Source organism: Xenopus laevis, chromosome 2S (assembly GCF_017654675.1).
Source record: "Xenopus laevis strain J_2021 chromosome 2S, Xenopus_laevis_v10.1, whole genome shotgun sequence".
NCBI lineage: Eukaryota > Metazoa > Chordata > Amphibia > Anura > Pipidae > Xenopus > Xenopus laevis.
The window spans coordinates 63,157,229-63,301,407 of record NC_054374.1 but is presented as its reverse complement, the minus strand read 5'-3'; the positions used below and the strand labels follow the sequence as shown (position 1 = coordinate 63,301,407).

Sequence of the window (144,179 nt, the reverse complement as noted above, 5' to 3'; positions counted from 1 at the left end):
TTTTATGAATACACATTTGCTATTACACTGTTATATTAAGTACTGTCAATAAAAAACAAAAAGAGACCGCTCCAGTTCTCTGCTGCTCCCCCAGCCAGGTACCCAGTCCCCATTGTCCCTTACTGTAGCATATGACAAAACAAACAATGGACCGCACTTCTGGGCAGGCTTTATTGGCAGGTGGTTGTGAATCACCTAACGCATTTCGGCAGTGTATCCCTTAATCATAGGGATACACTCCCGAAACACGTTAGGCGATTCACAGCCACCTGCCAATAAAGCTTGCCCAGAAGTGCCGTCCATTCGTTTTTTTTTGTTATATTAAGTAATTTCAGAGGTCCTGTCTTCAATAAAATGGGAATTCTGCTGTTTTTGTGTGGGAGACATTAACTGCACTCACTGCACAAGCTATTATGGCATCTTTCACTTGTCAAAGCAGATGTGATTTAGGCAATAAGAAAGGCAAAATGGATAGAAGCACCCTTGACCATGGGTGGGAGCCACACTTCATTGAGGTTATGAATTATATTCTGTCCTGCATTAAAACAGACAAGCAATAGCTAACTTTCTCAATATCAGAATTTGAGTAATTGGAATGCTGACAAATTTATATGTAAAAAAAACCAGACAGAAACATAGTATGTAAAACATCTCATACATTTTGGTTGTCTACAAAATAGATAAAGCTCATAGTCATTTAGCGCAAACGGGACATGGGATTAATTAATTAAAAAAGGTGCTTGATTTAATAGAGCAATAAAGATGAGGTACAAACACAGCAAATAAATTATTTAAGAATGTTTTATGGATAAGACAACTGGAAGCTTCGATGCCCCAAGGTCTAAACAGAAAATATAACTTGCATCCAATTTTTTGCTAGAGAGACACACACATTTAATTTTCTTGTTTTTTTATGTGTTTTTGATTAACTTATTCTTCTGTTTTGTGTGGATACATTATAATAATATATTGATAAAATGTTAACATTTGACCACAAGATGGCATAGTGCGATGGTTATAAAAGCAAGGGAAACGTTAATTTTTATTTGCTACTTTATTCTGTACCTGTTATTGCGTAGAGAATTTTTAGACATGTTGTTTGTTTCTTACGAGCCATGTAACTTGTGTTCTGATAAACTTCAATTGCTCTTTACTGCTGCACTGCAAGTTGGAGTGATATCACACTCAATGGGAAGGTAACAATATAACAGCTCCATGACACCTGTATTGCAAAACGTGCCCCACATAGTGGTAGTTTATGAATAGTACTTACTAGTAAAACACCCAAGTCTGACTCCTTCAGTTACACTGAGTAAGAGAAACAATGGCTTATCTAAAAGCAGTTGCACTGTAAAGTGCTGGCTCTTTCTTTGAATTTTCTTTTTTGAAATGCATAAAAATTGAGCATGCTGCACTTGAAAGTGGGAAATTAAATGCATCTGTACTAAACCACATATATGAGTTCTTACAAGGGTACATGGAAGGCCAAAAATGATGCTGCTGTATATGAAGGCAAACATGAGTGATTTAAATAAATGGACTGTAAACCCAAAAGCTAAATTTTACATCACAATGGACTTTGCAATATTAACAGATTAACGGCCACAGACAAAAGTGTTTAGAAACTGGCATAGTCAGTAAAATTGCATAAGAAACGTTTGTATGTCACACAGTTTTACAAACTACCCTGGTTTCTTATGCAGATTTTTTCGTGTTGTTTTATTCACAGATTGACAGCCACTACACTACTTTATAGATATGTTGCTTTATGGGAATGACAGTGTTTTAAAAAAGGGCCATATTAATAATTTGCTGGACCTTAATATCCTTAAGTATAATTTTTAGTCTTAGAATAAGCTCAGCTGCTGCTCAGTCTGTTACAAAAAGCAGAAGTTGGGGTGTAGGTGATGACTCACATACCATGCTTAAACCTTATACACAAAAACAATTTCACATGTTTTCACTCCTCTGGATGTTGGCATGAATCACGAGACTGTCCTAGCTTTCATAATAGGGGCAGAGAAAATATGCACTGATGTCACAGTGTACAACATAAATTGTTACATATCTGATTAGATTTATGGTCAGGAACATAGTTGATTTACAAGATTCACATCTTTAGTGAGTGATGCTAAGGGAATATCAATCAGATAATACAGGGACATATTCTGTTACATGAACCCTCATTTTGAATCACATTTATAGTAAGTTTGGGTGCAACGTTTTTTCCTCGTTAGTAAACTGGACACAAAAAGAGTCAGTACACTGCACACAAAACAGCTACAATGTAGGCATGCACTTACATCGGGGAGATGCAAAAGTTTTGAATCACATACTGTAACTTTTATATTGTAATAGTGGAGCATCAGAGAGGGTTAGAGAACACGAGAGAAGAAGAAAAAAGGGTAAACAAAAGAAGGTAGAGAAGGAATTGATAGCAGACTGAGGAATTGGTGAGAGAATATTATATGTATGGAATAATATGGGGTAATAAAGAATATTCTGGGGTTGTGCTGTGTTATGACACACAATACACAGGCAGGGTGCTGTGTTTGCAAAAGCTAAATTGACAGTTAAGAAAAGTCATCTGGGCAATTTTAATTTTGGGGTCCCTACAGACCCTACTGGGTATCAATATGTTCGTTAGGAGGAAATAACAAAATGGAAATAACAAAATGGCTTTGCTTTGAAGTGGGTGAAACCAGAAAGTTTTGATGTGTGAGGTTTATCACAACAGTGGGTGTGGCTATAATTGCTGCACTACACACAGGACTACACACAGCACACATAACATCTCTCCACTTTTTTTCACTCCAATTCAAGCACTGACTGACATGCACTTTAATTGTGTACAATTGGATTAACTAGTGATGGGCAAATTTGTCCCGTTTTGTTTCGCAGAAAAATACACAAATTTCCTGCGAAATTCTCGAAACTGCGAAAAATTTGTGAAACACATTGAAGTCAACGGACGTCAATTTTCCCGCGACAATTGTTATACGTGCGCCTATTTTGGCCAAATGCATTAAAGTTAAAGTGGGTGTCTGAATCATTTTGATGTTTGCCAATGTTTATGCGCACAGAACATTTTTTATGATGAGGTAGATTTATCGCCGCAGTTTCACAAATTTACTTGGCGGCAGTGAAATGCAGATATTCACTATGAATTTGCGCCTGCCAAATCTATTTGCCCATCACTAAGATTAACACAAAAATGCATGTGTAAAGCAGCATTCAGACTAGGCAAGGTCACCAAACGAGAGGACCTTTCCCTGATATGCCCACCAACAGCAGGGCGGTTAATCCGATCGTTCGGCCCTAGGGGCACCGACAGGATGAGGACCACATCAACTAGCCGATGCGATCCTTGAGCATATAGTATTTCAGCTTAATATGTAAAGGTGTCTTTTTTTGTAAGGTGAATTCACGGAAAGCTGAATGTCCTGATAACATAACTGGGCTGGTGCTCCAAGGATGAGAGATGTTTTTACAGATATTTTTAAATTTTCTTTACGTTTAACTTTGGTACCAACATGTTTTAAAATAACAAAAATGATTCTTATGTATCTTGTTTAAATGACTATAGACCTGTCATACTCACACCAATTAAGTGTTTTGAGAGGTTGGTAATGAAGCATATGAAAAGTCAACTTCCACAGATTCTAGAACCATTACAATTTGCCTACCATCCTAATCATATTACAGATGATGTGATTTTAACCACATTGCATTTGTCCCTCTCTCATCTGGAAAAAAGGGATAGTTGTGTAAGAAAGCTGTTTATTTTGCTTTCAACACAATTATCCCTAAACAGTTGAGTTGAGAAGTTAGCACAATTCTGAAATCCTTAGTCTGAGCATGTGCTCTCCTCAGGGCTGTGTGCTCAGTCCTTTGCTGTTCACTTTGTTAACTCATTATTATGTGGCTCAGTATGGGTCAAATCATTATAAAATTTGCAGATGATACTACAATAGTGGACCTTATTAATAACAACAATGATTCAAGACAATCTTATGTGGAATTTAAATACTGCTTCTGTTACTAGGAAAGCGAATCAATGGCTATATTTCCTACTTAAATTGAAGAAAGCCAGCTTTCCTCCTCAACTTTTAATATTTTTTTTTATCAGAGTAAAGTTGAGAGCGTTCTATGTATTAACATTGCAGTTTGGGTTAGAAATAGTTCGAAAATTGAGCAAAATCCCTGCAGAGAATAATTAGGACAGTTTTGCCTATTTTTCAAATCTATAAGAAGCAGGTCATATGACGAGTAAATAGCATAGTGGGAGACATCTTACACTCATCTCATATATTGTTTTCCCTATTACCATTGGGCAGAAGGTTTCATAGTATTCGAAGGGCCGGAGCTAGGGTAGGCAGAGTAGGCATGTGAGGGGGGGGGGTGTGCCAGGCACGTACCTTACCTGCCTTTTACCCCTAGTCTGGTCCCCTCTCTCCTAGCTGATTTGCGGTTCCGTGCACGTGGGCATCAATTTGCGAATGTGGGCGGGTGGATGCGCGTCAGCGGCAATTTGTGCATGCACACTCCCAGTTGGTGCATCAACTGGCCAGATTGCCTAGGGTGCCTAGGTCTGGCCCGGCTCTGAGTATTCAGTGTGTAACGCCCAAATATTGCAAAAGGTTTTTTCTGCAAGCAATTAGGATTTTGAACTCATTATTGTGAGTAGAATTTTTTTTTGTGATGAAGAGGGGATTAGTTGTAAATAAACAAGTAAATGTTTTAAAGTAAATGCAATTGGCACGGGAAAGGGTGTCTAATAAACAGGATAGCATCCATTCAAAAAATGTGGCATGGTATTAAGAAGCCATCCAGGTTTATAAAATTAGCTTGAAGGGCCATACGAATTGTGGTGTAGCAATGTAGTGTAGTAATTGGCCTGTCTGAGAAGCTATGAAATATTCCTGGAGGTCTGCAACACTCAATCCACCTATCATTCTGTGTTTGGCTACTACAGTTTGTGCCAAATTTAGAGCCCCACACAAGCTGATGACAAGTTCTTTGCAACTCTTTTACATTTATTTTTCGGATTGTTGCTTTTGCACATTCAGAGAACACACACACATTGATATAAGTAAACACACATATAGAACCTGGAAAAGGTAAAAAAGAGTCTACTGGGCTTAGTGGGCTAAGGGTGCACTAAACTCAGTGCGCACCTGGAAAAATCCCAGTACTCCAGTAGGCCAGTCTGACACTGTATGGGCTGGGCATATGGCAACCATAGCTGTACTACAATCTCTAATTTTCTGTTGTCGCTCAGTACTACCTACGGTAACTCACTGTCATATGAAAGAACATGTTATTCCTATATAAAACTGACAGTCTACTCTGGGCTCTATGGCCCTGTGACTCATATTTTGTTTCCATGGGCAACACAAACAAAGCAACACAGACATTGTCACAGTCATTTCAAATGCCGCAGTGTAATGTGACAGTAAAACTACATAATTATATATACAGATAACAATATATACAATGCAGATGACAATATCTTTCCACTCTATTTTCATTATACCCTGTATGTTGCTAGAGACTATTCACCCTACCAGCTTAAGTGGGGTTTAACATACTGCAGTCAGTTCCTAAAGTATAGAATGACTAATGCCTATGCACCACTGCAGTTATCTTTTATATATATATTGTGGGAGAAGGTGACGGGGACTGCCAATGCTGTGTATGTGCTGTGCAAGTGTATGTCTGTGGTTCTTGTTCTTTACAGGTGGTGAAAAACTTCTGGAAATCTGAGATTTAGCTGACAGGAGCTGACTGATGCTGCATTTTTTCACTGCTACGTGACAAAGTGACGGACTGATATAAATATACAAATAATTTTAAAAGGAAAGAAAATGTGTATTCAATGTTCAGTATACTGGGAAGTTGCTTAGGAGTACATTTTCTTGTATTTTGGCTGTAACATAAAGTAAAAATTTTTTTTTATGTATGTTTGTCAACTGCCTGCAAATATAATACTTCATATTAGCAACAGTCCTTGGTTCATAAGAGAGGTTTTTCATCTCATAGTCGTTTAGAGAGACATACAGTGAAACCTCAATTTTTCATCCTCCTGATTTTAAGTTTCCCCTCATTTTACATTGTTGTTTTGTGGTCCCACCTATATATTATACATAATACATTTCCCTGATTTTACATTTTCCTGGATTTTACACCATTTTTTTTCTGGTCCCCTGAAAAACATAAAATGTGGGTTCTACTGTAAATTATTTTTTGGCAAATGTTTATCAGTTATACAACTATGAACCTTATATTATTGATGAAACTGAGGACACTTCTTTAAACTTCAGCAAGGGTGCTCTACCTGCCCCTTCCTTGGGGCAAATTCATGATGACTGTGCTTTGACATTTGTACTGCACACTGATGGGGCAGATTAATGCAAAATAAAGTCATACAATATGTTGTCAGAAGAAAGATGCTGTAAGCACTTGCAAATTCTCACAGCCTTGCTTCTGGACCGGTGGGACTGGGCAGATATTGGGGTATGTTTCCTCTATAGTTTTTAGAGATCCCCATTCCCATTTACTCTCTTGTTTACTCTCGCACAAGCAGTCGATAAACAGGGAATGCATGATAGAGGAAAGATGGTGCTGCAGTGTGTGCCACAAAGATTTTTTGCCAGGGGGTCCGGAACACTGTTACATCACTGCACCCAGCATGGATAGAGATAAAGAGAAATTAAAATGGCAGTGGGGCAGTAAATTAAACCATAGCAGCTTATGGTTTGTAGCCACATTTATAGCCTTCAGTGCAATTCTGTGGTATTTTGATGTGTTTAGCGCAAAGCTACAAAACATATGACCAGCCTTATTATTAGGGATGCACCGAATCCAGGATTCGGTTCGGTATTTAACCAGGATTCAGCCATTTTCAGCAAGATTCGGCCAAATCTCTGTGCCTGGCCAAACTGAATCTGAATACTTAAAATCATGTGACTTTTCGTCACAAAAAAAGGAAGTAAAACATTTTTTAGCCACGTGCTCTATTTCCCCCCCCCTCAAAGATTTGCACATGCAAATTAGGGTTCAGAATCTTTCACAAAGGATTTGGGGGTTCGGCCGAATCCAAAAAAGTGGATTCGGTGCATCCCTACTTATTATACAATAGCAACTGTGTAAAAAATAGAACATACAGTAGATGTCCATTACCTAGGCTTAAATTGCTGTAGGCTTTTCTCTGAAAAAATTTTAAAAATCTATTTAGCCGACAAATAACAAGGTGGGGCCCCCCTCAGGCAGGACTAGCTGTGTCACATTTTCTAGTATGCAGGACAACACTGAATGCTTTCTGAGGTTGAGAATGCAGTGTGGGAAATACAGACATATTATAATAAGTTGGAACTGAATGGCCCACTCTGAATTCAGAGATCCCTGCATATGGTCGGGCTGCATCCAAAGGTAACAGTAGGTGGGTGACAAATTGGTGATACCTGGAACTCCCTGCACCTTGAACATCATTTAGATGAGCATACTAGGGAATGCCAGGGGTTGCTAACATTTTTAATTACACCTTGCACCTCATATAACATGTATATCTTTAGGATTAGTAAACGAGCCATTTAAAGTGCTGTTTAAATAGAACCAGTGCAAATTCTGAATAATTTTTAAAAATACAAGCAGTTAACTTATAACACCTCCTCCAGCATCTGCTCTCCTTTTACACACTGCTGCTGCTGAGGCTGTGTCAAATTTCTTACAAAGCAGGTTGCGCGGCTTCATGTGCAGCAGTTTTTGAAAAGAAAAGTGGGGGTGATTACTTAGGCCTCCCTAGTTTGGCCCAGGTGTAGTGATCTAAATCAATTAATAATGTGTTTGATTTCAAACACATATCTCCCAACATTTGAAAAAATTACAGAGGGACAAAAATATCTGCCCCGTGGCCATACCCCCTCATTATTATGCCATTTTACAAAATTTCTGGCAGTTTCAGGACAATGTTTTATGTGTTATAACAGTTGTGCTAATGAAGGTGAAAGAAGTCCCAGTTCTCCCAAGAGACTTGTTTATCTTATTAGTTACAATTCCAATTTTGCTTATCTTAAATTGAAATGCAGGTGCTGAGTGTTCCCGGGCTCTCTGCCAAAAAGGCTCTTACTTTTCAGAAACTTCTAGCATCAGCACAGGAGTGACTGGACTTTTTATTAAATATCTGGGACTGTGGGCTGAGCTGTCAAAAGCATGACTGTACTAAAGAAAACGAGACAATTGAGAGGTTTACAAACATGTGATCAATGCAATTTGCTGATTGGTTGCTAAGGGTTATTGCACTTGGCCAAACTTAGTGCCTTTTATTACAGAACCGGATAATTAATTTAGCATTGATGATATTTGCTTTCACTAAAGATTAAATATATCTTAGTGTGGATCAACTACGAGGTACTGAGGTACAGAGAAATAGGGAATCGTTTTTAAAGTTTAGATTATTTGATAAAATGAAATCTATGGGAGATAGCCTTCCTGTAATTTGGAGCTTTTTGGATGACAGGTTTCCAGATAATTAATTGTCTTCCATTGTGATACCAAGCCCATGCTCTACAACCAAAATATATACATCTGCTTCCTGGTGGCATTGTGCTTATATGTGCATCACATATTGACATATGGTGGACCCCCGGCTCTTGTTGTCCCCTGCCGGCCCAGATCCACACCCTGCGCTGGTTCTCTTATTCCTGCCACGACCTCCCTTATTTGGGACGGTCGAGGCAAAACCACAGAAGTGCGTCACAGCATGAGTGGGGAGCTACAGGGGCTCTGAAACTTTAGGCCCAAGCCCTCCAGTCCGACCCTGCATGCAGTAACGTAACTTGGTGGGGGCGGGCCCTGGTGCGAGCCGTGCAGACGGGCCCGCCCCCACCCTCGTGTGTGCTATTTTTCTGTGCCGCTGCAGCCTACTCCAGCCGGCTGCAGCGCGCACGATCTTCCGGGGGGCCCTGCAGGGGTGCGGGCTCTGGCCCATTTGCACCCCCTGCTCCCCCGGTAGTTACGCCCCTGCCTGCATGAGCAAATAAACCCTTGCACTCCTACACTGGTGCACAATAGTGATTGTTCCTTTTTCTCCATTAAGTACAGAGCATTTACAACAATCTTAGATACAAGACATTTAGCCTATTATTGCCTTTTCCTGACAAGAAGATTAACAAGAATCTACCCACACTCTGAGGATATCATAAAATAGGGGAAGTTTCTCATTTGCTTATTCCTGTGCTGACACACAGAACTCCTAGATAACTTCTGTATCCTTATTGATTTATATAAGGGGATAGTGGCATCTCTTGAGGTTCATGAGTTGACTTACTAAATGTAATTTATCACTAGTTAAGCTGGATCTATAGAGGGGTGTCAATAAGCAGATAGCCTCCCTATTAAAAACTGGAGGGGTTGCTAGCTATTGGGCTAGTGCTTTATATGAAATTTAAAGGAAACGTAAAACCAAAAAATGAAAGTGTTTTAATAGAATGAAAATATAATGTATTGTTGCCCTGATCATGTACAGCTGGTGTGTTTGCTTTATAATCTCTACTATAGTTTATATAAAAAAGCTGGTGTGAAGCCATTGTGGGCAGACATTCACAGATGAATAGGATAAAAGGCACAGGATACAGAGCAAATAACAGATAAGCTCAGTAGTATAAAATGGGAGTCTACAGTGCTTATCGGGTATATATACTGTGTATCCTGTGTTTGAATGGCTGCCCCCATGGTTACACAGCAGCTTGTTAATATAAACTATAGTTGTATTTCTGCAGCAAATACACCAGTTTTACCAGTGAAGGGCAACAGTACATTATATTGTCATTCCTTTAAAACACTTATTTTTAAATGTTACTGTTTCTTTAATTAACGATACTGAACTACTCTCACATAGGACACAAGCCAAACAGACTAGAACATTTGTTACCAATTAAGTACAATCTTTTCAGTAAATAAAGGGGAATAAGTTGACTCGTGACTAAGGTGTAAGTGCCATTAGAGGGCAGCCACTGGATACAGCTCAGGAGTCGCAACTCACATGATTTAGTGAGGGCTGCAAGCCAAGCAACAGTGTCACAGCTTTCTCATTTTTCCTTTTCAGTGGGATAAAAGAAGACACAAGAGAACAATGTCAGCAGAGAACATCCTCCAAGGGGGGGGGAGCCTGACGAGCAAAAGAGGAGAGAGGGAAACTGAATATACAGAGAGACAGTATTAGGGTGAGGCAGGGAGGGGTTGCAAGCAAAAGTACAGACAGATAGGAACACGAACAAAGACGGACAAAACCCAGTGAAGGCGGAGAGTGAGTACTTGAGAGAAGGAATGCTATAGGCCGACTGTAAATAAGGAGCTTTCAAGAGAGACAGATGGGTGGGATGTAAGTGAGTGCCCTGTAGCAGGAGAGACCACGGAACTGGCAGATACCAGGAGTGCAGTGAGTACATTGTATGCGGATGTACCGCCTACTAATCCAAATATGCCATGAATGCATAGTGACGCTCTCAGTTGCTGCTTGCAGTGTATGCAGTGAGGACATATCCTTTGCACTTTGATTGGTCATTTTCATTCATTGTGCCTGAATCGCTTTGAGATGTAATTTTTGTGCTGTAGTCAGTGTCGGACTGGTCCACTGGGATACCAGGAAAACTCCCGGTGGGCCCAGGCATCAGTGGGCCTCTTGCTTCTAACCATTTGGCCTATTTCATGGTCGTTACCTATTTCTTTATGAGAAAAAGGGGCTTAATAATGGAAGAACAGAGTATAGTAAGTAGATATAAGAGACTAGGAGAATAAAGAGGTTGAGTGAGGAGAGGAGGAATAAAAGTTTGGAAAGTGGGCCCACGGTCTTAGCTTTTCTGGTGGGCCCCTGACATCCCAGGTCGACACTAGCTGTAGTTCTGCGGCTGAGGTACAACATGCCACTGACATTATGGAAATGGGAACTACTGTATTTAGGTGAAACAAAGCTGACAGCTACAGCTAGAGCAGCAGGGAGGCTTTTGTGATTGGCAATGCTGACAAGCAATGGCCTCTTGTGTTAGATGCAGTCTGTTTGTCTGAGGCAGTTCTGCAGCTGGAGTTTGTGCCCGAAGCTCTATTCACACCAGCAACTTATTGTATTCTCACTGATGAATCACATGTTTCTTGTGCATCAGATCTTCCTTCCACAAATTGAGTCTGACAGCAACAAGTAACAACATAGCTACAACTTCTTTCCCATAATGATTCCCTCTATTTTATATTGGCATCAGCAATTCCTAGTTTTGTCATTTGTGCACACATGATTTATCTGTTGTACCAATGAGTGGCTCAATAGCCATTAGAATTAATTTACTCCAAATTATATTCTCTTATATTTTCAACAGATTATTGGAGCACTTTGTCATTGTGGAAAGAGTTGCCTGTATAAATGTGCCCATCCCAAACATGAAAACATAAAAATAAATATTTTCTCAGACTTACTTTTGACTGGTACTGGTATAGTACCTATGGACTGTAGGAAATTCCAATATTTAAAAAGGGTTTTCTATGTCAGGCTGGCAGTTATAAGTCTGAAAGTTTGACATCTGTGGTGGGCAAGTTATTTAAAGGTTGTGAAGGGATCACATTCAAGGGCAGTGGTTGGATGTTTTTTCTAGCAAGTGAAAAAATACAAAGTAACTGAATGTTTTTATTTTAAGTAGCTCAAAGTTGACCAGAGACTGGTCTGGTTGCCCTTTTGCGCTCAGGAAATACTTTTCTCCCCTCTGAGGCAAATTGGAAAGGCTTCAGATGGTTTTTTGTGCCGTTCTCTGTATCTTCTAATCCCCAGAATTAAGAGGCACATATCATTTACACCAAAAGGCAGATCTTGATGTGTCTGTTTTAAATATACATTTTCATGTTAATATATTTATACTTTTCAGTTTTCCCTATTTAGGTGGGAGGTTATGAATAGTAACAGGGGATCCATATGCAGTTTAGAGCATGAATGTGGCTTAATACATCCAGTATTGTCACCACTATGAACCATTCAGGGAGAACAGCAGCTGTCAAATTCCTCTTGACTGCCTGTAAACTGTGCTTACTACCCTTAGTGCTCTGTATTATGGTATTGCAGTCTGACCACTAGGGATCATTATATCGGTGGATTATCGTAAGGGTTGTCCAGGGCCTATTATTTCCAGGGGAACATGCGTCAGCAGGGTGGAGGTGGATCAGAGGAGGAGCTGGGGTGGGTCCTGGAAGGAATAGATGAGAAGCCCCTGCATGGTTTAATAAGCTGCATTAGAAGAAATTGGCATTTGTATGGTTAGCTATAATGTTTTGTGATCAAATGAAGGTCTGAGAGTTATGCCTTCTGTTCATCTGTGTTATATTGTGTTATATTAGAGTGCATACTGGGACACTCACCTACTTGGGCCAGTCTGTGTTGCATATACCTAAATGACTTAAAAATAACATTATTAGACCTCCATCAATTGTTTCACTCTTTTTTTTCTTAAAGTTCTTCATGAATTCTGGAAATAAAGTGGATCTTAAAATTAATATTATTGGCCCAATGGGGTAAGTAGTTTCATGTTACACTTGGTTTCTTCTCTGTGTCGTTAATAACCTGTACCTCCTCATATAGTATCTGTGCCTGATTTTGAGATGAAATCCTTTTCATTTATCATAAAGCTGTATTTTACCTTTACAGTCTATACAACTGAATAAGAGTTCCTAAAATCTAACTTTAGATGTGCAAATTAGGGTTGATATTTGGCTGAGTTACATGAGTTGTGTTGGAAATGGTATAGAATAGGTCCACCAAAATGTGGGCCAGAATCATATTCGGTCATCCAGACTTTTATTATATAACCCAGGGGTTTCAAACCTTTTTTACCCGTGAGCCACGTTCAAATGTAAAAAGAGTTGGGAAGCAACACAAATATGAAAAAAGTCCCTGGGGGTGCCAAATAAATGCTATGATTGGCTATTTGATAACCACTTTGAGGACTAGCAGTTACAGGAGGCTCTATTTGGCAGTGCACCTAATTTGTATGCAACTAAAACTTGCCTCCAAGCCAGGAATTAAAAAAAAAGAACCTGCATTGAGGCCACTGGGAGAAACATGTAAGGGGTTGGTGAGCAACCATGTTGCCCATGAGCCACTAGTTGGAGATCACCGATATTACCCTTTATAGTGCAAAACTCATTGGAAAGAATTTTCTTTTTTATTTTAGCATCTAATTAGCAGGACCCTCTGTGTCTCCTACCTGCCAGAATTTGTATGTCTGTTTGTTTATAGCCCTCCATGGTGCAGTGAGTATCATATATTTGTCCTGTATAAATGCATGGAAATAATAATACAATAATAATAGGGAGGTTAAATGTTTTTCTTTATTGTTAGACCCTTACCAAATATACTCTGGTTATATTGATGCACACATAATCCATGGGAGTTTGTGGAGTTATTAGGGATTGGCAGACATTAATATATATCAATATATATTTTCCCCATGTATTAACACTTTTTGACTTTCAGGAAATTTTGTATTTTACTGGAAATTTTTTTTAATGAATAACAAATCAGACCCCAAGATTTTATTTGGGCTCAGGGATGGTATTTGAGCCTTCCCGCATCCCTGCCCACTGTATGGAGACAATTGTACTGTGCCTTCCCTGGGGTAATTGCTAGAATTTTAGTTTTTCCCAGAATTTAATGAAATTAAATTGATCCTATTATTTGGGAACTTGCAAATCTGCAAGTTCCCAAATACCTTTACCAACAGTGGTGTTTTATTTAGCGTATTTGTCTTGTGCTAAATTCCAGGTCTGCTGAGTAACTAGAAGTGGGCTTCCCTATGCGGTTTTTAGGTATGGTAGAGATTATAAAGGGCTATGTTTTATTGGCAGAACTGGAAAAACTTCTCTTCTAAATCAGTATGTGCATAAGTGGTTCTTGAATGATTACCAGAACACATTGGGTGCCCATCTTCTGTCTAAAACCATCCAGTTGGACAACACAAACTTGAACTTGCAGGTGAGAACTGATAACCATAATAACATTATAGTACTTAATGTATTCGCGCACGGGGGGGGGAGGGTTGGTCTCTTCCTTTTCCTTATTTTCTTATTATTTCTGCTGATCAGATAAGCAAGAGCTGCCCCAAAATGTTACTGCTCCAGTATGTCATAATAAAATTCATGAGCTTAAAATAAGGGTAACATGGATTGCTTCCATGTATACTTAGTAAGAAGCAGCTTGACTACTTAATGGGCATGATTATAACTCAGAAATGAGAGATGTCAAAAGACTACGCTGGGGTCTATGTGGTAGTTGTTACGAACTTTTGGCCCTACCTACAGTATGTTCATCTGACACATTTTGCAACTGTGCAGAAGCATGGTTACAATGTAGTGTCTTGCCATACATCTACTACATGCTAAGTGCCAGGTCAAACATATTCCACACCAGCTAGATCCTGGATTTGTTAACTGTTCAGTCCCGCTATCTAAATAAACTTTAACCAAATCTTCCTTTTTAACATTGTAATTTGTAATTGCAAAGCTGCCTTTCCAAACACACTTTAAATAAAAATGTTTTCAAAAATTATGTTCTGGGCATGGCTTGTTATCCATGATGAAGCTTATTTACATGTGCACATCAATGTGTTTGTGACATGCAGATCTGGGATACAGGTGGACAGGAACGATTTCGGACTTTGGTTTCCACTTTTTACAAAGGCTCTGATGGTTGTCTGCTAGTATTTGATGTCACTGACGAAGAGAGTTTTGCTTGTCTTGAATTCTGGAGAAAGGACTTTTTGGACAAAATACCTCCTCCTGCAGCTGATTTTCCTTTGATTGTTCTTGGAAATAAGATTGACCTCAATGACAGACAGGTAGAGAATGCAAAAATCAACTTACAAATTTTCTGCAGTGGCAGACAACAACGGTACCGGAACAGATCATATATATATATATATATATATATATATATATATATATATATATATATATATATATATATATATATATATATATATATATATATAAGGCCACCTCCCATAGACTCCATCTTAATCAAATAATTCAAATTTTTAAAAAACGATTTACTTTTTTCTATGTAACAAGAAAGCAGTACCTTGTACTTGATCCCAACTAAGCTAAAATGAATCCTTATTGTGGGAAAAACAATCCTATTTGCTTTATTTAATGTTTAAATTATTTCTGAAAGACTTATGGTGTGGTGATCCAAATGATAGAAAGATCCCCTAATCCAGAAAACCCAGTCCCAAGTCTTCTCGATAACAGGCCCCTTACCTGTACAATATGAAATATTTTAATACTGTTTGTAAAGTATACTGACTTGTTCACTAACAGGTCTCCAAGGAATCGGCAATGACCTGGTGCAAAGGAAAAAAGGTTTCGTATTTAGAAGTCAGTGCCAAAAACAATGTCAACGTGGAACTTGCATTCGAAATACTTGCCAAAAAAGCCTTAATACACGTGAGTATTTCCTGGTCTTTCTACTTTTTAACCCCTCAGAAGGTACAATAGGTGTGAAAGGTGAAAGGACACCCCTATCATAATGGGTTTTGGTTAAAAACCATGTTTTAGAGCTAAAGCAGCCACCAAAGTGGTGATCATGGACCTTTCAATTACCTTTTATTTTTTTTTGTGGTTTTTGAATAATTTAACTATTTGTTTAGCAGGTCTCCAGTGTGGAATTCCAGCAGTTCTCTGGTTTCTAGGGCCCAGTATATCCTAGCAATAAGAGCAGTTTAAATGAGAGACTGAATGATTAATAGGATAAATAGAATAAATTAAAGGTGAAAACCCCATTTACCACAGCCATTACAGTTGTTTTATATCTATATGTTGTCTATTTGCCATTTAAAGTGGACCTGTCACCATAAGGAATAATTCCACATTATTGTTCTATTGTGTTTGTCAAACAAAATAAACTATACTTAAATTATATATATTACTTAAATGTTGCCCCTTCAATCTTGGAATTCACAATCACAACAAGTAGGCAGGTGCCATTTTGTGTTTACTGTTATTAAGATGAGCATCATCCCAAAATTTGTTTTATGTTCTAGAATTGGGGACCTAATGCTCATGCACTGGCTACACAATTATGAGAGAGGAATGTGAGGAGTGTAGTGACTTCTAGGAAGTGCAAAATGGAAAGTAAAAATAATTACCTGCCTGTTACTAAATGGCAATGTTTTTTTTAAACAAAATATCTAATTCTTCTTGAACAAAAATATGTTAGTCTCTAATTCCAGGTAAGACAGAGGTTCAGAAAAGGGTGGACCAGTCAGTGCTGGCAAAATATAGGTGGAATATTGCACATGACCATCCTGTGGGATATGAGTGCAATTTGGCTACTTTCTCGAATGGCAGGATTGCACATCTTTGATTAATAATAATAATAATAGGGACCATTAACTTAACTTTCTGGCATTTCAGGAGGACAATGACATTTGATATTTATTCCCAAGACCGCTCCTGCCATGAGGCAGGGCGAGAACCTTGTTTTAGGCGGCAGTGAGCAGTCAGTTACCAGGAGCAGCAAAAAAAAAAAAACATTTCCTGTAACTTAAAGATCTGAACTTCAGGTTTCTAAACTGAGTGGGAGAGGGTGGAGGCAGCATTGAGCAGTAGCAGCCCCAGGATCAGCCCTGTTTCTCCCTCAAGAACATGTGCTTTACATCTGGTATGACAGTCAAAAGAGTATCTCTACTGACACCATTTATCTGTGAATTAGATAATGTGATCAGTACTGCATTTTTTAGTTTGCTATAATTGTCTACTGCAACTGCAATTATTATTAGTGATTAAAAATAATGTTCTAGGACGGTACAACTTTTATTGTACAGGTATGGGACCTGTTATCCAAAATGCTTAGGATCAGGGGCTTTCTGGATTATGGATCTTTCCATAATTTGGATCTTCATACTTTAAGACTACTAGAAAATCATGTAAACATTAAATGACCCCAACAGGCTGGTCCCTGCTTCCAGTAAGGATTAATTATATCTTGGTTTGGAGGTGCGGTTAGGTTATAACAGAGAAAAAAGAAATCATTTTTTTAAATGTGGATTATTTGGATAAAATTGAGTCTATGGGAGGTGGCCTTTCCTTAATTCAGAGCTTTCTGGATAATGGGTTTCTGGATAACTGATCCCATACCTGTATTCTGAAATATCATAAGATTACCAGGGCAGAATCCATCAGGAATAACCCTTTTTACATTTTCAAACAAGTGCGTTGGGAAATAAAAGATCAAAAAAAAACTGTGATAAATGGACACTGTATTTTCCCATAGCAGGTATGCTGCTGCTAAAAATCAATACACAGCTTGATAAGTACACATTTATACACAGCAATGCCTGGTGTATTTTGTTGCTGTATTTTTATACAGTATGATACATAGGCTTAAAGGTATAAATTGTAACACTCAATAATATATTGTGTGGTAGCCTGAGTAGTGGGTGGACGTTTACTTTTTTTTACTCAAAGAGTAAAACTGCCATCTAGTGGAACTTAAAGATACCTTCATTTTTATAACAGTGGGAAAATGCTTTTGCGAAAATAAGAAAATATACAAATGCACCAAAAACGAAACAAGGGGCCTCTGATAGACCATCTAAGTCACCTTTCAAGTCCTATAAAAATTCAGTTGTCAACCACACATAAGCAATTTAGTAAATTGTGAATCGCAAAATATGTCTTTTATGCTGCAATTAAGTGTCCTTAAACTGCATTTTCATTCCTTAAACTTACACAGAATTAGTTACACAGAATTTAGTGGGGTCAAGAGCTGCTTGGCTTAGCGCTAAGATTAGTAAAACTAAAACTACCTGGGAGCAAAGAACCACTTTTTCACAAAAAATATTAAGGAAAAATTTCACATATAGGTTGGGGATTGGAGTGGCCTTGTGCACACAGGTGTGCAAACAGCATTAACAGAGGTGCAGAATTGTGCAAGACCTCCTCTTGTGATAGTTTTGGGCTTGGTTTGTGTAGAGGAATTTCATGGCTAGTGACTGCAATCCTTTATAAAACCAACTGGATTTAAAATTCTGGGATGATTATGCCAATGCTTGACTGCGATTCTAGTTTATTATGTTCGTGGTGTTTAACCTACTGCTTACTCAGCCTACCAAATTTGGTGACCCCCAAGCCCCAACTTTAGTTTAGATGCTGTTAGTGCTCCATCAGTCCTTTTGCTATCATTTCGCATGGGGGGGGGAGATTACTATGCAAATGCAGATTTTATTAATTTATATTGTTTGGTATTCTGTAAGGGCATGCTGAGAGTTGTAGTAAAGCCACTACTGTACACACTCATTTTTTCCTATCTAAGAAAAGCTTACTGAGATTGCTGGGGTTAATTGCCAACATTGCAATGACCCATAGCAATCATCATTGAATTTTGACCAGACTACTGTATGTTAGAAAGTGAAAGCAAATACTAATGTCTGTTATGGATAATTGCACATGATCAGATTAACATCTACAGTATATTAGTAAATCAGCTTGTGATTTTGGCCTGGATATATTGAAAATCACAAACCTTTTATTAACCTATGCAACTAAGTATGCAGTACTAGCAAACCAGAAACCAATGAAGCCTTGGCTTATTTTTGCACAAAAAAATATGCTTTATAATTTTTTTAGTAATTTTAGCCATTCCAAGCCAATTGGCTATTTAGACTTCAACAATGAATTTCAAGATTGATATGGTATGGGGGTTATGTCAAAACAGGAAACGTAATTTGCGATTTTCTGCTTTGCCGAAAAATCCGCGAATGGCGAAAAGTTTGCGAAACACAGTTTTTTTGACGAGCACACAATTTTTTTTTCTTATTTTTTTTGCCATGTAAAACTAAACGGATACCAATTTCTGCCACAGTTTCACTAAACCTGCAGCGAAACACGGAAATTTGATATGAAACTTACCATGGCGAAAAATTTTCGCTCATCACTATCAATGCAATGTCTCCAACTAACTGCACTTAGACAAGCTTAAACACTCAATGTATGTGTAGTTTCAGGAGTAGCACATTTTGCCACAGATAATGCCACTGTCAAAATATACAGCACTTATACTGTATTCAACACTAACTAAAAGCCTATTTTGTACTTCTCTTTTATGCTTTTTGCCAATGCTAAAGTTACATCTCATTTTTTTCCAGTACCAAGAGAATAAAGAAAGCTGCCTAGGAGAGTCCATAAAGCTGTATGCCACAGAGGATTCTCACAGTAACACATGCTGCTAATATTAGTTTCCGTCGTTTGCACTATATGTCTCAGAAAGTGGAAAATGTATAGAGTGAATAGTGGCCCCACATAGTTTTAAGCAAGTTGTGAATTGGACATTTCACAGTGAGGACCAGTCATTGTATTTGCCAATGATTATAATCCACAACCTTCAGAGACCATTATAACACTGGGTAGACTATGAGCTGTGTGTGCTCTCTAAAATCCTACATAAAGCAACTGACAAGAACTTGTTTTCCCAGAGGAAACACAATCCAGGATCATGTGGAACTGAATACAAATCTGAATATGCTCTAGCCTTTTTTTTATTTTCTTTGCCTTTTTAGTGGTACTCAGCGATGTTAATTTCTGCTTTAATTTGCACAACTCCTTTGATGTACGAAAAGTACTGCATATTCAAAACAAAATTTCAATAAATACAGAATATTTTTACACATATTTGGTAAATGTTTTTTTATTGCTTAATTGTTATCTGATCTGGTGTTTCTCTGTAAACCTTTATATGACCATGTTCTGTAAAGGTTGCATACGATTTGCATGAAGTCAAGCTAATCAGAATCCTTTCATGTATGATTTGTAGGTTCACAAATGCAACAGGAAACAGAAAGTACAGTGTGTATAAGTGAGGTCTCTTATTTATAGGGCCTCAAAGCAGGAACATATGACTCCTTGGGTGCCCACAGCAAATATTTCTCGAAGCCTGACATGGATCCTTACCATTCCCTCCTATTCCCCCAGACACCCTCTACAGCTGCAGGGTCTGCTCTTCAGTTACAACACCACTTCAAAGTGTTTAATGGGGCTAAGGGGAAAATTATTTCATGGGTTGCATATTTGAATTGCTACCACTATGAGCAAGTCAGAAGAGTGCCACAAACAAGCAATCCCTTGGGTAGATTGGGGTTAAACAAACAACCCCTTGGGTTAAAAGGTGGCATAATAAATTCCATCCTTTGGATTGTAGCTTTTGGAGACAAAAACCCCTACTATTTACCCTACCCTACTTCAGGAAATGTTGATAAGAAAAATTTAACCAGGTTATAGATTCCCATCATTCAATGCTGGTGGTAATGGGGATTGAGCTGCCATACCAATGATATACTTATGTATATGGTTCTATATGGAAGCACAAGACAATAGAGATGGATACATGTTACTTGATGTTATACACACATGCCTTTACACATTGTCATCCTGCTGTTTCCCAGTATGTCCTGTTCATTGAGTAGATAATAATAATACAGGTGAAAATAAACATACAATTCTCATTTTGCTTACTGAAAGTGAGTGATAACAAGTACTGTATAGTTATGAGCATTTCAGTTGCACATGTACCCTTTCATGCATGCATCTAAAACTTATAAATTTATAAAAAAACATTTTCCTCTATACTCACACTGTTTCTAACAAAGAAATTATTAGTACAATGTTAAATATCAGTTGAAACGTAAGTTGTCTAAGGTTAAGTGCTTCATCCAGTTAGTTAAAAAAACAGCCGACAAAAGCAGGCTACACAAGCCTGTTGACTCCCCTTTCCCTGGGCCCCTATGAGGTCTACAGTATAGTAGTTACGCCATTGTTTTAGCACTTTGTGGCCAATTTAAAATTTTTTAACTATTCAAACTCAATGGGGGTCATTTATAAAGTTCACGCAGCGCATTTTTTTCGCAAATGGTTGTATTGCGCATGTTTTTTGCTGAGCGCTAATATATTGCACTGCTCTGCCCGTCTTTCCGGTTTTTGCGAATTCGCAGTGTGAATAAATTTTCGCAAATGGCGCGCAAATGAGACAGGAATTTGCGCAAGCGCACCCAATGTGCGAGGTTGTTGTGCGCGAAAATAGCGTTAAATTCGCAGTTTGCAAAACTGTTTTGCGAATATTTTATCCGCCACCAAAGTTGTGGCGTAATTGAGTCGCAGAGTGTGCGCATAAAGTTTTGCAATTTGCGAATTGTGACATATTTATAAAGCCCCTTTAGAAATTCGCATTGTGAATAAAAAATTCGCAATTCTGTATGCACCCTCTTATTCAGCTTTATAAATATAACCATGCGCAGGGCAAATATATTCACTTTGCGAACCAATCTGCCCTGCGCGAAGTTTATAAATGACCCCCAATGATTTTAAAATTCATTTTTGCTATTACATATTTTGTTAATAAGCATATAAATTACAAAAAGGTAAAATTATGCCATCAAAAAGCTGCTGAGGTCATGTAGAAGTCAATAGGAGCTGTCCTTAACAAATTTTAAAATATTTAGTTACTTTGAGGTTTTAGAACCCTAAAATACATATAATTAAAAATCACAAGCATAAGGTGGATCAGAGGAGGTGAGCACTTAATGCTGGATATTTAAATCTAGTATGCAACTACTCATCCCTTCCAATCAAATTCCACACCTTCCACCAATGCCGACGGCCCTACGCGTTTTACCGAATACTCCGTTTCGTCAGGGGCATAAGTGCCGGGTGCGTGTATTATCCATCTTTAAATAATCATACAGTGACATCCCTCTGTTCATTCTTAAGGAATTCAATTTGTGTATTCTGTTAATTTATTCTTATATTTATTGAATTGTATTTTAATTACAGGAAGGGAGTAAATGTGAACTTCAGTTGTGGTGCAAATAGTTTGAATAATAGTTTGAGTAATACTAACCTGTAGTTCCATGTTATACACATAACATAACTTTAGGGCAGGGGTCCCCAACTGCTGGTCCGTCCGCTCCCGCACTGGGCCGCCGAGCCCAGTGAGCAAAAAGGAGGTGCCAACCCCAGCCCCCGCCAACCCCAGTGGATTCGAATTTTTTTCATTCGAATCCTTCACTTGAAATTAGTGAATCTGCCCCTAAGTATTACAAGATCTATGCTATTTATTAGAAGACAATGACAACTAACATAAATGGCACTTTTACTGCATTAAGACCCAAAAGTACTTTTACACCACCTAATTCCACTTGTACAAAGGTTAAGACATTCATTGAAGGCTGCATACAGGACCTTAAAATACGATATCAAAGCAAGCAAAACAGACAGCATCAGTCTAATAATGTCAGGCAAAGAAAGGTCTAAAACTTTTAGAAACAAACAGTGAAATAATAAAGCAAACCGAGTGATATGGGTGTAAATATAGTGATACAGGATAGAACATCGTACGTACAGGAATGTATGGGTCAGTTAAATGACAAGAACTGCTACATACAGTTAAAAAATGATCCTACTAAAGTACTTCAATCAGAATTGTTATCAATACTAAATAAAGGGAAAGACATTAATTTAATCAGTAAAGATGAATTAGCCTATTTGGTAGTAAAATCTCTCATCATACACTTTCTACACAATCCCTAAAGTACATAAGAACTCCACTTACCCCCCTGGTCGCCCGATAGAATTGGGAGTCTAACAGAACCATCAAGTGTATACATTGATACAATTTTAAAACCATTTGTCTGCAGTCTTCCATCATACGTACAGGACACAATGGATGCACTGAGACAACTAGAAGGAATAACATTAAGGGGCAAATTCACTAACCTCCGAAAATTCGCCAGCGATGGCTTTGCTCACATCGCAACACTTTGCCAGGCGTAGATTCGCCAGGACAACGCTAATTGTCCTAAAGTTTACACATGCTAAACAGACACAGAAGCAGACTTTTATGTGGGGGCCACGCAAGGGAGGGTCTCCAGTTGAACAGCCCTGGTTTAAGTAATGGTTAATACATATGTTTAGGTACCCCACTAGGAGGGAGCTAGAGGTTACCAGTTGTAAGGGAAATGCCCTAGTGGGTAGAGAATAGTAGGTTATATAAGGGAAGGTTTCAGGAAGTGACTTTTAGAGATGCAGCATGGGAAGAATGCTGAGCAGTGGGCTCTGTAGCAGTAGAGTCATCTCCTGGAAGAGGTACTAAGCCTATGTAGTGTGAGGACTAGTAGTGTAATAGTACGCTCTAGGAAGTGTAAATTAGAGAGGTAGCTATCATGGGCAGATATGGCCCCAACTAGGAGTTAGTGGGCTTTGTGTTTCCAGTGGGAATCCCGCCAGCCAGGGCATAAGAGGAAGGGCTAAGTCCGAAAAGTAATCCGGCCAGGACCCTAGAGGGGTGCCTGCGAGTGTGTGTTTTCCCCCCTGGCAGTATGCTGTTATGGGAAGTGTCATATGTGGAAAGCTGGGAGATTGAGCCCCGTGACTGTGCTACTGCTTAACTGAAGGTTGTGACAATAAAGAGAACAGATTTGAACTACAACTCTCTGCCTGCTGTATTTCACTCAAGAGTTCCCCCACACAAAAGGTCTGTGGTACTGACTTTTTTTTTGTGGTACTGAAAAAAGTCGTTATGTTTGCTCCAAAAGATTACGAAACCTTCAAGCACGTCTCATTGCGCAATTAAAATTCACAATGAGAAATTAAAATTCTCAATGTAATAACAGTTCAAGGAACAATATTACATTGCGAGATGTAGAATTTTATTCTGATTGTTGCAATTTGTTTTGCTCTTTGCAACTTTTATTACATTCCCCCAATAGTGTTCTCCATGTGTAGCAATTTCATTGCTGTTGTTATTTAGATCAATGGTCAAACCATGAAATGTTGGTAAGACATTACATTTTTTATTTGAGGGTGTTGTTGCCATTATTATCTTTTAGAGGGCTAATATTTTCAATGAAAAAAGGCATTTATAATATGGAATTTACAAGCAAAATATACAAAAAATATATATATTTGTTAAATTGCCAGATGTGACGAACTTTTGGCTAAATCTAAATTTTGCTACAACATTGGAAACATACCAAGGAAGATTTTAGCAGATTACTTTTGCCATGACAAACATACATGTCTTTTCACCATGTGTAATTATAACACTGTAAAACATGACATCAATTTTGTGTGCAGCAGTAAAGAGTAACTGAATTTAACAGAGCACAAGTCACATGACTGAGAGAACCTGGGAAACTGACATGTCTAGCCCCATATCAGATTTCAAAATGAAAAATGTAAAAAAATCAATTTACTCTTTTGAAATTAAGAGTAATTAATTTAATATAATATAAACCAATGCGGTTTGAGAAAACGTGATTTCCCGCTGCTGAATTAGTTTAAGTTTATCTGCCATTCTCTGGACTTGTCCTGGCTCTGTCTCCCCATTTTTGCTTGAATACTTCTTTTTTTTTCATGCACCCCTTCTGTGTCTGGAAGAGGATTTCAAACCCTTCCGTTAGCATGTACATTGTATTTTATAATGTCCCTGGCCTGCTCTTCAGAAAGTGCATATAAGACCAATCCAGTCATCTCTGTCATATTAGAGAAATTATTTGTAAAAAAAGTGACATAATTGCATCAGGATATTATTTGTTGCCCTTTAAATATTTGCAGTTTCTTGCTGGAAGATTAGTCATGGTCATCATTAATATATTTTTGTATCAATCATGGACGCTCACAAATAGAGACAAGGAGGGCACATGCTCCCAGTGGAATCTTAAATAACTCCCAAATGTCCCGCTCCCAAATGTCCCGCTCTTTCACAACCCTCTGTTTTGGGTTGATGTTTAAATATCCCGTTTATTTTCTGTTCTTCTCAGCTCCTTCGCTGCTCCATGAGAAAAATCCAAGATGGGTGTGCTTTTCCTTGTGGAATGCACATCCATATTGGATATTTCACAAGAGCCAGGCTAAGGGAGGCAAAAAGATATAGAGACAAGCAGTGTGGGGCAGCAGGAAAAAACGTTGTTGTTGGTATTCTACCTGTGCAAGTATAAATGAAGTAATGGTTTCAATCTAACCCTTCTGCATTGATGTAAAACTGGTGTGTCTGGAGTTAATGAAGTAATTACTGGCTATTTCTACAGTGATTATACTGACTTGTCTGGAGTAAATGTAGTGCTTATTGGCCATTTGCAGTGATCTTACAGGCTTAATGGGTTAATGTAGTGCTCATTGGCCATTTTTACAGTGTTTTCCATTTTCTGTAGCAATCATTCTGGCACATTTGGGGTTAATATGTATGTTGAACGCAACTTTATGGTCACTAAACTGATTTCATACAAACTTGCCACCTAATTATTGTATACAGGTTTAGTCTCTAGAACAATACGATTGATGGATGCCCATGGTATCGAATGCTGTTGCAACATATTTCTATGCCAAAATATAAAATGACTGTGTTTGTCTAAGTTGGGAAACTGGGCAGCAAACTGGAAAATGAGGTTTAATGTTGATAAATGCAAGGTTATGCACTTTGGCAAACATAATATAAATGTAAGTTATACACCAAATGGCAGTGTGTTGGGAGTTTCCTTAAATGAGAAGGATCTTGGGGTTTTTGTAGATAACAAGTTGTCGTATTCTGGGCAGTGTCATTCTGTGGCTACTAAAGCAAATAAAGTTCTGTCTTGCATAAAAAAGGGCATTAACTCAATGGATGAAAACATAATTATGCCTCTTTATAGGTCCCTGGTGAGGCCTCATCTGGAGTATGCAGTGTAGTTTTGGACTCCAGTCCATAAGAGGGATATAAATGATCTGGAAAGAATTCAGAGACGTGCAACTAAATTGGTTAGAGGGATGGAAGACTTAAATCAGGCATGTCCAAAGTCAGGTCCGAGGGCCAATTGCGGCCCGTTTTCAAATATACACCGGCCCTCAGCCTCCATCATGAAATTAATAATAATGTGGCCACCCAGCACAGTGCAATCAGGAATCGCATAGTCATAATATTTGGGCACATTAGTGAAATGATCTGCCACTTGGTCTATACTGCTGCCTGTGTGCTGAATTAGTTAGCAATAGACACGTTCTGGCACATAGTGACGCACTGCTCTCGCATACTTCTTATAGACAATCGTTTCACTAATCATGTGCCCAAATATTACTGCTACGGCTACGCGATGAGGCGCAGAGAATAAGTCCTAACAGACTCCACTTCCTAAATGCTGTGTACGTGTCCATCTCCAGGAGTGAATGATCCTGATCACATGCTAGCTACCTCGTAATGGAGGTGAGGCTGAATGGTCGGCCCTCATACATTTTCACCTCACCAAATCTGGCCCTCGTTGCATAAAGTTTGGACACCCCTGACTTAAATTATGAGGGTAGACTGTCAAGGTTGGGGTTGTTTTCTCTGGAAAGAAGGCACTTGCGAGGGGACATGATTACACTTTACAAGTACATTAGAGGACATTATAGACAAATAGCAGGGGACCTTTTTACCCATAAAGAGGATCACCGTATCAGAGGCCACCACTTTAGACTAGAAGAAAAGAACTTTCATTTGAAGCAGTGTAGGTGGTTCTTCACAGTCAGGACAGTGAGGTTGTGGAATGCACTGCTGGGTGATGTTGTGATGGCTGATTCAGTTAATGCCTTTAAGAATGGCTTGGATGATTTCTTGGACAGACATAATATCAAAGACTATTGTGATACTAAATTCTATAGTTAGTTTAGATATGGGTATTTATAATTTATGTGAAAGTAGGGAGGGGTGTGTGTATGGATTCTGGGTTTTCATTTGGAGGGGTTGAACTTGATGGACTTTGTCTTTTTTCAACCAGATTTAACTATGTAACTATGCTGTTGCTCCAGGGAAGGGTAATTGTAAGGGTAATTGCAGTTGGACAATTTTCATTCTTCTTCTTCTATGAAGAACATATAGCATAGTGATAAGAAGTGCAGAGCTAAAAATGCTTCAACTACAATGTAATTTTGCTTTCCTATTGACTCCAATGAATTTCAACAAAATGTTAGTCTTGTTCTCAGTGCCATGAATGGCAATAGCACAGGGTATATGCAGTTCAGGGCAGGTGTAGGTGCAGAATGTAAAGAGTAGGGATTAATTTCAAGCCTCCCTTTACTCCTTATACCCTATTCAACAAAGCAGAAGTAACCGGAGCAATTTGGAACAGGTTAGGAGCAAGTATAAATGTAAAAATGTACAAATAGGACTATACGTATTTACAAAGGTATGGTTATGATGGGGGAGTCCTCTGGGAGTAGCTTCATTTTGAAATCTCTAAGACTTTACTTGAATTTTTGATAAAATATGGACTATATCCAAAAGCTGTCACTAGTTAGAAACTTTCGTTTGTACAGGAAAAGTTTTTACATTGGATTGAATTTCTCTTCCTAGTTGGAATTCAGTTAAATTTTCTTTTCTTCAGAAAGGCGTTTCACTGGGCTAAAATCCAGATTGCAGCTTTTCCTGCTCTAAATAGAATCTATTTAGGCAATGATATATTTTTAAGCCTATTTTCTTTTTTTGATCATTCTCTAGTTTCGAGGTGTCACAGAGGTGTTTGTAGACTGGTTGGATTGTCAGGAAAGAAGAAGGCAAGAATATATCAGCCATCAGTAACAGCATGTCCAGGGGGACCTTAAAAATGGGCTCCTCTTTGTTGTCAGCTCAAAAGAGTCACTAACATCCCAGGAACATTGCTTTCTTTCCTTAAACATCCAGGAAAATTATGTCAGGTACTTTTCAAATGTCTTTTTCTTTTACTTAACAGCAGTATCAAAAACACGTGGCTACTACTAACCCTAAGTGAAAGGCCAATAATGTTAATGAATTTTATCAAAAAGCTGATAACATTTCACACGTAGGGAGGATTGTGTTGTGAGGCTTTTTATCGCTTTAGATAATTTTCTAGACATTCCTGAACTGATTACAGGGTCAGTAGATCTCACCGGTTTGTAATTTGCTGCTCTGGTATATGTAACCCTTTCACTGCTACTGCCTGAAAAATGGGAGGGGTTAAAAAATCTGTATTCTGCCTGCACGCCAATTCTTTTTTCTTAATGTATGTAAACCAGTCATAACAAGATTTTTCAAAGCTAAGTAATAGGAATGATTTTATAAAAACACCCCCTACTGTTCTAATTAGATTAGATCTTTTTAAGTAAATCTTTATTTGATTAAATAGACCCCAGGGGTTGAGGAATGAAAATGGCGAGAAAGAAACTTTCTTCTTCTAGTTGATTCTTAGTTTGAGTGTTTTTGTCTTTGTCAGGTTCAGTAATATTTACCCTGATTAAGAATTAGAAAACACAAATGTGATAAGTGTTAAAGGGCAACTAAAGCATATGAAAGGTAAACTTTTCATTACATTTTCTAATTGCACAGTGAAAAGAACTGTGACATATGATAAGAAAGAACAACAATTCATTCATAATAAAGGTAAGTTTAAGGGTGAAGACCTACAGAGCTACTAGTAGCAGCTACTTGTCATGGCTACAAAATAGACAATAGTGATTACTGGCTTAGTTAAAATACTACATGTGTGTTAGCAGAGGCAGTTATTAGTATTGCCTATGGCAGGGTATTTTTTGGCATTTTGTAGCCACATTTGGTATTTTCTAGTTGCTACTAGTAGCTCTGTGTGTCTTTACCCTAACGGCAAGGGCACACGCGGCGATTCGGGGAGATTTAGTCGCCTGGCGACTAATCACCTCTTCTTTGGGGCGACTAATCTCCCTGAACAACTTCCCCCTGTCTTCCAACGGGTATAATGAAAAAACGCCTGCGGCATGGCACACATGGCACTTCATTTTCCGAAGTCGCCCCGAAGTTGCCTCATGAGGAAACTTTGGGTGATTTTGGAAAACTAAGCGCCGCATGTTTTTCATTTTAGCTGGCGGAGGGCAGGGGGAAGGCAGTTCGAGGAGATTGTTGCCCTGAAGAAGAGGGGTGACTAATCTCCCCGAATCTGCTCGTGTGGCCAGACCCTAAAGGGGAACTCCACCCCTTTGCATAACTGTTAGACAATACTGCATAGGTATATTACAGGGTTGATTTACTTACCTCAGGGGCACATGTACATGATCTTTTTGACTCTACCTGCCCCTCACCAACACAGTACACACTAATTAGTGAGGGTGAGCATTAAGCTGGCCATAGATGCAAAGATCCGATCGTACGAATCATGGTACGATTGGACTTTCCCATCTCCAGACCCGCCACTAACCATTCAGATCAAAGTCTTACCAGTCAGATTAGTAAAAGAACAGATCAGCAATGTTCTGCCCCTGACAGCAATCGTACGATATCTATGTCCAACCAAAGCTAGTGACAGTCTCCCACTGAAAATCGTACGATCGGCAATACACACAGAGATATTATCGGCATTATTATCGGATATTTTCTAACCTGTCCGATCGACCGATCTCCGCCGGACGAAAAATGTCGGGACTCTCCACACGCGTTACGAAAATCGTACGAATCCTCAATTCGTACGATCAGATCTTTGCGTCTATGGCCAGCTTTAGGTCTGTGGCTTTTGTACACAGCTAAACACAGTGTGTAAAGTGCACAAAATTGCCATTTGCAGCCTTTTTCTGCACTTTGCATGTTGTATTTGGCTTAGTAAATGATCACTTTAGAGTACCTGCTATAAACAATTACTTTTTTTGGAGGAGGTCATAAAGCAAGTAGAGAGAATTACCAGGAAATGTCATAAAAGTGGAATTATACCACCTTGTTTAAACATATGATTTGGATTTTTCACAATTTTATTGAGTCTTTCCCTGTACCAGATTTTTTCGAGTTAATTTATTGATAAATAAGGTAAAAATGTGGATGAGAGTTTGGTCAAAGTGGTTTTAATAAAATAATAAGACATTTTTGGATTTTAGTAAATAACCCCGTAGTATCTTAGTAAAGCCAATTATCACTATTGTCAGTTTTGTAGCCATGACAAGTAGCTGCTACTAGTAGCTCTGTGTGTCTACACCCTTATAGTGATTAAATAGAAAATGATACTTACCTGAAATGCATGCTCAAAGACAACCAAGCTTTACCAGATGTCTAGCATCAACTGTAAAGTTCTACGGTACTCCTGTAACATGCTATGACCCCATTTTGTGGCATTATTACTGCTGAAAAAATGTCTCAGCGTAGTTTTTAGGGCTACTCAGCCTCATCTATCTACGCATTAAACATCTAAGAATTGGATTTACAGATTTTAATGTAGTGCTCCCAAGTGTCCCGTTTTTAGAGTCCCTCTTTTGACAGCTCAACCCACAGCCCCTCGTTCGTTTGTACTGGAAAGTCCCGTTTTTCTCTGCACTGAACAGCCAGAAAAAGAAACAAAGTTTCTAATTTAATTGACTTTTGGCAGAGAGCCCAGAACTGCCAGAGCTGCATATAAGATACTTTTGTAACAATTATGAGATGCAAATAAGTAACAATAAAAGATAACAGGTGCCTTAGGAAAAGTTAGACTTACAGCTTAAATGCAATTCACCTTCATTAGCAAAACTGTAATAACTGGAAAAAAAACACAGAAATATGTTCAAACTTTTCATAACCTGCCAAATTTTGTAAAATGAACACGGTAATTAGGGGGTGTGGGCACAAAAAATGGGTGTGGTCAAAAAAATTCAGCAACGATACGCGCGCCAACTTTTTTGGCCCTCTTTTTATTTCCAAAATGTTGGGAGGTATTCCAGTGCTTTCCTGTAAGCAGGAAATTGTCAAGATTTAGTCGACCAGTGACAAATCACCTCTTCTTCAGGCGACTAATCTTCCCGAACTGCCTTCCCGCCAGCTAAAATCTTTTGACATGCACCACCCCCTGCGTGAGCAAGCATGCTTGCGCAGGCACACATTCGCCGGATTGCTGTGGAGCTGTGGCTCCCTGGTGCTAGTTATGATGCGGCTGGAAGGCATGCTGCCCCTGAAATTTTGCCGCCCTAGGACCGGGCCTTTGTGGCCTTGCCACAAATCCAGGCCTGATTGTTCACCTGTTCACCTCTCATACAAACTGCTGGAGGGGCACCAGCATTGTGCCACTGTTTTAGCACAGTATAAACTGTTCATCTTAGAGTCCTGATAGATTTCCCCAGAAAAATTCCAGCCCTCTGTACCACAGAAGTTGGACCGCACTGGGTTAATGCAAACCTGATAAAGGTAGAAAACAAATACGAGCAGATTGAAGGTGAGTACAGGGTTGGCAGTGCAGGAAAAAAGTGAAGCAGAGACATGGTAACAAGGGGGACAAGTTGAAGGAGAAGGAAAGGTCAAATCCCTTATCTTATACCCTCTGTTAGCAGAAAACTGCACCAGCCCATGATACTTCTGAGTAAGCACCATGGTGCAATCTTCTCCCTGCTTCTTTCTTCTTCATGCAAGTGTGCATGGGCAGTAAGACAAACTTTAAACAAAGATCACTCCATGGTACTGAAATTACCTTTACCTGGTGCAGTTTTCTGCTAACAAGAGCAACAGCCCATGGTATCACGTAAGTTATTTTAATCACTAATATGGCACCCCTCCCTAGTAATTTAACATTTTCTTCTCTTTTAAGGGGATGTAGAACACATGGAAAAAGGAAACAGCTATCAGGGGTTTAGTCATATTAGTCATATATAGGGCCGCCTTCAGGGGGGCACAGGGGGTACTGCTGTACCAGGCCCAGGCCTGAAGGGGGGCCCGGACTGTGCTGCACTTTTCGAAATAGCCGGGCCCCCCTTGACAGCACCAAAGCTGTGCCACATCGCCTCTCCTGATGTCTCGAACAGCCAAACAGCCGAACAGGCAAAATCCCGAAGTGGCAAAAAGACCAGAAGTCACGCAAACAGCCGAAATTGAAGTCCTGAAATGGTGAAAAGACCCGAAGTCATGAAAACAGCCGAAATTAAAGTCCTGAAGCGACGAAAAGACCCGAAATCACAAAAGGAGGCAAAGTTGAAATCCTGAAGCCCCGAGTTCAATTCTACTGAACATCATTGTGTCTTTTTTTATTTTTTTAATACCCTGGCCACCCATGTATTGTTATTTTTTTTTTAAATCTCTTTTATTTATACATTTCAATAAAACAGATACAGTCATCATCTGCATACTCGTAGGGGCACATTTACTTAGCTCGGGTGAAGGATAAGAATGAAAAATACTTCAAATTTCGAAGTACTTTTTTGGCTACTTTGACCATTGAATTCGATACTTCGACCTTCGACTACGACTTCGAATCGAACGATTCAAACTAAAAATCGTTCGACTATTCGACCATTCGATATTCGAAGTACTGTCTCTTTAAAAAAAACTTTGACCACCTACTTCGCCACCTAAAACCTACCGAGCAACAATGTTAGCCTATGGGGAAGGTCCCCATAGGCTTTCCTAGCAATTTCTGATCGAAGGAAAATCATTCGATCGATTGCAGTAAATCCTTCGACTTCGATATTCAAAGTCGAAGGATTTAACTACGATGGTTGAATATCGAGGGTTAATTAACCCTCGATATTCGACCCATAGTAAATGTGCCCCTTAATGTAGTAGTACAAAAGTGTAAGATGACTATTTAAGTTACAACTTTAATATTGCAATGTAGAGGGGAGGGGGAACCTTAATACAGAGGAACAAGATGAAGAAGGAAAGAAAACTAAAATAAAACTAAGGAGGAGAAAAAAAAAAAAAGAAAAGAGCCGGTACATATCTTTGATACTGATGCTTACATCTATTACAGTTTGGATTTGGAATAAGTCAACCATGGGGACAGTAGCGATCCTAGAAGGGGGCGGGCCCTGGTGCGTGACGCGCAGCCGGGCCCCGCCTCCTCCGTACGGCCGCATTTGGCCACATTTCTCAGTGGCGCACGGACTGCCGGGGGGCCCTGAGGGGGTGCGGGCCGTGGCCCGCTCGCACCCCCGCACCCCCAGTAGTTCCGCCACTGCATAGGGACCATATTTCTTCTGTATGCTTATCCATTTGGTCTGTTAATAAAGCATATAAGTACAATAGATTTTGTGTAGTGTTTATTCTTACTTCTAATTATTGAGTCATGAGTTTTGCAACCATTGTTTTGCTAGATTGATCCTGGCAGCTTCTAGAATCTGAGATAAGAGTTTATTTTGGCATTTATTTAACTCCTTGGTAGGGACTGTTAGAAGGGCTAAACAAGTATCTTTCTGTAATGGCTTCTGAAATACTGAGTGATGTACCATTGTGTCAGTACTTTATAGGCTGATTCTTTTATAGCAGTATTGGGGGCACCAATGTATTATTTTAATACTCTATAGGCCACTGGCGCCATTGTTTTTTTAAAAAACAATTTTTTTAACTTGTAAGAGTGCCCTGGCGCAATGTTTTTTTAAAAAAATACTCTCTGGAGCCCCATTTTTTTTTTAACTTGTAAGGGGGGCGCTGGCACCAATGTTTTTTTAAAAAAAACTTTTATCAGGGGGCCCTGGCGCCAATGTTTTTGAGCATCAATAGCTTTTTAGAACTTGTGTGTGGGGGTTTACCTTTTTTAGCGCTGATGTCTATGTGGTCTTTTAACTGTGGTTTGGAGTGGCCGGGATCTGAGGTGCAGCTTGTGGGCTGGGGTGGGCAGGGCCGAGGGGGCCCTGAAAATATTGCTGCACGGGGGCCCATGATTTCTAATTAGATCATTACCATCAGTTAACACTAGTGTCATTCCCTTCTATATGTGCAGCTTAATAAGTGTTACATGGGTTATCCCAAATCCCAAGGTCCTGGCCTCAGCTTCTGCTTCCGCCTATAACAACCGCCTTTCGTTTTGGGAGGAACCCTCTGCTATTCAGATGTCTCCAGGTCTTATAGTGAGAGGACCAAGGAGAGAGTTCTGGGCAGGCAAGTGAACCAAACGTGAACTAGGGGAACGGGGAACAAGGAGTGTGGTCGAGGGACAGGCTGATTCAATACCAATCAGACAAAACAGTAAAAAATCAGGAATCAAGAACGTAGTCGAGGTCACAGGCCAGGTCAAAACCAACAGTATTGCAGTACAGAAACAGGATCAGAGAGAATGGTCAATAAACGGGCAGAGGTCAGGACAGGCAGCAAACTAGGATTGGTCAAGGACAGGCTAGGTCAGGAACAAGACAAGACAGATTATAAATTGTACCGAGGTACTATTGAAAATAGACCTACATCGCAAGGAACAATTGCCCGAGACCCCTTTAAATATCTGATTCTGCTCCAAGCGCATCATATGAAGTGCCTTGTCAAACCTGGAGGCCAGTGAGCGCAATTACAGATCAGTGTGTAAGGGGAGAGGACGCGAGGGCGTCCCAGCCGCACCACCACTGGACCACCAGTTATTCTCACAATAAGGTAATTAAAGGAGATGTATTGTTTAAAATCAAGAATCTGCCAGATCATTATAATCTTTTAAATATAGATGGGGATGCTCATCTTTTCCACTTCCTGCCCCTTTTCAGGGGGCCCATAGCACACTAACGGGCATATTTATCAATGGTCAAATTTCGAGTTTATGGGAGTTTCTAAAAACTCCCATCAACTCCCATCAACTCGAAATCAAATGACAAATCAAAATTTATAAAAAAAAAAAAAAAATTTTTAAAAATGGGTGAATAGGATCGAGCTGCAAATTCGAATCAAATTCAAATTGAATTCGATTAAACATTTTTCACCAAAAGAAATTAAAAAAATCCACCAAACGACTCCAAATTGATTGTAGGAGTTCCGCTGTAGTCTAAAACACAAATTTGGCAGGTTTTAGATGGATGAATAGTTGAATTTGAATTCTTAAAGGGACAGTACATGATAAATTTCAAAATTCAAATTTCACATTTTTTTTTAAATTCAAATCGAATTTGGACTATTCCCTAGTCAAATTACACTAAAATAAACTCAAAATTCTAATTTAAAAATTTGAATTTTCAATTCAAACCCTGGATAAATCTGCCCCTAACTGTAGGATGGAACATACAGCTAGGCTGACCTGTTATGGAACTGAGGTCTGCCTGTGCTTCCGTGACTGCAGGGCTGTCTGATCATCCTCCTACTGTTCTTTTGTCACCGACTGTTAGAACTTGCCTACCCTCATTTAAAAAACAGTGACTGTGGCAGATCTCGTATATATATGAGAGTAGCGCGCTCAGAACCCCAAGCAGTATCACACACTGATGTCAGTGTCAGGTTCTGATCCAGAGGACCACTCTCCTACAAAGTGGTCAACTAGTAAATTCCAAAAAATCCAAAAGCACGTCGATTTAGAGTTGCAAAGGTGCAGAATGTGTTTATTCAGCCCATAGACACAGGTACAGAAGCAACTCTAATCTGATATTTTGCCCAGAGTAAAACCTATACCATGTGTTATTAATTATTACCTACAATATTTGGTGGGTTTTAACCAGTCCCATATTTATACTTTATTTTTTCTCTATTATGATACACCAGCAGGGGTGTTTCTGTCAGAGAAGCTGAAAACCTTGAAACAGGCAGCATTTAACCACGGGAAGCAAAGAAGCCATCTCTGATAACTTTATAGATTAAATTTCCAGTTTTTTTCAAAGGGAAATTTATCTCTTCTAGTGCAGAAATTATTACAGTCTACATTAGATGTCTCCTCCACCTTGACCCTTCCAGGGTGCAAATGATGTACAGTGATTTTAACCGATTCTAATATATAACTCAACATCTACTGCTTTTTGTATAGTTATTTCATTGACAATGAACTCTGCAGATATGGTTAGAATAAGTAGAATAGCATGATTTATTCTGCTGCAAGCTTTATACTACCTGTAAGCTATTTATTATTACGTGCTTACACTGTATTTCATGTGTGGTGGATCAATGCATCAAGTGTGTCATGTAATATTTTTGATAATTAAAACCTATCAATGATTAGCTAGACATTCTCTATATATTTCCTCTGAATCACCCAGGTGTTTGAAAGTTTAAGAATAATCTTTTCCTGTTTGACTATGATTCTTTTTTTTACTGCCATCAGTGTACATGAAACTGAAATATATTCCTGCATAAATAATATTATCTCTGGCCATATTGAAGTCCCCCAGGAAAAGTGTACGTTGGTGTGTGTGATTGTGGTATGAAGTGGTAGAAACCACTCCATATGCTATTTACCTGATATTTGTCCATGACAGCTAACTAAATATCATCTACGTTTTGAGGCAACCATTTTGAAAAAGCTGAAAACCATTAATGGAGACCTGTCACCCAAAGAAACAATTCCAAATTCTTTTCTATTGTGTTTGTTATGCAAAATAAACTTTACTTACACTATATAAATGATTTAAATCTTGTTTACTTCAGTGTTGGAATAGCAAACAGTCAGCCGCCATTTTGTGAACTCTATTATTAAAACAAGCTTTGCATGATCCACAATCTTGTTTATGTGCCAGAATAGGGGATCTAATGCCTGACTGTTGAATACATTTGTAACAGGTATGGATGAAAGACAGATGAAAGACAGATCAGACCCCTCAGCTGTGGGAGGACCTGGAAAGGACTTTGCAGAAAGTTTACATCCAGCTGGAGGAAAGGAGCAGTCTCTCAGGTCCCACCAGGACAGGGGACACATCTCCTGAGCGCTAAAGCAGATGAGGAGATGGGAGATCAAGGCGCCAGAAATCCCTTCTTTGTCCAGGAAGCAGTTATAAAAGAAAATCTTGGAGACATTTTTTGTTGTCCGGTTGGCACTGAGGGACTGTACCAGCAGCCTAATGGAGGAGTGCGTCAAGTACTTAAACTGCCATAGACTGTCCTGCAAATTATTTGATAATGGCTCTCTTTGCTGGGCAAATTCTTTGTTAGGGGTAACATGAATCACCTGAATATTGGCAGCAGGGAGTGCCCCTGGGGGTGTGCAGTTGAGGAAACCTCAGAGCACTTTTTGGTTGATTGGCCAATTTCAGGAGAACTATATAGGCAGGTGCTGGGAGTTCTGGGAATCTATAGGAGATGTGCCAATAATTATAGTGAAAGAGCCTATGGGATTGTGAGTAAGAGACACTTGTACAATAGTGAGACCCTGTTTATTGTGTTTTCTGCTGTGCGATATCATGTATGGCTGATGTGCTGTAAGAAGTCTCTGGGGAATGAGAGTGGCACCATTGATACAACTTTCAGGAAAATTCTCAGTGAAATTTTGTTTATTAAACTGAAAGAGCTCAACCGCAAGAAAGAGAATGTGAATCTATGGGTTAATTTCGATTTTTCTTGGTCCAATTCATTTTCTTATGATGTTTCTGAAAGTTTGTTATCACTGTAATGAATGCAATATTCTTGTGACAGTTGTACTGTGTAGAGTCTGAACTTAATTTTAGGGGCAGATTTATCAAGGGTCGAAGTGAATTTGTGGGAAATTTCAAAGTAAAAAAATTTGAAATTCGAAGTAATTTTTTTGGATACTTCGACCATCGAATAGGATACTACGACTTCGACTTCGAATTTGATTAGAAGTAAAATAGTTCGAATATTCGATAATCTAAGTATTGTCTCTTTAAAAAAACTTCGATTTCAATACTTTGCTAAATTAAACCTGCCGAAGTACTATGTTAGCCTATGGGGACCTTCTAGAGCGTTTTTCTAAGTTTTTGTAAGTCGAAGTAAAACCGTTCGATCGATCGCTAAAATCCTTCGATCGATCGAACGATTTTACTTCAACCGCAGGATAGCCAAATTAGATGGAAAAAACTTCGACTTCGATATTCGAAGTCGAAGTAAGTATTTTTAACTTCAAAATTCGACCCTTGATAAATCTGCCCCTTAATATGTACATTTTCTTAATAAACAAATTCCCACCAGGACAGGGGGGACCATCAGACCTCATATCTGCTATAGCTTTTGCATGAAGCATTCCCTAACATGGCATACAATTTTATTTATTACTTTAACTTTATTGGTAAACATCTTACAAAGATACCTTTCATATAAAAATGTGACATGTAGACTTTTTTGTGGTGTTCCATGTAGAGGCGAGGTGTGATTTTCTGCTTCTTTGTTTTCCAGAAAACCATCTTTATTAGAAGAGAGTGAGACGCTCTATAAATAGACTGGAATGAAATAGACACACATTTTTCATCTTTTCTTTTTTTCTTGTTTGCTGTCAATACAATTACAGTACTTGCTTCTACAATGTATGCTATTAATGGTCATTTAAAACATTTTTAAATTCAAATTTAACAATTTAAAATTTATTCTGGCTCAAAATTACTATTACCGTTTACCCATGTAGCAAAATAGACAAGTGTGAAGTTTGTTTGTTTTGTAGACAAAAGTATTGTGGGAGGACAAAAACAATGACATTTGCATACTGTGTCTGGGGAGAAAGTAAAAGTTCACATTTTGTACTTCCTTGTTAATTATTTAGCAATGTAAATATTCTCTAAAGGTATCATCAGGGGAATTCATGTTTATATGTGGCTGTTCCTTGCCTGCCCATCACCATCATGGCTGAAACTGGCTACTTGGCTTTGGAGAGTTATCTGTGCAATCTATGCATATTTGAAGGCAGTGAAAATGTTACTTTTAGAGGCACATTTATCAAGGTCAAATTTTGAATTCATGTGAGTTTTTAAAAACTCCCCTAAAATCCCATAAATTTGAAATTTGACCAAACGAAATTTATTTAAAAAATCTATTTTTTTTCAAACTCAGATGAATCCACCTGAAAACTCAAATCGAATTCGATTCAAATCTAAAAACTCAATTGTCAGGAAGGCTACAAACAACTCCAAATTGATCCCTGGACGTTTCCCACTGACTTTAACAGCAATTCGGCAGGTTTTAGGTGGTGAATAGTCAAATTTGAGTTCTTAAAGGGCTAGGCTATGATACCATAGTTTTGACCATAAAAAAATTGAAAATTCAAATTTTCAATTCGACCCTTGATAAATCTGCCCCTTAATGTGTATATATATATATATATATATATATATAATAGTCTGGAAGCCGGCACTGCACGTTAAAAGGGTCAAAGTTGCCTGGGTGCAAAAAAGCCCAAGAATAAAATAGAAAAATAGAGAAGCTCGCACTCACAGGACTTAAAAGGTCAAAAAGGTGTTTATTTAGATCAAAAATCGACTAACGTTTCGGCTTGCACTCAAGCCTTTCTCAAAGTGAATATACAAACACTCACCAAACATTTAAACCCAAAAATGGCGGGGGAAACAGTGTGGTGTGACGTCACAGTGACGTTATTTGGGGATTTTCCATTAGGGAATGGGTAGGTACAAGTGCAAAACAAAGGAGGGGTATACAAAATAAAAATATAAAGCAATATAAGCAAAAGAAAACAGTTGCAGAACAGCGTATCATAAATGACAAATGTGCAACAATGTATGGCGATATACACAGATCAAACATTAAACAGGGTACGTGAATAGTACAGCTCCGGATATGCGTCCCATCAGTATAGTCATATCACAAAAGTTCAAAGAATAGGGTAAAATCAATAAAGCAGCGGTTACCGGTCTGCTGGAGTAACATCCCATTAGCGGCTCACTGTACCTTGCAGCGTGCAGCCGCAGTAGTATATATAGTAGTATAGTATACCACAGTGTATATATATATATATATATATATATATATATATATATATATATATATATATATATATATATATATATATATATATATATATATATATATATATATATAGTCAAATACAAGAGTCCTCAGCACTCAACCCATTATCAATATATTTAAGACAGACACATTTTGTGCATACTGCTACTGAAAAATGCCTTACCCTTTAAACAAAACAGGGATTGTTTTTCCATATATTGCAATATATTTAAGCTGGCCAACTACGTCAAAGTCATCCCATATCTGGCCAGTCCTATGCTCAATTTTCATCTGATTCATTAAGAATTCTATGGTTTAATTATACATTTTATAAAAGAGACGAATACGTTTTACCTGCAACTTACTAGCTGCTTTCAAAGTAAAACTCCCAAACTTGGCTGCCCTTTTATTAGACACCAGTGGGATCACCTGACTATAGCTGGAAGGGTGGGAAGCTGGGAAGCTGGGAAGCTGGGAAGGGTGGGAGCTACAATATGGAGCTGGTCACTATATATATATATCTAGGGCAGACTGTAATTTAGGGTATCCTAAACCCAGGATTAGGATTCAGGAGGAGCCCTCAGGTGCTCAGCTGCCGACAGGTCTCAATATGACAGGACCAATGAGAGAGTTCCGGGCAGGCTAGGGAACCGAACATATAGTAGAAAAATGGGGAACCAGAAGCGTAGTTGATGTTCAGGCTTGGTCGGAACCAATTGGGCTTTGGGCACCCATGAACTATGAAAATAGGGATATAGAGCATGCACCTATAAATATTTATAAAAATCGGGCAATGATGCAATGATGTCAGACGAGCATCAAAAACCAGGAAGCGTCAAGCAAGGCGTCAAAGAATAATCTGCAAGCGACGAAGGAAGAAGCGTCAGGCATCCTAGCCCCCTAGACTGCCAGGTGTCCTCACACAGACATTCCGTCATTCTCACATAGATAGAGTCTCACAATTGTTCCTGATATCCTCTGCCACACTAAGTAAAATAGTTAGGTGCCAGTAAAGCAGTTAAGAAAACATGGAGCCTACGATTCTCTAAAAACGAGATTTTAGATTCAACTTCCAATAGCAGCAAAATCGCTAATCCCACTCGATTGGAGAAATCCACTACCACCCACTACAGCAGATTGGTATAAAATAGTGAATGAGATATTCAGGATGGCAGAGCAGACATCCTTTGTAAATAGTACACATGGAAAATTTGCAGCTATATGGTTTTTCTGGTTGCAATATATAGAAAATAAATGAGGTGCAACTGTTCTTTGTAATATGGCCATATGTGAGTACAAGGGAATATATCAGACAACTGCGTAATCCTACAAAAACCTTGCCGAAATTTAAATTTAATTTTACTTTAATTGTTCTTTTCTTTCCCGCCTCTCTCCCCCCCCCTGTTTCCCCCCTCCCCCCTTTTTTTTTTCTCGCCCCCAACATAACCTTCCCTATCCTACTCTTTTCTTAATAACAACAGACATGGGCATTGTTTAAAAAATGTTTATTTGAGAGATATTAAATACTGTGTCAAATACAGAAATGTAAAGCATTTTGTTTCAATAAAAGTTGAATATGAAAAAAGAAAACATGGAGAACACGGAGAATGAATGAGAAACCAACGAGGCAGATGTGGCCTTCAGATAGATTTCCGTGGCCCTGTTTTAAAGTGACTTTTGAATATTTGGTAAACTTAGGGGCTGATTCACTAACTTTGAGTGAAGGATTCGAAGTTAAAAAACTTTGAATTTCAAAGTTTTTTTTGGGCTACTTCTACCTTCGACTACGACTACGACTTTGAATCGAAGGATTCGAAGTAAAAATCGTTCGACTATTCGACCATTCGATAGTCGAAGTACTGTCTCTTTAAAAAATACTTCGACCCCCTAGTTCGCATCTAAAAGCTACCGAAGTCAATGTTAGCCTATGGGGAAGGTCCCCATAGGCTTGGCTAACTTTTTTTGATCGAAGGATATTCCTTCGATCGTTGGATTAAAATCCTTCGAAATCGTTCGTTTCGAAGGATTTTATCGTTCGATCGAAGGAATTATCGTTCGATCGTTCGATCGAACTATCTGCGCTAAATCCTACGCGTTGATATTTGAAGTCGAAGGATTTCAATTTAATTAGCCCTCGATATTCGACCCTTAGTGAATCGGCCCCTTAATGTTCTACCTTCTATAGAATAAAAATTCAATTTTTTTTTTAAATTTTGCATTCAGGCCCCTCTGCCGCCCTGAGGCTGCTTGCTGTTGTCACCCAGCGCTACTTATGCACGCAGCAATGTACAGCAGAAAATAAATAAATAGAACAAACAATAATCAATACAAAGAAATAGAAAGTCTATTTACGAATGGTAACATTTATTATTAATTTGCTCTTGACTTTTTCTAAAACATAACTGTAAAGGGATTCTGTCACAGGAAAACTTGTTTTTTTTTCAAACTGCATCAGTTAATAGTGCCGCTCTAGCAGAATTCTGCACTGAAATCCATTTTTCAAAAGAGCAAACAGATTTTCTTATATTTAATTTTGAAATCTGAAATGGGGCTAGACATATTGTCAATTTTCCCAGGTGCCCCCTGCCATATTGACTTGTGCTCTGTGATATTTACTGCTGCACTGCAGGTTGGAGTAATAGCATCCCCCTCCCCCCAGCAACCCTTCAGCAGAACAGTGGGAAGGTGACAAGATAACAGCTACTTGGTACATATGAGAATAGCACTCAATAGTAAAATTCCAAGTCCCACTGCGACTCCTTCAGTTACATTGAGTTGGAGAAACAATAGCCTGCCTAAAAGCAGTTCCACCCTGAAGTGCTGGCTCTTTCTGAAAGCACAGGATCAGGTAAAATGACCTAATATGGCTGCCTACTCACCAATAATACAATTACAAAAAATATACTTATTGTTTCAGGAATAACATTTTATATGGTAGAATGAATTATGTGCAGTGCAGTATGGCTGCCCCCCTTAAAGCTTGAAAAATAAAGATCTTGACAATATCTCTTTAATTAATTACAGGTATTAAGCAGCACATCATATTACACCTATGATGATGATGTCAGACAGGCAAATGCCTTCTTAAAACAAGAGTGTGTCCCTTAGTGAGCATTTGCAAAACACTTGCATCCCCCTGCCTGCTGCACTCTGTGCTGAATGCCGATTGAAAAATCCAGTACTCAGTGAAGAGAGCAGTGTCAGGAGGTGCAACTAGCCCTGTCCTTACTGACTACCTGAATGACTTGCAGGGCCACCATCATAAATCACACTGCCCCTGGTCCCCACCTTCCCAGCCCAAGCCCCCACACCACAGTAAAAAGGCCGCACAGATATCAGTGCTAAAACAGTAACAACATTCCCCCACAAGTTATAAAAAGCCATTGTTGCATTTGACAAGGTCAAGACCTGCTGGCCAGGCCCCCCCCACTAGTTAAAAAAAATACATTGGGGACAGTGGCTAATTACTGGGGACCAGAGGGTGCAATCGAACCAGGGCCCGCTCCCCCTTTCAGCTCCTTTCAACTCCATTTGGTTCCTTTCTGTGGTTTCAGCTCCTTTGAGGGTTTCGGAGCTGCTTCAGTGCTTTAAGGGGGGCCCGGATAATCCAGGAATTGCAGTATGGCTGCCCCCCTTAAAGCTTGAAAAACCACTGGCCTAGTAAGGCTCTCCTCCCTGTGCCCCTCTGATGGCGACTCTGATTACATTTAAGGTAGGTGGTGGGAGACAGGATACCTATGTGCCTCCCCTTGCTTGCATCTCCTGAATCGAGAGCGCCTATCTTAAAAGTGCTCAATTCAATGTTCATTTGAACACTGCCCCATACAGTGGGCAAAGTGAAAAAAAATCCAATTGTTTTTCTTTGTGCATTCTAAGGTGCATTGTAAATTTAAGGATTGTCTTAAATAACATATATCTATAAATATACCTAATTGTTTTTTGTTAACTACAAGATTCTCCATAGTAATAAAGCATGGTCAAACACTGATAATGCTGGTGATTGCCACTGAGGAGGTAAGAGGTCTGGCTGTTCCTACTGTATAAATGTATAAATGCAAAAAAAGATATGCTAACACATTTTATATTAAATACATTATATTTACACTGTAAACTACAATCTTTTAGCGTAGCTTCTAGGCATGTAAATTGGGTTTATATGCCCAAAGTCTGATGCTGTTGAATCACCAATTGCACTATGCTGACAAGGGTATGATACACTGGCACATCTGCAAATGAATAGGGACACAGCTCCGGGCTACATCCATGTGGTTGCAATGTGGGACAATTAGATACTGTAGTAGAATATAGTCCATTGTATGGTCACCTTTACAGTAGGATCAAAGGAGATAATATAATCATGCTGAATCATAGATACAATACTAACACTTGAAAATGGACAGCAGAATTTAGCAGAGATGCAGGAAAGTAATTTGATCATTGTTTGTCCGCCTAGAACTTATGTAAGTTGTGTAACCTTATCCTTTCCTGGCAAAGAGCACAATCATCACATAAAATAGCAAGAATTCAAAACAGTATAAAGAAACAATAAAAACGAATATTAAATAAATTAGTCCTCCTCTATTATGAAGTGTAAGGGTTACATGGGTTACCTAAAAATATGTTTGGCTTGTAAGTTAAAAAATACTATGGGTTTCCTCTCCTGTTTATGATAATTGAGGGCATCTTTGGGTCCCTAAAGTTGTGAACTTGGGGTTCTGTTGAGCACCCAGTCAAAAACATTGTTTAGGCTTCCAAAGACCTTTAAAAAAGAATGGCTATAGTGAAATTTCAAATATGTTTCTTGTGGTCAGATGGAAATATTTGCCTCTTTGTTCTCTGGATCTTAGCTGCCTTCTTGACAGTGAATGACAATTAATCTGCCTCATCCTTTTCTTTACCATGTTTACGCTGGTCTAAAGGTGACCATCCACGCTACAATTACAATCTTTCCCACAACCATTGGTCGTACAAAAGATTTTTTGTCCACTCTAACGTTAAGAATTGAATTGAATTGTCAGTTATGCAGGTAAAACAAAAATAATTCTTTAGCTTTCTCTGATGATTCGGCATTAACAATATGATTTTGGGGCACCTTCGACGAGACGACCGATATCCAAGGCTTTTTACAGATATTGGTTGCCTTGTCTCCCACCACACATGCACTGATTATCGCATGAAAGATCTTTCATACGATAATATCGGTGTATATATGGTTGTAGCATGCAAATTCCCACCACAGAAAGTTCTGGTGTCCCAAAAGGCCATTGTTGAAGACCAGTGTTGGCAGGGGCTCCCCTATCTCTCAGGGTTCCTAGTTGACAGACTGTTACATGGGTCAGGATATTATTGCTCAGAATGATTACTGCTGAATTTTCAATCAAATGTAATTAAAGTGCAGCAGTGTCCCTCCAGTTTTAATGCTAGGCTGTGCAGGGGGTTCTGAATTGGTTACTACTAATAACTGCCATAGTGAACATTTGCTCCAATGTAAGTGCTGTTTGGAATTTAAATGATCATATTGTTAGGGTTATACAAAAATTGGCCTGAAGACAGACTGGAAGATGATTAAGAGACAGATAATTAAGTGGTAAAAATAATAACAACAAATATGTAGATTTAGTATATATTCTGGTAGAGGGGTGCAGTCACCATAACAATCACACTTTTTAAATAAATAGCAAAACAATCTTAATCTATTATTAAATATCACTGACTACATGATACTAAAAGTTACTTTGAAGGTAAGCTGTCTCTTTAAGCAAAAAAGGGGGCTACTCAAATGTATCTACACCATTCATCAAACTGTGGTTGCAAAATCCTTTTTTTAGGGTTGTTCACATTCTGACATCAACATTTAATTGAGGGTTGCACAATATTCCACTTAATATTATGCACTTGGCTGTTGCCATTATTGACAGAAGTTTTTTTTAGAACTGTATTTATACTGTCTATAGAGCATGGGAAAGGGGGTGTTGCAGGCCAGTGAAGATCATGCACTTTGTGCCACAGTTCTTGAGATCTTGTCACAAGTCCCAGATATGATGTAACCAAGAAAGGCTTATTGGCACACCACATAAAAGCACTTTCTTTTTTCTTCTAGAACTCTACAGTAAGCACATTTACTAACTACTGAAACAATTTAGCAAAAGCTGGCTAATAAAAAGGCATGAGGCAAATGCAATCTGTTAAGTGCAATTTTGAGCACATTTGCCAAAACTGACAATCCATTTTGAAATGAATTAATTGAAATTATTCCAGCCTTATTGTGCTGTCTGGTTGGTGTTATTTCTGGAAAAAAGGACCTGTGGTGTTGTTTCTGTTTGAAGCCAGTGGCGGAACTACCGGGGGAGCAGGGGGTGCGAGCATTGATATGCGGCCCGTACGGAGGGGGCGGGGGCTCGGCTGCGCGTCATGAACCAGGGCCCGCCCCCCTCTAGTTACGGTAATGTTTGAAGCGCTGGATTTTCTGCCAGTTTCAGGGGTGGGAGTAGCTCCATGGTTCCCCTGGGTCAATAGGTGTAACTGTGCGAAATTCAGGAGGCAGGCAGCTGCAAAAACAACTATACAGAAGTGCAAGGAGTGCATGTTGATGATTGTTATCCAGAATACTCTGAATCTTTTCTTTTCCACAATTTGGGTCTCCATACGTTACGTCTACTAAAAATTCATCATTAATAAAAAAGATGCTCTGGTTATTGATGCAGGCCACTGTTAAGCAGTTGCTACTGATAACTGCCATTAATTGTCAGAAACGCTTTTACTCCAGCTTTTTGACATTTTAACATCAGGCTTTCTGTGAGTTCCACACACTGTACAAAAACATTAGCAACCATGAAAAGCACTATAGCCTGAAATTGCTTGTAAAAATGGCAGGAATACACTTCTTGACAAAGAAAAGCACCCATGAGCAAATAGCCTTAGGTTAAGCTGGCCATAGATGTAAAGATTTTTAAAAGATCCGATTGTCATCGTGAGACCACGATTATCTCGAAACGATCTTACGAATTGTCCATCAACTAAAAAGACCATTTGCCAGGAAATCAAAGGGGAGCTGCCTGCTTGGCCCTGCAAACATAGATAGATTGCACTGGGGCCGATAAAGATTTTTTAACCTGGCCGATCAATTTTCTGACAGATGTCGGCCGAAAAATCGTAAGGTGTACAATCGCTCGAATCCCACTAACTTCACGATAATTTCGAAGGATTCGCTAAAATCGGTTGTTCGGCAAGAAAAATCTTTGCGTCTATGGGGATCTTAGGCAGATTGGTGTAAGATGATTGAACCACATATTACCTAATTTGTACTCAATTAGAGATATTTTTATCCTGTCTTTCCAACTTTAGACATCAAGATCTAGAGTAGGACAACCTCTAACTACACAGTTGAATTGCAATTCATGAGTTAATAATTAGACACTAACTGGTGTGGGTTTATTGGAACGGTTTACACCGGTGTGATCATTTCCCTGAAAAAATAGGTGAAATAATGCCATGGTCTCTCATGGCAACAGCGAACACATTCAGTGTTTTGGGAAACACTGATATCCCAGTAAAAAATTCCCTGAAATGTTCTTTCAAATGAATGCTAATATGGCACATTGCCTTAGAAACTGTGTTGCAATCTCATATCATATGTTCTGAAGGAGTAAAAGAACTGGCAGTCAATCTGTTGCTGTAGGTCAGTATCATATAAATTACATACAGGTATGAGATATGGTATCTGTGATGACCTGGATAATTCAAATAATTTTCATCCCCACTAAAAACATGAAATAAACCCAATAGGATTGTTTTGTCACTGATATGCATTCATGCAGCTTATTTTGGATCAAGTACAAGGTACTGTTTTATCATTATTGTAAAAAAAGGAAATCATTTTTAAAAATTATAATTATTTGCTTAATGTGGACTCTATGGGAAATCCAATGTCCAATTTCTGTGGTACTGAGGGACGGAAATGTTCGGGCCTATGTGGTGGAGGGCTGATAATGGAAGCTATTGTTTATCATTCCCCCTTTTAAACCATACCCATTTAAACCACACCCATTTTATCGCAAGCACTTTTAAGACCATGTCCACATTAATGATGGTAACACACCAAAAAAAAACAAATGGTTGGTGTTCATTGCAGGGATATCACTCATATGTGAAAAATGTAAGTCATACCCTTAAATATACCATAAACATACCCTTAAATCCATATGCCCCCTCCTCCCCTATGGATAACACAGCACCCCTCCCCCCCAGCACATGATTAAACACCCTAGGAGCCCATAACAACAATTTCCAAATCCTAACAAATCCCCAGAACAACCCCTACCAGGCTCACGTCCCACAGGGCACAGAGTAGGGCAAGCAGAGTATGGCACACCCAGGGAGCATAGGGCAAGCAGAGTATGGCACACATAGGGAGCATAGAGCAGGCAGATTATGGCACACATAGGGAGCATAGGGCAGGCAGAGTATAGCACACACAGGGAGCATAGGGCAGGCACAGTATAGCACACACAAGGAGCATAGGGCAGGCAGCGTTTGACACACACAAGGAGCATAGGGCAGGCAGAGTATGGCACACACAAAGAGCATAGAGCATAGGGCAGGCAGAGTTTGGAAAAAACACAGAACATAGGGCAGGCGGAGTGTGACACACACAGGGAGCATAGGGCAGGCAGTGCCCCCTCCTCCCCTGTGGACAACACAGCACGCCTCCCCCTAGCACATAATTAAACACCTTAGGAGCCCAACAATTTCCAAATCCTAACAAACCCCCAGAACAACCCCTACCAGGCTCAAGTCCCATAGGGTACAGAGTAGGGCAAGCAGAGTATGGTACACCCTGGGAGCATAGGACAGGCAGAGTATGGTACACACAGGGAGCATAGAGCAGGCAGAGTATGGCACACATAGGGAGCATAGGGTAGGCAGAGTATAGCACACACAGGGAGCATAGGGCAGGCAGAGTTTGACACACACAGGGAGCATAGGGCAGGCAGAGTATGGCACACACAAGGAGCATAGGGCAGGCAGAGTATGGCACACATATGGAGCATAGGCCAGGCAGAGTATAGCACACACACAGGGAGCATAGGGCAGGCAGCGTTTGACACACACAGGGAGTATAGGGCAGGCAGAGTATGGCACACACAATGAGCATAGGGCAGACAGAGTATGGCACACACAGAGAGCATAGAGCATAGGGCAGGCAGAGTTTGGAACACACACAGAACATAGGGCAGGCAGAGTATGGCAAACACAGGGAGCATATGGCAGGCAGAGCTTGGAACACACAGGGAGCATAGGGAGCATGTTTAATCACCACTATAAAATAAAGAAAAGTAAAAGAGTAAAACACCATATAATTTAAATCAACAGCTAATTTGTCTTGTTAAATCAATATGGTGCAAGGTGGTGATACCCTACAGCAAGTTATATAGCACCTGTACTTGCAGTAGTCCTTAGGGTTAAAGTGGATCTTGTGCAGGATTTAATCCACTGCTAACTAATCAATAGCATTCTACAAGTCAAACAAACATATTTATTGATTGCATAAGAAATAATGACATTGGGTTATGCATCATATAGTTTGTACAGTATATCTGAGGGCTTTTCTGTAAAACATAACTGAGATTTCAGTAGGTACTGTTGTACTGTTGTACCCAGAATATACTGCCATATAAGCATACTCTAACACCATGGTTATAAATCATTCTTACTGCATAGAATGCTAATGTTAAAATTTATATTCCATTTATCACTTTGTGGATAAATTTGGCCATAAATTAGTTAAATGTGGCTTAGATTGTGTAGGAATAATACATGCGTGAGAATTGCAAGCCATGATAATTATGTGTGTGTATTAAACATTCATGTAATCAATATGTAATGCCATATTTAATGATAATATGGTGAAAACTTGGTTGGTTATCCAGTGGGACTGGTTTCTATATGGCATTCCTCTGTCATACAGTATATCCCACATATGCCCTATATATTTGATGATATAATCGATTTGACCATAAAACTGGATTATTTAAACAATACACAATAGGCATATGGTATTGCTGGTTTACAGAAAATCCTAAATTAGGATATTTTTGGATAATAAATTCAAAATTTCAAAAACATTTTGAAACTACAGATCTTTGTTAGTCTTTGCCTAACTATCTCTTGAGGGGCCATTTGAGGCCTATACAGTAGTCCTCCATTTTCCTAGAGTTCTGGTTCAAGGAAGAGCATGTCTGTGCAATGGCCCATGAAACAGGCACATAAGAAGGAAAAGGTGCAGGCATTATCAAATGTGCTCCAAATTTTGTTTTGAAAATGCGGCAGTAGCTTATTTATGAATTTGGGGATCCATTTCCAGAGATAATGAAATGTTTACGGCAGGAGACAGCAGTAGATGTGGGTTGGTGAAAGGAACAACAACAAATTAAAGTGTTTTAAAGGAATGACAATATAATGTACTGTTGCCCTGCTCTGGCACATCGGGTGTATTTGCTTCAGAAACTCTACAATACTTTATATAAACAAGCTGCTGTGTAGCCATGTGGGCAGCCATTCAAGTATAGGATACACAGTAGATAACACATAAGTTCTGTAGACTCCCGTTGTATATTACAGGGCTTATCTGTTATCTGCTGTGTATCCTGTGCCATTTCTCCTTTTTTCCAGCTTGAATGACTGCCCCTATGGCTACAGCACAGCTTGTTAATATAAACTATAGTAGAGTTTCTGAAGCAAACACACTAGTTTTACCAGTGCAGCACAATCTGTACATTATATATAAATTACTTTAATACTCTTTTATTTTTGGTGTTACTGTTCCTTTAAAGGTAGTGGCTTTGAGAGTAACTGAGAAGATATGGAAGAACATGGGGAGACACAACTGAAGAAGGAGCAAAGGCGTTTGAACAGAGGAATTTAATAAACCGTAACCTTGCTCAATGGGCAGTCATGGTAAACATTTCAACAGCAGGGAAATAGGTTCAAGGAGGAGCTGAACAATTTTACCAGTGGAGTTCAGGATAGCCTTAAGGTGAGAAATGGGACTGGGAGACCAGTTAAAAATAGGTTAAAGTAGTCTGAACAAGATAGGATGAGGGTGTGGATGTTTTTGAAGTTCAAAGATATGCACATATTTTATATGAGAAACTGCCAGATGTTATCTGTGGTGTTGATGGGACTAGAGAAGGTAATGGCAGTGTCAACCACAACCCCTAAGTACAGTTAATAAGCATGCCATCATTAGGAACGTTAAAGGGAAATAAGAGAAAATCATTTTTTGGCTGCAAAACGTTTAGGAAAACGGTGCAGAGTGTTCTCATGGTAAGAACTGTTTGCATTTGTTTCTTCTGAATATATTGAATCAACCATTTATTATTTTATTATTGTGCAATGATCAAAGCAATGTAAACAAATTCATATGCATGAGACCATAAAAATATAATGCTGTTTTGGACAAACTTTCAGTCACGCTAAAAATATTTCTTAATACAAAAAATTTGTTTGGCCATTGCTGAAATATGGGCACAGGTAAATAGTAAGGATAATTAGTAGTTTGTGCTTGAACCAGGATCATCTGCCAAGGATCCTGTATTAGTGATGGATTAAGCTAAACAGAGCAATTCATCTTTCAGCAAATGTCTACCATCGGAGTCATGGGGCATTCCAAAAATGTCATGTCTTCCTGTACCCTGGCACACTCCTAACTGGCAGATATAGGAGATAGAAATGTTTTGCAAATACTGCCTAACATTGATCTCTGTGACAACTTAAGAACCCAAAAAAAGATATATGTTAGATGTTGGGAAAACACAGCATTACTACCCTCAAACCCAGTAATATACAGACTAAGCAAACACAAATACACACTGTGCAATATGCTGTTTCCAGCATTAGATCAGATGTTAGGTGATCATTGCAGTATTGGAACTACTGGGGGTGTGGGGGATCGCAAAAGACGCTCCAGACAGGAATACAGCATGAAAATTGCATCTGGCCGGACCCGCTTCCCGGCCTAGGCGGGGTGGGGGACCCAGCTGCCCAGCCTTGTTAGATTGCTGGATCATTGCTAGGAGATATCTACATAAAAACTGTTATGCATATGTTATGCATGTTTAAATACTATACTTTGCATGTCGCACTGGGACACCAGGGGCCCACCTAAAAACCTTTGACCAGGGGCCCATCAATTAATCTTAGACCAGGGGCCCACTCTTAGTACTATTATTCTTCCTCTCCTATTCTCCTAGTCTCTTTTCTTTAAATACTTTAATCTGTTATTCCATCTATTTAGCCACTTTGTACTCATAGACATAGGGAATGGCAAAGAAAAAGGCCAAATGTCTAGCAGCATGAAGGCCCACTGACACTTGGGCCCACTGGGACTTTTCTTGGTTTCCCTGTGGGCCAGTCGGACACTGATACTTTGTAACAAAGGCTGATATGGAATAATCCAAGCAATAATCCATTATACCTCAAGTATTGACACAGGGCTGCTGGTTATTGGATCGCGGCAGTACTATGCCACAAGATAAATAAAGGTTGACTATGGCCTCAATTGCCCTCCACGGTTACCCCTAGTTCCAGGAGCACATGGCAAAGGGGTTTATTGTGTGTTTCTAGCTCCACCGGTCTGTGACCCATGCCACTCACCACTGACTGCCGAAGCTGGTTGCTGTCACCGATTAATGGTGCTCACCACCAGTGCACTACCGCAATTAGTGCATAAGTTGAGGGAGTTTTGGAAAACATTTCAGTATTGGGACCCAGCTCCAAATTGTTACACCACTGCATATCCACCAAGTTCAACCTTTTTGTCTTTATGCAATGTTAGTCAAATCAGATGATGGTCAGTGATAAAAATAAATGTTAATTAAACTGAAATTAAGCTTTAATTGATGGCCAGTTAGAGATGATTTGACTCACAGATTGGTCTATAAGGAAATGATCTTAAATGAATAGTATTCATTTGGGGGTATACTGTTACGATTGGTATCCCAAAACCAGAACAAACCCAAAGGTACCAGTCAGGGCCCAGTCTTCTGCCTTTAACAGCCACCTTTGGCTTTGGGGAAGATCCCTCGCTACTCGTGTGCTTCCAGGTTTTAGTGTGAGAGGACCAGGGGAGAGCAAGGGAACCGCACGTGGTAGAGGAGCGAAGGACAGGAATCGTAGTCAAGGGATGGGCCGGGTGAATAACAAGGAACAGACAATACGGTACCAAATCAGGAACAGAAAAGAAGTCGAGGTCACAGGCCAGGGCCAGGACAGGCAGAGAAATATCAGAGTTGATTAGGCACAGGTTAAACACCGATATCATTATAATAATCACACCCAGGAACTAGTGAACAGAACCTATATTGGGCAATGATTCAATGCAGAGCAGGGGTCTCTATAGGCAGCCTAATGGCTTACACTGATCACATGGGACCTAATAGGCCCAATAGATAACAGCTGAACAAAGCCAGACCACCAGGAAGATTGTGCGGATTTGCTAGATTTCAATTTGTAAAAGTACCCCCATTCTCACCTGGAGGTAAGAGTCCTCTCTCGGGGCATGACCTTTGTTGTTACTAGAATGCAGCATGAGATCAATACTGTGGTGGAGAATTATACGTTTACACGCTCCCTACTGTTAAATAAGTATTTTCATGGGCAGGACCCCAGTAATTATGGACATAAAAGAGGGGCATTTAAGGTAAAAAGCAACATTTTCACATATGTTGAACACAATGGTTAAGGTACCAGACACCAACTAAAAGTGGTAGGGGCAACATGAGCAGAGAAGACAATGATGCACTGTAATAACAGCGACATTATTATAAAGACCGTGGATAAGAGCGGGGCAATTGTTGTCTTGGATTATGAGTATTATTGCGCTGATGCAGTTGGCCAATGTAGAGTGTTATCAATAACTGATCTTTGATCCAACACCTAAATCTCAGATGCAGTTAAAGTGCTTCAGCAGTGGATTACACCAGAATTTATGGAATATTTTTGGTAAAATCTAGTAAGACCTGCTTTGTATATACTTCCCAAGGTACATTAACATGTAATACATCCACCAGGGAGACTGATTATATCAGCTAAAGGGGACCTGGGTGAGTTTATCTACAGGTATGTGGACATGTTATTACAACCCTTAGTTAAAGTGATACTGACACAAAAAAAATACTTTTTAAAATATGAATGTACATTTAAAGTTACCTTTAGGTCATACTATCCTAAATGGATTTTATTCTGCACCGGAATTATTTTAAATTTAAAAATCAATATGATTATCAGTAGCTTGGAAAATGGGGTTCAATGCCAATGCTTATATGTTTTGGTCCAATAATGTGCTATGTCATTCCTTGTTTTGCAAACATGGTGCATATGATAGGCAATTCATCGATGACATTCATCGATTTCTGTTCAATGACATTCACATTTACTGTGGTAAGGACATTAAAATGTCCAAGTGGACTAATATACTGTGGAAAGTCCAATAGACAATTAAGAGAAAGGATCAGCATGTAAAGGGCAACAATTAGAGCAGCACTGGATCCTAACCCAAGGGAGAAGGTGAAACAGGACATTTCTAAACAACCTATTGCACAACATTGGTTACAGGCTAAATATCCTGCTTCAACATTCAAATGTATCCCGATTGGCCACATCCCCACGCCAAAGGTGGTGATATTGATCAGATGTTGCTAAGGAGAGAAGACTTTTGGGTATATGAACTGGACAGTATCAATCCAAGAAGTTTGAACAACTCCCTGCAACTGAACTCCTTTTTAACTAAGAGATAGACTCTGGTAGTTTGTATGATTATTCTTTAGGTTTATGCCATTACCCATTGTTTTAATTAGTAGATGGAGATGCATATTTAATATTATTGACTTTATATTGAAATTTTCTGCATTTGTGAGATGGGGCCCCTCTCTAAGGACTTGTGGTGAAAGATGAATCAAGGCACCATGCATATTGAACCTAAAGCTGGCCATAGACGCAAAGATCCGATTGTACAAATCATTGTACGATTGGACTTTCCCATCTCCCGACCTGCCACTAACCATTCTGATCAAATAAAGCACAAAAGAACAGATCAGCCGATGTTTTGCCCCTGACAGCAATCGTACGAAAGTTATGTCCGACCAAAGCTGGTGACAGTCTCCCTCGGCAATACATGCAGAGATATTACCCACAGCCGACAGAAATCTTTTAACCTGTCCGATCGACCAAACGACGATCTCCGCCGGACTAAAAATGTCGGGACTCTCCACACACGTTCCGAAAATTCGTACGATCAGATCTTTGCGTCTTTTACTGATGCAATATGTCTCGGTGGTCATGCACCTGGACATACGGTCTGTATACATTTTTACTTTGGGTTCGAGCAGGATATTGCTAATATTTGGAATCCTTGTGATATAACGTCCACACTACCGACTCAAAGTTTCGAACTGATGCTCGGAATGCTGCAATTGCTAAATCGCTAATTATGTCGCTGAACTGAACATCTTGTTACGGATTTCCAATCCAATCGAGAGCTAATTACTATACACAGACCTTATTGACTAAGCATTCACTTAATCACCACACCGGGTCTTTCATTACAGCACTGCAGCACTGCTTGTTTTTAATTTGGTTTTAATAGTATTTTATGGCATGGTTGTGAATAAATATCGCCTTATTAGTAATCTTGTCTGGACTATTTATAATACTGCAGCTTTAGCAGTATGCTTCGGTGAACCTCCATCCCATTATCAAATCACAGGCAGACTGACACAGGTTTTGCTCAAGAATATCCCTGTATTTAGCACCATCCATATTTCCCTCGACTCGGACCAGTTTCCCAGTCCCTGCTGCTGAAAAACATCCCCACAGCATGATGCTGCCACCACTATGTTTCACTGTGGCCATGGTGTCCTTGGGGTGATGGAATGTGTTGGGTTTGTGCCAGACATAGCATTTCCTTGGTGGCAAAAAAGTTCAATTCTAGTCTCATCTGACCAGAAAACCTTCATCCATACATTTGGGGATTCACCCACGTGCCTTTTGGCAAACTGAAAACGTACCTTGTTATTTTTAACTTTAAGTAATGGCTTTTTTTCTGGCCACTCTTCTATAAAGCCTAGCTCTATGGAGTGTACGGCTTATTGTGGTCCTATGGACAGATACTCCAGTCTCTTCTGTGGAACGCTGCAACTCCTTCAGGGTTACCTTTGGTCTCTGTGCTGCCTCTCTGATGCCCTCCTTGCCTGGTCTGTGAGTTTTGGTGGACGGCCCTCTCTTGGCAGGTTTGTTGAGGTACCATTGTTGTGGTACCATGTAAGAAAAGGTGTGTTTATACTGACAGATCATGTGACACTTAGATTGCACACAGGTGGACTTCATTTCACTAATTATGTGACTTTTGAAGGTAATTGGATGCACCAGGAGTTTTTAGGGGCTTCATGGCAAAGGGGGTGAATACATATGCACATAAAATAAGATTAAAAGACATTTAAATAATAGGTCGGAATGTAGCAAAATAGGTAAAAATTGGGGGTGCATACTTTTGCAAGGTAGTGTGTATATATATATATATATATATATATATATATATATATATATATATATATATATATATATATATATATATATATATATATATATACAGTATATACAGGGATAGATAGATAGATAGAGTATATTCATGGCCTCTCTCGATATTGTTTCTGTATGTGTTGAGACTATGCAATAAGTGATAATAATAATAAGGTAACTGAACAGTACTGAGAATTGTGTGTGTGTTTGCTTGTGGTAGGCAAATTAAACTATAAGCCACACTGGGTCAGATGTGAAGCAATGACTGAACATGCTCTGTAAAACACTAATATATTGTCTATATAAAGAGGCAGAAAAAGATGAACATGGGGTGGAGGGGGGTCTACAGTCAATGGAGTTTTTTTGGTGGTGGTGGGGTATCCACCACTTGCATCTCCATCACCATTTTACCTCCCACAGTGGTTGATTTGTGCTTTACAGTGGTACAGGGCAGAATGCCTGGTTGAACATTTGTAATCCTGTTACATGGTATCTACTGTATATGTGTTCTCTTCTTCATGTTTACATGTATAGGACCTAATATCCAGAATGATCAGGACGTGGGGTTTTTCAGATAAGGAATCTTCCCATAATTTGACACACATTAAGTCTGCGTAACATTAATTTAAACATTAAATAAACTCAATAGGATTGCTTTGCCTCTTATAAGGATAAATCATATATTAGGTTGGATCAAGTACAAGGTACTGTTTTTTATTACAGAGAAAAAGGAAATTAAATTTAAAAAAGTGAGTTATATAATTAAAATGGAGTCTATGGGAGATGGGCTTCCTGTAATTCTGAGCTATCTTGATAACAGGTGCCATACCTGTATTCAGTGCCGGCCCACGCTGGGCAGGCCCCTAGGCAGGCCCAGCAGTCGTGGCGCCTGTGCGCATGCGCGAATATGCGCTCGAGTGCGCAAATTCATGCTCGCACGCATGCGCAAATTCCTGCCCGCACGCATGCGCAGAAGTGCTGAAAAGGCGAAGAGAAAAGAAGGGAACCGGGATTGGGGTACGAGACAGGTACGTGCCTAGCGCCCTCCTAGCTTTGCGCCCTAGGCACGTGCCTACTCTGCCTACCCCTAGTTCTGGCCCTGCCTTTATTTACTAATTCTGAGCTGCTCACATGTGAAGCCAGCAGGCATATTTCATATTAGCTGCAGTTTATTATGGGCCCTTGACATTTGAAATTGTTTAAATCACATCTCTTAAAACGTATTATTTCTTTCATAGCAAGCCAGAGTGTATTGTAACACATGATCAAGTTAGTGTACTGTATGATACTACATTTGTCTATTTTCATGACCAGGATACAGTATACAGTATACATAATGTTAATAGAAATAGGTCAAGGTTTATTGAATGGCATAATGCTGTGGTGTGTCACCAGTCTGGGAAATGAGAGCTTTTTATCGCCGTCTGCCTACAGATGTATTTTCTCATACCTGTACTACTAAATCCCATTCTGAGGATTAGCGAGACATTGGCACATTCCAAGTCTATGAGTAAGGGATATATCTCTTTCCTTAATGGGACAAAACTACAGGTGTCTGCTGGCAGGGTAGCAACAAACAAAGACAAATACCATTTTATGTAAACCCTATATTCTCCTACCATGCATATACAGAAACTTGGGCACACCTCCCCCCACCCAAACTGTATAATTTGTATTGCATACACAGTATCCTCTCTGTTCTCCAGTGCCATCACATTTTTTTTTTTTTTAAACAAACAGCAGTTTTCACCTGGCAGCCATTTTCCCTCTGACACATCGTTAGTGACATTTACATCTGCAAACAGCACATGCCTGCTGTAGAGTTCACTCAATCAAGAATGCAGGTTTATTCAGGCAGAACTTACTTTCATAAAAAAAGTTCTGCTTGTATTGAGCACTGTCCGCGCAGAGACAGACAAGAAGATTTGGCGATTTAGATTCTAGCTGGCGGGGAGGAAGTTCTGTCTCTACGCTAATGGTTAAGTTGAGTTTAGGAGAGGAGGTTTGGAGATAAAATAGTAGCAGACAGCAAGAACAGAGATTTTATAGGAACCAGAATGCCATCTCTTCATTAGCTGCTAGACTGGAGGGCATGAGCTGAGAAGAACTGAGCATGCTCAGTAGCCAACAGCCAAATTCACTTCTTAATGGGAGAGTGTTTAAGAGGAGAAGGAAGCCTTCTGTGTGTGTGTGAGTGTGTGTGGGGCGGTGGTATACATGTCCTTTAAAATGAAGAAAGTGTCTGTTGTGGTCCTGCAAGCTTACACCCCAAAAAAAAAAAGGTTTTCTATGGTTACATCATGTAAAAATTACTTTACATTTTATTAACATCACATAATTTCTCGCACACATTGCTAACAAACACCAAGGGGCACATTTACTAAGCGTCAAAGTGAATTCGAAGTGAATTTTCAAATTCAAAAACTTCGAATTTTCTAAGTAATTTTTGGCTACTTCGACCATCGAATAGGCCAAATTCGACTTCAACTTCGATTCGAATTGAAAATACTTCGAATATTCGACCATTCGGAAATCGAAGTACTGTCTCTTTAAAAAACTTTGACTTCGACACTTCGCCACCTTAAACCTGCCGAATTGCTATGTTAGCCTATGGGGACTATTGGTAGTAAAAAAAACAATTGTACTTTGAGTCCCATTGTGTCCACATGCATCCAGTATCAAACAAGTAAACCTCACTTTTTGTTTCTGGTCTCCTCCTCAACCCATCTCTAACTGCTGGCATCCATTTATCCACCCTCTCTAGCCTCTGCTGCCTGAACTGATGGAGTAGCTCCTACCAAAGGCTTTCAGTACATTGTTCCACCAGAGCTGAGTAGACTGTTCAACCAGCACCAGAGCTGCCTAATTCTTCTTCCTGACTAATATTATTTGTCACTTGAGGGTTACCTGATCTTGTTTATTAGTGTGACTCACTAATCACCACAGACCTCTTTTTTAACCAATACTACTTTCAGAAAGCACTTTAGGGGTCATTTTCTGCACTGGGCAGAGGGGAAAGAGCTTTAAAGGGGATGTAAAGGCAAAAAAAAAATAAAATCCCATTTTTACTTTCTTTAATGAAAAATAAATATATCTCCAATATACTTTAAAGGACATGTCAACCCCTCTAACATAAATTTTACCAGCGAAAAGCCTTTTAAAATGGTGTACATACCGACCACTGAAGTCCTTGACAATGAATCCGTGAAGCAGCAATGTTGTTCTACTCTTCCGTCTGGTTTCCGGCACTCGCAGCCTCTCTCCCCCCTCCCTTAGGAATGCACGCTGAAATTTGGCGATGCGCACATGCGCAGTTCAGCAAAAAAATCTAGCGCATGCGCACATTCTTCTGTTAAGCGTCGGTGAAACCTCAGTGTAGAAACCTCAGTGTAGAGGTCAGGAGGATGGGGCAATTGGCGCATGCGCATTGGAACAAGGAAGCCGCATATAGGAAAAGATGGCTGCCGGGTTAATCAGAGCGCAATGGTGAATACAATGCGACGGTGCAGGGAAACTGGAGCGCTTTTCAAAGCGCAACTACTGCGTTTCACATTGGGCTAAGGTAGGCTACACAGTAATACTCAAATGACAAAGTGACTTGACTTTTCCTTTAATTAAAAAATGTGTACCATTTTTATAAGAAACCTGTCTGTATGCAGTGAAATTCCCCCCCTGTTTGACTTGCTCTGAGAGCTGCAATTAGGAAACTTCAGACAGTCCCTAACTGTTCTGCAGGGAAACGATCATACTTTCAAACGACCCCCACCTTACTTCCCAGAACTCAAGCATCTTTGTTTGTTTCCCTGTAACAACTGTGTAGATTTGTATCCACAGACCCAGTGCAGTCTGTATATTCTGATTATTAATCAGTCTTGCTGACTGTATCAGCTTCTGCGGCAGATATTATTTGACCTGTGCTGTTTTGATAATTTATGATGATCCTAAACTTAACCTGCCAACTGAAGCCCAGACCACACTGAGCATGTGCGTAGTCTTGGTACTGCATTTGTTTAATTAGGCTTCTGGTGCAATAAGTTCATGTTTATATTTAGTATACAAAATACAGCATTCACATTATTCTATTTTAGACTTTATTTGCCCTTTAAGGGAAGCAAGAGCAAGCCACTTTGTGCATGGGGACTGTCTGCGCTACACTTTGCACTGGATAAGACAGGTGCAGGCTAACACTGTCCTTACTACCTGCCATAGGGCAAGCAATTAATACAAGGCCCCACTGCAACCTATATCTGTCGGCACCATAACGTAAATCTGAATAATATGGGTAGGAGACAGGAGTGGAGATGCCTGCACACTTTTCTACTGGCCCTCATGAATACATATTGATGAGGGCAGCCATATTTCTCTGCGCTCTGAAACAGAGTGAAGAGACGCATGGCAATTCATTTATACTAAAAGGCAGGGTGCAAAGGGAAAAAATGCATTTTTTCACTTTTCACCCTGTCTTCCAGTTTGTAAATGACACACTATACCTTCACTTTCCATATTTAAGACATTTTTTGGGCCTAAACACATTGGGAAAACAATTAAATATAGGTTAGATTTCACATATATCTACTCATATTTGTATTATTCACTTGTATATAGATGTGTGTTTGTGAAATTTTAGGCTAAACAAGTCAAGAATCCAGAATGCTCGGGACTTGGGGTTTTCTGTAATTTGGATACTTCATACTTTTCCTCTACTAGAAAATCATGTAAGCATTAAATCAGGAGTGGCCACACTTTACTAATGCGAGGTCTACTTTTAGGACAGGACTCCACAGTCGATTCCGGCGCGATCTGACCCGATGCGCAAAAACGCAGGCGTCAAGTCGGATGCAATGGAAATAAGGTAAGTAATTCTATTGTCGGATCGTGTCGCAGCATTGATGCGACGCAACACGACTGTTGGATGCAGACGCTGCACGCTGCGTCTGCATCCGACAGTCGTGTCGCATCGCATCTACAGTGCGACACGTCGGATCGCGATGGAATCGTCTGTGGAGTCCTGCCCTTAGTGATATTATGATCTACACCCATAAAAGAATTGTTAGAGTCTTTTCCATGTAAATATTACTTAAATGCTGAAAATGTATATTGCTATATTTAAAATCAAAAATTTCTTATGTAACCTTAACATAAATATCTGAAAGAAAAGCATGAAACGGGAGGATTAAATAGGCAAGCTGTTTGTTGACAATGTATTGAGATCTACTGATCACCAGCTAAAGGTCTACTGGTAGATCCCGATCTACCTTTTGGGCACCCCTGCATTAATCTGGTTTTGCTTCCAATAAGTATTCATTATATCTTAGTTTGGATCAAGTATCAGGTACTGTTTTATTATTACAAAGAAAAATGAAATCATTTTTAAAAATGTGGAATATTTGGATAAAATAGAGTTTATGGGAGACGGCTTCTCTGTAATTCAGAATATCTGGAAACTGTGTTTCCGTATAATGGATCCCATACCTCTACAACAAAGAATGCTGTCCAAGCAGCTGATAATGGGTACCACAAGTGTGTAAAAAAGATCCATCCCTAAACAATGCCCATTTACTATATTTACTATATATGGACTATCTACAATACCCTGATCCTTGAATTCATTCAGTTTACTGATTTACCAGAGGCTTCAAAACATTTGCCAGGGTCAGAAACAAAATATTCTGTTCTGTATGAAGCTAATATAGAAATTTAGCTGTTTTGCCCTCATATTCAGAAAGCTTTGAATTATGGTAAGGCCATCCCCTATGGAGTCTATTTTAAACAAATAATTATATTGTATTAAAAACAATTAGTTTTTTCTCTGTACAAGCTACTGTATATATACGGTGGATACACTGGTTTATGCTTAGCATTGCAGGTCAGTTGCTAAAGGAGTACAGGTGGGACATCCCTGATTTACAATAGTTTTCCTGTAGTTTATTGTAATATATATATATATAGATATATATATATATATATATAGATATATATAGATATATATATAGATATATATATAGATATATATATATTCTAATATGCATAAAAGTATTTTTATTCTATACAGGAAGAAGTCTAAACTAGGATGTCAGCTACAGACCCACCTCATTGCACCAACAAAAGCAAATCCCTTACATATATGCATGTCCTTACAGCTTAATTTATATAATCATAATTGTATAAGCAACACTATACATTTTATGATAAAGTCCAAATGTGCTAAGAGACACAGGAGTGAGGAGGTTCCTGTCCTATAGAGTTTACAGTTTTTTAATCTCAATATAAGACAGAAGCAGCAGGAGGTGGTCCCAGGTCTCACCCTGACAACTACCTATCATTCTCCCCTCTGTGGAAGAGCACCACGCCTGTTTGTCTCACGGGACTGGGGGTGGTCTGATCACAATGCTTCCTTTTGGAAGTTGCAGAGAGAAAAAGAGAAAAAGATAATTTCAAAGTGTATTCACAGCCAGGGGGTGGGGTGGGGGCTAGTCAGCAGCGCCCCTCTAAGCCTTTTGCCTTTTCCTCTCTCCTTACCTAGAGTTCAGTTCTTGGGAAACCTTTGGAGTTCTCAATGTGCTCTATTGTCCTTGGGTGTATTTAGGAAATTTCAGAAACAGATCAAGGTAGTAAAGGAAGCAAAGGGGTGGGAGAGTGGAAGCAGGAACAAAAAGAGGGCTGTTCTGTTCTCCCCACTACCCCCTCCACTTTCTATCCCACCCCCCCCTCTCTTCTTATCAGTTTCTCCTATCTCTTGGATTGAGTCCTGCTGTACCATTCATAATCACTTCTCATTGGCAGCCAATCCAGAGACTCTTTCTGCTTCCCCCCTCCCTATTTGCCACTGTTTATAAATGAGTCAGTTTGAGATCAGAAAGGAGAGCGTTTGCAGTTACTTTTTTCCTCTCTGTTTCAAGTACCTCCACTTCAATTACCTCTAGCACACCTAGAGCCCTGCTGGTGAGATCATATCTTGGATACCAGACACTTAGGTAAGGACTAGTCAAATACCTTATTACACTGCGATAAACTTGTCGCTGCTTTATTTCTGGTCTGTTATAGTTTACAGAGCTTTTGCATTCTCAGATTACTCAGGAATAATATTAACTAATGAGGCTGTGCATTGTGTATTCAAACAATATTATATATGTTATCCAAATGCTTCTGAGCGGTATCTGTTTATAGTGGGAGAGATATGAGTTGTTATACGAAGGCATAGTGCACTGAAGGTGCATGTCAGTGTACAGAGATATATTCATTGTATTGGATGTTATTTAGGATGTAGATTTGCCCAGAAATTGGGGAATCAACTGGGGTGAATATTAGGTGTGTAATATGTCTGTTTACAGGTGGCACTTTTATGAAAAGGTCTATTGTAGACTTACATGACATCTAGGTAATCTGGCACTGAAATGTATTGGGTTTTGTTGCCATTAGTAAGATTAGTATTTAACTGCTCATCGTAAGAATTAATATACCATTCGAAAATGTTTAGAAGGCATGGATTTTTTTTGTTTAACTAAATGGACCAAATTAATTTGCCTGTCAACATGTTTCGTACAGAGCACGTCCTTCACATATTTTATTTTCAGTTATAAGAACATTTTTCCCTTATCTTCCCCCCCCCGCAAACACACACACAGGCATGAAAGACAAACCTTTCAACTGCAAGTCAATCTAAAGCCTAGACAATAGGATACATATCCCTACTGCATAAGAGATTTTAATTCATGGCTGAAGTATAAACAAAACTTACCTATTATACTACTATACTTACTGTACTGTCTAATCCACATTCACATCTTCATTATTCTAACTGATTAAATCTTATTTCTGATTGGTTGCTCTAGGTTACTCCACTGTAGCACATTTGCACCATACTATCAGATGTTCCCCATGGTTAGTCACTGAGTTATCAGGGCATGCACCTTTCACAGATACCGAATACAACTTCTACTTTTAATATTCAGATCAATTCATCTGTTTGTAATGGACTGAGATAAAGAAATATTTTCTGGAATTTCTGAAAAGCAGACACACACATACTGTGTATATATATATATATATATATATATATATATATATATATATATATATATATATATATATATATATACACATATATATATATATATATATATATATGTGTATAGAAATAAATATATGTATTGAAATAAATATAGATATATTCATACATGGAGCATCTTTCTGTAGGTATATTGTCTCTGATTTTTATACACAGCTATTAAATGTAACATGATTTTCCTCTGTGTAGGATTCAATGCATCTCCCCCTCTTATAGTATCTGGCAGTTAGTGGGTTACTTTGCGTCTTTCCCAGTAAGGACTCTCTCAAAGTGACTTCTTACTGAATCTTATCAAAGAACAAAACACTCACATTGCTGTGGAGAAACTGATAGGAAAAATATGATATGGAGTGGAGGAAGCATTAACTCTTTCTAGTTCTTATGAAGACTTTTCCATATTACCGCTAGGGGTAAAACACAAAGGGGGAAATATTTTGTGAGGGGCATGTGGCCATAAGACCTTGATTAGATAGGAAATACTGTTGGCTTTAGTATTGGAAATTATGTTATTTACTATGAACAGGATTAGTTTTAAAAGCATTTGTGAGGCAAATGTGTACAATGTAAGACTGCATTCAACTACAAAGGAGTTCATTCTATGGTGTCAAAGGAAAGCATATTACTGCACTGGTTTACCTGTTTGGTCATATGCTACAGATCTGGTACAGAAAATATAACACAGGCAGACTCAGATAAAAAATCACTTCCTAAACTGCCGGACTGTCCTATAGGGAGCCAAAGCAGTTGTTGGAGGGCAGCCTAGGTTGTAAATGAATATAAGAGTTACTTTTGAAGCAAATACTTTTTTGCTGTCTTATTCATGTCTTGGATGTTTCCACACATCATAATCTTTTATATTTGCCTTTTATATAGCAAGTTAAGAGCTACTAAGGGTCCTGAACTACTCTTGGACTGTAATAGGGGAATACTGCAAGACTACTGCAAGAAGAGTGAATGAACTTAAATTGTATGCAGTATTTAATAGGTTAACTGATACTATTAAAGGAAGCTGGAACACATATATTACTTAAGAGATTAACCCCCTCCCCCGAACATCAAGGTATTATTAAATGAAACTTGCTATAACCTGCCTATGTTTTGTGAACATAGCACATTGAAACTACACAGAAGCTGGATACTACTGTAACTTTAATGTAGCTATGATATGCAATTTATATGCCTGTCACCAAGTTGAGCATCATTACTAACAGGAGGACAATAATATGCAGTCAGCAGCAAGGGGTTCACACCTGTCCATGCATTCAGGGAAATTTGCTCCCTAATATATCAGTGCAATAAAGACTGGAAATTGGAACCTGCATATAAATATAAATGAAGCTATAATAAATACAGTTCTGAAGTGCTTAAGTCTATGCCCTGGGTCTGTCAAAATGGAGTTCCTATAAAGAGATGTGACTATTGTAGTCAAACAATTTGAGGGCTTCAGATTGGTCACCCATGCCATGAATCAAGTGCTAAAATAATGAACGCATTCAGCTTCAGGGTTGCAACACTGCATCTGTATAACTATTGAATGTAGGGAACTGGCAAAATCATTGGGTCGTTGCTTTTCCTATAAACTAATCCATAGGTATCTTGCATAACTATCAACCCAGTTCCTGACAGACTGATGATGTTGGGAAATGAAGTTCACAGGAGCAAAAAGTTATTAATTTCCAGAGCTAAATAATTGGTTTATTTTTCAGGATTTACTCACAGTTCTGCAACTGATCGTCCTATAATTTGAGCTTTCTGGATAATATATTTTCAGATAAGCGATCCCACACCTGTACATGATTGTCCAATTCCCCCCCCCCATTGCATAGCAGTGCTGACTGTGTTTTTCAGTGTCAGACTGGGATGCAAGAAAACTTTAGACCATGCTCCAAGCTAATTTTCTTCCACTTCTCACTCAACCTTTTTCTAATCTTAGTACTTTTTCTATCTATTTGGCCCCAATGTTTCCTTACAGAATTAAGAAATGAACATGAAATTGTTACAATTTTGTTTACAAGCAGGAGGGCCCACTGGCACCTGGCCCACCGGGAGTTTTCCTGGTATCCTGGTGGGCCAGTCCGACAGTGGTGTTGGTGTTTTATGAATACTTAATACTAATATTCATTTACTGCTCAAAGGTCCAACAGACCAATGAGCTGATGCTGTAGCCGTCTGCAGGCAATACAAATTCCAATAAGAGCTGCTGACTTAGCCCTCCGTAAATAAAAAAAAATCTGTTTGACGGATTCAGAGATATTTCCTTCTGTTTGATTTGTCATGGCAGACTAGAAAAATACAGGTGGCATCTGTCTTTCAGTCATGGATATTGTTTCCTTCAGCTGAGATTGTTCTGTTCCTCTTAAGTGTTCAAAAATTCACATTACATTGCGAATGGTTTAATGCTTTCAATAACTATAATAACTGATAAAATGTGCGATGGCCCTGCCTATGACTGAATATTATACATAAATGAAATGAAATAAAATATGTAATCCGCTGCCAGATGTTTGGAGTGGTGGCGGGCCTCTAAAGTTAGACTGCAGCTGGTTTCACCATCTGATTCTGATTCCTGTGTGAGTGTTTGTCATCTCTCATAGCTGTTTTATAAAAAATATTTCATATCCAACATGTGTCAGTGCAAACACTGCTCTTTACTGCTTTTCACTCCTTACACAACAATTCATTACGTTATGCTCTGAAAGTTTCCTCATAGCATTAAAATTGTTGGCAGGTGTAAAGGTTCTTCATACTGAAGTTCAATTTATTGTTTGCTCACTTCTGATATGACTTTACCCATTTTTTCTTCTCTGCTCTTTTTTTCTCCAATTGGTCTCTTTGTGTTACTTTAGGAGAAGTAGCTTTAGACTACTTCAAGTAATCCTACAGTAAGGGGCGAGGTATTCAACTGTAATGTAAAAATGCTAGGAATAATACAGTCCACAAAATGAAGCTCAGTCTGATTTTATTTGTTATGTACCCTGGTGTTTCAGTACCCTGAGTATCTGTCTGTTCACAGAGTGCCTGTGGCATTATGAAGATTTAAAGCTCATCCCTACATGGTTTTTATAAAAAGTATCCATCTTTGCCAATTTTGTCATGTATCACCATTGTGAGAAAAAATGCTAGGGGCAGTTTCAGACAGAATGGTTCTCTTGGCAGAAATCAAGGAGACTCCTTCCTTGTGAAGCAACTTCGGGCAACTTCGGAAAACTGAGTGCCACCCCGCTGGCAATTTACATTTAAGCCTGCGGGAAGGCAGCGGATGCAGTTTGGGGAGATTAGTCGCCCTGATAAATAGGAGATTTGTCACCAGGCGACTAATCTCCCCGAATCTGCCTGTGTGCCCTGAACCTTATGCAGATGCTCCAGTAATCATTTCAGCATAATTGTATTCTTTCATGTAACAGTGAAATGGGGGGTCCAAAGTGCATCAATTTCCTTCCCTAAAAGCAAATATTCCCATGTAAACATGTACTGTAATTTTGTATGTGGACACTTTATAGATATTGCAAACATGTAAACATAAAAATGTGCAATTAGTTGGAAAATAAAATGTTTAATTCAAATTATAACATATATGCATCATGCTTATTACAAGCTTGTTTTTGCAGAGTTTTGCTTAATTTTTTAACAGAAGTTTTGCCAGTTGAATCTCACTAAAAGATGTCTCTAACATTCTGAATGGGCAGGGCACTCACCATTCAAATGTAATATAAATCACTGCTAGATAATGTCAGTGAATGAGGTTCTCTGAGAATTGTCTGCCATTCTGATAAAGTAGTACGTAAGCCTCCTGGTTTGTGATACATATAGTAGTGGGTACATTTTTTGCTAAGGTGATAGAATACAACATTCCATAGTGATCCAAGAATCCTGTGTTGCACCTTATTTGAGGACTCTCTGCTAATTATTATACAAATTAAAAGGTGGAACTTATCTGATGGGGGTAATCATGTATTTATCAAAGCCAGTCAGTGAATTACATAGGTGGGTGCAGGCCAACAGTTATATAAAGAAACACTGGGTATTTTTTGCTTTCAGTTCCTATAAATGTATATTCTTAAGATTAATATCCTTACTGGACCACGGACGGTATTTTACATAGATTAATAGTTGCTTGAAAGAATTTTAACTATAATTTAGTACAGAAATGGAGTGAAAAAATGCAGGGCCTGATTTACATAATGGGCACCCCTAGGCCCACTACCGTTCGTCGCCCCTGTCCCCTTCCCTTTATTCCTGCATATTTTCATCATCATCAATGGGGATTGGCGCATGATAAATTTTAAAAATTATTGTATCTCCAGCGCATCACCTTTGTTTTTGAACCAATGTGGGTGTGGTTGAGCAGCATGCCGCCCCCTAAAATCCTGCCGCCATAGGCCCGGGCCTAGGTGGCCTTTCCACAAATGGATGGATGCTGTGTGCGCTGCGCTATGTGTGGTGCTCCCACAATTGTACACCAATAAGCCTCACCCACCAACACTTTCTGGTTTCACCCACTTTAATACTAAGTTGCAGGATTCTAAACTCTTGCATCCCCCTGAATAAAAAAGTACAGGGATCCCATCCCAGGGCATCCCTCCCCAATTCCTGCACTGGGTATAGGATCCATTATCCAGAAAGCTCTGAATTGAAAGATTTTAATCAAGTAATTCAAAATTGTACATGATCTCAGCCAGGGGCATTTCTGCCATGAGGCAAGATGAGTACCTTGCCTCAGGCGGCCGCTTCCCAGAAGTTACAAGGGGCGGCAAAAAGCCGCTCCTGGTAACTTTAAGAGACGAATTTATGGTTGTTAAACCGGAGCGATATTTCGCACTCTGCGCTAGCAATGTGCCCCTCACCGGACCTCCCGATATTTCGCACTCTGCGCTAGCAATGCACCCCTCACTGGTCGGGAGCCTGCGGGCGGCATTGCGAATGCCGCCTCAGGCTGCGTTGATGCCTGAAACGCGCCTGATCTTAGCTAAGATATAATTAATACTTATTGGTGTAGAAACAATCACATTGGGTTTATTCAATGTTTAAATGATTTTCGCAGACTTATGGTATGGAGATCCAAATTACAGAAAGATCCCTTATCCAGAAACCCCAGATCCTGAACAGTCTAGATAATAGGTCCCATATCTGTACCATATTTGATCAAGCATTGTTTCCTTCCACATTCAGGCCAAATGAGGTGCTAGTGAACCATACTGTAAAGGCTTCTATGTAACCCAACCCCTCCCCTCCTGCCGCTGTATAAGCTACTGATGTAAGGGCAGGAATGTTTGACCTTTTTTTCCTTTCTTCTGCACCTTCCAATCTTTATTTGCTCATGTCCACTGGTGATAAATTTTGTGTACTATGAAATCACAAGACTACAATTTTTGCACTTGACAGCAAAATAAACAAGGAATAAAGAGAGCACAATGCATATGTAATTACTCCCCTTCTCTCTTTGTTAATTAAAAAACAGAATACATCTAAAAAGTAGAACTGTATAAAATTAAAAAGCAATGCGCAATGGCCATGCCTGTGACTGAATTAAATGCTAAGTTAATTTTTTGGTGTTTCCTCTACATACTGCAATAAAACAGCAGCCCAATAAATCGTAAAGATTGCACAGGGAGGCCATACACACGGGTTATCTAGGAATGGATTGATGAAAAGACTACCCTAGGCTATAACCTAGGGGCTCATATATTTTTTCAGTTATTTTTATTTGTATATATTTAAAATGTATTTGTATCTGCACTGCTAGGCTTGGGTCTGGTCAGGACAAGTGCACAGTACCTGCTGGGATAAGATTAGACATACAAAGCAAGGCGCATGCATCTGACGTCTCTTAGACATGTCAGGTTCAGAGCGCAAAGCACATATAAAAATAAATATTAAAAAAAGTAAATACAAATAATTATTATAAAAAGCTAGATAATAGACCCATTTTTTCCAGGTTCACCCATTACCCTGGCCCAACACAAATAAAAATAAATGTGGCATTCATTGACGGTGCATTAATCTACCACTGCTTTGGAGGCTGTAAGGGTCAACTTCATATTTAATTGTACTTCCAGACAGACCAGGATAGCTAATAGTTGATAATTAAAAGTTAATTTTGTATAGTAGTCTAGAAAGGGTTCCCATGGGGCCTCACATCTCATTAATCCGCCACTGGGGTTATCTGACAAAACCTTGATACAAATGGTTTGATATGAGATTTAGCCATCTACATATTGTACAGTTTGTCTTGTTGGACAACTGCCTTAATGGGCAGATCTTAGAAATCAAGAGGTGATGCTGCTGTGAACGCACAATTTATTATTTTATAATTTATTATTATTTAGAGTTATTAGCAGTGGGGATTTCAGCTGTCTACTAAAATTACAGATTTATAAAACATCCCCTAAAAGGTGCAGTAAGGGGTCCGTTTACTAAAGCATGGTAAAAATATGCACACAAAATATAGACAAATTTATTGCCGAATACCAGTTTGTCTTGCCAGTTTACTAACTTGCAGTAAATATAAATTTGCAAATTTTCTTGCGCAAGAATATGTGTTTGCCAGTTATCGCATTCACTGAAAATAACGCTAAGTAAACATTAATGCCCGGTTTACTAAACAGTGAAATGTGCGAAAGACAAAATTAACGCCAGAATATTCACAAAATTTTACCGCCATCTATATAGTGGCAGTAAATTATTTTTCCAGTCAGAAAATTTGCAAGGGAACAGGAAATATCCCATAATACTTTTTTTTACCCATCATTCTTTGCTGTAGCCATTTCTGACAAAAGAGAGATCTGTAGCTATTGCTGACAGGATGTTTTGGCTTCTGCTTCTATTTGCTTCAACAGCAGCAGTTTCAGCTCAGAGGCGTATTTTTGGCTGCGGGCATCACAGTCCAAGAATTCGTCAGCCTCAACGCTTTCGATGGCACTTGATACTTGAAGACATGACTGACAGTGATGTCAGAGAGCTATTCAGACTGAACAGGCAGGCCATACTTGCCTTGTACAGTTATATTTCCCAGGATCTGGACCCACTCACAGCAAGTTCACAGGCCATTCCAGGCATATTGAAACTGCTGGCAGTGTTACATTTTTTATATGATGCATGCATGTTTGATTGGTGTTACTCTGGCAGTGTTGTTGGATGGTATAATCATCAGTCAATAAAGTTTATGAGTTTTGAAGATGCATTTCTAGCCATAAATGTCACAATAAAAATTGGCATAATAACCGCCATAAAACAAGACTATTTTATAGCATAAACATTTGCAAACTTAATTTGACGCCAGAAAATTCGCAACTCGCTAAAATTACGGCAATTGCAAGCTGGTTCTTTAACGTGGTTACCGCAAGTGATCGCACTGACTTCTGAGCGCATCGCTATTTAAGTAAACTTAGTCGCTGCAAGTATTTTGGAGGAAAAATGTTCGCAGTGATAACATGTGGAAACATATAGTCAGATTTATCAAGTTTTAGTAAATGGACCCCTAATATTCTATGCTGTCATTTTTATAAGGCTCTCATAGTATTGAAAATGAGAGCTAGTAAAAAAAAGAGACACTCAATATGAGGTGTGGTTAATGCAGAGTGAGAGAATGCAGTGTTACCAAGACTAATCTGTGATATAATGCATCTGTGTCTGCCCCAACAAGGAGCATATATGCTAGGATTCCTCAAAATGACCCTTTCAGAGCCACTAATTGATATTATGATTTTTTTTGTCAATAATCTAATCTGGTTATTAATATCTTGTTAAACTGGTATAACCAACAGCTGTTTGCACAAGTTAAGGAAAACATAACGAATATATATACATCTATCAAATCTATCTATCTATCTATCTATCTATCTATCTATCTATCTACCTATCTATATCAGTTGATCAATCAATCTATCTACCTATATAGCTAAGCAGCTACTGTCCTGCATGTGAATATGCTTTGTGTCTTTGGGCCTTTGGACTGCTGTATACAACTAATGAATGAGTTAAAAATGTACTCTTGTCTAGAGGTGAAGGGGGATTAGAGATTCTACGTCAGATTACTGGACATGTGGAGTTGTGACGTACGCTGGGGAGATAATCCCCACCGGTACTAGATTCGTACAACTTGTCAGAACAAGAGTTAAGCTGACTAGAACTGGACACAGCAAATAATTTGACAATAAACATCTGAGTGTGCCAAATGACATCATATTTAATATTTAAATACTGGTATATTTTGTGTTCATATCTTCATCCCAACATACTGTGTACATTATAACATTACAGAAATCTAGAGTATTATGTATAAAGAAGACCCTGTAGACCCTGTAGACATTCGAAAACGTATGCCTTTGTGTGAACAAATTTTTCTTTGCGTGAATTTAAATAGCTTTTAGAACACGGAAACTGTTTAGTAACCACTTCCGACAGTGGAAGACCATTTGCGAATTTTATAGTTTGTGCCAGTGCGCAGTAAATGTAATAAAACTTCTTACTGAAAAAGTCGTGATGTTTGCTCCAAAAGATTACGACACCTTCAAGCACTTCTTAAGAGTGTGCAATTGACATTCGCAATGTGCAATTAAAATTCGCAATGTAATAACAGTTTAAGGAACAATATTACATTGCGAGATGTGGATTTTTATTCTTATTGGTGCGAATTGTTTTGCTCTATTAATCAAACTCTAACTTTCACATATTGATAAATATGCTTCTACTAGACACTGGATTGTGAGTGAATATTTTTGTGGTAAGCTCTAATTTAACATATAGGGTCAGATTTTTCAAGGGTCGAATTTCAAAGTAAAAAATACTTCGAAATTCGACCATCGAATTAAAATACTTCGAATTCGAAAATCGAATTCAAACTTTTTTCATTGAATTTGGGTATTCTGTGGTCGAAGTAAAATCGTTCGATTGAATGATTAAATCCTTCGAATCGAACGATTCGAACGATTTTAATGTACGATCGAACGATTTTACTTTGACTTCAAAAAACTTAGAAAAATGCTGTAGAAGGTCCCGATAGGCTAACATAGCACTTCGGCAGGTTTAATTTGGCGTTTGGAGTATTGAAGTCAAAGTTTTTTTAAAGAGACAGTACTTCGACTATCGAATGGTCGAATATTCGAACTATTTTACTTCGTAGTAAGTCGTAGTATCCTATTAGATGGTCAAAGTATCCAAAAAATTACTTCGAATTTCTTTACTTCGAAAATTCCCTCAAATTCACTTCGACCCTTGATAAATCTGCCCCATAGTGTAGTATGTGAAGAATATTATATCTTTGCTTTACTAAATTCAGGTTGTGAAACAGGGAGTTGCTAATTCCTACACCATCAGTCATAATGATAAATGACATCATACTGGCACATAATGCTTGAGATATTGGTAAGACACACCTACTAATCATGCTATAAACAAATAGCACAATGTCTGACACTACACAGTGATAATGCTACACTACACAAAGGATAACAGCAAAACGGCTATAGTTGGCTCATTTATTAGGCCTGGTCAGTAGGAGAAAAACATCTCAACGGATCGGTACCAAAATAAGGTGCTACGGTTTAGAAAGACTTTTTTGTATGAATTATTGGTAACTTCATAGAGGTGATTAGAAAAGGCATATTTCATTTTTAATCACATACTAGCACCTGTAAGCATCTTTTGGGTAACCACACACAGATGGTTTTCTTGTTGCTGTGATTATAGTTCTACTACACCCTCAATGTGTACTAAATTCTTGTTTTTTTTACAAGATAGTTTACATTCTTTCTTCCTTATCCCTAATTTACAAACATTCTAAAATATTTTTTCAAAATATGAAATTGGCAGCACTCCCAGTTGTAGTATAAAACCGCCTTTATTCTTTTACATATATCATGGCAACAGCAGCAACGTTTCGGACCTACAATGGTCCTTTTTCAAGCTGACAAAGTATTTTAAAATATTTTTTCACCAAAACACTTTAGGGTTCCAGATTCACTATCTTTTGATATACATTAGCAAATCCAAACAAAAATGCATTTTCATGTTGAATATTCCACTATTTTTGCCATAGTGGTAACCCCTACATATAAAGACACTCACAAACAATACACAGTTCTCTGATTAGTGCCTGTTCTTAGATGCCACGCCACCCATAGCCTTACTTTTTCTTTTACTTATAATCTTTTATCACTTTTCTTTGTTTATTAAAAGCAGATTAAAAGTCATTTTTGACAGTTTGCATTGGAAATGTCACTTGTTTTGAGAAACCGGGGGAAACTAAGGGAATAAACTTCATCACCAGATTCATACCTTTGTACATGGGTGCAAATAGGGCCCCATCAGATGACAGCAGATCACGTGGGAGCAATGTGAGAGGGACACAAGCATGTTGCTCTCCATGGTGCTGAATAAAATTAAACAGATGCATTTATAGTCTCGTCTTGTTCTAGTGGCACTGGAGTCTGGAGAGGGTGGCGTCATGTCACATACAAACACTATCCCATTGTTATTCCACACACCAAAGACAATTCCTCTTACAGTATATTTTCAATAATATGGAATTAATTAGTCTGTTAGAAAAGCAAGCAATGAAACAATTGAATAAAGCCTTGCTGCAAAGTAAGGCTAGAAGGGGCCAATGAAATTGAGCAAGGTCTCCAAGCCTGAGGATGGATATTATTCTTAAGTAAGATTTTTTTCAAAGGCCTTAAACATTTTCAAGTAACAGACCTTTTTATTTGAAGAAATACTGACTTTATCTACTTCTTACCTTTATTTAGTCAGTTTGCATTACACATCAACAATCTGTTTGGTCTTTTGAAAAATAGGTCTCAATGCAGAATTCTGCTGGAGGAGCACAATTAACTGATGAGTCTAACTTTTGGAGCACTAGAACATTAGCCTAGTCCTGTGCCTACTGACTATGCCTTACCTTGTGCACTTTTTAATCTCCAATTTGTTCCTATATGTTAGACTCCCATCCACTTAGACTGTAAGCTCTACAAGGCAGGGACCTCCTTTCCACTATGTCTCTTACCACATAGCACTTAAACTCTTTGTCCTAATATGAATATGAATTCTGTGTATATTTATTATGTGATTTGTTTCCCCGTGTATACTTTTATATATATATTGTACTTTTATGCATTGTACAGCACTGCGGCTGCTTAACAGCGCTTTATAAATAAATGTATATATACTGTGGCATGCCACTGGCCTGCACATGCACTTTTATGGGGGAATTAGCATTTGGTAGGCAGGTAGCATAGAATTTGGAGCTTAGAGATAGGGACACCAAGGCTTTGAACAATACACAGTTTTTTTAAGCACTGGGCATTCCCAATAAAAGGCAACAAAACACCAGTTCAGCAACTTTAATGTAGAACATGCATTCTCACTCAGCCCTGCTGGCTTCCCCTCCTGGGAATCAGGCTCACTAGCCACCTTTTTTCCAGGCACTGTCTCTCTCCCAGTAGCACCACTCTAGGAGGTATCAGGAGAGCCCTCAGGTGTGATAACACAGGCCTTTTACCTTTCCTACAGTAGGTAGCTCCTCTCACAGCTGCCACTTAATTACATTGCCAAGAGGGAATATTAACCCTACCTGAGCTGAGTATTCCTTTGCCACACATATAAGAGAAAATTAATACATACTTACCGAAATTTTCTTTTGCTGGTTAATGGATGGCTTCATTTACAAGAGGGTAATCTCCAACCCCTATACCCGACTGGACAGAGCACCTTCCAAGATTCCACAGGGCAAAGAAAGAAGAGATATATTGTTCAACTATGTGAAAAAGTTACAGATACAAGGAGCAATCACGGTAGTGCCAACAGCACAAGAGAGAACAGGATTTTACTCTCAAATCTTCATGTTAAGGAAGAAAACAGGAGATTTCAGATCAGTGGTAGATCTTAGAAGACTAAACAAATATCTTGTGGTAAAACCATTCAAGATGGAGTCTTTATTCAGGAGTATTCCGGAAATCAGACCAAAGGATTGGATGCTTTCCATAGATCTAAAGGATGCATACTTACTACCGTTCGGCCTAGCTACATCGCCAAGAATGTTTTCAAAGATACTTATAGCGCTAATAGAAGAATTAAGGAAACAGGGGATTGCTATTTATCATTAGACGACATACTGTTGTTGGCAAAAGATCCAAGAACACTTACACAACACAAAGATGAGGTGATTTGGTACCTGCAGCAACAAGGTTGGGTGATAAACTGGGAGAAGAGTCATTTGTCCCCTTCCCAAGATTTGGTGTATTTGGGAGCCATATTTTGCACAGAATTGGCCATTGTAACAATTCTGGAAGAGAAGAAACATAAGATAAGAAAAAGGTTTCTTGGATGATAAGCAGGACAACATGTACAGCAAGGCAGTATATGAGTGTCATGGGTCTCCTAACCTCCATAAAACCGATGTTGCAATGGGTGAGATGGAACATCCAGATACTTCAGAGAGGTTTTCTCAATCAATGGTATATAGAAGACCAAGATTGGAATCAGGAACTATGTGTTCCTCAAGAAGTGAAGAATTCATTAAGATGGTGGTTGAAGACCGAACACCTGTCAAGAAGAAGGAGATTAGGAGACATTTCCTGGGAAGTGATTACAACCGACGCCAGCTCAACAGGTTGGGGCACATACTGGAAAATGGAGGCAATACAGGGAAGATGGTCACAAGAAGAGATTTTGCTGCCAGAGAGTTAAGGGCAGTGAGATTAGCACTAGAAGAATTTGGACACTACTTAAGAGACAGATCTCTGCTAGTCAGAGTGGACAACACAACAGCAATGTCCTTCCTAAAGAAACAGGGTTGGACAAGAAGTATACAGTTGATGGAGGAAGTAACACCAATAATGTTGTGGGCACAGGACAATCTAAAAGATTTGTCAGCATTGTACATGCCAGGAAAAAACAATAAGATAGAAGATTTCTTAAGTCGAACTTAATTAGACTGACATGAGTGGGAGCTGAATCACAAAGTGTTCAAGACAATTGTCAGCAGATGGGGCCAGTCAATCTTAGATCTTATGGCAATGAGCGACGGATGCATTGGCACAAGATTGGAGTGTGGGTCTTCTATATGTATTTCTGCCAATTCCACTGATTGCAGCAGTACTAAGGAAGGTCAGGCAGGATCAGGCGAAAGTGATTGTGATTGTGCCAGAATGGCCGAGGAGACCTTGGTATCCGCTGCTCAGAAGGATGGCAGTGGACAAGTCAATGAGGTTGCCAGTAATTCCACGGCTGCTAATACAGGGGCCAGTAGAACACCCACAAAGAAGTGCACTAGCCCTCGGGGTGGCTTTTGAGAGGAGCAGATTAACAAAATCTGGATTACCAACAGAAGTGGTAGAGACCATGATGAGTTCCAGAAGGAACTCTACGAATAATCAGAGAGCCTGGAGAGTATTCATGGAGTATCTCAGAGAAAAGAGTATAGAGACGGAGAAGATGTCAGTAGGAAATATATTGGAATTTCTACAGAGTGGTTTGGAGAAGGGTATCAGCGTGAGGACCTTAAAATCTCAAGTATCGGCAACCTCAGCCTTTACAGATAGAACATGGGCTCATGAACCAGCAATGAGACAGTTCATGGCAGCCATTTTCAGATTACGACCTCCTAGAAAGAACGTGGCTCCTTCGTGGGATCTGCCATTAGTCTAAGATGCCTTGATGGAAAAACCTTTTGAAACCCTGCAGGACCTATCAGAAACAATGCTCACTTATAAGACAGTTCTTATTGCAGTAACGTCAGCAAGAAGAGTGAGTGAATTAAGGGCCTTATCAGCACAAGAACCATTTGCAGTCATTCATTCAGACAAGGTAATTTTAATAATGAATCCGACTTTCCTACCAAAGGTATTGACATCTTTTCATTTAGACACAGAAATAGTACTTCCTTCATTTTTTCCGGAGCCAAGCTCTAGTCAGGAGGAAAGATGGAATACTTTGGATCTAGTCAGATGTCTATTCATCTATTTACAGAGAACAAAGAAGTTGTTTGGGATTCCTGCAGGAATAAAGAAGGGCCAAGCAGCAGCTACTTCAACTATAAGCAGATGGGTAGTAGCTAGTGATGGGTTTGCCATGAATTTCGTGAATTTCCCGCAAAATTTGCAAAACGGATGAAAAATTCACGAAACACAGATTTTGACGCTGGGGACAATTCGCCGGTGTCAGAAATGGGCGCTGGTGTACAAGTTGAAGTTGGGGCGTCAATGGGCGTCCTTTAATCATAGATTCTGTCGCTGGCATCAAAAAACTTTGACTTCGCCGGCGAATTTTAGAGGCGAAACTCAGAAATTTGCAGCAAATTCGCGCCTGCCGAATAAATTCACCCATCACTAGTAATAGCAGCTATACAAAAAGCTTATCAAGCAAAAGGAAAGCAGATACCAGAGGGGATTAAGGCACACTCCACCAGAGCAGTTAGTGCTTCATGGGCTGTTGATGCATACATATCTCCAGAAGATATGTAAAGCAGCAACATGGAGTTCCTTCTCAACATTTCTAAGACATTATCACTTGGACATGAGGTCAACGGCAGAGTCAAGCTTTGGACAAGGTGTCCTAAAGGCAGTTCAGACTGTTGGAAATAAAATATACATTTTCTTTTTTGACATACACAGTAGAATTTTGTTTGTCTTTTTCAAAACCCTCCCTATAAATATTGCTTATCAGATCCCTCTTGTTAAAGATGCCATATGAACCAGGGAAAAGAGAAAATGAATACATACTTACCAAAATTTTCCTGGTTAATGGATGGCATTATTTACAAGATCCTCCCTATGAAGCTTAATTATAAGACAAGAGACAAGGGGGAGGGGTGAGACTATATAGGCAGTGACTAAGAGTCTTAATTGCTTGGAAGGTGCTCTGTCCAGTTGGGTATAGGGGGTAAAGATTACCCTCTTGTTAATGATGCCATATTAACCTGGGCAAATGCAGTTTAAATGCACTCTTATCAAACACCCATGAGAGAAAAGCAATTAATACATGAAAATGTACTTTGTTTTTTACATTGAATCAGCCGAACCTCAACTACGACTAGTGATGGGCGAATTTATTCGGCAGGTGCAAATTCACGGCGAATTTGCGCGTTTCACAGCCAGCGAATAAATTCGGAAAATTCGTGGCAAAAATTCGCCGGCGTCAAAAAAAAAATTTCGCCGGAAAAAACTGAGGCCGGCGTCAAAAAAACGGGCGCCGGTGTCAAAAACGGGCGCCGGCGTCAAAAATGAGACCCCGGTGCCGTTTGGCGAATTTTTAGCCGTTTTGCGAATTAGACGCGAAATGCGCAAATTTTTTGGCGAAGCGAAACGGCGCAAAATCGCCCATCACTAACTACGACATCTTTTTCTGATCCACCTAGATTTACATAGCCCCATTACTTATGTTAGAGCAGAGTCTGAACATTTTCTCTCAGGATAAAGTGCATTGAGATTAGGCTGTGATGGAAGACTGACAAGTTATAGGGCTTTAGCCTCTGTTGTTAGTGTTTTATATGATTACTTCATCTGTTTGCATAACTTGGAGTTTAATTTGCTACCTTTTCTTCAGTGTTTGCTCACAGTGTTTATTTATATTTTTCCTTTCTGTCCATTCTTTCAAGAGAGAATTACCCATGGATCATATGAGTTGTTGATTCACCTGATTTGGAAAGAAGCATGCAGCTGATTTTGTGATATTAAGAAATAGGCAGGTCTCTATAAGTTGTGTGAGCCTTTAACCACCTTAGGAAAACGTTTCAGTTGAGTGGAAATAGACATAGTAGAAAATACACAGCTTCAGCACCTTTCTCAAGGTTTTTAGCTCACTAAGCATGTTTAAAGGCCAGTACATAACAACATTCAATTCTAGGACATTAAAAAAAGGTGGATGCTGTGTTCTATGTATTCTATAAATTTGTGCCAAAACTTGTACTCTGTGAATAACATTGTAAATGAACCACCACATGACAACATATCCATTAGGGATGCACGAAATCCAAACTTTTGGGAATCGGCTAAACTCCCAAAACCTTCATGAAAGATTCAGCTGAATACAAAATAAATACCAAATTAAATCCAAATCGCAACCCAAATTAGGTTGGGGATGGAGAAAGAAAAACATGCGCAATGCACAGTTAAAGTATCTTTAATTCCTTGTTTTATGATGATAAGTCACGTGATTTATGGATTCATATTCAGTTCAGCTAGGCACAAGGATTCAGCCAAATCCTGCTGAAAAAGGGCAAATCCTGCTGAAAAGGGCCAAATCCTGCTGAAAAGGGCCAAATCCTGGACTCGGTGCATCTCATGTGTACAGATTTTATAACAAACAAAAGAACAGACTGACTCCTTTTCTGAGGATTTCGTTCATTTCAGTTCCAACATGAAACCTTGTGGTGCTTACCATGCAGCAACGTAAATAAATGTGGAGTGGCGGCCCGGGTGCAGACTGTGCAGTCGGCTTCTGGTCATTGGGTTTCTAGGGGAGACTGTCCTCCAGAAATGGATAGATATTAAATCTTGTACAGACAATGATTCTCTTCACCTGTCAGCTGTTTAAGACTCAGGCATGATAAGGGGTAAACATTATATATGGGTGAATTGAGAGGGAAAGTATGAGTAAATAATTCTCTCTTTTCCAACTATGACATGAAAGAATCATTTGTTGTATTTTATTGTGAAAAAAGGTTTGCAGAACTTTCACAAAGAAATAATATATTTGCATTGAACATTGGTGGCATGCTATGTAGGCTGCAGAAGAGGTGTGAAAATATGGCCTGAATTGTTAATAAATGTATCCATAATTGCAAGGGAATCAAAGATGAATAGGGAAAATTATTTCCAGAGAGATTCATAAATTCATAGTCTGGGAGAGATAAAATAGCAGAATAAGAATATTAATTGTAGAGACATAAACACTTAAAAAGTGAAATGGCAATCTTATACCTAATATTAAAGGGGCCATCCACCCAAATTTTTTTTTTGCATAATAAAAGTGTAGATTTTAGTAACATTCCAACCAATATATATAGAATAAAACATTCCAATGATATTTGTAAATGAAGTAGCAATTGGAAGCAATTTCTTGTTATTGCCTTTTCAGTTTGCCAAACTTCATAAAACAGTTCCCAAAATGCCTCAAAAGCTTCTGTTATTCACAGAACATCCAAGGCATTTTGGGAATTGGAGACTTGGCTGACTACATATACAATGTTGCAACAGTTTGAGTAGTCAGGAAAATATATATATATATCTATTGATACTACTCTTGTATATTATCTGTACATTTGTTTTCTGATTGATGCAACTGTTTTACTTTTGCTTCAAAAGGCAGATCAGAAAATCATTTGGGTCCTTGTTTAAGATACCAACAGGCTCAATTATTTCTTTTGTTTTGCTGTTTTGCAACAGAACTGATCATTTTGTCATAATATGTCCCCCTCATTCACACCTGTCATTCCCATTTGCCTTTTCTATTCCAATTGCAGTCTGTGTGAGATATTTCTGGCACTCTCCTCTGGCAGTGAATACAACAGTGCCGAAAGCTTGGGAGACATGGTGCTGTCTGAAACCAATGTGATAAAAGATAAGCAAAGTAGCACAGGATGACAATCTAAATAGAAGCAAGCTATATTTTACATTAAATCAGAAAATATTTTTTTCTTGTAATCACAAAGGTCTTGGCAGTCTTGTATTAAAAACTGGGGGGGGGGTTATGTAATAAAAGGTGCAAATCTCCTTTAGCAATCAATCAGCAGGCAGCATGTACTAGTCTAACAAATGTGCTATTGGTTCTATGGGTTACTGCACCTGGGCAAACGTTGTACCTTTTATTACATCTGTAATCAGTCCAGTTTGAGCCACTATATTCCAGTACAAACCAAAACATTGTCAGATCTATGAACTGTATGCCAATTTATATTAATAGGGCACGGAAGTTATAACATATAAGGACATCCATATGCCTGTGTTTAAACACTGCAGCAAACTGTGTAACACCTTCTTTGAAAAAAAAATCAAATACTGCTACTTTTTCCATTCATATCCGTACAGGATATGGTGAAATCTGAGAGAAAACAAGAAACAGAAGTCTCTATGCTTTCTCAAGTCTGTTTGCATAGGCCGTGCACAAAGACACCCTGTGATCTTTCAGAGAACAGCGGCTGAGATTCCCAGCATAATCCATGTCACTCTGAAGCACTCTGCGCACTGCAGTCCTATTGTTACATATGCTTGCTTTAAGCCCTATGGTGCTAGTACTCAAGCTGAAGACGTTTTTGTTCTCATTTCTATTCTAAATATCTACACACATATAAGTGTTTTCCCTAATAAATTAAATACAAATACATTATGCATGCTGGTATATATACACTGCAAATTGAGCCTGGCTTCATAAAGCTCTATTGCTACCTTCAGACCTGGAAACCAACCACCAAAAAGGAAAGCAGGTACAATCTGTGTATAGCCAGCATACCTGAAGGGATACCAATCAGCACTGGCTCTAAAGGTTACTCATACTAGTCAAAGCTTGGTTAACTTCCTTGTTTTTAATTGATTTTTTGTACAAATGAGAGGGTCAAAGAAAAACAGAGTAATTGTAGACCCATGGTTACTGTAAGGCATCATATAATCATACTGCAATTTACCAGTGTTATTGAACAGTACTAAAGTTAGTATTTCTAATTATACATGTTTAAAGTTAATGCTTTTCCATTTATATGTTGTGGACAAGAATTTAAAGTTCTTTCTCTCTCTCTCTCTCTCTCTCTCTCTCTCTCTCTCTCTCTCTCTGCATTTGTAGATTATTTTAATAAAGTCCTTATTGTAGTTACAGGGTCGGACTGGCGCAGTCGGGGCCCACCGGGTTGTGAACCTCGGGGGCCCCGTGCGCATGCGCAAAAACTAGTGCGCATGCGCGAACGTCAGCCCCAATGCGCATGCGCGAACGTCAGCCCCAACGCGTGCATGCGCAACAGCGCCGAAAAACTTTTACTGCCGTTCGGGGGCCAATCTAGGACCGGGACTGGGCCGGCGGGGGCCCAAGTGGGCCGGGGCCCACCGGGTTTTTTCCCGGTTTCCCGCCGGCCCAGTCCGACACTGTGTAGTTAAAACTTTCATGCCATGAAAGAACTTGTGTTATGAAAACATGTCATTTAGGGGCAGATTTAGCAAGGGTCTAATTTGGAATTCATGGGAGTTTTTTAGAATTCCCATGAACTCGAAATTCGACCAATCGAAATGTATTAAAAAAAAATCTAATTTTCAAACTTCGGGTGAATAGGTTTGACTGGAAAACTCGAATCAAATTCAAATTGAATTCGATTTGAGTTTTAAAAACTCAATTCAAGTTTTTTCTCTGAAAAGAACTCGAATGTCAGGAAGACTGCAAACAACTCCAAATTGATCCCAGGACGTCTTCCACTGACTAAAATAGCATTTCGAAAAGGTTTTAGGTGGGGAATAGTCAGTGTATGATAAATCTCGAAAATCAAATTCAATTTTTTTTAAACAAAAAACTCTAATCAAATTTTAATAATTCCCTAGTCGAATTTGACAGTTTTGGCCATAAAAAAAACTCGGAAATCTGAAATCATTTTTTAAAATTTGATTAAAATAATGTCTGTGGGAGATTGACTTCCCATGATTTGGAGCTTTTTGGACAACAGGTCTCAGGATAATGGATGCTATGTATTATAAAATGAAAAAAAATTATTCTGATACATGATACTTTTTAAGAAGAATAATTTACATATACTTATATTTTTTACAGCTTTCACTCTAATCTTGGGAATAATATTTTGCACAACCACACAAAATTACACCCATAATGTTCAATTTAATATTCCGTGTATGCCAAATCTTTGGACATAACAATGCCCAAGACAGAGAGAGAATTCAACCAAAACAGAATGGGCATAACAAATGTTAATTTGTGTTTTCTATCTGTTGTTGCACTATAGATCACATATAGATCTTATGGGAATGACAAATATTTTCTTCTTTTGTTTAAACAGTAAGAATTAATAGCTGGCCCAGTGACACCCCACCATTCTCAGTAATTACGGCAGCTAGAAATGAATACAGTGCGACCTCGATATATTGTTGATCGGTCGGCATATTCCTTTGAACTTTTTAATGAGGAATATGAAAAGAAGATTCGCAGCTACCCTATTGGAGGGAAAGCCAGAAAGCTTTTCAGGTAAAACTCTTCCAGCTACTTCCCACCTTACAGCCATTATAAGGCATTAACTACAGAATGGGGAAGAGGTGCAGAGTGCTAAGGGGTGCAACAGCTTAGTGGTTTTCTACAGCTTTTATTGTCTAGCTAATGCTTATTTTTATAGATTTAATTAATTACATATAGAGCCCCCTCATGTATAAATGTCCACTAAGACCACTATGGTGCACAATCACTCTGCTTAGTGCTTTTGCACATTCAACTTGCATTAAGGGCAATAAAACACAAGTTAGGGGATATGTGGGTACACATAGGGCAGTGTAGCTGCATAAATGCCTCCCAAAACCAATCCCTCATAAATACAGCACTACCAAATGTAGACATTGCTGTGTTCATATGTAAAGTTTATGGCAGGCCTGAGTGCTAAACATGGTGGCTTGGAAAACATGACGAATTTCATCTGTTCTTTTTTTTGTTCTTTGCACCCTGCCCGTCTGTAAATAAGCCCTTTAGTTGGTAGAATTTCTTAATAAGTCCTACATCTGTAATACTTTTTTACCACTTTCATAGAGCTGTATCTTTACAAGGTCACAGCAAACACATCAAGTCTACAGTAGTTCATTAGCATCCAAAGAGATCTCATCGTAGATTTGTCCCAGAAAACTGTTGTGCCAAAAGACAGCTACGTCAAGGTGCTTGTGCTTTGTTACTGCTGTTCAATTAATGTCATTGTAACAGATAATGTAATGTAAGAGCATCTTTTGTTTACTTGTCCTTTCTGATGCTCTTTCAGTATTTATCCAAACAACTGACACTTAGGAATTTGAATAAAATTAAGTCTCCCACAAAGGATAACACCAATATATATATATATTTATTTTGTAGTCTCATTTTCCCTACAAATATTCAATAGTTCTGATATTGTGCAGACCACTGTGTGCAACCTTGACTGTTTTGGATTTTTCTTAGACTTGATACAAGTAATGTCACAATCAGCTGATCAGAACTGTATTCTGCCATCTACTTGATTGTTCCCAACAGTCATTTCATATGTTCTTTGTTTTAGCTGCTCCACAAGCAAATTAAAGGCTGTTCTGTTTCGTCTTTTTCCTATTCTCACCTGGCTGCCCAAGTATAACATTAAGGAGAGTATTCTACCAGATGTCCTTGGTGGGGTCAGTGCTGGAACCATTCAGATACCTCAAGGTTAGTGGCATATCTGGGAGGAAATAGAAACCACTGCATTTATAAGGCCAAAGGATAACAAAAAGCATCCTATTTTGTTCTAGGCATGGCTTTTGCTCTTCTTGCTAACCTTCCTCCTGTCAATGGCTTGTATTCATCATTCTTTCCACTTGTGGTATATTTTTTCATGGGAGGAATTCCACAGATGGTACCAGGTAAGAAATCCTTCTCCCACTTTCACTAGCATTGGAAAACAGACATTGATAAAGTACAGGATTGCTTAAGATCATAATAAAAAATGGGAAAGCCCAGCTGCTTAATACACTACCCACTATTATGGACAGATTTCTGTGACTGTTAGACTGTGAGGGGGGCACATTTGATACTTTGTGGAACATCGTCAATAGAGTTAAAATGGGAATCAGGGCAGTAATTTGCATCCAAGGCACAGGTTACATAGCTGATAACTGATATATTCTGTAGTATACAATGGGATTCTACATAGCTTATCTGTTATCTGCTATTTGTCTTGTGTTTGAATGGCTGCCCCCTTGACTACACAGCAGCTTGTATAGCTATAATTGTTTTTCTGAAGCAAACACCCCAATTTTACCAGTTAAGGGCAATACTACATTATTTACTGATTATTTAAATCAGTAAATCCCCATTTTAATTAATCTCTTCTTACAGGTACCTTTGCTGTCATAAGCATCATAGTTGGAAATGTGTGCCTGAAGCTTGCGCCCGAGTCTCAATTCCAGCATATTAACGGTACCAGTAATGTGACCATCACTGACACAGAGGCCATGAATGCTGCACGTATGCAAATATCAGCAACACTGGCCTGTCTGACGGCAATTATACAGGTTAGAGATGTGCAACAGAATATTCTGCGGGTATTTTTATGTTTGTTACAGATATATATGCAAGGTCCATTTTCCCATGTGCCCCAAGATGACTGATACCATTCTATGTACCAGACAGCTAAAGAGATATTTGGGGTGTAAAGAGTAAAATATATATTACTCCAATGAATACTCCTATGTGTTTTCATCTATTCTTACATTTTTTTTCTGATTCCTCCTCTATTTTACTTTTAACGTAACTAATCTTTCTACCTTCCTCAGATTGCACTGAGCTTTGTACAGTTTGGCTTTGTTGCCATATATCTCTCTGAATCATTCATCCGGGGTTTTATGACAGCTGCTGGTTTGCAGATTTTCATCTCTGTACTCAAATACATCTTTGGAGTCTCAATCCCACCTTATAGTGGAATCTTGGCCATTGTTTATGTAAGTATTGGGCACTAGCATGGGACAGTAAAACAATGGTTGCCTTGGACCACAATGTGACTTGCTTTGTGCTCTGCTTCTTTTTCCAGACTTTAATAGATATCTGTAAAGAACTACCCAAAACCAATGTGGCCTCACTGATCTTTGCTCTAGTCAGTACTGTGCTGCTCATCATTGTGAAGGAGCTTAATGTGAAATATATGCATAAGATCCGCTTCCCCATTCCCATGGAGATCATCATTGTATGTTTCATTTTTATTTTTTATCCATCCTACTTTCTTTCTCAATTTTTCTTTTTTTCTTCCTTTGCATTTGTTTTTCTGATAATTTAATTATCTATCTATCTATCTATCTATCTATCTATCTATCTATCTATCTATCTATCTATCTATCTATCTATCTATCTATCTATCATCTATTTATCTATCTATAATTTCTATAATTTCTATCAGTTACATCTTTATGTAGTCTTACTATTTCATTTTGCTCTCCCCAGATTTGATGGTTATTGCTTAATTTCTATCTTTTCATGTTTCTCTATTATTCTCATTTAATATAGTACATACAGTAGTTACATACTCATGTAGACACTTTGATATTTCCTGATGCATTCTGCTTCACAAGTTTAAAGGATGAGAGCAGTATTTCATCCTTCCAATCAAGAACAAATCTCAAAATACAAATTCAAAATTAATATAGGTGTTATAGTCTCTCGAAAAATATAAATTTCTGTGTCTCTCATTGCAGGTTATTATTGCCACAGCTATATCTGGTAGCTTTGACCTTCCTGAAAAGTATCACATGAATATAGTTGGGCATATTCCACTAGGGTAAGTGACTAATCCTTTCATCTTTAGGTTTATCTATGACTTCTCAGTGTGGATATACTTTCTAAGGGGTTTGTCCTATGGGATTCTGACTGTGCTCCTTCTAATATCTGTTCTGTCACACATTACATTTCTTCCTCATGGTGACCTCTCTTTAACTTTGCTGCCTCTCAATCTTTCAGCCATTTCTAATTAAGCTCAGCCGCTCAGACTTTCATCTGTTTGCTTCCTTGCTTCTTTTCATGTAGAAGGCTTTTGGGTGATCAGCAGTAACACACCATACAATTGTCTGAGTGACAGTGACACCTACTTGTTTTTCTAGCAAGGGAAATGTATAGACACAAGCATCAATTGTAAAGCTGCACAGGCTGCTTTTTATTAACCTAGGGCTGACAGCCAGAAAAGCGGCCCCTCTTGGTTTGCTTTCCTGGACTAAGCATTAAGTTGCATCATGAAGGCTTGAGGTACAATAACATTATTTAAATAACAGAACGTTTGTAATTGTTTTATTTAAGCCAGATACAAATCAAGATTATGCCATAATCTTTACTGGATCATTAATTGTTTAGTGAGGTCATGTCTTATCTTCTCACTTTTAGATTCCCATCTCCCACGCTGCCCACTGTTGGTCAGTGGGAAGAAATGATTGGCACAGCCTTCTCTTTGGCTATCGTTAGCTATGTGATTAACTTAGCAATGGGCAGAACACTGGGATCTAAGCATGGCTTTGATGTTGACTCAAACCAGGTGAGACCACCATGCTATTCTCCTTTCTACAAGCTAAAACAAGACAAGAGGGATCATTTATGAATGCAAGTGCTCTAATATGTAAACAAATGTTGAGCTTAATGACACGAATTATTAAAGATACTTGCATCCAAAAACACTCCTTGTATTTCAATATAGTATATAGCCTACCAGTTTGAAATAATGCGCTAGTGTGCCTATTCCCATTGTGGATCCCTAGCGCTACTGCCATCCTGAACATGGTTGTATCAATCATTGCAGACTTGCACTCAAAGAAACACACAAATGTCATTTAAAATGCAAAAGCCAAAAGTGATCCTGGTCACAACTCCTATCGCAACCTTAGAATTATGAAGAGGAAATGCTGCATGAGTGAAAACCCTGGCTATTTGTTCCCAAATTGCACTTTGCACACTGCTGTAAATGACCCTTTACAATTTCAAAATTGTCTAGAAATAACTTGTTTTTGGCCAGAATTTTACCATTACCGATATGCCAAAAAGTATTATGCAGTGTACAACAACATAAGTGTAATGATGTATGACAATATCATTAGTAGTAGACTTAAATAAAAAGTAGTAGTAGACTTTAAAAAGTAGTAGTCTTAAAAAGCCAAGTCTTATGAGATAATTACTTTTTTGTTATGAAACTAGTTTACCTATGGCTATAGTAGCTAATATTTTAATCATGAAGCCAAAATGTCCATTCTACTGGCTCATTAGCATCCAAGGATTCTGAGAAATAGAATATAAAAATAAATGCCTTTATCACTTGCATGTTTAAATTAGGAATATTTATTATTGAAATAGCTTTGTGGCCCAGAATAATTAAAGGAAAGCATTTGTAGTACCTAATACTCTGACACAACATAATGTTTTCACAGGAAATGTTGGCCCTGGGAAGTAGTAATTTCTTTGGCTCATTCTTCTTTATACATGTGATCTGCTGTGCCTTGTCTGTCACACTGGCAGTGGATGGTGCCGGGGGTAAATCCCAGGTAAGACTAAACAATTTAGGCGCTGGTTATTGGAAATTGTACGGGCATAGGCAAAAATATTTTTGAACTACAATTCTGGATCGCTTCTACACTGAGGTTAGCAGTTGTAGAGGAGAGGAGATGTGACAGGGAGAGCAGAATGAATCTTACAGGGAAAATAATTAGAAGAGAAATACATTATACCTGTAATGAGCAGCAAAGGAAATGAGAGAATAATAATAATACAGGTATGGGATCTGTTATTCAGAATGCTTAGGACTTGGGTTTTCCAGATAATGGATCTTTCAATAATTTGAATCTTCATACCTTAAGTCTATCAGAAAATTATTTAAACATTAAATAAACCCAATAGGCTGGTTTGGCTTCCAATGTGGAGTAATTATATCTTAGTTTGGATCAAGTACAAGGTACTAGTTTATTATTACAGAGAAAAAGGAAATCATTTTTAAAAATTTGGAATCTATGGGAGATGGTCTTTCCATAATTCTAGATAACGAGTTTCTGGATAACGGATTCCACACCTGTACAACAGAAAGTTCCTGAGATCAACTTCAAAAGGACTCCCATTTGTTCTGTACACATAATATACACTGAAATTGCAGATCAGTTATGACTCCTAATGAGCCCACTATTATTTACTGGGTCTGCTTTTTCTATTGTTACCTGTTTCATAGAGAAAAATGGATACAGAGACTGAATTTGTAGCCAAGAGAGCAGGCGGTATGTCAGTGAAATTTGTGTTTTGCTCTTCAAATATGAAAATGTACTTATCTTTATTTGTTTTTGACTGATCGTCTGCCTTTTCAGATTGCCAGCTTCTTTGTCATGATGTCAGTTATGGTGACAATGTTGGCTCTTGGAACCTACCTGAACCCCCTACCCAAGGTACAGTCCCCTCCTTAGAAATTTAAATATAATACTACAAATGGCAGGCCATTATACAGTTTGGAGATGGATTTGCATGCAAGAGACCATAAAAAACAGCAGCAGGAGTAGCTGAAAAGAGGCAATTGTCAGGGCAGAAATCTACGTTTTACTTAGTAAATGAATCTGTATAGTAGATAGAGTGGATAAGGCTCCCCTTTGTGCTCTTGCACTTGTGTCCCGTGCAATAATAAACGAGTCCTTTAGTCTTAGCCTGTGACCCAGCAAAAATAAGGTTAAGAAATCCGGTTCTAATTTATAATTTGACCTTCTTTTCTTTGTACTTATCTTGTTTCCATTGTTTGATATATTCTAATTGCATTGATAATCTGCTTTTCTTTTTTTTCCGTCCTCCTATTCAAGTGCTTTACCCTTACCTTTTTTATGTTGCCACTTTCTTGTACTTTTAACCTGAATATCTTATGTACCTTACAGTCTGTTCTAGGAGCTCTGATAGCAGTTAACTTGAAAAACTCTCTGAAGCAGTTGTCTGACCCATTTTACCTGTGGAAGAAAAGCAAACTTGACTGTGTAAGTTCCTCACTTTAACCTTTATGTGGAAATAATTATAGAACCAAGAACATATCACATATTTCATATATTTTGGACACATAGAACACACAGAAAAACTCATCCCTCTCTCTATTACCCGGTAATTCCTATGGGATTTTTAGAAGTGTATTTATAAAATGGAGAATTGTAAGTTTCAACCATTGATAAATACTATTCTAAAAAATGCCATAAGTTTGAATAGAAAGTAGGTGAATCTTTCTGTGGTGAGCTCTAATCTTTCATTTTCATAAATCTGACCCTAACAGTACAACGTTTATTAAAAGGTAAGCACTTAGGACCTGCTATAGGGTATATTCCTATTTGCTCCCCCCCCCCGCAATAAATGGAAGGTACCACTCAAAGAAATATATAATAGCAAAACACTTGAAAAACATTTACCAGTATTTATAGCCACAATAAATAAACTGCTCATAAAATTGAGGGGTGTGTTAAATTTTATCTCAAGCAGTAATATCCTCATTGAAATAACTGCTTTAACCAACAGATTTGATTTATAACCATCAATGTAATAATTCCATAATTTTGATCTACATATCTTAAATCTACTAAAAATTATTTAAATATTAAATAACCCCAATAGTATTGTTTTGCCTCAGCTAAGGGTTAATTTTAGTTAAGATCAAGTACAAGGTACTGTTTTATACTTCAGAAAAATAATATTAAAAACTTACTATGCAGTGTGTGTTTATGAATGTGAAATTGTGTTTCAACGTGTATTTTTAAGGGAATGTTTCTTTATGCAGGAACGTTTGTGGTTTTGTATATGTAAAGGAGCACAAAGTTCTTTTAATTCTATAGGACCACATGGGACAGTTTTTGTCTAATATTTCTCCAACTTGGGTTCTATTCTTATAGTTAACTAAATGATGACGAATTTATCCAAGTGTGTTTAATTTTACGCCATGCGAACGCCAGATTTGCTGCCATTATTTTACACTGCTTCAGACCTTTGTTGGTAAGTTCCTGCAGAAGTTGCTTAAAGGAGAACTAAACCCCAACGAGATATAATAGCCTCCTCAACTGCCCTCGATCTGCTCCCTTTAACTCTCCCTCCTTGGTGTACAGACCCAAAGAGGATATGAATGGACAGAAGATGACACGAGGGACTCCGCTGTTCCGCTCTGCTTTTTTTAACTCAAGATTTCAAAGAGAAGCGCTACTCTACGTAATACACTGTGCGGGGTGGGAGAGGTAAAGGAGGCAGATCAAGGGCAGTTGACGGGTTATTATATCTAGGGGGTTAGTTCTCCTTTAAAGAAAAAGTGCATTAAAAAATAGCACATCCAGTAGTTCCGCCACTGCTTTTTACACATTGATGCCTGGTGATTTGTGGCAAATTAATGTGCCTTCTTTACACCTCATAATAAATCTGCCCCTAAATGTATGTAGGGGAATTCATGGCGCGCAAGCTGCCGGGGGACCCTGATGGGGTGCGGGCCCTGGCCCAATCGCACCCCCGGTAGTTACGCCACTGATTACAGTTTCTTGGAAAATGTAAATTCTGGGTACATAAAAGCAGGGGGAGTGGCTACTGAATTTGGGGCTAAATTTCCCACTCCCTCTCATTGTATTTAATATACCTGAATATGGGGCTAAAGTTCCCATTGTCCCTCTCTATATTTACTGTATTTTTGGTGTCCCCCTCTATATTTACTGTATTTTTGGTGTCACTACCCTCTGCCTTAGGATCTGAAGTCATTATTTTTTGATAATCACTGTACCACTATTTACTACACATATACGTTAAGTCAAATTTCCAAATTAAATATTAAAAAATCGGTCTGCTCTTTTGAAAAACAGGCTTCAAGGATGCTATTAACTGATGTGTTTTTAAAAAAAAAAAATAAGGTTTTCTGTGAAAGAATCCTTTAAGTTTTTGATCACAGCCTAGTGTCTGTGACTATATTAGATGAACAGTACAGTAATTTTGCCAGTTATTGCAAGCATGCTGCCCAGGAAACTATGCATACATAATATTAATACAACAGTTAAGCTCTTTAGATCTAGAGAACAATAAGCTTAACACCAGTACAGAACAGGAAAAAGCATTGGTGATAAGTAGAGCTTTAGACTACTTACTGAAGCCTATCACATACCAATGGAATTTATAATTAAGTGCTCATTTGGTTTGAATTGACATCACCCACAATGAATTTAACACCTTTGTTTATATTGTCTACTCAATTACATAATCTCTGTAGAAACAAAAGATAAAGTTATTATAGCGCTTAGTACTGAAAAATTGTTGATTTTAAGGGGCTTATGGCTGACTGAGTAGGAATGCCAAAATGTACAGACTTCATACAACTTCTACAAGAATCCAATAGTGGTGACAAACACCAGAATAAAATGTGTGCTTATGTTTTTGTACATATTATTGCTAGGGTTTCACTGTGTGTTCTGTTTTGCTGGGGGGGTGAAGACTCATTTCTCTGCATGTATTGCCTATCTGACAATATTAGTGGGTGACTGTTACTGCTATTTGTCAGACATACCTTTCGTAGAATTGTTGCCATGTGCAGAACATTGTCTGATTTGTTCTTTTACTACTTTATTTAATCTGAATGGTTAGTGGCAGGTCAGAAGATTGGGACGTATGATCGTTTATCAGATACAAGCAGGGGCGCTCCGCCAATGAGGCGAGTTGAGAAACTCACCTCAGACGGAAGAGCCGCTCCTGGTACCTTAAAGAGATTTGAAACCGGAAATTCAGCTTTACTAGCGTGAGAGAGCGCAAATGCACTCTTCGCACTAGTGTTCCTGCCTCCCCTCCCGATAGGTAAGGCGGCGAGGGGGGGGCAGCATTTGAGGAGCCGTCTTGGGCGGCTTCTTCATCAGATCGGCACTGGATACAAGGCTACAATCTGCATGTCTATGGCCAGCTTTAGACAGTACAATTATTTTGAACAGTGCTATAAACCTAGTTAATAGATGCTATTGCAGAGGTAAAAATGCCTTAACTGCAATGTAATTTAGCTTTCCCATTGAGATTTGTTGATTCATTTGCTGATGTAATCTAGCATGTATGTGTGCCCTTGGTTTGTGTGTGAGTGCAATTAATTGCATGAACCAGTGGGCGGTCCTTAGTACTTAAAACTATGTTTTTCTATTTAGGATTATTAAAAAGATATATTTTTATAAAAAAGGTTTATTTATATGAAGCAGTGTTGTATGTGATATATGTTTATAGCGACTTGCAATGTTCAATAGGTATAATTTCCATTATATATTGGATGACATGTTCAGATTCAGTTTGCTATTTGACCAAGTATACTGTGTATATATATATATACATACATATATATATATATATATATTTATGCGTAGGGTGGCACACCGCTTCAACCGTTGAATACCCAGGTGCACGGTAAAATCATGTATGTAGCATTCAAAAAGACCAGCAACACTGGGAGTTTTGGTGAAACAAATCAAACGTCTATATTTTTAAAGTGCATATACAGCCAACGTTACATTTCGGTCCCCTCTGGGGGAAACGTAACATTGGCTGTATATGCACTTTAAAAATATAGACGTTTGATTTGTTTCACCAAAACTCCCAGTGTTGCTGGTCTTTTTGAATGCTATATATATATATATATATATATATATATATATATATATATATATATATATATATATATATATATATATATATATAGCCTGCTGGATGCTGGCACAACTCGTGTAAAGGTAACGCGAGGGCCTGGGTGCAAAAAAGCTGCAAAAAATCTAAATAAGCACAATAGAAACTTGTACTCACAGGTCTTACGAATGGAAAAGCAGGTGTTTATTTGGAAAAAAGGACTGAGGACTGAGTGCAAGCTTCTATTGTGCATATATATATATATATATATATATATATATATATATATATATATATATATATATATATATATATATATATATATATTTAATGAATCCCTAATAATTAGCAAGAACAACAATAAGAACAAACACAATTTTTGTTAATAAGTTAATCAAGATAATTTCACTTAACTCACTATAAAACTTCTATAATTCCATACCTGATATTTTATATCTCTAAGAAGTACCAGCAAACCCATAAGATTCGATTTTTCTTTAGATTCCACATTCAGACAAGTTGGTTTTTGGCATTTTGAAAATGATGATCATTGCAACTCAGTTTTAACCCTTATTGTAGCTTTTTATTAAAGGTTGAAGTATCCCCAGGGCTGGATTTACATAGCGAGCGCCCCTAGGCCCACTGCTGTTCGTCGTCCCTGTCCCCTCCCTTGTGCAAATGTTCATCATTGGGACCTGAGCAATGGAGATTGTTATTGTATCTCCTGGACATTCCCAGTGTTTCTGAACCAATGTGGTTGTGGTTGGGCAGCAGGCCCGGACTGGCAATCTGTGAGTTCTGGCAAATGCCAGAGGGGCTGCCATAAGATGCCATAGAAAGTCACTATTTAGTCGGCTGGTGGGGAGCTGATTGGGCCTGTCTATAATTGGAATGTCAGGGCCTATTTTAACTCCCAGTCCAGACCTGTTTGGCAGCATGTCGCCCCCTAAAATCCTGCCACTCTAGGCCCGGCCTTGGTGGCCTTTCCACAAATTCAGGCCTTACTATCACGAAAATGAAAATTTAATATAAGCTTCAGTATCCCCAGGGCTGGATTTACATAGCGAGCGCCCCTAGGCCCACTGCTGTTCGTCGTCCCTGTCCCCTCCCTTGTGCAAATGTTCATCATTGGGACCTGAGCAATGGAGATTATTATTGTATCTCCTGGACATTCCCAGTGTTTCTGAACCAATGTGGTTGTGGTTGGGCAGCATGTCGCCCCCTAAAATCCTGCCACTCTAGGCCCGGCCTTGGTGGCCTTTCCACAAATTCAGGCCTGACTATCACGAAAATGAAAATTTAATATAAGCTTCAGCATATTGAAATGTATTTCTAAATACAACCAATTAAATATTATGTATTGTTTCTGAAATAATCAAGTTTATCTTCACTATTCCTCTCTCTGCATCTGTTTTTCTTCATTCTCCCTTCTTGCAAGAGTTGGGTGTCAGATATTCATTGACAGTTAGATCCAATATATCTAGGGGACTCCTTTTGTCTGGATGTATTAGAGCTCACTCTATTAAAATCAGCAGCAGCCATCGCAACATTTCGCCAGGCGAAAATTCGCTCAGACAACGCTAATTTACTGAAGTGCGAAGTTGAGTCCAGGGTGCTGAACCGTGGCGAATTTTTGCTAGCGTTACTTCGACAATGCGAGCAAATCAAAGCGAAGATGGGCCAGCGTTCAATTCTACCTAGCTCAACTTCGTTAGAGGTCTTCCCTCAGGCTAATTTGCAGACGATGGGAAATTTAAAGTTGAATGGACGTATTTGTTGCAGCAAATACTTTACATTACAGAAGTCCAGGGAACCTTAATGTAGAAAATAGAGTTGTTATAATGCCCTACACATGAGCCCACTGTATAGTTAATGTCCCATATGTTAGAAAATGGGGCAACCCCAGTTACCCAAGAAAATTTTTAAGGACTTTTGCAGGCTCTCTGAAAAAAGGAAAAGATGCCAGTGTTTTTTTGACTTTTTCAAATAAAAAATATGATGTAAGTAACAGAAGAATGAGTAAAATCTATGCACTCCAATGCACTTCGACTGGTCTGAGCTGGCCAAGGCAAGGCTGGCAAAAGAGCTAACGTTCAGTAAAATCCACATCTTAGTGAATTTGCGGAGTAATGTCCATTAGCTACCGAAGTGACGCCTGTGCAGATTAGTAAATTGCTGAAAACAGTAACGCTGGCAAATCTTCACCAGCGTTAGTCACTTCGCCCTTTAGTAAATCTGCCACTATGTATCTCTACAGGCAGTGGCGTAACAAGCGCTTGTCGGCCCCCCCTGCTGAAAATCTTTGAAGGGGCCTGGCGAGTATAGTAACAGTCCCCCTCTCCTCCCCCCTCCGTCGATTCAGCGTGCACGACCTGCTCGATTCGGGCTAGCACGGAAAATTTCCTTTTAAGGGAGTGCTGGAGGGAGGTTTTTAGTGCTGCAGACCCCACCCCTGTTCCCCACCCCCTTCCCTGCAACCGTGGGGTCTGCTTCCTCAATAGTTACGCACCTGTCTACATGCAGGGTTTGTGCAAAAGGCAGTTATTTTGTTGGATTTTTTTTGTACTGGAATCAGTTATTTAAGTGAGCTCTAATTCATCTGCTAAGAAATGAAGCCCCTTTTAAAATATATTGGATCTAACTGTCAATGAATATCTGACACCCGACTGCAGCAAGAGGACAGAATGAAGAGAAACAGATGCTGAGAAAGGGATCGTGAAGATAAACTTGATTATTTCAGAAATGGTACAGAATATTTAATTGATTGTATTTACAAAGTTTTTTATTCCAGTATGATGATTATATAAAATTTTCATTCACAATAGTTCCCCTTTAATATATTAGAGCTATTCATTGTTGCAGGGAAACTGAAGAACAGCAGATGGTGATGGGAGTTGCACTACAGTGTGGGTCAACCAGCTCTGCAGATTTACTGTTACTAAGCATGTTTCTAAGGATCAGTTTGCAGCCCATCTGCAACTCATTGGGGTCTACTGTACATTACTATAATGCAAATACGGTGTACACGCTTTTTTTCTTTTTTTAGCCCATGGTAACTGTTTCCTTAAGAGGTAATCACTATGTAACAAACTAATCACTACTGACTCCAACACCAATATTATTTACTGTTATCTACTATGTATTTATAGTATACGAATCCACTTTATAACATTGACAATTATCAAAATGTTATCTGAACAAAAAACACATTTAGTTGTTGTTAGCTCCTGAAGAAAGGAGAAGGGCAAACTCAAACTTGACATATGAATATTGCAGTTGGTCTCTTTTTGTGGTGGCTAAACTTCTCTAAATCTTCATTTTTCTCCATTGAAAAGAATGAGACTATATTTGTAGTTGTTATTTACTGCCACGGAAGAGGTACATATTACAGCGTTAAAAGAATTCTGTCATGGTTTTTATGGTTTACTTTTATTTCTAAATTACAGTGTTTACATTGCAAATAATTCACACTAGCATTTACAATTTTATTCTTAAACCAATAAATGTATTTTTTAAGCTGTAATATTGGTGTGGAGGCAGCCATCTCAGTGCATTGTGCTTGATTCTGAGCTTTGAAAAGGAGCCAGCACTTCAGGATGGAACTGCTTTGGGACAGCCATTGTTTCTCCCCTTCTCATTGTATTTCAACACAACCAAAGTCGTTCTCCCTAGTTCCACCCAGGGGTTTTTCCTGCTTGGGTGATATTTTCATGTCTACCACTAGGTGGATGGTTTAGCAATAGTGATGGGCGAATTTATTCGCCAGGCGCGAATTTGCGGCAAATTTGCGCGATTCCCCGCCCGCGAAAATTCGCCAGAAAAAAATGGCCAGCGGCGTCAACAACGGGCGCCAGCGTCAAAAATGAGACGCCGGTGCCGTTTTGCGCCGTGCGCAAATTCGCCCATCACTATTTAGCAATGCAAACAAATTCTTCAGCAGAGGTGTCAGGGGGCTGCACCCCTACCGGGGAGTCTGCTTTCTCTATAGTTATGCCACTGTATATACCTGTGTTTTATTTACAGGACAGATTTAAATTCTGACAACATATGCAAATAAAGCAAGTTAATTTTTACAACATTCTATTCTTTTTACCAATTTAGCTGCTTGTCTCTGTACTCATTCCAAAACATTGATATCCTGGGTCCAAAGCAGCACTCCATATTGAGGATGAGGCCTTACCAGGAATCTATACAGAAGCAAAATGATGTTTTCATCCCTAAAGTTAAATGTCTTTTATATAAGACAGTGGTTTATTTGATTTAGTAGCCAATAAGTGACACTGCCTAGAGTCACACAGCTTGTTATCAGCAAATATCCCCAAACCCTTCTCAATTAAGGAGGATCCCAACACAATTCCATTTTATCTATGACTAGCATTTATGTTATTTCTACTGAATTACATAACTTTGCAATTATAGTTGATCCTTATCTGCCATTTGCTGCTCAGTTCTAATATTTGGTGAAATGTTTTTGAAAAGAGGCAACACCCTGCATGGAATTGATATATATTTTTGCAGAATAGAGACAGTATTTACTATGCCAACCTAAAGGTCATTAAATGGGTCGTAGTGATATTCTAAGACAATTTATAATTAGCTTTCACTTTACATTTTTTATTATTTGTGGTTTTCGAGTTACAGTATTTACCTTTTTATTCTCTCTAGTTTGCAATTTCAATCTAATTACATGATTGATAGGGTCCAAATAACCCTAGCAACCATACATTGATTTGAATAAGTGACTTGAATATGAATAGGCAAGGATCTGACTAGAAAGATGAGTAATAAAAAGTAGCAATAAAGTAGCAGCAACTTTACATTTCTCTTTGATGGAGTTATCAGCAATTCTATTTGCAGCTTTCCACAGATGGTGGGAGGGGATAAACACTTTCTTCCTGCATATCTAAACTGCTATAAAGACCGTATCAAAATCAAGGATATTATGTAGCAACATGGGCAAAGTTATCACAAGTCCTGTGACCAATGAATTTAACAGTTAGCTTTTCTTAAGTACTGAATTCCTAACATAGAAGCTAAATTGCAGTTACCTACAGCAAGAAATCAACATAATTTCCTAACTTCTAGAATGTTCAAAACAAATATCTGATTGGTTGCTAATAGACATAATATACTGTATGTACATTATAACCTGTATCTTACAGCCACACCTAGCTGAAGCTTTCCAGATGGGGGTTGTTTTTCCCATGTGAAAATATAAAATCCAGTAAGCAACTACCAAATATTATTTAGGGAAATTTAGGGGGACAGCAGAGTTTAGTTCTACTAAAATAAGGTTATATCAGACTTCATATATTAATGCATGGGTGCTTATGGATCTACAGATGCCTGATGCACCTTCAGCAGCAGCAGCTAAAGCAAAATGCATCAATAAGAGCTGTAACCTCCCAGTGACTGTAATTAACATGTACTGTAACTGAATATGGAATGGAATTCTTAGATTTCCAGTGATAAATGCCCGCCAGTGCCTGTAAACACTTATATATGGTACTACATTTTTTTTTTTTAAACTGGCACTATTCACAGTGATGTGATCGGGTATATGCCAAGGCCTGTTGTTTGGACCCAAGCCTGCTTGCTTATCAGACTTGCTTTTTATTTGTCTTTAGAGAGAGCCAGGCAAGGCAAATATTGCCAGGGAACTTTAAACAGGTGCTGAAAGAGAGGGCAGAGAGAGATAAGAAGGAGGAGAAAAAAAGGACATTTTTTAAACAGAAGTTGCGTATACTGAAAAATCTGGAAATATCATGTTTTTATTGATGAAAATTATTAAAATAAGTAATATATTCAATCAGTCAATCCACACTAGCTAATCAATATCTCTATAATGAACAAGTACTAAAAGACACAATTTATCAACTTTTTACAATCAGGGCCGGATTTACATAGTAGGCGCCCCTAGGCCCACTGCCGTTCATCGCCCCTGTCCCCTCCCCTTTATTCACGCAAATTTTCCCCATCTGGACCAGAGCATTGGGGATTGGCGCATAGGAAATTTAAAAAGTGATTGTATCTCCAGTGCATCCCAAGTGTTTTTGAACTAATGTGGGTGTGGTTGGGCAGCATGCCGCCCCCCTAAATTCCTGCCACCCTTGGCCTGGGCCTAGGCGGCCTTTCCACAAATCCGGGCCTGTTTACAATGTCTTATTCTTCAGAAGAACAGCTACATGGTTGCTTGATAGTCAGCACTCCACTGGACAAAGGTCTTCAGTGGTCCTCCACCACAAGTTTTAAGGCCATACATGTTCAGATTTAGGTTACGGCAAATGTTTAGATAATGATCATACATTTTAATGTGACAATCTAAAACTAACATTTAGATTGATATTGTAGGATTAAAGTCCTTAAAATAACAAATCTGATGATGTTTTGGCCATTTATAATTGCCAGGCAACAATTGTACGAAAGTCATGTCTTGGAAATAAATTGTAGGCCACCCATGGATATCGTCTGATATATTATTGTTATCCGACAGAAATTTACTAACCTGTCTAATCAATTAAACTATGGATCCGTTACAGATCCGCTTGGCTCAAAAATTGTCGGGACGATAACACAAGGCCGGATTTAGATAGTAGACGCCCATAGGCCCGCTGCCATTACTCACTACCTTTGAGCACATGCACTAATTTTCAGCATCAGGTTTAGAGTACTGAAGATTGGTGCACAGGAAATTTGAAAAACAATTAAATCTCAGGAAAATCCCCAGTGATTCCATACCAATGAGGGTGTGGTTGGATGGCATGCCGCCCCCTTAAAATTCTGCCACTGTAGGCCAGGACCTTTGTAGCCTTTTCACAAATCTGAGTCTGCTAACATATGGTCCCAAAATCATACAAAACAAGGTTTCTGCACATAGATATATGAGTCCATGACTTTACCATGACTTGACTGCAGCAGCCCCTGAAGTAACAATCTGGAGGGTTTAGAACGGTGGTAAACTAAGGTAAGGACGGTAACCATATGTTTAGCGCCCTCTAGAAGATATCTCCACTTCTCAAAAGCCCATTTTAAGGCTAGCAATTCCCTGTTGCCTATATCATAATTAACCTCCCGGGGAGAACTTTCTAGAGAAAAAGGCACAGGGATGGATTTTAGCAGTAATAGGGTGTCGTTGTGATAATACCAGTTTCAATTTCAGAGGCACCCCCCTCTACCAGGAAGGGGAAAATTAAATCTGGATGCTGGAGAACTGGGGCAGATGTAAATGACTCTTTCAAAAGGTCAAAGGCTTTTACAGCCTCCAAGGACCAAAAACTGGGATCTGCCTCTTTCTTAGTGAAAGCAGTGATTGGAGCCACCAAAGTTGAAAAATCTCTGAATAGTTCGTAATGAAAGGGTTTGTGTCCAGTCTATTATAGCCTACACAACACCTCCTGCACATGAACCCAACGATCATTTATATTAGAAGAAAAGATGAGTATGTTGTCTGTGTATACCACCACATACCAATGGAAAAGATTGTTTACAAATTCTTGGAAGACGGGCGGGGCATTGCATAGAATGAAGTGAATTACTAAGTACTCATAATGCCCATCCCGGGTATTGAAGGCTGTCTACCATTTGTCCCCTTCCTTTATACGAATTAAATTGGACGCACCCCTCAGATCCAATTTAGAGAAGATCTTGGCACCTTTAACTTTGTCAAAGAGCTCAGAGATCAAGGGAAGGGGATAATGATTCTTGACCGTGATCTTATTGAGACCCCGATAATCTATACAAGGTCTCAACCCCCATCCTTCTTTTCGAAAAAAAGAAGAAGCTGGAACATGCTGGGGATGAGTATGGCCTGATATTTGTTTTGCCGCAACCAGCCGGAATCTGGACCGGCCTGGAATCGAGAGAGGCTAGTTTCTACCCTTAGGAGGTAGATCCTCAATAGCACAGTCATATGGTCTGTGCAGAGGCAAAGTACTAAACCAATATTTCATTTCAGTGACTATTTTAGTGCCATTTTCTGTACGGTGTGTGTTGAGCCGGATTCTTACATCGAGGGGCAGATTTACATAGGGTCGAATATTGAGGGTTAATTAACACTCGATATTCGACTGCCGAATGTAAATCCTTCGACTTCGCATATCGAAGTCAAAGGATTTACCGCAAATAGTTTGATCGAACGATTAAATCCTTCGAAACGTTAGATTCGAAGGATTTTAATCCATCGATCGAACTATTTTTTTTCGACCTAAAAAACATTAGAAAGCCTATGGGGACCTTCCCAAAAGGCTAACATTGCACTTTGTTTTAGGTGGCGAAGTAGGGGGTTGAAGTTTTTTTTAAAGAGACAGTACTTCGACTATCGAATGGTCGAATAGTCGAACGATTTTTAGAAGTCGAAGTCGTAGTCGAAGGTCGAAGTAGCCAATTCGAAGTAGCCAATTCGATGGCCGAAGTAGCCAAAAAAATCATTTGAAATTCTAAGTTTTTTTTATTCTATTCCTTCACTCGAGCTAAGTAAATGGGCGCCTTAGAATTTTTCCTTCGATCTTTCGATCGAACGAATTGTGGTAAATCCTTCGACTTCACTATTCGAAGTCAAAGGATTTAACTTCGAAGGTCGAATATCGAGGGTTAATTAACCCTCGATATTCGACCCATAGTAAATGTGCCCCTTAGTGTTCAGAATACTCATTAATATATGATGGCAGGATTATAGGTTACGTACAAAGTACCTCTTATACTTCATGCTGCCCATGGATTTTCAGATAATACAATTGCTTGTGTTAAAAATGCAATGGGGTGGATTACAGCTGTGCAAAATGTATATATTCATCTTTAGTTTGGTCCTGACCCAATCTATTATAATTATAACATCTTCAAGCACAACTCTAATTATGTATCTCCCAATTCCATATAACTGCAATGGACACACTTTTCAGTCCACTGAGATATGTAGCAACTGATATAAATAGCAAAATTTATTTTATGCTGGTTCATGTATAAATCTATTATGTTTAGCATTGATGCATCCTATCAGGGTCCGTGTCTGAAATGGTCTCACAATGTTTTGTTTTTGCTATAGGCTCTTGCACTATGCATTGTTAATATATTTGTTAATAATTTACCAACAATGGCAAATACTTTTTTTTACCTGCCATGTGGGTTATTAGTTGTGAATAGAGACCAATTGTGCAGTTATAATAACAATGAAAACATACCTAATATAGTATATCCTGTGGTTATCAAACGATATAGAATTTGGCAAGCAATTTATGTGATACATCCATGTTTTATGCCTGTGACAGGTTAATTGATGAGGTATTATACTGACTATGGGTGTAATTTGGGATTTATTTTTCTTATATAGTCAATAGAATATTACAAAAGCAAAAGAATTTTCTTGGCAAATAACATGCAGATATTTCTAACTCAGTCTATGCACCATCTAGTGAATTTTTCAGTACAATGTTTGCCTCTATGTATTTACAGCTTGTCTGGCTGGTGAGTTTTTTCTCCACATTTATTCTGGGTCTGCCGTATGGAGTGGCTGTTGGAGTTGGATTTTCTATCCTGGTTGTAATTTTCAATACCCAATTGTAAGTACTTGTTTTAATTTAACTGCAAGAACTTATTTTAATTTAACTGCCCACAATCATACAGTTTGAAGCTAGAGCAACCTCACTGCGTGGGGTTTCTAAGCTTAACACTGAGGTATCACTCTGATGTTCTTATTGTGCATAGTTCTATCACCCACATATTTAGAATGACAAAGTGTATCAAAGGTGAATGTCCCACTCTGGTCACAGGTCTTTGATACCCACTACCCAGTAGTAAAATCCAGGAGCAGGAAAAGAAGATTCAGAGAGAGAGCCAGGGTCAGACTGGGCCGGCTGGATACTGGGAAAAAACCCAGTGGGCCCATTGCTCTTGTGGCCCCACCGGCCCAGATCTGCACCCTGCACTGCTCTCTTCCTCCTTCAGCGACCTCCCTTATTCAGGCTGGTCGTGGCAAGACAACATTTTGTGTGCGGCGCAGTAGGGGGGTCCGGAGGGGGGACCTGAAACAGCCCCAGTCCAACCCTAAAGAGAGAGTGAATGAAATTGATAATAATGATAATAATTTTAGGGTTTCGCTTATTTAAAAGCATGTTGCATTATCAAGGTTATTTACATTATAATGGATCACCTAGAAATTATTTTATAATCTTCTATTACCCTGGCTGGGGTTTGCAGAGTAAATTAACTTTCTGTAGTGCTAAATGGAATAGAAAATGGAATAGCGGATTTGTCATTATTCTGAAACTATAAAATATCATGGGACAAGCATATATAAAGACGCTTGAAACGTAAGCTCTTTTTTTCTCTCTTTTTTTTATTAATAGCCGGAATGGCTCAACCTTAAACCAGGTGACAGCCACTGATATCTATGTAAATCCAAAGGTATATAGCAAGGTGAGTGTCTTTTCCTGTCATTCTGAATGATTTACTCAGGTCTAGTGGACAAATAGACAGCTATTACCTTACTCTCGTTACTGTAAAAAAATCTACATTTCTTTCATTTTATTGTATTAGCTGTCACAAGCCCCCCCCAACAACTTCTTTTGCTACCACTGTTTCTAAATAAGAGGTGGTTACTCATTCTCTGCACTGTTGAAGATCTTTGACAATTGGAGCTAAGAACTAATGTTACTAGGTCATGATCAACCAGTACATTGTTCCTGACAGCTAAATTTTATTTGGCAGTCGAATAGACTTTCAACAATTTGTTTAAGGCAGTCCATCTTGCTAGAGTAGCTTGACTAATGATAGGCCTCTTGTTGGTAAAGATTGGGCATCAATGGGTTATATATATACATTTAAAAGATAGCAAAGGGAAATTTGGGAGGAACATACATATGAACATTGTTTGAAATATACGTTTATGTTTGTCTATTCACCTTTATGTTTTAATTGTTCTAATCACCCTAGGTTCAACCCATTGATGGAATTAGAATTGTCACTTATTGTTCACCACTTTACTTTGCCAACTCTGAGATATTTAGACAGAAGGTTATCAAAAAGGTAAATATCTTCCTAATATCTCAAAATTAAATGTTGTTTATTTCCATTAAATTTCTCTCCATTAAAATTTCTCTTGATAACTTCCAGTTCTGAATATTGATTTTAGTAGCTAATACCACAAGGCAAAACACGAAAGTAAAATGTTCTTGTAGCATTTGAACATAACTTTCAAGTTGAAAGAAGAAAGCAAAGAAGATGTAGTTTTAATACACAATCCATGAAAAAATCAATGTACAAAAAGCCAATGAAAAACAAATTCATATTCGGATGAGCATGATGGATAAAGGTAGCATTACAATATGCAGTAAGATCATACCTGGTGTTTAGAAATGCAACAGTAGTGATGTTTATAGACTATATCAATTGTGATGTGGACAGCCAGAAGCTTCCCAGGTGTAGGAGATGCCTCCACGGTCTTCAGCTGACTGTCGGATTCCCTGGACATCTGGATGGCCAAAGATTGTCCATCACTACTTTAGATTCTAAATTAAAAATAAAAAGTGAAAAAATAAGAGAACTTCATCTTAGTTATGCCTGTTTTTGAATTAAAGTAATGGATTGGTAAGTTATTTTCTTATTTCTTAGGCAGGTTTAGATCCTGGCAAGGTCTTCTTATCCAAGAAGAAGTACTTAAAGAAGCAAGAACAAGAACTTAAAAAAAAAGATCTCAAACAAAAGAGAGGATCACTATTTATGAAAAGCAAGGTAAGGACACACTGTCATATATCACTGTAACAGTAATTAAACATGTGTAAATGTGTAATATTTTAGACTCTTCTGCTTAAACCACTGTAGTTGAACTACTACGAGTGGCAATTAAAATACAAAATATAAGAATAAATGAATCTATATTTTCTAATCTTCCATTCAGTTGTCAGGAACCTGGCAGACTGCATTCTCATGCAAACACATTTTCAGAATTGTTAGTTAGTGCTCAGATAAATATCATTTGATATTTATAGTTAAAGCGTTATCATAAAAACTGTCTTGGGTCATCCTATGTGATTTTATCTGAAAATCCATTACCAGGAGCAGTTCTGTATAGTTTGGCTGTAACATTGAAATTCACCAAGTTATAGTTATATACAAATGAATCTAGGAATCTAGCTATAGGGTACAAATTATTTAATATTATTTTAGTGGAAGAACAGTTGTTCCAGTCATGACGGAATTTGTTTATCATTTGTTGTTAGACTTTCAACAAATACTTGTCCTTTTCTTACTTAAAATTGGTGGCGCCTGTTTATCATGCTGTAGAAAAAACATCAGTGGTGATGTTGCCCATAGCAACCATTCAGATCTTTGCTTTTCTTTTCTAAGGGTGGCCATAGATGTAACAATTACAATCTTTCCTGCCATTGGTTTTCAATATAGACATGTTAGAGCGGAATAGTCAGGTAGAAACAATACAATTCAACCTGGATCTGACGATTAAAGGGGTTGTTCACCTCCGAGTTAACTGTTAGTATAATGTAGAGAGTGCTATTCCGAGACAATTTGACATTGGTTTTCATTTTTTATTATTTGTGGTTTTTTAGTTATTTAGCTTTTTATTCAGCAGCTCTCCAGTTTGCAATCTGGTTGCTAGGGTACATATTATCCTAGCAACCATGCATTGACTTGAATAAAAGACTGGAATAAGAATAGGAAAGGACCTTACTAGAAAAGTGAGAAATGCAAATTAGCAATAAGAATAAATGTGTAGCCTTACAGAGCATTTGCTTCTTAGATGGGGGTCAGTGACGCCCATTTGAAAGCTGGAAAGAGGTAGAAGAAAAAGGCAAATAATTATAAAACTATAAAAAATAAATAATAAAAAGCTATAGAAAAGTTGCTTAGAACTGACCATTCTATTACATACTAAAAGCTTACTTAAAGGAGAACCACCCCTTTAAGCAGTAAGAGTGTCCAATGTTCCGACATGCCAATTGATATTAAAGTCTTCTGCTGATATCGGTCAGTTCATCTCCCACCATACATGCACCAAATTATCTGTACATCTATGGCGACCTTAGCTTGCAGCTGACTGTAAAAAAATGAATTGCTGATCGGTTGCTATTGGCAACATCACAGGGGATGTTTATTTTCAATGTTTTATATAGCATGATAAATAGGCCCCTTACTATACCTTTATGTAATGCTAATCCCCATTATATACCAATTTTCCCAAATAATAAACCAGACAAAGCAGGAAAATAAAAATATAAAATTTTTATGTCTTTAATGTAGACACTTTCACTGCAAGAGCTTCAAGAAGACTTTGATGGTGTTTCACCTACTGATTCAAATAACAACAGCACTGTCAACGGGACTGCAAGTGCAATTAGTTACATCTCATCCAATACCTTGACAGCAGAGCCCCAGGCAACAGCAAATATTCAAAATGGCTTAACCACTCCTGCGCAGACACAAGATCCCATCATTGCAGCTCCTCCTATTGTGAACATCCATACTGTCATCATTGATATGAGTGGGGTGTGCTTCGTAGACTTGATGGGGATTAAAGCTCTGGAGAAGGTATTTTTTAGATTTCACCTCACAAAATTACACTCCTCCTAATTCTTTACTTAACTAAGCATTTTTTAAACATTTCATTTTTATTTATTTTACTTAATGAGCAACCAATAATGAGATGATGATTCTTTATCACAAAGACTGCGACGTCTTCGGATTGTCATGAAAAAAATCAGAATTTTTCTGATTTGACGCCCGAATCTTTTGTGAAATTGATGGAAAAGCCTGAAATTTTCAGATTAACGAATGAAAGATGAAGATGGAGAATTTTTGGATTCTGACTTTTTGCAGCCTTGCAGTATAATAAATCACGTATAATTCTAGTTTTTTTCCCCCACTAAAGATACGGATTTTAGAGTAAAAAAATTAAATTTTTTCGAGTTTTTACCATTCAGACTTTAATAAATAACCCACTATATGTTTGAACCAAGCCTTTCACAGTCAGGGCTGGATTTACATAGCAGGCACCCCTAGGCCCTCCCCTTCCTCTATGTTCAAATTTTCAGCATCGGGTCCAGAGTACTGGGGATTGGTGCACAGGAAATTTTAAAAATTATTATATCTCCTGTGAATTCCCAGTGCATCCGAACTTATGCAGGTGTGGTTGGGCCGCATGCTGTCCTACTAAAATTCTGTCACCCTAGGCTTGGGCCTTTGTGGCCTTTCCACAAATACGCGCCTGTTCACAGTTGTCTTCTTATTTTAAAACATAATGTATTATTCTTTTGGCCTTACAATCAAATAGTTTTTGACATTTTCAAATTACTTATACAGTGTTACTTAGCCTTTGTGAGTGACTCTTGTATGTGACAAAAAGGGGTTGAAAACTTTAAAATGCAATAGCAACAAACCCCTTTTGTAGTTCTTACTATAACTTATATATTAAGGATTTATTGTCACTTAAAACAGGATGGCATTTCAGGGCTGGATTATACTTCAATAATGATAAAAGGATAGATAAAATAAATAATATGCTCAATTTTATCTATAACAGAATATCCTTATCTTAAAACTGTCATATTTTTTTCTCACTTAGTTGTGCACAAGTTTTCAGAGGATTGGAGTGAACTTTTACTTAGCAGATGTACAGGGTAAGTCCATATATAAATGGATATACATGGAAGTGATGGGTAAGTGAGTATTGAATGTGAATGCTGTAGCTTTAAACTAGAATACGTTAAATGCACAAGATACTGCAGCTGTGATATATGTAGGCTCTTTATAAATGTCTGTTATTGATACTAATATTCATAATATTAGAATGGAAACTGGGCTTTGTGAGAGAACATAATACAGTTTAGTGTGCAAGATGACATGGTTTGTAAACGTAAACCTGTTCGAATGATTTTGTTAAGATGAGGTAGTTGGATGTAATGTATAAACATGCTTAATTTAGGGAATTAAGAAAAAACATTGTACATTATGCAGATTGTCTTTGATTTTTGTTTTTAATAAACAATAAGATGTGTTTTAATTGATATTGTGTTCTTGTACAGCTCAGGTATATGATGATATTGAGCATGGTGGGATGTTTGCAGAAGGAAGTCTGGATCGCAAACACCTTTTCATTACTGTGCATGATGCTGTACTGTATGCACAGGCCAACAACACAGGGATTGGAAACACATCCTTTAAGGCAAAGGTATGGGTATTTTCAACCATTCACTCCTTTCTCACACACAATACAGAACATTCACAATGTTATGGGGATGTGTGTAAAATATTAGCCAGACTTTCCATGTTCAGTGTATTTCCTTTATCAAATGTCAGTAAGTGTGTTAATTCTGTACCTTAAAATCTTTGGGGAGTCTTTGTTTTTATAAGATTATTGTTTTTTTCTTAGCTTTGACTTTTTCTTTTTTGAATGTTTCTCTCATTTTACTCCCAAACTGCACTGATATGTTATAACTGCAATTTTCAAATTAAATTTTATGTTTATTTTAGGACCCAGGTGATACTGAAATTTATATAATGGACACTCAGGATGAAATCAGTGAGGATTATCCGAACCTCGAAGAGGTCAGTAGAAATAGATTACTGAATAATAAGTAATGGTTCCTTTACCCTGACTAAAAACAGTACCTTTCAGTAGGTTTCTTCTTTGGCATGGAAACTATTTTCATTAAATTAAATGAGTCTGAAATGTTGAATTTTTATTTTGACAAATTAATATATGCCATCTAATGAAATAAGATCCTCTTCGATAAAGGATAAATTAATAAAAGGTAATGAGTATATATGTGTATATATGTATATATATGAATTGTTGAAATTATAAAATGTCAAAAACTTATGAAATAATTTATATATTTTTGAAGTAAATATAATATTTACAATAATTTATAATATAATTTATAATAATTAATATATCACACTGATATATTAAATTTTTTAGAAACAATTTAATCCATTTATATTCTCTCTCACTTTTCATTTTCAAGGCAATGTTTGGCAGTATGTTTCAGACAGAAATCCAGACAGCACTATAGAGTTCCATGCGGACCAGCTGAAAGCTCCCTTTTCATAATATACTGCTGATCACAGAAGGTTCCAAGACAAAGCACTTTTTAAAACAATCTCAAATCTTGCCTTCCATTTTGCTGTCCCATATTCACAGGAGCAGTATTAGCTGCCTGCTGCTTTTCAGCCAATAGCAGAACAAAGTGACTCAGGTAATTTGAAGAATATTCATGGTAAAAGATCTTCAAAAAGACAATCGGAAGCTGCACATATAACTTAGATGTAAGACGGTATCCAGAATATGCCATCATATGGATGATAACATACTTGGTCACCTTTTGAATAAGACTGTTTTGTCCACTTGGATGCTTCCCACCAACCTGTAACTACGCTGAGGAATGCTTTTTCATCCCTTGGAAACCCTTTTTAATTTATAATCCCCTAGCATTCAAGGATTAGATTTCATGACATCATCTATGAATCTGGTGTCTCAATTTTAGAGACCTCAACTGATTTCATAGCTTGTGCACCAGGATACTATATTAAAATATATATATAATGAGAAATAAAGTATCTACTGTATCCTTTAATGGGACTAAAGCCACTGGCTGTAATTTTATGATTTCATTTTCCTGACGTTTTGACTGTGTACCTCTGGTATATACACCCATTATGTGTACCACTTCACTAATATACTGCTAAGACTTTATCATAATCCTTTCCCTGATGGAGGGATAAATAGCAGCTCATGTGTCATGACATGCAGAAATTAAAACTTTAGTATGCATGAAATAATAAAAAAGGCCATGCTCATTCAAATGCCGGAACTGAGGAGCAAATGCTGTGTATTGCAGTCCAGCATTTTAAATAAAAGTTGCACAGTGTTCATACTGTATGTATATAAGGAAACAAAAGATGTACAATTGTATTTATTTCATGCCCCTCTGAATGCCAAATCAACACTGCCTGTCATAATGATTAATGTTGTGTTTGTTTGCCACTGGGTAGTGGCATACATTTTGATTTAGAATGTGTCAAATTGTCCTGCAGCTGGGTTTGTCAAATTATAAGAACCTTGCAAAGAGAATGAATGGAAATATTTAAACCTCAGTTCTTTCCTGAGTTATTTGTTGCAAATTAGTTTATACTGTTTTGTTTCATGAAATATGGTTTCAAATCATCCAAAGTAGTCCACATATAAATCATGTATATCCAACTGATTTACCATGTTTATCTACTGTACTTACTGCTTCCATAATTCTGATGTACACAAAACAACCCTGACAGCTGACAGAATTTGATAAAGCACATGCTCTTCCTATTTACGGGGTCTATTTTAAATTTCTAAGATTCTGTCCATTCCTACTTAAAAATAGCCACTATTCATCTATGTTGTATGTTGTTTCACTTCCCAGTGTTACATTTAGAATATTTAAGTATAAACTCTCCTGGACAGAGGCTGTCTGTGTATTTAATCTATGATGTATAATATTATGAAATAAATTATTGTTGCAATGCTTTATATTGCATGTTTTCTTTATTTAAAGTGGACCTGGAATTTCTGAATTGCTTTTCTACATTGAGATTGTGTACAACACAGTAAAATCACTGAACCATTGTGTATAATAAAAAAACAGCATTCACAGAACAAAAGCACAGAATGTCTGGTTGTAGGTATAGTGTGTACAAACCAAACAAAGAGTACGAAAAAAGTAACTTTAATAAGCAATTGAATTCTGTTTTGTGGTCGGACATGTGAATTCTGTTTTGTTTATTAAAATCATTTTTTTCCTAACTAAGCCTGTTCAGTGTAGTAGTTTGTTGTTATATATATAAAGTTCAAATTGGACCAGCACTCCAACTGTTTTTCAAATGTTTTGTTCAAACATCACTCGTGTTTCCTGGAGTGCTGGTCCAATTTGAACTTTGTATACTATGCTTTGATCAAGCACCCACCATTGAACAGCATACGAATGCAGGTACCTTACAAATCATTATATATATATATATATATATATATATATATATATATATATATATATATATATATATATATATATATATATATATATATACACAATAAACCCAAGTAATGACGTGTAGTATAGGCGTCACCTGCACCCAGTGACCTAAGCATCATGCTAATGCTAATGAATTGTGTGTGGATTGCACTTTCTGAAGACGGCCCGAGTTCAGAGCTGGAACGTTGAATAAATCACTGTTTCCTATCTAATAGGTTCTGTTCTGTGCACAGGTCTCAATATGAATAAAGAGAAATTTTATTGTGGGCACCTTTAAAGCCGCGACTGGGGTTGCCAACTTTTCATAAAATTCCCACCAACCAGTGGTGCGGGCGGGAACAAAAGGGACGGACCGTGACGTAAAAGGGGCCGGTTGCGATATAAAAGGGGGTGGAGCCGTAATGCACGATGGCCAGAAGGTGGAGAAACAGTAAGTTTTGAGCAGATTGGGGTGAGCCAAGGGCTTTTGTTAGAGGTATTTAAAATTTACCGGGGCAGCTACTATATTAGAAACATGTTTTATTTATTTTTACACTGAACAATTCCTTTATACAGCATTTCTATTGGAGAAAGTAAATTGTGGATATTGAGGAGATCTGCAGAGCTAAAACTGAAGTAAAGAAGAAATTAGTAATACTAGGTAACATTAAGTGACGCGAGTATTCTTTTGTCACATGTGGATTCACGATGACATTCCACTTTTTGATATTGCTGGCTGTTATTCCTGAAACTGAGACATCACTATTTAGGAGCAAATTCACTAAAGCGCGAAGTGGCTAACGCTAGCGCAAATTCGCCAGCGTGATGTCATTTTGTTACTTTGCCGATTTACTAACGGGTGCTGGCGTAAATTTGCTAGCGAAGTGGACCTACCCTAGCGCTACTTCGCACCCTTACGCCAGGCGAAGTTGCGATATGGCGAAGGGACGTAACTACGCTAATTCACTAACTTGCGGATTTTCATGAACGTTAACTCTTGCGCCAGACTTGCCTTCGCCAACTGAGACCAGGCGAAGGGCAATAGCGTAGATAGGGCTTGCTCCCAAAAAACGCTGGCCTCTATTCCTTTTTTAAGGGTGATAGGCTGAAAAAGATCGTACATTTCCTAACATATGGCACCTAAACTATACAGTGGGCACATGTATAGGGCAAAATAACAACTCTGTTTTATTTTATGAAGCTTTCCCAGCTTGTGTAGTGTAATGTATTTGGTGCTACACATACGTCCATTGTACTTTAACTTGGCACCGTATGCAAATTAGGCATCACTAGCGTAACTTTGCTTTGCTTGACGAATTAATGCTAGCCCAACTTCGCTACCGTTCGCCTCCCTGAGCGCAACTTCTCATTTTAGTGAATTTGCGTAGCGCTCGACGAAACTAGGCCTGGCGAAGTGCGGCGGAGTGTGGCAAAGCTATCGCCGGCGCAACTTCGGATCTTAGTGAATTTGCCCCTTAGAATTTGCTTTAGAAATGGTAAAAGCTGTAACTGACTAGATGAAAAGTTCAAGAACTTAAAAATTTTCACTGGGAACCCTTGTGGCATTCTCATGCTGGCACACATAGTACTCTGTGGTGAATCTTTAGAAATGTTTGCCTGAGGCATTATTACAAAGTTTAAACAAGAAAGAAAAAGGAATAAACCCAGACCTAAATCCCTCATATAAAAGCATCTAGCTCACTACTCACTTTAGTGTGGCTTAGATTTTGAGTGGCACAAACTTGTGTTTATGAAGCAGGTTGCCCTATATGCAGCCAGAAGGCTTTGGCTACTTAGTGTTATTGAGTTATTTAAGGCTTTTCTTTTTTCCTTCAGATTATTTTCTTAGTGAGCATAAGTTCCATGAACAGTACTAAATATGGTAGATGACTAAGAAAGAGTACAGTACTGAAGTAATAGCTTGCTCCAAGAAGGCCTATACATCATAAGAGGACCAGCCCCTGTAAGTCACAGCAGAACTGGCCCAGACTGGTCAGGCGCCCTAGGCAACCTGGCAGGTCGATGCGCCAACTGGGAGCATGCATGCGTGAATTGACACTAGCACGCATGCACGAATTGCCCCTGACACATATCCAAATGCGCGCATGTGCGGATTGATACTCCCGTGCACGGAAGTGCAAATCGGCTAGGAGAGAGGGGACAGGACTAGGGGTAGAAGACAGGCTATGCGCCTTAGGCACGTGCCTACTCTGCCTACCCCTAGTTCTGACCCTGAGTCACAGGATCCAATATAACACTTTGAGACTGATTGATGACAGTATTTAACTTGTGAGATCTTGGCAAGGCTCCAGCCCAAGTGGACAGTATACACAGGTAAAATAACTTTGTCTATTTTAAAGTGGACCTGTCACCCACACTGTATAATAAAAGTCCTTTTCAAATTAAACCTGGAATCCAAATTTTTATTAAAGCATTCATAGCTGTAAATGCTTTTAAAAATCTCAGCTGTCAACCAAATATTGTCTGCCCCTCATTTATGCCTTAGGCATAGAGGCGGGGCAAGCAATTTCTTTCACTTTCCATTCAGCACTTTCTAGATGTCACTGCTCTCCCCACATTTCCCCAGTTCTCTTAACCATTTAATTGTGCAGAAAGTGCATGGGGATGGACATCAGGTCCCCCATTCTGGTGCACAAACAAGATTCTGATGGAAGGCTTGCCTTAATAACAGTGTCCACAAAATGGCTCCTGTCTGCTTGCTATAATAATGAATTCCCAGATTGATGGAAACACGATTAAAATAATGTATACAGTGGGGGTCATTTATCAACACCGGGCAAATTTGCCCATGGGCAATAACCATGGCAACCAATCACATTGCTGCTTTCACTGTTCTACTTGCAGCTGGCTTTAAAAAGCTAATCACTGATTGGTTGCTATAGGTAACTGTCCATGGGCAATTTTGCCCAGTGTAATTAAAGTTCATTTTGCTTGACTAAAATGATAAAATAGGATTTTGAATATTTTTTTTCGGGAGATGGGTCCTCTTTAATAAACAATAAATCAACTAATGTACATTTGTACTTACATTGAATCAGACACAAATGTATTTTCTTGCTATTTAAAGAGTACTTTTACCACAGGACCAGCTATTTAATGCAAGAATACAGAACTTGCATAAGCTCCATCTGTTGAAGAGCATCTCTTAAAGGACAATTAGAAGCCCATTTATCAACATTTTTATTTTGGTGGTTTTAGAAAACACAAATAAACTCATTTTCTCTAAAACCACAAATGCCATGAAAGTTATTAAAAGTTATCTGAGAATAGTCCAAATTCGAATCGAATTTAAAAAAAAACTAAAATTCGAATATCAAAATTTATCATGTACCGTCGCTTTAAAAATTCGATTTCTACTATTCGTCATATAAAACCTGCCAAATTGCTGTTTTAGCCTATGGGGGACCTCCTAGAACCAATTTGGAGCCATTTGGTTGAAAAAGACAAGCTTGCTAATATTCCAATTTGAGTTCTTTTGACATTCGATCACAGAAAAAAATTGGGATTTAACCTGTTTGAGTTTCTTTTCACTTTTTTTCGATAGCTTATTTTTGAGTAAAACTTGATGGCATTTAATAGTGGAGAAATTGTTAATCAATTTGTACAGGTATGGGACCTGTTATCCAGAATACTCAGGATCTGGGGCTTTCCAGATAATGGATCTTTCCATAATTTGGATCTTCATACCTTAAATCTACTAGAAAATCATGTAAACATTAAATAATCACAATAGGCTGGGTTTACATTCAATAAGGATTAATTATATCTTAGTTGGGATCAAGTACAAGGTACTGTTTTATTATAATAGAGAAAAATAATTTTTTTTTTTTCAAAATTTGGATTACTTAGATAAAATGGAGTCTATTGGCGATGGCCTTTCCGTAATTCGGAGCTTTCTGGATAATGGGTTTCTGAATAATGGATCACTTACATATAAAAAGATCTTTCTGGAGTTTATTACCCTGGAATCTTGCTCCATCTTTTGCTCAGCATAATTTTATCTAATAATCTAATTTATCTAATAATCTAGAAAAAAAATAAAGTAAATGGAGTTGGTTTGATTTATTACTATATATACTGATGGATTATAGTATTTATTCAGCCCCAATTAACTATGTAACTATGTTGTACAATTTTTGCTACAAAGAGCCACCGCAAATCCATGTAATTACATTCCATTTTTACTTGATGGACTAGTTACTGTATGTTCAGGACCTAAGATGCCAACAGCTATGAAGGATTACAAAATAAGAAACAAGGGTGTTTATCTTGACGTCTTGACCTATTTTATTCAGGGGAGTGTACACTACTGTCAACTTTCAAAGGGATTCCATACCATGAGGTAGTAAACCAGAAAAATCTTTAGTTTTTATTTCTTGTTTTACCTCACTGCTCATCAACAAATAATTACAGCTGAAAAAGAAAAGTTTTAAAACCTCTCATAGCACAGTAAAGGTGGCCATACACAGGCAGATAAGCTGCCAATATCGGTCCTTTAGACCAATTCGGCAGCTGATCTGCCCGTGTATGGGGGCTTCCGACGGGTCTTCCTGATTGATCGTGGCCAGATTTAGGTTTAAATTTTCTGTCGACCGACCCATTGGAGCCCATTGCTCCTCATTGTAATCTAACTGAGCTACTTTTGGGATCTATGCACTGATCAGCGAAACAGATTTTACATTGTACCTATCATCCATTTATTTGAGAATATTGACATCTAGTGGTACACACTATTTTTAAACTAGTACAGGAAATGCTAATTTAGTAGCAAGACTCTAAGGGGCAGATTTACATATGGTCGAATATCGAGTGTTAATTAACCCTCGATATTCAACTGCCGAATGTAAATCCTTCGACTTTGAATATCGAAGTCGAAGGATTTACTGCACATAGTTCAATCAAACGATCGAACAAAAAATCGTTCGATTCGAAAGATTTTATTCCATCGATCGAACGATTTTTCTTCAACCAAAAAATTGTTAGAAAGCCTATGGGGACCTTCCCCATAGGCTAACATTGCACCTCGGTAGGTTTTATGTGGCGAAGTAGGGGGTCGAAGTTTTTTTTTAAAGAGACAGTACTTCGACTATCGAATGGTCGAATATTCAAACGATTTTTAGTTTGATTCGAAGTCGAAGTCGTAGTCGAAGGTCGAAGTAGCCAACTCGATAGTCGAAGTAGCCAAAAAAAACATTCGAAATTCGAAGTTTTTTTATTCTATTCCTTCACTCGAGCAAAGTAAATGTGCCCCTAACTGCTAAGCTCCAATTCTGCTTCAACCAACAATATCAAATATGTAACACACTTTTCTTGTCCTGGAGACATCCCAGAAATAAAACAGCATTTTGGTTAAAGACAGGGACATCAAACACCCCAGAATAGGGGCAATGCATAAGGGCAATTTCAGCTGGAAAGTGTAGGGCTGAGCTTTAATTGCACACCTTGCTGTTTTTCACTTTAAACATCCCGTTACTGTGAAATACTCCCCACAAACTAGAAATTCATTGAAAGAGCTATTCAGGGGTTCCATTATTGCTTTCAATATGAAAATCTGTAATTATCTATCTGTAATGTTTCTGTGTAGTGGAGCACCTTAAGACCCTTTCCATTTGTGCATATGTGCATCCTCAGGCAAAGGTGCTTCAAAAATCAGAAAACATTTTTTCACATATTAAACTTAAAATAAAATATTTGCCACCAAATATAGATATTGTATAAAAAAGAGGAAATACATGTAGTCCAGAAATACAGACAACCTCTAAAATTGCACAGAAAAGTGAGCATTTGAGGAGCCAACAATAAAGTCTGTGGCTACTGATGAGTAAAATGTATTGCCAATCATGGCTTTGCAGTATTTTGCAACAAAAACAACCCACTGACTCCTATGCATTTTTGGTGCAGGAAAAAGTGCCCATTGACTAAAGCATGTGCTCAGAAAAAAACAATAATTGATGCCGAACCATTTTGTTGACTTCAAAGCATTTAGCAAATATCTGCTGTTTCATGAATGTTTCCAGAACAGATTCTCTCATCACTACATGTGGTATTAACAGGAGAGGTGGAATCATCTTATGCATTAAACACAAAAGTTTGATTAAGTGACTTGTTAGTCACCACCAGCACAATATTAAGTATGGTTATAGGATCTATTATCCTGAATGCGTGGGACCTGGGGTTTTCTGGATAAGGGATCTTTCTGTAATTTGGATCTCCATACTAAAGAGATACTGACACCAGACATGAAACCATTTTATACATCTATCATAATATTGGCTTTGCATGCCATAAAGTATTTGCCTGATTCTTTTACACTACCTATCTGACCCGTGCTCATCTATGAGGGGGCTGCCATATTTGTGCAGCAGTAATCCATTAGCATTAGAAAATCGTTCTGACAGGTTAAGAAGAGACAGTCAGATTGGCAAAAAAATCAGGTTTATGAACGTCAAGTAACAATTACTGAAAAAACAACATGACCTATAGGTAACTTTTAGGTGGTTATTTAACTCCAAATGCAAATTGGATTTTTTTTTTTTTTATTATAAAATATGACTTTTAATTTATTTAAACCCTGAGGACGGGAAAAGTCAGAATCTGAAAATCCGGCGTCTCAGACCTGGCGAGGTTGCATATAAGTCAATGGGAGAAGTGCCAATGATTTTTTGATGTCCACTGGGTTTTTGGCAATACCCCAAAGTTTTCGGAGTTTTCAGGTGAAAAATCTGAAAAAAATGTGAAAATCGATTTTCTTTTTCAAATTTTTTTCTGCAAACAAAATTTTCGGGAAAGTGTATTAATAAATAAGCCTGAAAAACCTGTGTGGATTTGGTCTGAGTTTTTTCAGAAAATATTGAGATAAATTTGGACTTTATTAAATAACCACCTTAATGTATATTCATATTTTAAAAAGTAGTTGTTTAGTGTCAGTATCACTTTAAATCTACTAAAAATCATGTAAATATTAAATAAACTGGATTTATTTTTGTCACCAATCATACTACAGGGTGCTGTTTGTCCCAAATACTGTAAATTCTGTATACAAAAATATCCCTAGAATACAGTATGAATGTCTCACAGTATTTGTGACCATATACACAGATAAAAAAATACATAGAAAAACATATTTGTATTGAGAAATGAGAACAAAATCTGGTTTGTGCACAAAAGGACATCATTATATTACAAACTCCATTCTGTAAATCTTAATAGGCAATCTGTTTAAAAAATGTATAACATTCATGTAATAGGTATAGTTACATGTAAAGTTATTTACAGAATTAAAAAAATTAAAAAAAAACTTGGACAGAATATAGAATGGTGTAACTAACTAGTGTAAAGCATGCCAAGCTAGATTTCAATGACAATTTAGATGCCTATGACAAAGAGCAAGATTTTACAGCTTCAAATTAATTATATAAACAAAATGAAAACAGTGAAGTCATAAAGAGGATGCCAGCAAAGAAACCAGCCAAGAGGAACATCACACACTAGCCTTCAGCCAGTGGATTATGGTTCGATGACATCAGAGGAAGTTGCCAGCATAACCGAGCGGGAGGCAGAGCCTACACATCAGAGAGCTATGCAGAAGCAGATCCTTTCGGGGTGGTGTCAGTATATTACTATAGAGTAGATCAGACAGTGTGCTTGTAATGCTAACCCAAAATGTTCCATCCCCGAAAGGAGATCGAAAACAGACCAAAGGTTAAAGATCAGAATCATGAGAATTTGAGAGTGTAAGAGATAGCAGGACTCTGGCTTGGATAGAGCTTTATTCACTATATTAACTTCACTATAAATCTTGAGTCATGCGATTTACTGTCCGTGCCTATTATTAATGACTATCCTACATGATGAGTTGCACTCAGACCACATCAATTTTATATATATATATATATATATATATATATATATATATATATATATATATATATATATATACCAAATTTACACAAAAGTTCTCTAAATGCAATACACTGCACCAAATGCAAAATATGCACCAGAAATGAAAAATGTTAGTCCTTTCGTTTAGTTTCCTCCTGCCGGTCCTACTTCAGTCTCTCAACTGTAGAATGCTTCATATAGGATAAAAAATGGATCAGCGCCTTTGGCAACGGAGTCAAGCTCACCGGAAACAAAAAAGGGGGGAGAATAAATAGACATATAGTGTACTATTTTTGAGACAGTAGTTTCCCACCAGGTGCTTGTGTGTAGAATTTATATTGTGTTTTATTAATTCCCCTTTTCCAAATTCCCCTTTATTTTAGTCCTCCGCTTCGGGGACTTTGCTTATTTTCACTTTACAGCATGCATGTGTGTCTTCCACCAAGAAATGGCTAAAGTGCCTACTTACAGGACGTTTACTTTTTAAATCACATGTAGTAGTGCTTTCCTTTCACTTTACGGCATATAGATGTGACTTCCACCAAGAAATGGCTAAAGTGCCTACTTACAAGACCTTAATCTTTGGATCGCATGTAATAGTGCTTTACATCCCTCTCCTCTTCTCTCACTCCATACAATCACTCCCACATGGAATAGAGACTTATATTGTGTAGTATGTTTTAATAAATATTTAAAAAATATAAAAAAAATTTTTGCACACACATTTTAATCAGGTTTTACAAGCGTTTCTATAAAATCAGCTGTCCAAGGGCTACCAGCACTCTCGACAAAGTTAGTATGTATGCCTGGGTGCAGAAACATCAATTTTCACAATACCTCCAGAAGAATCCGCACTCTCAGGACTTATTAAAAATAAAATTACTTTTTATTTACAGAACTTCAGTCTAACGTTTTGGCCCCATCCAAGGCTTTGGGCCGAAACATCAGACTGAAGTTCTGTAAATAAAAAGTAATTTTATTTTTAATAAGTCCTGAGAGTGCGGATCCTTTTGGAGGTATTATATATATATATATATATATATATATATATATATATATATATATATATATATATATATATATATATATATATATATATATATATACGAGATTTGTCTCAGATTATAAATTAGATTTACCATCACTATCAACAAACACATATTAAAACTATCTGATAATACTGTACTGAATTTCAGAAATGCCATTGATGTGGCTAGCAATTTAAATCAACGCCATCAAAATCAGTTCACAATGAATAAAAGAACAAGGAGATTCCTCTGTGATATGGGTCTCAAGGTACTTACAATGACCCAATTTTGGGACAGATCTAGCACTTTGAACATGATCAAAGATGAAAGAAACGTCATGCTTCCGAGTCATTCTCTCTCTGAAATATCCAGATCAATAGAGGTATGTTGATGTGAGTGCTCCACCCTTTAAGAGTACTGAAAGTACTAGAAAGAAACAGACTAAAGGAGAACGTACATGGCCCTCAGCACTCGCTCAAAACAATGCAATAACTATTTTTTTTAATTCTAAAGAACTACAATAAGCACATATTAATAATATGGGACATATTTTGCATAGCTGTAATAAAGCATGGACATAAAGTCACTGGGTCTCCCAGTAAAAACCATCCCCCTCATAACTCAACTGACATACAAGACCCCTACTGTACAGCTCTGTATATTCATTTACACTATGGGAGAGCAGTAGTGATGGGCGAATTTGTCCGGTTTGCTTCACAACGAATTTCACTAATTTCGGTCGAAATTCGTGAAACGGGCAAAAAATTAGGGAAACGCAGATTTTGATGCCAGCAACAATTCGGCAGCATCAAAATGGGCGCCTGCATCAAAGTTGATGCTGGCGCCCATTAAAGTCAATGCAAAAAAGGTGGTGACAGGTATACAGGGCCTGTGCAGAAGCCAGTGCAGTTTTGGGCTCCAGTCCTTCAGAGGGATATAAATGAGCTGGAGCGAGTGCAGAGACGTGCAACTAAATTGGTTAGAGGGATGGAAGACTTAAATTATGAGGGTAGACTGTCAAGGTTGGGTTTGTTTTCTCTGGAAAAAAGATGCTTGCGAGGGGACATGATTACACTTTACAAGTACATTAGAGGACATTATAGACAAATAGCAGGGGAGACCACCCCTTTAGACTAGAGGAAAATAAATTTCATTTGAAGCAGTGTAGGTGGTTCTTCACAGTGAGGACAGTGAGGTTGTGAAATGTACTGCCGGGTGATGTTGTGATGGCTGATTCTACTAATGCCTTTAAGAGTTGCTTGGATAATTTCCAAGCATAATATCCAAGACTATTGTGATACTTAATTCTATATTTTGGGGGCACATTTATTATGAGTCGAATATCGAGGGTTAATTAACCCTCGATAGTCGACCATCGAAGTAAAATCCTTCGGCTTCGAATATCGAAGTCGAAGTATTTACCGCAATTACTTCGAACGAAGGAAAAATCGATTTTCCTTCGATCAGAGATTGCATAGAAAGCTTATGGGGAAGGTCCCCATAGTCTAACATTGGTGCCCGGATTACAGGCCCGGACTGGCAATCTGTGGGTTCTGGCAAATGCCAGAGGGGCTGCTGTAAATTGCCATAGACAAGCACTATTTATTGGGCTGGTGAGGTGCTGTTTGGGCCTCTGTGTAGCTTAAATGCCAGGGCCTATTTTGAATCTCAGTCCAGACCTGAGTACTACGACTATCGAATGGTCGAATAGGCGAACGATTTTTAGCTCTAATCGTTCGATTCGAAGTCGAAGTCATAGTCGAAGGTCGAAATAGCCAATTCGATCGTCGAAGTAGGCAAAAAAATACTTCAAATATCTAAGTATTTTTTATTCTATTCCTTCACTCGAGCTAAGTAAATGTGCCCCTTAGCGTATGAGTATATTTCGTTTATGTGAGTGTATTGAGGGGTCAGTGTGTGTATGTATGGATGTTGGGTTTCATTTGGAGGAGTTGAACTGGATGGAATTTGGTCTTTTTTCAACCCGATCTAACTATGTAACTATATAAGGAGCCCTTTGGTTGAAATATGATCCTTAAAATGGTTCTAAGAAAAATAATACCCCCAGAGGGAAAATACTGTCTTTTATAGACTTATTTTTAAACCACTCTTTCTCCTCATCCATGCCAATAAGTGAGAGTGTAATTAAGTGTATCACCCCCACACACACACACACACACACATACACACACTTTTTGGTCAACCAACTCTCTCAATTCGCATGAATCTCAATTGACTAACCTGTTTCCTTCTGTAGTTTCTGTGTGAACCCTGTTTCCTTTACATACAAACTGTTTTATGTAATGAGAGGAAATATAATATAAAATAACAACCTCCCAGTATAAATTAGTTAAAATGTCAATGGTTTTAAAGTTATATAATTGTGACTGAAATAAATTAAAAGTGTAATTTCTTTATCCGTTTCTGTTCTCTGTTTCAAAGAATGTAGCAGTACTTTATTTTCCTTTGGCTACACTATTTAGGAGTCAGAACCAGCAGAGCATGTAACCAGTGGCCTAACTACCGGGGGAGCAGGGGGTGCAATTGGGCCAGGGCCCGCACCCCCTCAGGGCCTCCCGGCAGCTCGCGCGACACTGAGTTCTTCGGTAATTGCAGCCGTTTCCGGGCGTACGGAGGGGGGCGGGGCCCGGTTGCACATCCCGCGCCAGTGCCCGCCCCCCTCTAGTTAGGTTACTGCATGTAACTGAAACCTATTATCATCATATCCAGCTATTCTGTTAAAATTCACTCACAATAAATTGCCAAAAGTCCAGACACAGTTTATATAAGCCCAACTAAGACTATAAACATTTTTAAACTGTCAGTACTTACATACCATAGTAATAAACAACTCCCTAAATATCCGTTGTGTGTTAAAGGTATTAAACTTTAAAAGCACACAGGATCTTCTAACAACATAGCATAGATTATTATAAATGAATATATTTTATATACCATATTTTCATAAAGGTCTCAACAGTTTACAGATGAACTTGAAAAATAGCAACAACAGGGGCATTTTCAAAGATTTTCAAATGTTTTGCCAAAAATGTATTCATGTTTATGCCCATCAAGAGTAGGTGGAAATAAGTTGGAAACCACACAGTGCCAATGCCAAAGTAATTCACTTATCTTGACACCTTAGTATATGAAAGGTTGTTCATTTTTTTCAAATTTGATTGTGTATGCTTTGTGTATGCCTCTGTTTTTTTTATGTTACTATGACATGACCTGAATCTGCCAAACAATTTTGTGGAAGAGCTTGCGGCATAAAACCAGGACATTTTGTAGAGCAGGCACTCAAAATAAATACATTCTTCCACCAGGTATGTAAAAGCAAGTTGAAAAGGTTGATAATTTACAAATATATAGCCTTACACGTTTCATGTTACAAACACAAATTTACTTGAGGTCTAATATCGAGGGTTAATTAACCCTGGATATTCGACTGTCAAAGTTAAATCCTTCGATTTTTAGTTCAAATCGTTCGATTCGAAGTTGAAGGTCGAAGTAGCCCATTCGATGGTTGAAGTAGCCAAAAAAACCATTCGAAATTCAAAGGTTTTTTTCCTCTATTCCTTCACTCGAGCTAAGTAAATGGGCCTTAGTCAAAGAGCTTGTGGCACCCAAAACTTTTAAACCCCATCTATGAATTTGGGATTAGACAATGCATCAGCAGATAAGGGGATTGTAGGCAGAAGAAGTGGCTAGAGAACTGAGATCTCAAATTGTATGTGAGTGAAACAGATACTGAATAAAAACATTTTGGCAAGGGAATAACTACAGAGGAAGCAGACCCTGCGGCTGCAGGGGACCCTGGACGTAAATGGGCCCCGTGAGGCCCTAATTTATATACAATTTCAATAAATATTGGTAAAAAAGTCCAACTTTTAGACATTTTGGGGGCCTGTGGGGTCCAGTAATATCTAGGTACGCCACCATTGAGACGAGTCCTTCACCACAGCAGAAGCTGGGACAGGAAATCATCTTCTGCTTTCAACTCTGATCTAGGATACATTTTACGGGACATTAATAAAAGTTACCTCTCGTTAAAATACTTCTGATCATTGCCTATTTAACAATTTCTTTTCCACACTGGAATGTGTTCAACTACTCACACTCTGAAATATTAACAAATCTATCTCCGGCAACAAAGGCCCAGGCCTAGGGTGGCAAGGTATTAGGGGTGGCATGCCACTCCAGCCTCTTGCTCTGGAGTACTGGGGACGCACTGCTCCTCAGTGCTCCGTGCTCCTAGTGCGGGGGAGGAAGTGTGGGCAGGCCTAGGACCACGCGGCCGGGCTCTAGGACCCCACGGTCTAGGGGCGTCCGTCTGTCAGAACTGGCCCTAGATATATGTGTTAGTATGAAAGCATCCATTCTGTTGAGAAAAAGGTAGAATTCCCTTTTAAGTACTGTTTTACTCTTTAGGCATCTAAAAAATTGTTTGTTACAAGCTTTAAAATAAATTACAGAAAATGGAATGTGACATTGTTTAAGTCACTGCCCTAAAATCCAGTTTTGCAGCTTCGTGGTCATTGCTTGGTTAAATAGTATATACTCAAACAAATAAAGAACAAATTATATTTTTGGTAGCAATCAGTTGCTTTCATTTGGGGGCTGATTAATTGAAAATCAAGTTGGTGTTTTTGTCTCATTTAGAAAAACATTAAGAGAAAAATTGCAGACATGGAAAAAAACAAGCGACTCAGCAAGGAAAAGCTGGCGAGGTTGCATAGAAGTCCATAGGAATATTTGCTAACAAATGTATTTATTTTCCCAGTTTAACACATTCTAGATTTCTGCAAAAAAAAGCGCCCAGGAATATTTTGTCCTGTTTTTTTTCACAAACATAATCTCCAGTAGTGACACTGCAATAAATGATGCAATATAAATATAAATTGGCTATACAGCTGTGACCTGCACACCTACTGCTGGGACTTGGGGCATAGCTTAATCACTATAGTGTTCTTTCTACTGAGTCTCTTCAAATTCATTATTGAACATTTATATCTGATTGCATTATTATTATTATTATTTATAGGGTACAAATATATTCCAGATCGCTTTAAAGAGTATTTACATCAGTGCCTGTCCCAGTGGAGCTTACAATCTAAGGTCCCTATCACATTCATACACACTGTAGTTAGTTGTATTTGGAGCCAATTAACTTTCCTGTATGTTTCTGGAGTACAGAGTGATAGCAATGCATTTATGGGGAGAATATACAAATTGCAGAGAGTACCCTGGCTTCAATTGAACCTAGGATCCTATTACTGTGAAGAATTGTCATTTCCCATAGAGTCCTATTTAAACATTTATAATTTTTTTCTCTGCAATAATTAAACAACTTGTACTTGTACTGAAATAGAAATCAATATTTTATGACATACAAAAAATGCCTCAATAGGGCAGAATTCTTTCTCCTATCGTTATTGCTGACATCATGTATAATCAGCCTGGGGCCAAATAATCCAGGTACCTTACATATTCACCACTCCTACAAAAACCTGACATGTTGAATGATCTCCAAAACACACCCTTCTTCTGTGACTATAAAAGGCATTCAGAGGACCTTGTAAATTAACAAGCTTCTTACAACACCTAGCAAAGAGTGGAAACGTGAAAGCAATCATTTGGGTCTCCACAGACTTTTATATCCAAGATCATCTTATTGGTAATAATTTCTTTCTTTTTAAGTTCTTTATCTTTCCTAAAAATCTATTTTGTTCTACTGCTATAATGAATGAATGCTATAATGGATTAAATATGCATGTCATATATATGATAAGTATAACTGGCAAAAGTTGAGGTGTAACAATGTCTCATTTATTAACTGTACCAACAATAGGGGTGTGAAGACTCTTGCAGATTTTGGTTAGTACTAGTATGGTATCTTGGCTTACAGTTTATAAATAAGACTCTCTTTGATTTCAGTGGTGATAATTCATTACCAGGTAAAGCAACTCTATACTTAAACTCGCACAAATAAATGCCCATTTTACCAGCTCACAAACTTTGGCGCACAAAAAAATTTAATATTCATGTCTCTTGTCGAGAAACCTGATACACCCCCTCCCAAAATAATATTTTTCGATACATTCGATTTTAAGCAAATAAAGATTTTTCTTTAATATTTAATTTTTCTGCAGAGAAGAGCATAATTATTGGTTAATTTATCAATATTTATAAATATTGGTGCTAAATTGAACCAGGGCAGATATATGCCTCAAGCAGTTGCCAATAAACATTGTACCAATTGTTATCGGCAAACTTGATGCTATAGCTGAATATGAACTTCTGTTAGAAATTAATTGGGATATGAAAAGCACCAGAATAAGATGTACAGATATATTAATGCACATTTGTTTGTCAAGCACAATATAGCAGGGCAAGCATTCCCCACCTCTTTAGGTGAACCTAATGAGCAATGGATATATGTTCCCCATGATAAAATTGCCACTTACCACTCATGATATTTGTAAATATATTTTTTTGATTCACAGCCTGCATTTATTATACATGTGACTATTATTTGCACACCCCAGAGTTTACACTATGCTTCACCAAGTTTGGATCTCTTCTTTCAGTTTCCTACCAGACCTCACACCTGAGACAATGAAGTGCCAACTGCTGTTTCTTCTCGCGCTGTTTGGTATTTCTAGTCGTTCAGTCTCTGCTGACTGTTCAAATTGTGCCAGTGACCAGAACTGTGATGCCACTGCCAACAGCTGTATCTGCAATAAAACTATGTACAGCACAATAGGTACAGTATTTATAATGCCAGATTTCTTTCTTTTCTTGACTGGCGCTACACTTATTACATGTGATACAAGGCAGTGTAACTGAAGCATTGTTTATCTTTTTAATACTCTGGTCTGGCATCGATTATTTACACTAATATGAAAATACAGTATATGTTGGGATTCACCATTAACTCTTTCCTCTGTCTCTTAGGGAAGCCACCAACCCCTGTCATTCAGTGCAGCAATACCATGATTTTGTCCATGCCAAAATGCCAACTGGAAAGAGACAGATACAACTCAACCAGTTTACATCTGATGGATTCAGCTTGCCACTTGCATGATGAAACTGTTGATAATCTTGCTCAAATGGTCTATAACTGGACACTAAAGAATGGAGAGTGTGGCAACAGTATAATTGTGAGTGCATCTCAGCCGAGGTGTTTATTTATTGATCAAGTTTTCTTGATTACAGTTGATAGTTGCTGATTAGTAAACTCAGATGTGTGAAGAATTTTAATTCATTATGTATGGTAACCTGTGTGGTCAATATAAAGAATGTTATGAGAACATCCTGAAAGCCTTCTGGGATAATAAATACCAATGGGCCTGCCATTATTTGACTACATAATATAATGTAAACTCAGAGTTTAAAAGCTATGCAGTCTGTAGAGGAAATCATTTACTATAAAAAAAAGTTTTTTTTAAATGCCTTGAAGGGAAAAAAATTAAGAAACGTGAGCAGAACTGTGTTTTTGATTTTGAACTTTTCATTTAAAATATGGACTTAATACTACTGGTGGAAAACTATTATGTACAAAATCCATGATTAGAACAATTAAGGTAATTGAGGTAATTAAGTCTCCCCACACACTTCCTCCAAATTAAGTTAGGGTTGTCACCTTTTCTTATGTATTTCCCTGTTAATAATGATTATCATCAAACAACATTAAGGCTGGTAAAATACAGGCCAGGTGCAGGGCCGTAACTATGGGTAGGCAGAAGAGGCATGTACCTAGGGGTGCAACAAAGTGGGGGCACAAAGTATGTACCGCTTCTTTCACCTACACCTGGTCTAGACCCTTGTTCCCCCAGCACACCTCTGTGCATGCTCCTCCCCCGGGAAGGGGGTGAGGTGGCCGGCTGGGTTGCTTAGGGAGCCCGGTTAGCTTGGCAGGGCCTGGCCAGTTGGAAACCGTAAATAAGGTAAGCATGTTGGCATGCACTGTGACTAAAAACGAACATTTATATCTGATAACAGTCTCTTTTGTTTGCAGGTAAATTCTACTCATGTAACTTATGCCAACCAACTGTTTGTCTATGCCCAAAACTCTATAATCACCAGCAGAAATAATGCTACTGTAAATTTCTCATGCACTTATCCACTAAACATGAGTACTTCACTTAATTTCCCTCTAAAGACAGTATTTGGGTGAGTATTAAAAATAACATGTATTTATAAATTAACCAATTATAAAGTGACCATAAAGAGATTGGCCAGCATGATCATTTTATTGACTGGAGAAAAGGCAGGTGTGAAGCATTAATGTGCAAAGACAACCCAAAATGTAAAATCAGTAGTTCAGATAAGAACAAAACTCTACTGCTTTGTGAATTTAAAGGGTCACTAACACCAAGAAATTAAAAAAAAAAAGTAAGCATTTACCTGTTATATTCATTAAGGGGCATTTGGATATATTTTTCCAATTATCAAAGCTTTCATGATAATGAGGTTATTGAATTAGAACATTTATCATAGCTTACACCTGTGTCAGTTCATCAGAATGTGTTTGACTACTTTGAGTCTAACACCATTCTACCCTATGGAGTAATAGTGGTCAGCACTGCTCTGAATCCTTGTTCTGTAATGGCAATCACACATGGGATTAAATAATTCAACACTTAGGGGGTTATTTATCAAAGTCCAAATTTATCTCAATAATTTCTGCTACAAACTCCGATCAAATCCACTTGGGGTTTTTTACGCTTATTTATTATTACATTTTCCCAAAAATTTGCTTTGCGGGAAAAAATTTGATTTTCACTAGTCTTATTTTTTTTTCATTTCTTTAAATTTTTCTGACTTTCTCATTCGATTTTCATGATTTTCACTATTTTTAACTCAGGAAACTCAGAAAACTTCAGGGTATTGCCTGAAACCCAGTGCACATAAAAAAAATCATTGGGACTTGATTGAATTATATGCAACCTCGACGGGTCTGAGATGCCTGATTTTCAAATTCTGACTTTTTCATCCTCAGGGTTTAATAAATTCTGAAAAAATTGTGATTTTTTTTAAAACTCAGATTTTATAAAAAAAGATGTGTGATTTTTGCATTTGGAGTTTAGTAAATTAACCCCCTTATTTTCTTCTCTGGACAAATCTTTCTGGCGCAGAAAGTAATCCAGCTTTACTAACAAGTGATATTACGGTTCCCAAAAGAGCTGTGCCAGCAAAGGATGAAAGAAAAGCACAAAAAGTACAGCTCATATGTAACTAGAAATAACATTAAAACTCGTAATAGTTATGATAAGGATGTAATATGCTGAGCGGGGGATTCAATTTTTCTTCCTTCATACTAAATTCTTTTTCTTTTCTTCTTGCTTGATTTGTATTTTTTCTTATTTTACCTGGTTCCTCAATTATGTAAAAGAAGATTGAGATGACATATTTTGTATTATTATATAAACAATATGTGGAAGTAAACAGTATAACATGTAAAATGTATAGCTGTTTAATCTGTTGAACCAGGAACAAAATAAAAAATATTTTGAGTGAAAAAAAAACTAGTAATAGTAATGCAACATGTATGTATTTACTATTTTAGGTCGGCAGAGATCTCAATCCCTGGTGGAGAAGGAAAATTGAGCATAATTATGTCAGTTTATACAGATGCAGCATTCTCCCAACATGTAACTGCCGACACTCAGTTGACTGTGGACCAGCCTGTGTATGTCTCAGTGTGGATGCCAAGTCTACAGTCTTTCTCTGTTAAAGTCACCAATATTTATGCCACAGAAACATCAGATTCCTCTGTGGGAACAAAAGTATATCTACTTCAGAATGGGTAGGTCTCTTACCTGCAGAAGATGTTCTTATATATACATAGTTACGTAGCCAAAATGGGTTGAAAAAAAAAAGACAAAAGTCCTTCAAGTTCAACTCCTCCAAATGAAGACCAGTGTAGATATATACAAACATTCATAAGTTTACATATATAAACTACATATGTCAATACCTATAATAAACTAACTGTATCCAATAGCCTTGGATATTAGGCTTGTATATTCTGCCTGTTCAGAAATAAATACTAAGATGTCAAATTCCCAAGCTGCAGACGACAAGTCACGGGAAGCAAAAGTTTATCAAGGCCTAATAACTTGTAGCAACTTGTAGCTTTTTTAACTAATCATGTAGCAGACCACTAAAACATAAATGCTGCTTTGGGTTTTAGATCTGGGCAATATTTCCCTTGCTCTTACACTGGCCACTTAAAGAATATTTGAAATACAGCATGTCTTTCGTGACTTTATATATGAGTATAGTCTTTTTTAGTGCTCCAAATCTTATAGTCTAGGTTTTCTGTGTAGTCTTATAATAATACTCATGGCTAGTCTAGAGTAGAGTGCAAATGATATATGGTTGTCTGGCAATAAGAAACAGGAGATGATAGATAGATAGATAGATAGATGTCTCAAATGAGCACTTCTTTATCCAAAACAGTTGACTGTTCAAAGCAGGTATTTTTTTTAGTTTAAAAGAGTGTGCAGCCCAGTGCTTTCATGGATGTAATCTAACATAAACTTTTTTTGTTTACAGGTGTAAACCTGATGGCGTTGGAGCTGATATAATGAGCACATTACAGAATGGAAATAACACCGAATCACGATTTCTAATGAAAGTTTTCAAGTTTACTACTACATCTAGTGTGTATCTGTTCGCAGATGTTACAATCTGTGATGGAACTTGCATACCGGTAAGACATGAGGAATTACTTTATAAAGGCTATACACATTTATCAAAGGAGATATCTGGAGCTCACTGAGAGCTCATTAACTGTATTCACAAAAGTACTTAAACAAATATATGCTCCTAGTTACTTACTATGAGCACCAGCGTAAACACAAACAATGTATGGAGGACACACCAATAGTTTTCAATATACAGCATAATGCAAACAATTGGTTGCAATGGAAATCTGCTTTTAAATAATCAAACAAGGTCAACAGTTTACTGTTATATATTAAAATGATGGTGTCACACAATGAAGTCTATGGAGCCCTTGAACAGACTGGGGTCATAAAAACATTTTTAGGGTCAAATCCATAGGCTTCCAGTTGCACATTCCTGCATAACATAAAAGTAAAAATCTTTTATTCTCAATATAGTATCCATTTGCCTACCAAGTCTATGTGCTGGTACAGGCTCAAAGTGCAGGCAAAGCAGAATCTATATTTGCTGGCACTATGTGTTATGTACGTCATAGTGGTTCTAGCTGCTGAAGGGCGTCAGAGTCTTTCCCAGCCCCCTACAGAAGGAGCTTAGGGGGGCTGAATGAGAGATTTTGCAATAAATGTCTTTAGCTGGCAGTATCTGATGTAACTGTGAACATTTGGATAGAGTTTTTATTTTGGGTACTTTGGGTTGGGTATATACCATATCATAGTTTATTATACATTTGCTAATTGAACATCAAATCATTGGACCCCTGGCGTTCATATTTAGGATGTGTTATGTTAGTACATAATGAATAGTGGGAGATTGCATGGTACAGGTATATAATTATATAGCAATATGCAAAATGTATTTGATTCCATGCACACCACAAGAGAATAAATGCAATTAAAGAGGTATATGGTTTTGAAAAGCAGCTTTATGTAACTTATATCAGGATAATATACAGCAGAGAGAGCAGGTACAATTAGTATACATACCAAAAGTATACCCTTAAAGCAGACATGTTAGGGAATGAGAAATCCTGGCATTTAGGAACAAAGTCCTTTATCAAGGACCAGTGTACATAGATAGATCAGCCCTATTAGATAACAGTACATACCTATAGGGCTTTATGCGGATCAATTTGTAGAAGAGGGCTCACAAGCAGCTTCCACCAGCGACAGACTAACCTGAAGGTGAAACAGGAAGAATGCGCTGTGAGAAGAGGCCGGAGAGTCCGGACGAAGTAACAAGGGTGTGAAGGCCGAGGTCAAACAGGTCCGGGTCAGAGGCAGGCAGCTCAGATTCGTAAACGGAGTCAGGCCGAGGTCAGATGCAGGCAGATTAGGTTCGTAGTCAATATCAGGCCGAGGTCGGGTGCAGGCAGAGTTCAAGCGAGTCAGGAATAGCCGGGTCAACAACAGGAGATCAAATATATAATACTGGGGTCTCTTGGAAATGAACTAAGATAACCTAGCAATTTGTTTGTATGTCAACTGAGTTGATATAGGCCTAGTGTGAACTCGCATGCGCAGAAACGCAGGGCAACGCAACCCACGCGCGAACGTACGCGAGCCAAAACTCGCGCGACAATGTGCACGCGCATCAAGGCGCACGCTCGCGCACAGACGCACAGGCGCGCTTTCGCCGGCGACTGCGACCAACTACTTGCCTGCAGGGACGGACAGGGCCAGACATCCCTTCCACACAATGGTGAGTAGCCTTACAATACCACACTAATGTGTATTCAAGGCAAAAGTGCAAACAAGAAGCATATACACTTGCCAACGTTTCACCCTTGACCCCTTGCGCCAAAACTTTGGGGCTATTCTCATTTTTGGCAAGTGTATCCACTTCTTGTTTGCTCTTATGCCTTGAATACACATTGGTTTGGTATGTATTGTTATCCAATAGTGCTGTATATATGCTTATGACAAACTATTGTTTTGTCTGATATACTGTGTATTGCCTTTATATAATGAAATTCTTTCTTGAGATGTTGCTTTGTGTATAAGCCCATCATATGGATATAGATGCTAAGGAACTCTGGATCTACCACCATCTTGGTCTTTGCAGTTATTCCAGGGCTTCACTTGCAGGAGCAGACTATAGTTTTTCACCTATTTCCATTAGCTACAGCAGGGTGTCATTCTGTTTTTTTCTGGTAACCTTATTGATGATCTTCAGTCACTTTGCAGTATTTTTCACCTAAGGGAAGACCTAGTGGTAAGAAAGTAATTTTGTTGTTGAATCAACCTTGGCTCTAGAAGATCTACTGCAAACTGAAAAGTAGAAAGAATAAACCATGAACTTTCCATGATGAAATATGTAGAAGATTCTTTTATGCATCCCAGTTTATTCATTTTTGTACTTTAACAGGTCTGTAGTTCCCGCTCAGCTGTTGTTAACAGAGCAGCAGAAACACAGACTCTCGGTGTTTATCTTGAATCAAGTAAGTGGCCTCAATTTTTATTTGTTTCAAAGCATTATAAAATAACATTGCCAGTTCACAAAGCTGCAAGGAGCTGTAATGCTTTAAACTATGCATTGCCCTGCTATATCATTAAACTGGCTTACATGGAAAACATGACACCTGATTTTACAATATCTAATGTGCACACTCTTTTAAACTAAAAAAAATACCTGCTTTGAACAGTCAACTGTTTTGGATAAAGAAGTGCTCATTTGAGACATCTATCTATCTATCTATCTATCATCTCCTGTTTCTTATTCCTGATTCTTTTATGCATCCCAGTTTATTCATTTTTGTACTTTAACAGGTCTGTAGTTCCCGCTCAGCTGTTGTTAACAGAGCAGCAGAAACACAGACTCTCGGTGTTTATCTTGAATCAAGTAAGTGGCCTCAATTTTTATTTGTTTCAAAGCATTATAAAATAACATTGCCAGTTCACAAAGCTGCAAGGAGCTGTAATGCTTTAAACTATGCATTGCCCTGCTATATCATTAAACTGGCTTACATGGAAAACATGACACCTGATTTTACAATATCTAATGTGACAATGAGATGAATATTAATCTGCAGTAACGTAACTACGGAGGGGCGGGCCCAGGTGCCCACCCCCCTCCGGAAGTGTTTTTCTAAACTACTGGCTGGCCAGCAGAGGGTGCGCACCCTGGTACAATTGCAACCCCCTACTACCCCGGCAGTTCCTCCACTGTTAATCTCTGAAGGATGAATAATTATTATTATTTATATTATTTTCAATACAGCTTCAATTTTGTAAAAAAGGAAAGATTATAATTAAAGTGTAAAATACCATTATTGTACTTTGGTTCTGTAGCATCTACTGTTTCCTTAACCAATACAATTTTTTTTTATTTTCAGGTGACACATTCTCTGGTGCTACAACTGCATTTAGTTGTAAGTAAAATAAACAAAGGCTTTTGCTCATAGGCATGATACTCTGATCAATTAATGTTCTTAGTAGATCAAGTATTTTACCATTGCTCACTGGTGGTCGCTGTTTCCCTAGAGCCTTTAGATGAGATTTAATTGGTTGCTCTTGTACAGAGCTGTATGTTTGCTCCCACAAAAATGTTAAAATTGCCAAATTCTCAATCTCAAATGCTCACCCTGGCTAGGTCACTAAATTTGTGCTCAAACTGACCACCCAATTGGTACACCATCACTTGATCTGATTATCCATCCATGACCCAATGCAGTATTTTTCTTAAGAAATTTTTGTCAATTATATTTTGAGGCAATAATTTTGTAATCATGAAGTGAATGCTGCTATATGGAAAAAAAAATTCAGTTTTACCTATCACTTTATAATTGAGACCTTGGTAAATTATATTGCATTGGTAAATACAGTAAATATCCTTGCTTTTGGTTAAACTATTATGTCCCCTAAATTAATGTAATTTTACAAAAAAATCCAATCAATGGGAAATAGAATTTTATGGTATAAAATGTATTATATGATACAGTCATAAAGAGTAAGCCTCCGTATCAATAATTAAATATTGTGTGTTTTTTTCTACAGGTTTCTCCTCACTTTGGACTCTGAACTCAATTTTTTTCTCTGTTCTTCTCAGTAAACTCATGTAGAAAATCATCCTCTTACATGATCCTTGCTCAGTCAATAATCAAAATAAAATTTTACTGCTCATTTTCACTCCAATATGAAAATATATTTCTTTCATCTTGCTGCCAATCTTTTGTAGATCATATACAGTAAACCCTTATTATTTCTAAAGTAAATGTAAAAAAAATTCTCTGATGTATTTATTTTATTGCAGCTGTCATGTTTTCTTTGCTTGTTTTTTTTTTTTGCACTGTTGTACAGTTATCTGCCACTCAATAAATTTCAAAGCAATTTATATGTGCCTTGTTGTTTCTTATTTGTTTTACAATTTTTCTAACTCCATGGGATAGGACATTGTTAATAGCAAAATGATGCAAATGTTTAGCCTTTAGGCAAAGAAAAACATTTTAACATTTAACTATAAAATAGGATACTATGGAAAATGCATTGCCATATTTTTTAAATATTTGCATTTTTTCTCTGAATTTGAAAAATCCAAGATGAGAATTTCAAAATATATTGTATAATATAGTCTAAGTATATTTAAGTATAATTTGATTTGGTTTAAGATATGCCATCCAGGCTACAACACTGGTTTTCATTATTTTGACAAATAAAAATATGTGTCAAGAATTGTGCTACAAGTGGAATATGTCCATCTTGATTAGTTTATGTTAGCTGAAATAAAAAAAAACACAAATGCATAAATTCCATATTAATTCCATCCCTTGGCTTCAGTATGCCAATTCAGAAATATTATATTAAACTTGGCTTTACTCCAAGCTTCTTTAACCAACATTGTACTCCACTCTAAATTTGTCTTGATGCAAAATTTGTGAATTCAAGCCCCCCCCCCAGTTGAAATCATTCTTTGGCACTACTGCACTTCTGCCATTATGTAATCATATGCATTACCTATAAGAAATATTGGATTTAACTGTCAATGAATATCTGACACCCAACTGCTGCAAGAAGACAGAATGAAGAGAAACAGATGCTGAGAGAGGGATAGTGAAGATAAACTTGATTATTTCAGAAATGATTCGGAATATTTAATTTATTGTATTTACAAAGTTTCCTATTTTAGTATGATGAAGCTTATATTAAATTTTAATTCCTGTTATGTTTTGGGTAGCCGAGGATGATTAGAGTATAACAGTGCTTTATTAGCAGAGTCATGCAGTCATTACACACCAGTAACTTTCACTTTTAAGCTGACAGGAAGTATGCACAGTATGAGTCTTGAGCACAGTGACATCTACAGGCCATCTGCACAAACAACACATATTCCCCCTATAGTAGGAAAGCATTTGGACATCTATAATAACAACAGCAATTAAACAGTATGCATTTAAAAAAATATTATACATTCTTCACATCACAAAGTCCTTGGTCCATGCAGGTAGTTTTCTGATTCTCTCAGTACGCCTTAGAGGTTCACTTTCTTCAGGCCTATTGCAGTTGACATCAGGAGTAGGAAAATGTCCTTCTCCAAAGTCATATCTAACAGGAGCAAGACGACTTGCATTCCATATGCGTCCATCAGACAGTTCATATGTGTATGGTCCTTGCTGGCGTCTCACTTCAAGTCGTGTAGTAAATTTAGATTGTCCTTGTTTCAGTATTCCTGGTTTCTTAATTCTGACTAAAAATCCAAGCTGAAACTGTACTTCTCTGGCACCACGTTTTCTCTCAGTGTAAGTCTTGCATTTGGCTTGTTGGCGTTTCACGAGGTCAGCAGTAGATGATTTTGTATTTTGTGGAAGTTTGATGTCTGCAACATGTAACATAGTGCGCATCTGTCTGCCATGTACTAATTCAGCAGGAGATGATTGGGTTGTTGCATGGCACGTTTCTCTGTAGTTATGTAGGAACTCTGTTGTAAATACTTTCCAAGATTTCCCAGTAAGATTTGCTGTCTGTAGTGCTTCTTTCAGACTTCTGTTGAATCGTTCAATTTCTCCATTTGCTTGTGGGTAATACACTGAAGATTTCCTATTCACAATATTCCTCTCTCTCAGAAAGATTTCAAACTTAGATGAGACAAACTGTGGTCTGTTGTCTGATATTAACTCCTTTGGATTACCTTCTCTGCTGTAGATAGAAATGTTATTACTACAGCTGATGTTGTATGAGAAACAAATGCAATTTCAGGCCATTTACTGTAATAGTCTATCAAGGTTATAGCAAATCAGTCTATAGGAGCATCTGTAAAAGGAACAACAATATCAATAGCAAGTTTTTCCCATGTTGAATCAGGAAATGGTACTGGTTTTACATCTGGTCTCAACTAAACATTGTGTACAAGCCCAGTGAAGTGTTGCTTTGTGGTGAAATTTTAGACACTGGCTGTGTGGCAGGCACTGGTGGTATAGTAATGAGACCGTCAACTAATTGTAGGTTTAATGCAGCAAAGAGATCCCTTCCAAGTATAGCAGTACCCTTATTCACAATGTAAAAGTCACATTTTGCAGTATTTGATTCAAATTGTACAGTCACTGGCACGCAACCAAGCACAGGGATTGGATCCTTTAAGTAACTGACCAGTTTCAGGACAGGTGCAATAAGCGGATCTTTTGCAAAGTATTTCAAGAAAATATCCTTTGGTAGTATAGAACCAGGTGAACCTGTATCAATAATCAGGTTAATGGAGTGTCCCTTGTAAGCAGAAGCAGTACTGACACTGACAGTGCATATAAATTTATCTGGAATATATGTACCAGCTTTATTCACACTTAATACTGTGACATTTGTAGTAGTGACTTCATGAACATCTTTATCAGAACTACGGCAGATCTTAGCAAAATGTCATACTTTTGTGCAGTTGTGGCACCGTACAGCTTTTGCAGGACATGATTTGCAGTGTGTTGTGTTGAACCAGAGCGAAAGCAGTATTTTCTATTTGTATTTGCTGTACGGTTTTGCAGTGTAGGTGAATCCATTTTTTGTACTTTGCCTGTGACTGTGCATTATTAGGCCACAGTGTTGAATTCACAATCTGTACATTCCCAGCAGTTCCCTGACTGAGAGTTTTAGCCTCTGCCACTGCTGTTTCAACTTGGCTAGCAACTGTAATAGCCTTTGCAAGGGTTAAATCCTGCTCTAGGAGCAATCTCTCTCTAATGCGAGGTGAGTTTGTTTTTTCCACTATTTGGTCACTTAGCATTTCATCTGTTAGATTCCCAAACTCACAGGTAACAACCAGGTCTCTCAAAGCTGCTACAAATTGTTCTGTGGATTTGCCATTACACTGTCCATGTTGGCGGAATTTATATCTTTCAGCAACCAAATTTACTCTTGGCTGTCCCTCTGCTCCCAGGCAGTGAATAAGTAAAGCACGCTTTCTAGCAGCAGAAATCTTCCCTTGGTCAGCAGCAATAATGTAATTTTCAAACATACGATCCAAGCAGTAAAAGGGTAGGTAGGTTTACCAGGGTTTGGAAGAAAAGGTGCAGGCTGCTGCAGAGGTAGAAGAGTCATCCTTGTCGCCATTTGTTTTGTTTTGGGTAGCCGAGGATGAGTAGAGTATAACAGTGCTTTATTAGCAGAGTCATGCAGGCATTACACAATAGTAACTTTCACTTTTACTCCGACAGGAAGTATCCACAGTATAAGTCTTGAGCACAGTGACATCTACAGGCCATCTGCACAAACAGTGCCCCTTTAAAAATAAGTTGGCATAACATTGCAGGGGACCTGTGTGTAACAGCTTACTGGATATTCACCTTGGGATACCATTTTGTTTTATTTGTTTGCAACTGTACAAAATATAACCCCCAACGTTACATGCTCGTCAAGTATGAAGCACTTCAAGCATTTGCACCAACATTACTAAAAAAGACATCCATACAACTTTAAGGTACCCGCCCTATTCAAATTAGCATAAGAGTGCTAGCAAAGAAATGAATGCTAGCGAAAATTCACTGTGCCTAGCCAAAGTAACGTTATCGAAAATTCGCAGCATTCGGCTGCTGAGACGCAACTTAGCATTTTAGTGAATTAGTGTAGTGTAGAGTGTGGCGAAAATTCGCCCTCTAGTGATTTTGCCCCAATGTCTTGTTTTAACTTGTAGGGGGACGCTAGCCATTAATGTTTTTTTTTAACTTGTAGGGAGGGGCCTGGCCGCCAATGTCACACATTAATATGTGGGCTGCTTTGATTTTTACTCTTTGAACACTGCTGCAAAGAGTGTCACTGCTGTCAAACAGCTTGTGACTTAAGAGAACCAGTCTGAACCTGTGGGTAGACTGCCATTAGAAGGACATTGACAGAATTATAAATTTGTGGACCATGTGTGAGGACAGGTTTTGTTTATGTGGCTTAGAAGGTGCAACTGCACTGTATGGTATTAAGATGTTTTGGATGGGACTTATTGCAAGAACTGCCTTTTAAAAATTGCACCTGGCCGAATGCTGATGTGGATCACAATTAAAACTAGATGCTTCCAGTACATGGTGTTGACCTTATAAGGAAGCAGCAGTATTTTAACAAGAAGTAATTCATTAAGTCCACCATATGGGGCTGCCTTGATATTGGTTGGGTGGATTAGCATTTGTAATAATTATATATTTGCAATTAAAGGTACTGGAGAAAAACTGCTATTGATGGCCAATGATAATTAAAACTACATACATTTATTAAAAAACAACTGAGAGCAACTATGAATGCCAAGCCCTACCCCTGATTTCATCCACATATCAATCTTAATTGTATCATGGGAAAATATGATAGTTCACTGGATACCCCCAAATACCTAAACCTATGCATGGGTTTGGGGCCACTATTCAGAATGCAATGCTTTTATTCCCAATCTCAACTGTTTTAGTCAAATATGTAAATATGGAGAAAATGCTTGGGCAGTAATTAAACAATAATTTAAGAAACATTGATGTGCAGGTCTACTCTAGCCAATTTTTGCTGTTTTATATGCTGGATGCTCACAAGAAGGGGGAACAAGATTATCAGGCTACTGGGAGACCCTTGCACAATGGGGCCCAATGAGGCCTTGACTTATGAGCAATTTCAATTGGTTTGAAAGACCGGTGATCTACCCCAGGTATTGTGTAGGGGGGTTGATTCTAAAATAATTTTTACATACATGTGTCTTATCTGTATTTTGCTTCACTAAACAAGGATCCAGAATATAAAATATTGCAATTATCCATGCAATTAGACAGTAAGATATCATATTCAAGTTTATTTTCTTTAAGAGGACAGTAAATTAAATAAAACTTAATAAATCTACTATAAATGCTTGCTGTTACAGCAGTCCCATATAGGCATGGGACCTATTATCTACAATGGCTGGAACCTAAGTATATTTTTGTAAAAGCTTTGTAGTTAATGGGTTTCTCAATAATAGATCCCATACCTGTAAATAAAATATTAACCTTCAAGCTACATTTTCCTTCAGTTTGGCACCTTACTGGTGGCAGTAATTGGACCAAACACTTGCCCAGTTATGCAATACACATGACATGACTACAAAATCTAAAGTCTGAGGAGACCAGAACACTAGAAGGGGTGCAGGGGCATAAAGTACATATGTTTATATTCATAGGGATGCTGAAAAATACACACTTAGGGGCATATCTATCAAGGGTCGAATTTCAAATTGAAAAAAACATCAAAGTTCGAATCCAAAAAGACCAACCGAAATTAAGTCAAAGTTTTTTTTTAGGGTCAAATAGGTCCATTTTCGATCAAACAGGTCCCTATTCGGCCGAATTCAAATTGTTCGAATCGAATTAATAGCGCAATCGATTGAATTCGATTCAAAGTTTTTCCCAAAAAAACTTAGATTTTTCAGAGTCCACCAATTGGCTCCAAATAGGTTCTAGAAGGTCCCCCATAGGCTAAAACAGCAATTCGGCAGGTTTTAGATGGTGAATGGTCGGTTGTATTTTTAAAGAGACAGTACATAATAAATTTTGATTTTTTAAATTTTTTTCAAATTCAAATTGAATTTGGACAATTCCCTAGTCGAAGTACACAAAAAATAGCTAGCAATTAGAATTATTTTCATTCGGGAATCAACCTCGACCTTTAATAAATCTGCCCCTTACAGTTGCTTTTGATTATAACTATTACTTTTACTATGATTACTGATATTCTTGTATTCATTTTTATTTTCCCTTTGTATTTCACTATAATAAATTAAATATTTTCTCTTCCATTTCGCAATGCTTCCCTTACCAGGTAAAATGATGTTATTGATTCAACTAGCAAATTCTGAGTGACAGCAGCACAGAGCATGTGCAAGGAATCAGCAGAAAAGAAGATGGGGAGTTACTGGAACATCTTCCCTATTAAAGGACTGTGGTTGCCTTAGGCTGGTGTTGTGTGTTTCATATTTCTTGAAAAAACTAAAGGGCCAATAATTACTTGTGTACTATGTCCAAAGTGCGTCCTGGGGGCCAATTGCGGCCTGTTTTCAAATTTACACCGGCCCTCAGCCTCCATCATGAAATTAATAATAATGAGGCCCAGTGCGAATTAGTGAAAAGATCTGCCACTTGGTCTATACTGCTGCCTGTGTGCTGAAGGTGTTAGCAATAGCAACATACTGGCACGCAGAGACGAGCTGTTTTCGCAGTAAACTAAAGAAGTATGGCATCACTACATTCCAGTACGTGTCTATTGCTAACACCTTCAGCACGCAGGCAGCAGTATAGACCAAGTGGCAGATCATTTCACTAATGTGCCTTAAATATTACTGCTACGATTACTTGATTCCTGTAATTTAATGTTAATGGTTCAAGGAATGTTGGGCTGAATGGTCGGCCCCCACACATTTTCACCTCACCAAATCTGGCCCTCATTGCAAAAAGTTTGGGCACCCCTGTAATAGAAGGAGATGATGACCTCTTCACCAAAAGCATGTAATGTAAAGTGACAATGTCTCTGTTATGAACATGTTTGCTACATTTCAATTCATAAAACAGAGGTGGCAAAGATAAAACATATGTCATTGTAACTGAGGACATATAAAATGCCTCCCTATCATACATTAAGCATGTTGCAAAGGGTGGGGGGCAAAATAAAATAGACAGACTGGGGAGAAGGAAAGAATGGAACATGGCAAGAGGAGTAATATGAGAATGGTACATGAGAGAAAGTTAACATGGAGAGAAGGAAACACAAACCGCCCAACTTTACCATTTTCTGTGGGACAGTCCCGATTTTACTAGCTCAGACAGCAGTCTCAGGTTCTCACTGAAATGTCCTGAGCTTCTCTTTGATCCCCTGCACTAATGCCAAAAAAGCAGACTTTTTGGCAGAGCCCAGAATACTCAGCACTGGCACTTAGATACATTTGTAACAATCTAAGCTAAGCAAAGATACAATTGTAACTATTTAAAATAAGCAGGTCTCTTGGGAGAACTGTGACTCACAACTTAAAGGACCAGTAACATTAAAAAAATTAAAAATTTGTTTTTACTTAACGAAAAAAAAAAACACCAAGGCAGTTTTAACTTTAAATGAGCAAAGTCTTTAATAAGAAATTACTTACCGATTCTCTGCTTGTGCTCCTCTTCAGAAACGGCAACAGGGCGACAATCCATCGTGCGGGGCTCGATTTCTCCTCCCTGCCTTCTATAGGAGATACCCAGGGAGGAGAAATCGAGTACCGCACGATGGATCGTGTACTGGTCTTTTAAAAGGCAATTTCACCTTCATTGGCAAAATTGTTATAACACATAAAACATGGCCCTAAAACCCAGAAATGTGTTCAAACTTTCAAGACCTGCTAAATTTTGTAAAATGGACATGGTAATTAGAGGGTGTGGCAATACATTGGGTGTGGTCAGTAAACAATTGCCGTGTGCCAGAACTTTCTGTCCCTCTTTCCATTTTTGTCAAATGTTGGGAGGTATGGCAACATGTACAGAAAGGAATATAGAGGATGAGACACGAGGAGCAAATGAAAAGAAATGAGTGCATAGGGAAAGGGAAAGTACAAAGAGAATGAAAGGTAAGTTTAAAAGGCAAATTAAGGCAGGGGAAATAATGAAAGAATGACATGGAAAAGGGAAACATGGCACATATACAGTAGAGAAATGA

The 144,179-nt window shown here is 38.2% G+C and overlaps 3 protein-coding genes across 7 annotated transcripts; all 3 read left to right on the top strand.

The window, feature by feature from the left end:
* Positions 1-10,099: 10,099 nt before the first annotated feature.
* Positions 10,100-19,699, top strand: rab7b.S (RAB7B, member RAS oncogene family S homeolog). 3 transcript variants are annotated; one of them, XM_018247897.2, is made up of 6 exons: positions 10,100-10,306; positions 12,491-12,549; positions 13,882-14,008; positions 14,655-14,870; positions 15,352-15,477; positions 19,179-19,699. In XM_018247897.2, the coding sequence occupies exons 2-6, from the start codon at positions 12,497-12,499 to the stop codon at positions 19,260-19,262; spliced, it is 606 nt and encodes a 201-aa protein (XP_018103386.1). In that variant the 5' UTR covers positions 10,100-10,306; positions 12,491-12,496; the 3' UTR covers positions 19,263-19,699.
* A 43,224-nt stretch (positions 19,700-62,923) lies between these two features.
* On the top strand, positions 62,924-111,978 carry slc26a9.S (solute carrier family 26 (anion exchanger), member 9 S homeolog). 2 transcript variants are annotated; one of them, XM_018249378.2, is made up of 21 exons: positions 62,928-63,093; positions 84,172-84,356; positions 85,402-85,541; positions 85,625-85,735; positions 86,211-86,386; positions 86,648-86,812; positions 86,902-87,054; positions 87,560-87,642; positions 88,239-88,386; positions 89,270-89,383; positions 90,191-90,268; positions 90,743-90,838; positions 103,911-104,017; positions 104,804-104,873; positions 105,390-105,482; positions 106,068-106,187; positions 107,712-107,999; positions 109,033-109,087; positions 109,493-109,638; positions 109,941-110,015; positions 110,438-111,978. In XM_018249378.2, exons 2-21 carry the CDS (start codon positions 84,232-84,234, stop codon positions 110,483-110,485), a joined length of 2,391 nt encoding a protein of 796 aa, XP_018104867.1. In that variant the 5' UTR covers positions 62,928-63,093; positions 84,172-84,231; the 3' UTR covers positions 110,486-111,978. The 2 variants fall into 2 exon arrangements, with proteins under 2 accessions (XP_018104868.1, XP_018104867.1); XM_018249379.2 differs by lacking the exon at positions 86,902-87,054 and having other exon boundaries at positions 62,924-63,093.
* Positions 111,979-126,955: 14,977 nt separating this feature from the next.
* Positions 126,956-136,410, top strand: LOC108709478 (uromodulin). 2 transcript variants are annotated; one of them, XR_005965810.1, is made up of 10 exons: positions 126,956-127,063; positions 127,977-128,152; positions 128,344-128,549; positions 129,407-129,561; positions 130,958-131,197; positions 131,950-132,106; positions 134,446-134,518; positions 134,847-134,919; positions 135,413-135,448; positions 136,074-136,145. XR_005965810.1 is itself a non-coding variant. In XM_041583879.1 (9 exons), exons 2-9 carry the CDS (start codon positions 128,005-128,007, stop codon positions 136,136-136,138), a joined length of 1,080 nt encoding a protein of 359 aa, XP_041439813.1. In that variant the 5' UTR covers positions 126,956-127,063; positions 127,977-128,004; the 3' UTR covers positions 136,139-136,410. The 2 variants fall into 2 exon arrangements, 1 of the variants encoding a protein (XP_041439813.1); XM_041583879.1 differs by lacking the exon at positions 134,847-134,919 and having other exon boundaries at positions 136,074-136,410.
* The last annotated feature ends 7,769 nt before the right edge of the window (positions 136,411-144,179 follow it).

Coding starts and splice junctions, on each gene's coding strand:
- LOC108709478 (XM_041583879.1), top strand. CDS start 128,005: ATGAAGTGCCAACTGCTGTTTCTTCTCGCGCTGTTTGGTATTTCTAGT. Junction 131,198..131,949: donor GTATATCTACTTCAGAATGG/GTAGGTCTCTTA, acceptor TTTTGTTTACAG/GTGTAAACCTGATGGCGTTG. Junction 132,107..134,445: donor GTGATGGAACTTGCATACCG/GTAAGACATGAG, acceptor GTACTTTAACAG/GTCTGTAGTTCCCGCTCAGC.
- rab7b.S (XM_041582909.1), top strand. Junction 12,550..13,881: donor AATATTATTGGCCCAATGGG/GTAAGTAGTTTC, acceptor TTTTATTGGCAG/AACTGGAAAAACTTCTCTTC. Junction 15,478..19,178: donor CCAAAAAAGCCTTAATACAC/GTGAGTATTTCC, acceptor ATTTTTTTCCAG/TACCAAGAGAATAAAGAAAG.
- slc26a9.S (XM_018249378.2), top strand. CDS start 84,232: ATGAATACAGTGCGACCTCGATATATTGTTGATCGGTCGGCATATTCC. Junction 90,839..103,910: donor AGAAAAGCAAACTTGACTGT/GTAAGTTCCTCA, acceptor ATGTATTTACAG/CTTGTCTGGCTGGTGAGTTT. Junction 104,874..105,389: donor ATCCAAAGGTATATAGCAAG/GTGAGTGTCTTT, acceptor TAATCACCCTAG/GTTCAACCCATTGATGGAAT.